Source organism: Lygodium microphyllum, chromosome 14 (genome assembly GCF_053477565.2).
Source record: "Lygodium microphyllum isolate KBCC chromosome 14, Lygodium_microphyllum_v1.1.10, whole genome shotgun sequence".
NCBI classification, from domain to species: Eukaryota; Viridiplantae; Streptophyta; class Polypodiopsida; order Schizaeales; family Lygodiaceae; genus Lygodium; species Lygodium microphyllum.
The window spans coordinates 56,154,720-56,298,898 of NC_141148.1; the positions used below are offsets into that span (position 1 = coordinate 56,154,720).

Consider the following 144,179-nt stretch of genomic DNA (forward strand, 5'->3'; position numbering starts at 1 on the left):
TTTGTGTTCTCCCTTCTCAAAGCTTCAACATCAAGTTGAGCACTTTGCTCCCTCTAACTGGCCACATTTACTAGCCAGGAGACCTGTTGCACCTCATTAGTCTCCACTTCAATAGGATGTTTTTTTATCTTCCGGGTCTTGGACAGAGGCTCTTTTCCTTCATCCCCTAACAATACATTCAGAAAGAAAACAAACCCATGAAAGTACTCAATGACATGGCACTTTTGATTGTGTGTGGAGTGTCTTCACTCCTTCCAAGCTCTTGAGCTCCCTCCACATGCTGCACCTCGATAGCATCCATCTATAAACACAACTATATGAGAAACTCTAATTGGCAAAGGAGGGGATCCAAAGGGTGGACCTACATAATGTGAGAGGGGGGGATGGGACCTGCACAATAGGAGGGGGTGGGGGTGGAAAATCTCGAGACTGCCCCCCTCACATTGTGCAAGTCCCTCATTGAAGGAGGGGGGGGGGGGGGGGAGACCCACACAATGCGAGGAAGGGGGGTCCCTGATTGTTGTTGTGTGGGTCCCTCATGGGAGGGGTGTAAGAATCTTGAGTCCCCTCCTCCCCCTTTTTGTGCTGTGGGTCCCTCATGGGTGGGGGGTGGAGGGAGACCTGTACAATGCAAAGGGGGGGGGGGGGTTTCCTAATGGGAGGGGTGTACGAATCTTGAGTCCCCCCTCCCCCTTGTTGTGCGGGTACCTCATTGGGGGGGGGGGGGGGTGGGAGGGAGACCCACACAATGCAAAGTGGGGGGGGGGGGGGGTTTACTATTGATTATGTTACCCCTCCTCCCCTCTCACACTGTGCGAGTCTCCCCCTCCCCTAGCAAGGGACGCACACAGTGCAAATGGGTTGGGTGCCCAATCTTGAGTCCCCCCTCATGTTGTGGGGATTCCTCATGCGGGGGGAAGGGGGGGGGGGGGGGGAGGGAAATACATGCACAACAAAAGGGTGTGGGGTGCAAAATTTTGAGACTTCCCCCTCACATTGTCCGGGTCCCCCCTTCCTTCCCTCCCCTCCCCCCTTTGCATTGTCTAGGTCCCTCGCAGGGAGAGACAAATAGGCCAAAAGACAAAAAAAAATAAAAGATACCAAAACAATAATAATAGTCTAAAAGAGAATGTACCAAGGGTGATCTTTGATAGCAATAGGAAGAGAAGAGGGCAAATGCACAATAATAGCTACGAGAGAGAGAGAGAGAGAGAGAGAGAGAGAGAGAGAGAGAGAGAGAGAGAGAGAGAGAACAAAAATGGGGGGCTAGATACTCAAGCTTTTATAGCCCTAGGTATTGCACATATGGTGGATACATATGCAATCATTTTCACACCTACGAAGAGGCCACGGTGGTGGACTTATGGCATTGACATATGCTATTAATCTTTGTTGAGAATCAGCAATCACACTCACTAAACAGCCTCTTTGTATGGAGCTTCAGGGCCAAGGACATGCAGGCTAACCTATCCCATATGCACAGTGGTGCCTACTACAGTTTCCTACTTTCCTATAAAGCATTGTACTTGCTTCATTTTCTTAGTGCAATGATTGTACTCTTTCTTTTCAGTGAAGTGTCAATGTCATTGTCCACATACACAAGATTGTGTTTATGAGTCCAAGTCTCAATCTTGGAACCTAATTCACTTGTGTAACAAACAGTGTCTTTGTCTTCTCCATCATGAGTCCACACTTCTCATTCCATCCACCATAACTCACTGCCATGCTCTAGATCCTGTATCTCTCACATGGTATCAGAGCGCAACTGAGCATGTTTCAGGTCCTCTCTCTACTCTCTCAGTCTCTCATAATCTCTATCCAGCTCAACTCAAGTGTTTGACTTCATCTCCAACTCCATTTTCACTCTTTACCCCTTGGCAGCCGTAGCCAACCTGCAACCTACCTCTGTTGGAGGAGCTGGATCTCCACTTACAGGGCATATCTTTACTTGCTTTCTTCTGGAGAAATGATCCTTGACTCAGGGCGTTGCATCCTGTCACTTCAAACACCAACATTGGTGACCTACAGATCCAGCATTGCGTGATTCGTCAATCGCAGTCCAGAAAACAATGCCTTCTGTTCGTACAGCCCGATGTCCATCTGCGCAGCGCGATCCATCCTGGGTCTTTAGGGTTTTTGAAGCCTATCACTTAGGCTATCTTCAACTTGAATCTTGAGGCATATGGTTCAGGCTATGAGCTGGAATCCTCAAAAAACTAGTCGTGCAGAAACCCTAAAAAAGACCACCATAGCTTTTTGAGCTCAAGCTCCTCTCTCACTTCACCTTCTCTCTCCTGCCACTTAAATCCAGGAGGGGAGATCTCACTAAGCTACTAAATTTCTCAACAAGACAGCATCAAATCAAGGAGGGGAGATCTGTGAAGCATTTTTGAAGAACCATTGAAGATTTGAAGACTCAAGGAAGAAGATACAAACATAGTGTCCAGTGATACTCATCTAGTGCTCTTAGCACTTGTGTCTTGTGACACAACCAACTTTGTTGCAAACTGAGAATTTTGGAAACTGATTTGCTGCTGATCTTGCAACCTCAACATGGGAAAAGACTCTCCAAATGCTCGATTCAAAGGAGTCGGGTTCCACACTTGGCAAACCCGCATCAAGCTTATCCTGATGAAGAAGGGTCTTTGGGCCATCACAAATGGCAAAGAGAAGAAACCTCGAGATGCAGACCTTGCAGTTACTTGGCAGAAGAATGATGACAAGGCACAAGCCATCATCAAACTGGAATTGGACCACAGCTACATTCATCATGTGGATGCCTGTGACACGCCCCATGACACTTGGGATAAATTGGATACCTTATTTGGTGCACAGTCAAAGTTGTCTAAGTATGGTCTATTAATTGAATTTTTCCGACTTGATATGAAGCCTCATACATCCCTGGCATCCCATCTGAACTACATGGAAAGCCTGCTGACTCAACTTGCAGGAATAAAGCTAAAAATGGATGAAGATGTTTGTATTGGTGTCTTGTTAAAAAGTTTGCCTCCTGCTTATGATAATGTATCAACCATTCTAACCAATATGCTTGATCCTCAACTTGTTGATATTAAAGCCTCTCTACTAGAGGAAGAAAAGAAACTTAAAAGCAAAGAAGAGCCTAGCACTTCAAAGGATGAACAAATGTTCTATGTAAAAAACATATACAAAGGTAAAAAGGAACCACTCTTCTGTGACTTCTGCAAAAGGACCGGACACACTGAGAAGTTCTGTCATGCTAGAAAGAGGTCCCAAAAGGCCTATCTTGCAGCTGTGAAAGAAGAAGAAGACCATGGACCAAAAGATGAAGATGAAGACCACCAGGATCGGAAGGACAAGACTCATCAGTCCTTCTACTCTCATTACTCTGATAGACTGTTTTAAAAGCCTTGTATTTCCTTGCCCTAATGCTTCTTGCCATAAGCTTTGTAAACTCCTCATGTAACTTGGCATTACAGTCCTTGTACACTTTGTGAGGCCCCTATTACAGCCTCTGGATGTCCATCATGTTTTGGTGCCCACACTTAGCCTTTTCTGCGACAGCCTCTGGTGTCTACCATGTTTGTGGTGTGCCCACACTTTGCAGGTGGTTCTCATTACAGCCTCTACACACTTTGTGCCTTTCTAGTTGTGATTGAGGAGGGGTGTTGAGAATCAGAAATCACACTCACTAAACAGCCTCTTTGTATGGAGCTTCAGGGCTAAGGACATGCAGGCTAACCTATCCCATATGCACAGTGGTGCCTACTACAGTTTCCTACTTTCCTATAAAGCATTGTACTTGCTTCCTTTTCTTAATGCAATGATTGTACTCTTTTCTTTTCAGTGAAGTGTCAATGTCATTGTCCACATACACAAGATTGTGTTTATGAGTCCAAGTCTCAATCTTGGAACCTAATTCACTTGTGTAACAAACAGTGTCTTTGTCTTCTCCATCATGAGTCCACACTTCTCATTCCATCCACCATAACTCACTGCCATGCTCTAGATCCTGTATCTCTCACAATCTTCACATGTGTGGGTGAACATTTCTTGTTGATGTGGCATCAATTGAAGTTAGCATATGAAATCACCTTACATAGCTTGAATTTGAAAGTCAAAATTTCATTTCTCACGTTGCATGCCTCTCGGACCTCTATAGTAGCATCATCCTGGATGTTCTCGATGCTAATCTATGCTGAGTCTCTTCCATTAGTGAAGCCTTGAACAATGCAAGGGGGGCATTTCTACATTTTTGACCTCCCCCCTCACCTTGTTCAGCAGGTCCGAGCGAACCCCCTGAGACCCGGCACAATGTGAGGAAGGAGAGGGGGTCCCAAAATCTTGAGGTCCCCCCTCACGTTGTGCAGTACTAATCCCTTTGATGGAAGCCAAACAATGCGAGGGTAGGGCCTTGAGATTTTGGAATCCCCCTCCTTGCATTGTGTGGTCCCTCCCCCAGCAGGGATTTGCACAATGCAAGGGGGAGGGGATTCATAATTTTGAAACCCCCCTTTCATTGTGTGGCTCCCACCAGGGGAGGGGGAGTGCACAACATGAGGGAGGGGGGTTTCCAAAATTGGGAGCCCCCCCCTCGCATTTTTTGGTGCCCTTCACATCCCGCCAAGTGGAAGCCGTAGAACACGAGGGGGAGGGGGCTTCCTAATTTTGGAAAACCCCCCTCCCCTCAGGCTAGAGCCACAGAATATGAGGGGGGAGCTTCCTAATTCAAGAACAACACTCCTCCCGTACCCCTCCCCCCACCCCGTGAGTTGTGTTGGTTCTAGCCTCTTTTATTCAAATTTCTTAGTTTTTCTCCCTTTCCTCCATTTGGAGTTTTTATATTGTCTTTGTACATTTTCATAGACATGGCTAGAACAAAGCAGACTGCGAGATGTGTATCTTCCAGAGACCTACACATTCCGCAGCAGCACAGATCGACTGTTGGACCGAGTGTGTAGTAAGAACCCAGTACTAGGAAGAGTATGCTTGCATTGCATGCTAGAGCTTGATGAAAGAAATACCAATAGAGCACGTCTCCATCCTTAAGGAGCTGAGGATTACGAGCTTGCCATTGGCAATATTTCTTTCGGGTTGTAAAACATATATAAAAAAGGAGCAATCTAGACTTCCATTGGCATTCCTTGACATTGGATTGCCTGCATGAAGACGCTGAAGAATTTTTGATCAAATTCTTCTAGGATGCATACATTTTGGCAGCTCATGTGCACATAGTGTTATAGTTATGCTAAGGAACTTCACATCCCTTAGGCTCTTGAGGTTCAAATATGATAAATTGTTGAGCCCAGATGGCATTAATGATAGAAAAATGACAGAAATTTTGGAGATCCCTCCCTTGAAAAAGAGTAGAAAGGTGAAGGTGACTAATATCATAGGGCCCTCACATCCCCATGACATAAGGCTAAATGCTTAAAGTTGTGGGGCAGAAGCCAGAGAGGCACAAGTGGGGGAGATAGAGGTCTGAGAGAGAGAGAGGCCCGGGAGAGAGATTAGAGAAAGGCACGTTAGCATGCATGAGGAGAACCATGAGGCCCTAGAGATGCTTGGCCCATGCTTCAATGTTTGCTACCTCTTGGAAGGCCACACTAGTAGGAGGAGCTCAATGCCTTTCACTTTAGTGAGGAGGATACTCTTGTCCTTGCAAACCTTTAGAATGAGGTCAATGATCCTATGATGCACGATATCTTAGGGTATATTGTGAAATAATAAAATTTGAAAATTTTACACTCTTTTCTTATAAGCAAATGAGCTTGAGACTTACTATTTATTTGCTTTTTCAGCTGAATTCTTGTAAACATTCCTTTTCATGCACAAGATAAGTTTTTCATCATAGATTCTCTCTTGTCTGTGGTGTTGATCCAAGAGAGAACATTGCTTGTGAATGTGTGCTTGTGGTATAGAGATTGTAATTTGAATCTCGTGTAGTATCTTGTGATGGCATACAATGAGAGGTAAGGAATTGTTTGGTATATTTTTTCTAGGTTGTATCAAATCTTTTTTTTTTCATAAAATTTTTCTCCTCCTTGCCTTGTAGATCTCACTGGAGCCTGAGAGTGTATGACATTCAGATAAGGAGATGTTTTCTTGCCTATTCAACAAAGGAGTACCATGATAACATGAAGACGTAAGTTCCCTAAGCCCATGAGAGGGAGAGGGAGAGGGAGATGGGGAGAAAGGGAGGCACTAACCTTGTTTTCCTTTACCAAAATAGATATGCTAAGAAACTTATTAGGGGCTTTGAGACTATGGTTCAAGAACACGAGAATAGATCTACTGAGAAACTTAACAAGGGCTTTGAAGCTATGGTTCAAGACCAAAAAATGATGGAGAATAAAAGAATAATCAATTATAGAGTGCCAGAGTAGCAGGGTAACAACTAACTATGGGTGGAGAGTTTGCTACAATGCCAAACTACTCCTACTGCAACATCTACTCGGGATATAAACAAGCAACATAATTTTAGTTTTTCTCAATTTAATGGCACATAGCGTTTGTGAATTTATGCTTAGATGTATTTTGTATGCTTTTATGTAGGGTGATCATTTAGCAAATTACATAGATAATGATCTTCTTCTGTTTAGAGTAGAGACAATTGAGAATCTGATTAATTGCATATCACATCAAGATGCTTCCATAGCACCTGCATATGTGCCTCACCCACCATGCCAAATATCTAGAGAAGTTAGAAGGCCATAATCCCAACATAATACGATAGACTTAGATGATTTGGACTTGACTAATGTTTATAGAGGAGGCTTCAGATGCACCAAGTTTGGATATAGAGGCAATGCAAAGATTGTAAGTATGCCAAAATTTTGTATTGAAAGCAAAATTACCATCTTGTATATACAGCATAGCTTTGCAATCAAATTTCCATAATTGGAAATGGAATTCAAATTATTTTTGTAATACTTTTCATCTTATTTACAACTTATGCATTTGTATTTCTATTGGATAAGTTGTGGCAAGAGAAAAACTTGTTTAGTGGGATGTCCCTACATAAAGTATTTCTATATTTTCTTTGGGACACTTGCACATAAGGTTCACCATGATTGATGTTTTTAGAAAATTAAAAAAATGTATCTTAGACAATGTACCACAATTTTGGATTACATATTCTATTTACCTTGTAACCATTGCACTTGAGAAAGTAAGTAGTAGGGATATTTAGGTCCTCATTTGCTAGGTCCATTCGTACTTGACATAAAGCGATGTTTGCCCCCTTACATTGACCATTGTTAAGAGCTTATCCTCTAGGAAAACCTCTAACATTGTCATAGGATTATCAGTGTCATACTATAAGGCTTGATCAATCGCTACAATCTTTCTATCCACATAATGCCATTTCATGTATAGAAAGTTAAAATAAAATTTTGTGATGCAATCATATATTTACAAACAATGGATTTTCAGTCCACTTTGGATGTAATCCCACAAACTTATTTTGTATCCCAGCTTTGACCTCGAGGTAGCCCATGCATTTCTTTGATCTCCATATAAACATTGAAGATATTTTTTGAACTTCCTCATCATAAAAGAAGTCCATAAAAACATGTAATGGTATAAAGATTGTGATATTCACTTGTTGACTTGCTAGATTAGATCGTAGATATCTTTGAATATCTACATAAATCTTTAATCTAAAAGATTCACATGTTTCTTATTCTAGAATTAACCACTCTGCACTATCCAGAGCTGGGAGTGGAAGATGCATGAGAGATCCAAATATTGTCATGCTTGATGGTGCATTGTAAAACTTTCCATTAAAGAAAATCCCTTCCTCAAGCAATGAATTGTTTGAGGTCATTTTTGTACAATTGCTTGCTAGAGCCATGAAATGCATTAAAGATTCCAACTATGCTTTCGATAGGTTGCTAATCTTCGAGGTGGTTTGATGGATATATATCTACAAATATAAACAAACTTCAGAAAATCCCTAAAACATAAAACCAAGTTTAAAGAATATTAATTGTTTTTGAACTTACAATTTAGTCTATAGTGTGGCATGTCAATGGGACAGTTCTGCAATTGTAGTTTTGAGTGGATATATGTATGTTGTATAAGCACCTCCTTGATTTTTTTCATTGATCCTTTGAGCTTGAAATCCTTGACTTGCCCCTTCTAAGTGTCAATGAATTCATTTCCACATATTCTCCTATTCTTTGTTTACAACATAACCCAATTACTAAGATAGAGATGGTAGTAGGAATCCACCTATTGTTGTCAAGATCAAAATTTTTATATATTGTGATTTCTCTGATAGAAGATGAAGGACATTGAGGATGTGAAACTTCCATTGCTCTGATGGAAAAGAAAGGAAACTGAGGACGTGAATTCCATTGACATACAAGATGAAGCAGAGGAATAAGTTGAGTGAAAAGAAAGAATAGCAAATCATGTGAAAAAATGGAGGAAGAATATGCACTTTGTTAAACTATTTGAGTTTTTTGTGAAAAAGAGCAAGATATTACAATGGAGGGAAAATATTTAAGTGTATTATTCAGGAATTCAAGAAAATGATTGGGAGACTATGGAACTAACAAGATATATCTCCATCTAGTGTCTTTAATTGTACCAATACCTATTATTTCTTGTGCCTTCACAAAATTGTTCTCCAAAAATACATAAAAATGTTTTTTGTCAAAAATCTATAAAAAGGAGATTAAAAACTTCAAAATTGAAAAACCCTATTTTATTGTACGGTAGCTCTTCCCCTGCTGGTTGAGAGGTTTTCTCTCTCTAAAACTAAAAGGCTCAAACTTGAGTCCAAATCTCCCCTAATGTAAATGCCTTGCAATATAGCTTAGATAAATAAATACTTACAACTTTATCATCGGATGCTACTCAATTGATCAGTGCTTTGTCTTCTTACTCTCAGTTTTGGTTTCTTAATTTAGGACTTCATTTCATGTTATCCCACATTGCCATTGGTTTTATACCTATTGTACTGTTACATATTTGACTAGACTGGAAGATGGCACTGCATTGGATATTATTGGCATAGGTGATGTGAGATTGCACTTTGGTACTAGTGCTCCATTTATGCTTCATGATGTATGTTATGTCCCATCTTTGACTAAAGCCTTATCTTTGCTAGACAGTTTGGGTGATGATAGGTGTACCATGTCTCTTTTAGTGATTTTGCATAGAAGATTACTTGTGGTAGTTTTGTTTTTGTTAAAGTTTCCAAGGTTGGCAGCTTGCATTCTTTTCTTATATCTGAATCTGTTGATCATGTTTTGTCCATGACCGACAAATCTTTCTCATGTATCTCTTTGGCATCACTGTCCTTGGACATATGTCTCTTAAAGAAATGAAAGTACTCGCTAGTTTGCAGTATTTTCTACCTCTTAACTATACTTATATTTTGACTCTTGTGGTCATTGTTTATATGGTAAACAAACTCATAGTTCACATAAAAAGTCTAGTTCTATATGTGTGGGTGAGTTGTTGGATCTTTGCATTTAGATGTTTGCGGCCCCATGCCTTGTTAGTCATTAGGTGTTTTTGTCATATTTATTTATAATTATTCATATAAGGTTTGGGTCTATCCTATCAAGTAGTAGTCACATTTCAACACTTTCTTGCTATGGTTGAGAACTAGTCTAGGTATAGGATGAAATGCTTCTGATTTAACAATAGGGGTGAATATGTCTCTAAAGAATTTGAGCAATTTTGTGATGAGAGAGGTATTAAGTGTCAATTTACTTCACCATATATCCCACCCTAGAATGGTGTCATAGAGCTCATGAATAGGACCATTCAGGAAAGAGTTTGCAACATGCTTAGTGAAGCAAACTTACCATAATGTTTTTGAACAGAGGCAATTATTAATATCACCCATTTGATTAATAGATCCCCACACATTACTCTTGGTGGTAGAGTTGCAAAGGAGCTATGGTTTGGTAAACCTGCCTTATATGCACACTTGTGCATCTTTGGATGTGGCTTTGGGTCATATTCCCAAAGACAAATGTAATAAGCTAGATCAAAAGTTTGTTAAATGTATATTTTTTGGATATGGTGTTATAGGTGAGATGGGCTATCGCCTTAGGTTCCATAGTCATGGAAGGTTATCCACAACCACATGGTATCGTATTCCATGAGCTAAAGATGCATATGAGATCAAAGCAAGTAGTTGATATATATAGGCCGATCTTTCTCAAGAGGAGCATTGTGTTACAATATAGCCAATTCCAATTAGATAGGCTACTGTAGCTACTGTGCTGATGATGTAGTGGCCTAAGATTCACATGTTGTGCAAGATCATGATGTTGGATAGAGAGGATAGGCCATACAAAGTCCACAATGAATCTCAAAATAATCCAATGAAGTCTCATATATTTCTAATTGTTTTGAACCCTCCATGTATTATGCCATGGTGATAGATATTGATGAATCCCTTACTTATGAGAAGGTTATGCATAGGGGTGATAGTCACTCTTTGGAGAGAGCCATGCAGTTTATGATTCGCTACAAAAATACTATATATGAGCATTGGTTCCTTTGTCCAATGGAAAAAATGCATTTTCATCCAAGTGGGTGTATAAGTTGAAGAGTATCCTTGGTCTCCCTAAGCCAGCATATAAGGCCAAATTGGTTGTTGAGGGTTCTAAGCAAGAAAAGGAAGTTGATTTTGATGAGATATTCTCTTTTGTAGTCAAGATGACTACCCTATGACTTTCCTTCATTGAGACTTGCATGAGGACATTTATATGCAGCAACCTAAGGGCTTTGAGAAAAATGTTGGGGGTAAAGGTGCTTATGCCTAACCTCCCATGTATTCATTACACTGACAATACCCACACACATGTATACTATAGGTGGCACATGTCCATCACTCCATTCTTTATTCTTTGAGTGATATTTGAATAAGGGAAGACCAATCACACATTGTGACTACTGGAGTTTCCACATATTGTCTCTCTCTCTCTTGCTCTCTTGCTCCATCTGTCATAGCTCTTGCTTTGCTCTACCTTTCAACTAGTATCAGAGCCAACCATTTGAGGAGCTTCTTCATCCTTTGCTTCAGCTTAGGCTCTACCTTTCAAATGGTATTATAGCGAGCTTCTTCATCCTTTGCTTCAACTAAAGGTTTTATGGTAGTCATCATTTTTTTCTCTCAAGGTATGCATTGAGTCTTTCCTTTTTTCGGCTTAGTCCAACTTGCTTTGCGCTTGTTGATGAGCTTCCCAATGTTTGGATGAGTCTTATAGAGTGCTTATTGAGCTAAGTTAGCCCTTTTATCCATTTTGAGTGGATATAGAGCATATTGTAGAAGTCATGGACAACTATGGCAGCTTGACAACACTGTTGTATTTTGACCATAACTTTTATTGCATACGGTATCAAATTTAGGCATCCTATAGCTAGAAACAAAGAGCGTGATGAGAGCTATAGATCTAGGCACTCAAAGAGTTGACTTTGTGCAGTTTCTTATTCTTTGTTTCACACAAAACAAAATAGTTCTAGTTTGGATAGCAAATAGTAAATTCCATAATGCATGTTTGATGCTTTGGGGATGCTATTTTGGTGCTGCCCAAATGGTATGATTATGATTTTGGTGAGAATTTGAGCTTGAAATAGCTTGTATTTCACTATAATTTTAGTGATATAATAATAGAGAAGCAAGTATTTATTAGTGAAAAGCTTATTCCTAATGCTCATTGATGCTTTACGAGATACTTAATCGATGTAGTGCTACTTTGGTTGTTATGTGTACTTCCTAATATGCGATGGCATGCTTTCGAGCTAAGATTTAGGATTCGTTACATTGATCTTGGATGTGGTTACATGCCTTAGTTACTTTAGTGGCTTATGCAGTTATGAGCTTGAAGAATCTATTGGATTTTATGCTCTCAGCTTATGCTTCATATATCTTGGATACTCGGATGTCATGTACTTGAGATTTTGAGCTTACATTGCCCATTTTACATTCGATTTTACTCCACTTGGAGTTATCTTCACTACTTTGGATGCTACAGAGAGCTTTGGATTTATGTAGTTGAGCTTGAGCTTACTTTCCTTGAGATTGTGGGATACTTCATGTACATGCTTTCTTGATACATATTAGATGTAGCTATCCTACAATGGGATGATCCGATCACTTACTTTGGACCTAGCACTTATGTTTATCAGTGTGTTGTTAGTGATATTTATATGCTTCTAGGTTATGTATTGAGCTTTGCTTAATGACTAACACATTGTAGTTGTGACATCCTTCAATGCTGGTTGTTCTTGGTCTTTCTTTCTTGGTTGCTCATAGTTGGTTGTTGGCATATTGATGTAGTTTATTACAACAACATGTCATTTGAGTTTTATGTATTCTATCTAAGGGCATCACTTGGATTTGATAGTTACTTGATTAGAGTTATCCTTTTAGCAGTTTCTCTTGCTTAGCCCTTGATTTGGTTAGTGGATCAAATGACAATGCCGCATTATTTCCTAAGTCCTGGGACACATTCCATACTGCAATGTGTGCAAATATACCTATTAATGGGCTGAAATCGCAAGGTGTAGAGGGTTGCACTCTTGAACAAAGAGGTTAATAAAAAGAATATCGATGCTTCCCACACCTCTCATACTTTGATAGTCAAAGGTGGTAATGGTAGAAGTAGTAATGATAGTTGTGGGAGAGACTCTCAGAAGTCTCATTCTCAGTCACATGGATAGTCTCATAGTAAGCCCCATGGCCATAAGTCCGCATTGACTTGTCAGTATTGTGGAAAGCAGGGTCATATTTGGCCATAGTGTTATAAAATGAGTGATTACAAGCACAAGAAAAAGAAAAATGATAAAGTGTAAGAAAAAAATGGTGATTGTAGCATTGTCCCTAGCAAGTCTAGCGTCGAGATTGAAGAGATTAATGTCGTGCAAACTGATTCCAATAATGACTATATAATTATAGCTTCTTCAGTTAATGTTTTATAGTTGATTGATATCTCCTCTATCTATGCTTCATGTTGGCTACTTGATTTACAGGCTTCATTTCATATCATCCCTCATCGAGAGTGGTTCCACTCCTATTACAATATGACATGATTTGTCAAATTGGATAATGACTTGGCATTCAATATTTTTGGTATTGGAGCTATCCATATATAGTTTCCTTCTAGCAGTATGTTTACTTTGCATGATGTATGCCATGTTCTTGCTTTGACTAAAAGCCTTGGATAGTTAGATGATATAGGTTATGCTGTCTCTTTTGGTGATTCCTTATAGAAGCTTACCTATGGAAATCTTGTACGGGCACGAGATACCAAGTTTGGCACTCTTCACCCCTTACTTGTATATGAGTCTATCGACTATGTTTGAGAAGTGGGGATATAGTACCACATGTATTGTTATGGCATCGTCATCTGGGGTACTTGTCCTTGAAGGAAATGAAAATGCTTACCCATTTGTAGCATTTTCCTCCCCTTGACTATAAGTGTTTTGATTCTTGTGATCATTATCAGCTAGGTAGACTCGTAGTTTGCATAAGAAATCTAGCATTTTGCGTATGGGTGAGCCTCTGACTCTTGTTCATTATGATGCTTGTGGTATGCCCTGTAAGCCTTTAGATAGCGCAAGTTATTTTGTTACTTTAATTGATGATTACTCACATAAGGTTCAAGCATACCCCATGAAGTAGAAATCAAAAGTCTTGGCTACATTTTGTTGAGAAGTAAGCATGTGAACTCTCCTTATACTGGAGGGGATAAGGGTAGCTAGGTGTAAATCAATTGGAGGACAAGGGAGCAAGAGGAAATCCTAACCCTAACTTCTCTAGAGGCTATATGAACTGCCTAAAAGTCACTCTCAATGTAGAGGAAAGTGTACCAGTTGTACCTTTGAACAACTTACTAAGCAATATCTTCTTCTTGTACTTGAGCTCTCTCTCCTCCTCTTGTGCACACTCTCATGCTTCCAAATTTGATTTTCCACATGGTATTAGAGTTGACTCTGATCCAATAAGCTTCCTTCAACAATATCCTAACCTGAGTGCACAAGAAGTTCTTTTGCCTTCTCAGTTACCTTTTTTTCCACCATAGCCGGAGGAGCTAGTGTGTGCAAAGGAGGCAGTATTAGCTCCTGATTTCTTCTAGAGACTTCATTCTCAGCTCAGGGTGCTCAAGCATGGTGCATCTCTCACTGATATTGGGCGATGTGGAGGGTAGCATTGTAGCAGATATAGAAATCGGCATAGATATGCAAGCGACATGTCCCAGAGCTCGACGTGACTTGTAGATAATGCAATCATCCCAACTACCATGGGGCTTGGTTAGCCCCCCTAGTGAGCCATCTCCACCTAAGAGGGCTTGCACTAATTCCTCCTCTGCTGGTTGCTATGAGTAAAAACCTAATTGTAAGTTTCTGGTAGCCATAGCCAAGAAGCTTCAAGCTTCCTATTTTCCATTTTTTTCTCAATCTAGAATCATTAACAATGATTCTAATCAGTGAAGCATATGCTTTGAAGTGTGTTTTTGATCTGTGAGTAGCTCCAACACTCGGGGGACATCATAAGTTCATTGAGAAGTGTGCTCTAAACACTGGTAATGAGTCAAGTGTTTCACACCAAGCTTGACAGGGTAAATACCTAAACATCTCAATCTTGACATGAGTGCTTCTAAGCCACTGAAAAGGCTTTTAGTGACATTAGTGCTACTACCTTATGTGGAAACATGAATATTGATGTGATTGAAATCTCCTCGGACTCTTCACCAAGTGTCGAAGTCATTAATCGAACTTGCTCAACCAAATGTTTGTACACTAAACCACAAGGTGGGGAGGAGCCAGAAGTCCAGTCAAAGTTCACCTCATTGAAACCTAAGAAAACAATGAAACTTAAATCAAGGGTTGTTTGAAGGACATGACCATCAAAATCTTACCTTGAGATATTACATATGCATGATTTCCAACCTTTTTCATCCTTATAGCTTTAAAGTTGGTTATCATTTGTAGGGCTATCAATTCTGTTATTTGGCTTGTAATTGGCCACCTGTAAAGGACACTGCCATTGCCTAAGGCAATAGGTAATACCTTCCTATAATGGCCATGGCCTATGCAAATGTAAGGCCTCAAATCCGCATGTTTAATGGAAAAGATTTCCATCCCTGGCAAGTCCTGGTAAAATATAAAATGATGGAACGAGGCTACTGGCCCTTAATAAAAGGGACCAAAGTTATTGATCCATCAAATCTCCTTGATGTAGAAAATGATGAAAGAGCTTAGGCCATCATCATGCTTCATTTGGATGAATCTTTAATTCATCATATCGACCAACTCTCCACTACCAAGGAGAAGTGGGATGAGCTTGAAAGGCTCTATGGCGCTACATGAAAAAACTCCAAGATTTTTCTAAAGATTGAGTTTTTTAGCTTGGAGTATAAATAGAGAGAAGATCTAAGTAAGTTTCTTTCACATATGAAGGGGCTCATGGCGCAACTGGCCTCCGTTCGAGCACCAATTCATGATAAAGATGCCATTGCCATCCTTCTGAAGTTTGTAAAGAAGGTCTTTTCAACCCTTGTTACTACCCTTACTAATATCCCGAATCCAACTTTGGCAAGTATCATCTAGTCATGCCTGGATGAAGAGAAGAGGAACCATAATGAAGGAATTTTAGTATCTACTTCTTGTGAGCAAGTATTAGTCCATACAACTTCTACAAAGTGCTCCTTCTGTCATAAAAAAGGGCATATTGTAAGTAATTGCTGAAAGAAGTACCTCAAAAAAGTGAAGTGCAATAAATGCAAAAGATTGGGTATATCACCAGTAAGTGTCCCAGTGTTCCAGAAGTACCTAAGGAATTGGAGGCCAATTTTGCCTCCCAATCCACAGATGATCGACTCTTTTGAGTTTTGTAAACTCTCTACCTATAGCCATATTTTGTAGCATGATTTATAAAGGCATCTCATTGTAGATTAAGGGGGGGCATCCTATCATGCTTTATCCAATGCCACCCGGCATTGAGGGGGGGTGTTGAGAAGTAAGCATGTGAACTCTCCTTATATTGGAGGGAATAAGAGTAGCTAGGTGCAAATGAATTGGAGGACAGGGGAGCAAGGGGAAACCCTAACCCTAACTCCTCCAAAGGCTATATAAACTGCCTAAAGGTCACTCTCACTGTAGAGGAGAGTGTACCAGTTGAACCTTTGAACAACTTACTAAGCAAGATCTTCTGTCTGGAGCTCTCTCTCTCCCTCTTGTGCACACTCTCATGCTTCCAACTCTGATTTTCCACACATTTCAGCATTGACTTGCTTTTGTTGAAAACCAGTCTGGGTATAGGCTGAAATACCTACGATTTGATAATGGGGGAGAGTATGTATCTAAATCCTTTGAATAGTTTTGTGATGAGAGGGGTATTAAGTGTCAATTGATTGCCCCGTGCACCCAATCCCAGAATGGTAGACCTAAGCACATGAATATGATGATTCAAAAGCGAGTCTGTAGTATGCTGAGTGTGGTAGAGTTATCACATCACTTTTGGGCAAAGGCAATTACCATTGCTATGCATTTGATTAATCGATCCCCTTGTATTACTCTTCACTATTAAGTTGTAGAGTAGATATGGTTTGGAAAACCTCCATCATATTCTCATTTGCATGTCTTTGGTTGTGAGGCTTTCTACCATGTTTCCAAGGACAAATGCAATAAATTGGATCCTAAGTCCATGAAATGTAGGTGAGATGGGTTATTGCCTATGGGATACATAGGCTTGGAAGGTCATTCGCAGCCATGATATTTTTTTCCATGAAGAGAAAATGCATAAATAGTTTGATTAGGTCATTGAGATATATAAAGTGATATTTTAGGAGGAGCCTTCTGTTACTATATAGCCCGCTAGATAGCCCATAGGAGTAGCCAATGCTCCAGTGGCCCAAGACCATGATGTTAGACAGGAGGTACATGCTCCATAACCTACTTTGTGGCAAGCTACTAGATCCTAATCGGTTTGTGCTATCTATGGATTATGTTATGGTAATAGATGCTAGCGAGCCTCTTACTTATGATGAGGCCATGTGCAAAGGAGGTGATACTCACTCTTGGGAGAGGGCCGCGCAGCTAGAGTATGACTCGCTATTAAAAAATCATATGTGGGATTTGGTTCCTTTGCCCAATGGAGAACATGCTTTACCATGTAGTCTTCCATACAAAGACAAAGTACTATATTTGTTAAGATCTCCATTGACAATAATCCTATAGGTCTACTCACTAAAAGTCTCTCAATAGACTGTCTTGCCTTAGGAAGATGATGGGCGTAGGATGAGATGCCATCTATTTCTCATCTTGTTACACTTTGTCACTTTTTTTTTTTGTTCTCTCATCACTAGGGGCACATTCACTTTTAAATGGGAGGTTGTTGGGGGTAAAGGCACATGTGCCTAACCACCAGTGTATTCATTACAATGATAGTACTTGCACACTTATATACTATAGGTGGTGTGGTCGCCCATCAATGTCACTTCATTCTTTATTCTGTTAGTGACAAGTGAATAGGGGAAGGCTAGCCACACATTGTGACTATTGGAGTTCCCACATATAGTGTCTCTCTCTCTTGCTCTCTTGCTTCATCCACCATAACTCTTGCTTCCACTTGTGTGCTTCCACTTGGGCTCTACCTTTTAGAAAATTATAGAGAATACCTAGCGTGCAAGTTCAAAAGAGTCTTTATGGACTTAGCGTGCACCTAGGGAATTGTGGCATAATTTTGATGCCTTAATGTATTCATAGAAGTATTCCCATAATGATTTGGATCCATGTTTTTACAAGAAGAAGGCCCATAATAGTAGCCTTATCATTTTGGTGCTATATATTGATGATATACTGATTGTTGGAAGTGTTCATAATGAGCTTGATGCTTTGAAGACATAGCTCAAGAAGAGTTTTGAGGTAAAGGACATGGGGCATTCCTCTCACATACTTGGTATGCATATCATGTGTAATTGCTCCAAAGGGCTCCTCTACTTGTCATAAAAGGAGTACATTCATAAGGTCATTGAGCAATTCCATATGAAGTGTGGTAAGCTTATCAACTCCCATTACACTCTCATGTAAATGTTAGTCAAGCAGATTGTCCCCAATTAGATGATGAGAAGGCCGACATGACCAAGATCCTGTATGCATGCATGATTTGTGGCGAACACTTGCATAGCATTGCTATATGGCATAGCATTTGTAGTGGGAGTTGTGGCTTGTTATATGGCAAACCCTTGCAAAAGGCATTGGGACATTATGAAGGGTATGATGAGATAGATTAAGGGCATTGTAGATATGTGTATTTGTTATGGTGGCTAGGATACTAGAGTTGTGGCTATACATGCTCTGATTATGCAAGACATGAAGATAGTAGGAAGTCCACATTTGGCTATAACTTTATACTAAGGATTGCAAGGAGGCCCTATGATTAAGCCATCTAGTGTGGTAGATCTTGGTTTGACTATGTCTCCTACATTACATTATGACTCTATGAGTGACATTTAGTTTTCATGTGAAGACTAGCACATTGATATATGCTATTATCACTTCATCAAAGAGATGGTTGAGGACAAGCAGATAAAGTTTGTGAAGGTATTGACTGATGAGAATCCTATAGATTTACTCACTAAAAGTCTCCTAGTAGAATGTTATGCCTTAGGAAGATGATGAGTGTAGGATGAGATGATGTCTATTCCTTATCCTATTATACTTATATGTGTACATTATACTTTATCACTTTTCCTTATTTTCTCCGCACTTAGGCGTATTCTCCTTTAAGTGGGAGATTGTTGGGGGTTTAAAGGCCACATGTGCCTAGTCAACTACATTTACTTGTACTTACTACATATACACCTATACATTATAGGTGGTGGCAATCCATCACTGTCACTTTATTTTTTAAATGACAATAGAATAAGGGAAGGTAGATCACAAATTGTGATTGTTAGAGTTTCCACACATTGTCTTACTCTCTCTTGCTTGAACCTCCATAGTTCTTTCTTCTCTCTTGTTTCTGCTTGTGCTTCCAATTTACAACATTACGAGTACACTATGACAGTTTACTCAGAAAGTACTTTGAAAAGGTAAATTTTATATGGGTTGAAGGGAAGGGAAACCAAGAGTGAATGTTGATCTCTCTGCAACACAATTTTGTTTATTACTTCTTACTACTAGGTGGGTTTGTTCGGATAGCAAATACTAGTTCGCTCCTCTACCCATATTATGGCATAATCATTTGGAATGGTGTTCCTTATATTTTGTTGAAAAATATTTTTAAATTTAAAAATTTTACAAAATTTGCAAATTTTGAGCATAATATTTTCTTTATAATTATTGTTGTAAGAACCTTAGGTTAATAAAAGTATTAATGGAATGTGTACTTGACGATATGTGAAAAAACTATATTGTCTTATGTTGAATATACGTACTAAGCTTCATATTCACATTATCTTAATACGTTCTGGAAAACACACACACCCTAATGCAAAGAAATAGGTGTGCCATGGGTAAACAAGCACATTTTTTTGAGAAAAAAACTTATAGGTTCATTTATAAGCTTATAAATAGGCCAAAAGACTCGGATATATAATCATGTTAAATGTGTAGATATTAAATGCAAATATAGTCACACAAATTTTTTGCAATCTTAAAAAACCCAAGGAGATGATTGTTGCAAAATTGTAGCTCCATTTGGAGCCACTCTCAAAAATTAATTCATAATATTATCTAATAAATAAATATGGAGCCCAAACATTGCTCTTAAACCTTATATTCATAAAACTTTATTCCATAACTAGAGATGTACATGGATTAATGCATCATGCACTTACACAAAAAGAGAGGGGGATTTGGGATGACAAAAAAGAGAAACAATAAACCTTTTTACAACTATGTTAGTGCATCATGCACTTATTTAGTACCTAATCTATGATATGTATAAGTGGAGGTACTAAAGGGAGAAGCATGACCATGAATGCACATGTGGTTCATTCTTTGGCGATGAGCACATGGATCTCCTCGTGGCAAGGTATGCATTGTAAGTCGAACTTGTTCCACTATTAGTGTTGCTTCCTCATGTGCTATTCTCCATCAATGCATATAAGCATACACAATTTTTAGCGCAAATAAGGATTACACCTACTACAATGTAGACCATATGTTGCTCCATCAGTATGTAAGATCAAACATAAGTAGTGAAAATAAAAAATTAAAAACTAGATATAAACTAGGCCCTAAGAAGTAGCCTTATTTATAAAGTAACCTTTAAATAATCCTAGAATTACATTAATATTCTATAATTATGTACATTGTAGTGGAGAAATAGAGTTTAATAACATGTCTAAGAGCACATTTAAAAGAGAAATTTACATTTTGTTTAATAATGCATTGATTTTGTAGACTTTGCTTAAATATTGATAGTAAGAACAACTATTGGAGAATGCATTTTTCTTGAGGTTGGTTGCCCTTTTCTTTATTTTGAATGATGCTTTCTCTCTTGAATGGGTGTGCCCTTGAGGAGATATACACAACAAATATATTAGGCTTTTGTGTTCCTCACAAGAGAATAACAAAAAAAAAAAAGATAAGACCTTTGTGTTCTTGACAAGAAGAAGAAGAAATTATACCTTGTTATCAGGAAGAAGAAATTGCAAACAATGTTTCCTGCCTTGAGAATAAGAATAAAATGTATGCTTCTCCATGATAGCTCTCTAATATGATAGCTCTTATATGTGTGCTCTCATGTCTCATCTGTCACTTGGCTCTTCTATTCAGCTTTTCTTCTACTTTCTCTCTCTCTTGACAAGCAATTGAAATATAGAATGAAGTGATTGGTAGTTTTGAATATCTAATCCTTATTTAAATTATATATATATATATATATGTGTGTGTGTGTGTGTGTGTGTGTGTGTGTGTGTGTGTGTGTGTGTGTGTGTGTGTGTGTGTGTGTGTGTGTGTGTGTGTGTGTGTGTGTGTGTGTGTGTGTGTGTGTGTGTGTGTGTGTGTGTGTGTGTGTGTGTGTGTGTGTGTGTGTGTGTGTGTGTGTGTGTGTGTGTGTGTGTGTGTGTGTGTGTGTGTGTGTGTGTGTGTGTGTGTGTGTGTGTGTGTGTGTGTGTGTGTGTGTGTGTGTGTGCATTGAGCACATTAAAAATGCAAAATCAGACGACATGTACATGCATGTCTATAAATATGATTGTAGTTGGAAGTACCCTTACACCCAAATACACAAAAGATGTGAAGGCTTTATATAGAGATCATGCTTATGTAGAGGATGAAGATGGACATCAACAAGATTGACAAAAAAAATTAATGTTTCTCTACAATTTAGTATTGCATAAGTGGTGTTTAATGCAAAAATACAATTCTAAATGCGACATAGAACCATTATTGATGTTATTGGTAACCATGTTTTTGTTAGTAGGAAGTTTGAGTCTTTGATATGTAAGCTAGGCTTCATGACTCACAAGACATGCATTTCCCTTGATTTTGGCATGATGCATAGGGTGAGATTTCCACACTATTTGACATGATCATAAAGAGGTTTATATAATAAGCCAAGTTGAACATTTCTTGTGAATCAAGGTTTTGGTTATATGCACATCTTTGCAAATAAAACAAGGACCTTCTATGGTTATAGACCTATGGTACGGGGTATTAACTTCCATATGTAAAGCCAAATTGGCCTTTCTTATGATAATCAAAGACTTAAGTATATGCACATCAACAAACACGGACCCTCTATGGTTATAGATCTATGGATTTAAGTATTAATTTCTATACATTGCACTAGTTAGTCATGTTAGTTGGTCCATGGGTTTTATTTGGTCTTTAGTGGGTGTAACACATATCATAACTAGGCTCCAACATTGACATCTAAAAGATGCCTTAATATGGATGGTTCTAGTAGCTATGTGCTGTTGTATGGATGTAGGTAATAGCTAGGCCACTTCACTTAATGACACTTAACAAAGCTTCTTCCCAAAAGTCCACCCATTAAAAAAAAAAAACCTTTCAATATGGCATGATATTTTACCTATAATCAACGATGACTACTTTTCTTTATACCAAAAATTTCTAATAAATATTAATTTAAATTTTACTTATATGCATTTATTTTGAACGATCAACTTTATTATTTCTTAATTATCTTATGTGGTTTAAGATTTTGTAGGGACATGAGACTTAAACACACACATATTCCACTAGATAAGGCACTATATTACATAGTAAGGAGATAGGGGTTACCAAATAATATTGATTAAGCTTTGTATAATATCATTGAGGTTAAATTTAAGGAGGATGTTTTGGTGGATCCTAGTCCAATAGCAATTGATACATCTAGCATAGAGTTAGGTATGTCTTGGCATAATTTTCTTCAAATCTAAAAGGGTTTACCTTTTTTGTTTCTTCACTTAGATGGTTTTCATCTAAGTCATAAGTTTTGTTGGTAAATGTTACACAATAGACACCCCCAATGGAAACGGAAAGGAGAAAACTTCTTTAGAGAGCAAAGAAGAGTGGAAGTGCTAATGCAAGTAGTGATGCCAAATTTATTGTAAAGAAGATGACTCAACAAGTGAGAAGGACCAATACTATCAAATACTTTCATATCATCAACAAAAATATCGTTAATGCCGTGGAGTACAAGTAGTAACAACAATTTCAAGAGCAAATGATACAAGAGTTGGTTGTTGTGCAAGAGAGGCAAACACGAACAATTTCATAACATGCACTAGGTGTGCAGATGACATGGTTCCTTTAATAGTATATTGCTGAGTAGCTATGACTAAACGAAGTAGAAAGGATTCAAGACTTAAGGTTTTATATTGACATATGTTCTATTTATTTACTTTTCTCACACTTTGTCTTGGGGTACTACACATACATCTTATGTTGTGGTCTCTTATAGTTTAGCCACATTCTTAATGCCCTTTTTGAATAGAGGATAGCATTTTGTTTGGCTACTTATTATCAATCCATCCCATAACTTATCATGACTTGGTAGTACTATTGATGAGGCAACATGAGTAGCTCCAGGGGGGGCTCCTACAACTTATAGGTAAGGTAATTGTTTTTTCACACGTGGGGTCACCATGGCTTGTTGTTCATATCATGGGAGGCCACCCCCAATGGTGTTACAACTCCCTTCCTCAATTCTCACTCTCATCCCTCTTAGGCCGACCTTATGGTGTTGAACATTTTATTGATATAACTCTTTAGCTATAACTACAATGTTGAGTCCGTATACTCCTTGGTTTAAGTAGATTCCTCACTCATCTTTTTGATCAAAAACATACTCAAGTACAACATTGGCTCATTTGAACAACACACCCATGGGATTGACTTGAATAGATTTAGAAAAAGCTTTGTGTAAATTTTGATCATGTTTATAGTAATACTTGAATGCCAAAATTGAACACTTTTAGAAAAAGCTTCACATTAATGGCATCACTTGTAGTGCCATGTAGGTCAAACTATTTGTGTTTGATGGAATACAAAAAACGTTTACTTCAATCACAAACTATGCAGGAAATCTTGGCAACTTTTGAAACTTCCAACTATTTTTCAAATTCACTCCTTGAGAAGACAAAGAATATGTATTAGAAATATACAACCATACATAAAAGTTGATAAATACAAAGTCAAATAAGAAATAAAGATTTTGCATATGTATGCTATCTCCTTCCCAACAGAATACAATATTTCAATAAAGGCATTTGTAAAAAGCAAAACTCTTCCTCATGAGGAACAATTTGTCAGCTAGCACTACCATCAAGACTAGGCTTTAAAAAGATCACTAAATGAGTGCACAAGTAAAGAAAACTTTGTATCAACAAATACTTAAATGAAATATGCACATAAAAGGCTTCAAACCATCTTAATGCTCCCATCATGTTGTGCTATGCAAACAAAATTAGTGTACCAAATATAACTGTCATGAGGGAAGGAGTCAAATACACTTTCAACAAAGACTACATCCCTACTAATAATTACTTTCTTTATCACATGATTATAAAATGTATATTCTTTAACTTTGTTATTGCATTGCACATATAGCATACTTCAAGGCCTTTTCACCCAATTTGTGTGTTCCCACTAAGTGTAAAAGCATTAATCATTGTTTTGCAAAGTCTTAATTGGCTCCACTTCAATATCTAGCTAATATCGTTTGACCAAAGACTATAAAGAAAACCCTTTGCTCCATAAGAGTCTTATTTGTTCTCATTTTTGTAGACTATAAGGCACTATATCTTGATTCTTGATGCCTTTTTAAGCTTAATGCATGAAAATATATAAACATTTGCTAGTCCTTATGGTTTGTTTGTAATGTACCAAGAATACACTTTGCCTCATTCTCCACTACAAATAAAACCCACTTAAATACAAACATTTCTAGCTTCAACTTCAAATTGTAAACCCATGTAAATCTATTGTAGTCATCAATGAATATTATAGAGTACAAATATCGATCAATCGAAGGTGTCCACATACGGCCATGAACATCACCATGGATAAGTTATAAAATCTTGGTTTCTCTAATTTAACTATGCATAAGAAAACTTATTATGCTTTACAAAGAGTAGAACCATTGCATGTGCATCTATCTTTTTCTAATGCTTGTAGACATGGCAAGATAAACACCATGTCTTGCCAAAATAAGACATAACAGTAGCCATAATTCAAGTGTTCAAATTATGTAGACTGCAACTAAGAATCCTTTGTTGTCTTATAACACAACAAATCCCCACATAGGAATTCTTGCTATAAAGTCTATGATATTAGGTCCTTTTGATGTGATAATTATGTCACGATCCATGTGGTCATGAATCATGCATCTATCATCCTAAATAAAACTTTCTTTTGTATTTTTAATAGTTGACATTGTGTTTTCATATGCCCAATACATGAGGGATTAACTATATTACCATTTTTGACTATAGACTCTACTTTATTGATATCTTGAGCATGATATGTTGTTGTTGGCACACTAAATAGAATAGCTATTTAAAGGCACTTGCAAAGAGCAAAACACTTACTCATGATAATGTACTTGCTAGCACTATTATCAAAATACCAAACAATGGTATTCAAAACTATAATATAACAGTCATGCATAGAAGAGTCCTCGCTTTGTTGTACATAAATTTTCTAAATAAAAGTGCAAAATCCTTCTTCTTAGAACCAAAATTTAATACTGACATTTAATAAATCCTTCTCTTTCTTCTCCTTGGCCTGCTACTTTTGGAAATATTTGGTAATTCAACCTTCATGTTTGCAATGGTGATTTAAAAAAACTTATTTCTCTCATCACCTTGGTCACTACCTTATTGTAAGTTAGACTTAGGCTTTGAGCCACCAACATAAGCGATTTTTCCCTTGCCATTTCCATGATCTACAACAAATTTCTAATAAACTCTATGCATGACAGAACAATTATGTTTGGACTCTTAAGGAGAGAGACCAATCCTTCTTAGCTTTGTTCAAACATTACTACCATAGTATACGCTACAAGATCTTTACACTAGAACCAAAGCATCCAATTTTGGAAAATATGAGGAATCCTATCCACAATGAATTGCCTTCGTCTATGTACTAATATGTATATATATGTGGAAGCTTACTAATCTTCATACTTGCCTTTAAGGTTAATGTCACAAAAGACCTTTGTTGCCTTCAAATCTCTACAAAATGTACACATCGCATCCAACGTAAGCTCAAGAATAAAGTACCGAAACATTCTCTACTTTTCCCAATCTAATAGGGTTTTCAATTACATATTTTAGTCCCCTTGAAAGCTCTCTCATGTTGTTATTTCGCACTTTGAACAAAAGTCCACAATGTCTATTACATATAGACTTTCTCCTCCAATGAGTAGCAGCCTTTCGATAATATTTACTAGAGGCATAAGGTACATTAAGGCAAAAAGGTTATTTAGGATCATCTACAAAACAAGGCTCTACCTTGACAAACATCTCCCCTCTACCTGAACAAGAGCCATCATTCTAACTTTAGATACTTAAGTACTCTAAAGACCTTATCATTGGATCTACAAATGTGCATCATCACTTAGTGTTGTATTTCCAAAGAAAGAAAATAAGAACTAGGGAGTCAAATTTAGAAGCAACCACATTGATGAAATGGTGGGCTTCCAAGGGTTCTTTGTAAGGAAAGATTGTTGGGTGACTATCATCATGCACAATTTGTGACAAGAGAAGATGAATTATAGTTAGAAAGTGTTGCATTTCCAAAGAAGGAAAATAAGAACTAGGGAGTCAAATTTAAAAGCAACCACACGGATGAAATGGTGGGATTCCGAGAGTTCTTTGTAAGGAAAGATTGTTGGGTGACTATCATCATGCACAATTAGTGACAAGAGAAGATGAATTATAGTTGTACATTGAAAGACGAGCATTAAATCCTCTCTCATTTATTTGGCGGTTTGATTTTTGTAATATAAAGATGACAAGGATGCCTACAATCATGTCATGTATTGTAAGAGTTTTCAACTAATGGTTTTGACAAATTGCCCCTTTGCAACATAACAAGTGCAACGCCAAAAACAAGGGACACCTTAAGTATGGTTGATTAGAGATACTCAAATATGACTAGATAATCTCCTATGAAGCTTAGCAATGTTTTCCCTACGAGCTCTGTGTTGACTAAATAACATATTGTAAATTAAAATACCCCATTTCAATACACCCAATTTGCTTATGGATAGAGTTTTAAATAGTGAATTATAAGTTAACTTTGAAGCTATTATAGCCAATGACAAAATATAACTACAAATTTCATGGTCCGATATTGCTTACGGTAGTTAGAAAGTTTCAACCTCTTCTATCATTGGTTGTGGCAAAGGGGTTGATTCCTACAAAATGAAAGCCTTGAAATTATCAACTTTAAGCATCCTCCTTACCAAATGGGGCATCAACAATATATATATTAGCATGCTTGGTTGTGGTTTAAATTATACATATTATATTGACTACCAAGGTTGAATTATTCATGAACAAGATTTGCAAGAGCTACAAAGTGGGCCCACGCTACAATGCCTTTTAAAATCTAATCGTCACACATCTAAGTTTTAGACAATATCCCAATCTTTGTCTAAAGCACAAAGCCATTGTATGACAAGGACTCAAAATACCATCACTGATAGAGATTGCAAAATCAGATGATGGAAGAGTAACATTGAGTAAAAGAACAAGTGAACGCTCCAAATTCCGTAATAGCACACAACTCTTTAAGAAGATTAGGCTGGGCCCCTTCCCCCTAGGCACTATCTGAGATAACAAGCATTAGTCATGGGCATAGCTTTTATACAACTGAGGTAATAAACATTAGTCATGGGCATAGCTTTCATACAACTCTGATGAAGCGAATTTGCATTTGTTGGAGGCATGCGCTGTGCTCACAAGGGACGGCATCAAATCTTTGCAGTTTGCCAGGCTATTACTCAACAATCTTTCGAGATTCAACAATTGCATGGCTGACTGAGCCATAAATGACTCCTTGGGCACAAGTGATGCGCTACTAACATAGTAATGAAGACGATGGGAGTCTGTGATAAAAGCAGATTCCTGGGCAAAAAGCGATGTTAAGCTGCAAGGGCTGAAGCCTGAAAGAGGTGCCAGCGTTAACTAACTCTTAGCATCTATCATTCGGTCTCAGGTGGTTTGCATCAGGCCAACCACAGCCTCACTTTCTGCTCATACAAAACCCATTACGGACGAGAAAAACCAGGACATCATGAACATAAAACCGTGAAATTTCATTTATCCTGAAATATGTCGAAGTAGAAAATCCCTTCTAGACGAGGCATGATGCATACACCCATACAAAGTCAGGCCAACGAATCTGTACCCTGAAGATTTACAGGGAATGCAAGCTGATGAAGAAGCAATGGTGCTCAGCATACTGTGCTGTTGACTGCAGATATTGTCTTTCATAGGTGCCTGCTTGTATTGCGTTTATACATTTACAGTCCCCTGGTGTTCTCGTAAGAGAATAGACATGCTTTTGACACGTCTCAATGTTTTAACAAATACGCTTTGTGGGGGAGGCAGTGTTGTCCTGAGTTTATATCTTCTAGCCCTGATTGCTGCATCAGCCAGCCTGCAATAGGACAACCCATAATTGCCATCTTTGTTTCCTTCCCTTTGGCAGATTGGGTTGCATTCTCAACACATTGCAACTTGCAGATGCAAACAAATTGTCACACATCGATAAAGAGACTTGTCCAGAATTCGAGATGCCTGAGTTGCCGATTGTCATCAATGGTGATGTTGCATGTGAAGTGTCAAACAGCTTCATGTAAACAAGCCCTATATTTGCACTTACTCTGATTTTCTTTTGTTATGAACCTCTAAAAGCAGTGTCAACAGAGACTCACACATTTGTGAAGAGTTGGGCTCGTTGCTTTCTTTGCGAGCAGGAGAATATACCATCCAGCCATGATCAAGCTTACGATCAGGCTTCACTACTATAGACCCAGGAACCTCTGCATCCTCTCGAACCACTAGCCCATCACTTTTGTGACCGTACCTGAGCTCAATGTGTTTTGCACAAAAAGCCATTAAAGCTGGAAGAGGTACAACTACAGGTAGCTTAGTAGGCGGAGTTGGATTGGATGTTCCAGGACTGGAGACAAGCCATGGGAGTTCAGCATGTGCAATATGTGACATGGTTGCAAATACATTGGGAGCCATGCTCACTTCAGTATGAAAAGAGACAATGGGGAAATCACATGGTAAACGGTGTTTGGAGAGAAATTCCTTCCTCCTTGTGTATGTTAAATCTTCCAAAGCTCGGACATCCCCCTGTCATAACAGCATAAGAAGGAATAAACCATTATATACAACAGAATGAATGATAGAGAGAATCCAACCAATCAGAAGGATATAATAATTATTGGCGTAAACCTCAGAATGAATGATAGAGTGAATCCAACCCAAACATATCAGCACGAATGATCGTGGAATCTGGAAAACAAACTATTACTCTATGCAGATGTATAATTGGTGCTCTGCAGTTGGTCATACCCAGGCAAAAACAAGAAGACGTGTGCAAGGGTCCACTATGCACTGAGTCTTTCTCATGTGCTCTGGGTTTGTCATTATTCTCCTGTTTATTTGGTTGAATTACTTGGCCACTTGCAAGCTCATTTTCCATGAATCCTTGTTTTCAACAAGAGCTCCAGCAATGGCGCTCCATACCTCTAATCGGTCAATAAAGGCTAACATCTCAATTATGTATAGGCCAAATAGTGTGAATGAGAGGGGGACACTGTATATCTGGTAGCCATATCATTAGGAGATATCACAACATCCATTCGCCTACATTTATTTTTCTAATTAGTTGCTTGTTCTGAAATTTGTCCAATATGTTGTAATTGCTGGAGGTGGGTTCAAGAAAATTTTTGATATCCATAGTAGATCCCATGTCATGCCCTGCCCTCCTTGATTATGGAAGCTGGAGTGAAGGTTGAAGGTGTGATCCAATGAACAGTGGTTCCTCCTGAATCCAGCTTGGGCAATTGCCCTGTGTCCAAAGCTCCAACTGACCAACTCTGAGGCTGAGAGAAACAGTTTGGCTAACATGTGGCCAGTCAGAAGGGTCCCTAGCTGTTTGGATCCGTGTGATTTTCTGCTCTGGCTTGGTATGGTGGTATTTGTGAACCAAGGTGGTGGAATGGCTTAGCAAGTAGCTAGTAAAAGATGTAAGCTATAAGTGATCCAAGTGTCTCACAGACATGAGATGTGTTAGGCAATTGCTTACATAAAGAGGTGGCAGGGCTTGGGTGGGCATCGCTCTTTGATTCATTTCAATGTGCCTTTGCAGTCAGGCCATTGAAAGAGCCGATATAATTGAACCTCTCACCAAGATCAGAACTGCTGCTTACAGCGGGCGAGTTGTTGGAAGATCAGCTGTGCACGGTGCTATGTGGTTTGTCAATGCTCACTATCCTGTCTACTACACGTGACAACTAGATTTAAGTAAGATTGTTCCCAAAACAAGTTTTCTTCCCTAATGCAAGTCCTCCCCAGTCTGCGAACTTGACAAGCAAAGGCCTAGCATTCATCTGACAGCTCCTTCCTGCTTTCCATCTGGCATTGAATGTGCTGGTAGCCACAATTTACTGGCATAAGACTTGCATGTCACCAAATAACCCTAACATGGAGAGATTGGATTTTCATCTTAAAGAGTGGGGATCATGGTGGCAGCCTTTGAAGGCATCTCTCAAGTTTTCTAAACTTACTACCTAACCAATTTCTCACATACTTTTGTTCAATTTTCTATCTCAGCCCATTTTAAGGTGATCTCTTCTACTGCCTTTCCGATGGTTTGGTTCCCTGGTTCTATAGCTTTTTTTGCCTCATCAAGATACTGCAGTAGTTTCATTTTTGTTACCTTCAGTTGGATTATTTCGCATATTAGACCCTCCTGAATTAGTAGGCCAAAAGTTTGGCTTGGAGTTCAGAGATGTGCCCGTTTCTAGATAATCCACAGAATAAACTTTGCGACTAGATTCCAAATTGAGACAAGACAGGCTCACACAGCTTACTGCTCATATCATAAACATGTTGATTCATCTTGGTTCATAGAACCTGCTAAAAAGACATAGAAATTGAGCAAGAAAAATAGGTGGCAAAACAAGCACTGAAGAGAATTCAGGTGTTGAAACTCTCCCTTGAATGGCAGACAAGCTGTAAATTCTGGTAAACTCTTTTTTCCTTGTCTGGACCAGGTGGATGATTTAAACCACTTGAAATTAAAAGTGTTTTCTATACTCTGGATAACTATGTTTCCAGTTTATAGAATTGTAATGGTGGTCTCTCCTGTTGAGAGCTTCCACCTGTGCAGACAGTCACTATTTTACAGCTAAGCCATTATAACATGCGTTGTGAAAGATTGCACATGCAAAGGGATACCTTGATCATTTTATGCATCAGCATTTCAACAAGATGACGTGTTTGAACATCTGCTACTTGTCCTTCTCGAAGTATATCAGAAGCAATAGGACTTCCTGCATATGGACTCTGCACCAGTACAAGACCAGCAACCTTCCCTTTCAAAGTTGGCCAGTTCATAGCAACAGCTGCTGCTGCATCAACTCCTCCCTTGCTGTGTCCAAGGACAGCCACCTGCTTGCCTGAACCCCAATAAAGCTCTTCAATGTAGTCTTTCAGTACATTTGCATTTGTTTCCACGGCAGCCTGATTCGGCAAGATGATTCCATTCAAAAGAACACCAGCATGAAAGTTGCAGTTACAACAGAAGCATTTGCACTGAAATAAAGCTGATTTGGTGATGTACAGTACAACAAAATGATTACCTCACTGTGAATTTTCGCAATGTGGCAAGTAAGACCCAATTTTGAGAAATAGTCTTTTGTGTCCACAAAGTAAAGCGGTCCATAGTTGCTGAACAAGCCTGTACAACAGACATGTTTGGAATGCAAATACTGCCTGGATCAATTGTGGCTTCACAAAAGAAATCTTGCGAGTCAGTGCATACCTGGAACAAGAAGATATACCATGTTGTCGGGCAGGCTGTGCACCCCATTGCTGAAAGTGAAAATGATTGCCCTTAGTTATCTTAAATTTTCCAGCCAAACCATTATTGTATTAAGCATGCAAATTTTCAAAATGGAATACCACACAGATCCTAGAATCTGCCCAAATCTATGGGTCTGATCTTCTACGGGTGCCACTCCAGGTAAGCGTTTAAGCCATCCAATGTCTTCTGCAGAGCCTCGCCAAGTGGTATGTACACGATCCATAAACCTATATATTATAAAGTCAACCTCAACATAAACAAATGATTCACACAATGATTCAACCTCAACAAAAACAAATGATTCACACAATGCTGATAAAAGAAGAAAAGTATGATCATATCTAAATCAATAAGAGGGCCATTCTCTTCAGCATAGTTCCAGTGAAGTCTAGCCTCTTCAAAGGTATTGCATGGCAGTGAGGTTGTGTAAGCTGCGTATGAGACATGCAACACACATACATGCTGCAATCGTTGCCATGGTCCACGAATGCATGTCTTGTGATGGAGGCACTTAATATTTTTCTCTTCTCACTGTTAGGAGTCTCCAATAACTCCTCCTTTGTTCCTTGGTTATCCTCTTGCCTTGGCCTCTCTGGCTTTTGTTCTGCACCTAGAAGAATGTTTCAAAACTTCTTGTACAAAATACAAGATTTCATCCACCATTTCAATGCTCCAAAACCCTAAAATTCCCTAGAACCTGCTAGCTGTAACGTCGTTTAGGGCTAGAGGGGGATTGTCTAACATCAAGAGCCTAAGATGAGGCTATGTTATATCTAGCCCAAAATGCAAAACATTACCTTATGATGCTGCATCCAAAGGCAGTGTGAAAGCCACCCAAACCTCAATCTGATCTCATCGTTGAAGGGATTCTTGCACATCAAGACCCTTAGATGAAGCTACATTGAATCTAGTCCAAAATGCAAAATCATTACCTTATGATGATGCATTCCAAAAGCCAAGTGTTGAAAGCCACTAAAATTCAAACCTCATTCCAATCTCTTCCTTAAATGATAAACGGATCTAGATATATTAAGAGTAATGGGCAAACTCATTGAGAAGATAAAGAGAAAAGAGAGTCTATGTTGTACAAATGTCATGCCTTACATATCGTAGTAGAAACACAATCCAAGTAAGCTTCTTACTTCACAAGCTTCCTTGGGAGTTGGCTGCTCTATAGTAGCCTTCTAGTCTATAGAAATCATCTAAACGGCAGTGAATATTATCTAACTTGCATAGATGAAATTGATCGCAAATAAATAAAAGACTACTCGACAAGAGATCTAGAATGCTCTTTCCTACAGTATGATAAGCCCCAAAGGTTGGCATCCATTATGATTTTTCTTTATCATTATTCTTATATGAATCACAAGTGTCATGTTGTCACAAAACAACACTCCATTGGTGCAAGTGATTCCCATGTGCCTTGCTCTTGAATCGGCCTAGATATGTCTTTGCTGTGGCAGTGTTCTTAGTTGCCCGCATCAACCTTGAAAAAATGCCTGACAACTCTATCCATTCACAATCTAAAAAGTATAATGCATATGAATACATGCTCTCCTCAGTCCAATCGACTTGGCAAAATGCATGGAGTGCTTGGTTTGTTCTTGACTACACTTTACATCATGTGATGACTTATGAAGGCTCAAACTACTCCATCTTGGGATCCTCTAATGTTCTCTCAAGTCATTCCTTCAATGGAGGCTCTATTGAGGCATTATGGTCTTGATTTGGGAGATATCACTTCATCATCTTCATTACTAATCTTGAACATTTACCAAAGCCCTTGTCTCATGCTCTTTCACAAGGTGCTTCTCAATTGGGGCACTCTGTTGACGAGACTAATCACCTCTCAATAGAGAAAAGACTATCCACTTGGGACAACCAAAACTTTTAAGTTTTTCACAATCAAGCCCATTGATAGGTTTGTGCAATCCATTTTTGTGTGATCCTCATTATGTCTATACTGTTTCTTCAATTATGCAAAGACTAACTAAGAGTCATTGTGGAGACCTAGATCGATACCAATATGAATTAGAACACTATGATCAGAGATGTTCCACAAAGTATACCTTTATTTTTTGTTTCATTGAGTACGAGTTTGGTGCTTCATATTCACCCTCACATTTCCTGCCCTTCCCTCCCACTACCTTTTTTCATTTAGTTTCATCCACATTACATCTAGAACCCTACTGTAGACCTACCATAGGTTATTCTATCTTAGCACACATGGTCTTCGATGCACATTTAGGATTTAGGCCATCATTAGACACTCAAAGGTGTACTAGTCCGGAACCTAGTGCTTTATTGCCAAGAATGCCACCTATGCACTATGCATCTCCCCCATATCTGCAAGTGTCTTCTTTTGTCCTCTAGTTTGGTTGTATGGGAAATTCCCCTCTAGCACACTAACCACCTCTCCGCCCCCCTGATTGCTCAAAAGCATGAAATTGCTTTTTGTACTGATGAGTCCCCTTCTTTCAAGAAAACAAGAACCAGGTAGGAATCACCCAAACACTTAGACCCAGCCCCCTCCCCGTAGGTTGATCCTAAACATGGGTCATGATCCAATGTTGATGATTGATCTCCCTCATTGAAGGAAAAAAAGGGTGTTGTAAAGTCCAAACATCACAAAGACCTTCTCGCACTAGTCTAATAAGATAGGCTTCGTATGTTTTCCCAAAAACAAGGCCAAGTAGATGATAATTGTTGCTCAAAGACCCATGGTATTAGAATATTCACACCATCCATAGCTATGGGTATTTTACTTACACCAAGCTGAATCCAATCCAAATTCCCACACCAACCTCAGCCCCTTCTGCCCATCACCTGTTCCAGCCTGTTGCTACCTGTCGCACTTTTGCCATACAATGCTGACCTATACACACACCAATCCCATCACCTGATTCACTACGTCATCTTGGTCAGCTGTCACTTAACAGCTCGAAATAAAATCATTGTTAATTCAACATTAATCATCCTTACTTCAACCTCCACAAGCCCCTTTTCACATGCAGGCTTCATGCAAGCAAAAATTTTGGGATTGTTTGCAGTAGACATCAATTTCCACTCAATTTCATCAAAAAAATTGGGGCTTTTGTCCAAATCCTCTAAACTTCACCAAATTTTTGGGGATTTTGTGTCTCGTGCAAAATATAGCCCAATTTCACATAAAAATTTTGGGCCTTTTCACATTCAAGCTGAAATTTCACCAAATTTCATTAGAGGCCTTTGTGAAATTTGTTCAAATCCATCGACATTGAGGTCAATTTCATCAACTACACTGACATTTGGGAACACTCGAGCCTTGCTAAACATGTTTGGGGATTCATATAAATTGGATGACACAAATTACCCAACGTGGGCATACATGATAAGGCATGTTTTGGTTGCAAAGCAGCTTTGGGCTTATGTATTTGGTTCTGAAGTTCTGGCTACAGGCCCTAATGCACAGAAAGTTGCAGGCTTGTCTAGCTCATCCACTATGACAAGGGGATCCTCTGCTCTAGATCGTGTTGGACCTCCCACCACTTGATTAGTTGAGGTGGGATGGGAGAGACACTCAACACATACATTGATTACACTTTCATGCAAAAGCTAAGTTATTCCACATATTCAATCGTGCACAATGACTAAACAAGCACAGGATGTACTTGCCTCTTTGTATGCAGTGCATAGTGAGGCTCATGTTGCCTATTTGCGCAAGGAATTGGAGATAGAGCACATGATAGAAGGTGCTTTAGTGGATGCATACATTACATGTGTTAAGGATCTGAAGGAGTAGCTTGCTAACATTTATGAGATTATATCAGATGCATTTCTTGTTTCTATTGTCTTGGCTGGTCTACCATAGTCATATTGAAGTTGTCACTATATTCAACTTGCTTGCCAAAGAATATGCCAATGCATACACATTTGATGAGTTGGTTTCATTGTTATTGCAAAAGAAATAGTCACAAGTAAAAGGCTCCAATATGACTATGGATAATTAAGCATTTGCAGCCAGCCATAGGAACAAAGGATAATCATGGTAGCCGACAAACTCAAAGGGCAAAGACAAATCAACCTCTTCTTTGCACACTCAAAGCACCAAGGATGAGGGTACCAGAAAGAAGAGATGCAACTATTGTAGAAAGAACTTAGAAAGGGCATGTAATTGAAGAACGTAAAAAAAAAACTGCTAGTGAAAAGAAGCAGCAAATGGGTATGATGATTGCTGAAAATTCAGCAAATGTGAAGGATGCAGAAGTAGATTGGGATAGTTGGAACATTAAATAATTTTTGCCATTGTTGTGCATTGTTCTTACAATCCTTCATCATATGCTCACTATTTGTGAGTGGCTAAAAATAAAATTACATGGCATTTTGAAAACGGTACTTTCAAGTACATTACTTCCTTTTTTGACTTATTTATATTATAGGCAAATGTACAAAAGGAGGGATTTGTAATATGTGCCAACAATGCTTTGTATGCAATCAAAGGTATTGAGAAAATTTGCATTGTTGCAATAAATGGGGGCATTATCATGCTCCAAAAAATCTTATATATGCTAGGCATAAAGAAAAATTTGCTTTCAATTTCAGCCATTGTATATGCTAGTTTTATGGTTAAGTTCCATATGAATTGATACTGTGTCTATGACTATAGTGATGGGGGTGCCCTTGTTGTCATCGGCACATTGTACAATGGACTATATTGACTTGATTCGTATGAGAGGAGAGCATCAAAGAATGCATTACAAGTTGATGCCACCATTATGGATGACATTGAGCTATGGAATGCTTGATTTGGTCATCTCAATTATGACAATTTGCTTCACTTGAGAAGCAAAAATGTGGTGCTTGATCTCTCTCTCTATTGGAAGCACCTACTCATAATGTATGTGAGAGTTGTATACTTAGCAAAATGCATTGTGCTTCACAGTGATTATTGTGGACACATGCATATCAAATCCTCAAAGAATCCTTGTATTTTGTGACCTTCATCAATGACGTAACCCATCATTCTTGGGCATATGCATTGAGGCACAAATGAGAGGTATTTGCATGCTTTAAAACCTTCTTAGCCTTGGCTAATGGCAAGGGATGCAAGCTAATTACTCTCCACATTGATCAAGGAGAGGAATATATGTCATGCGAGTTTAACTCTCTTTTGGCTGAAAGGGGTATTAAACATCAACATACTACACCTTACACACCTCGACAAAACGGTGTGGCTAAAAGAAAGAATCAAACTCTTATGGAGATGGCATGTTGTGTGCTTTCACACCATGAGTTGTCTCCAACATTTGGCTTGATACTATCATGTGTGTTGAATCAAAGCCCCACTAAAGCATTGGCTGAATGTATGCCTTATGAGATTAGAAATGGTTAGAAGCCACACATTTGTATTTTTGGCTATTTGGCATATGCTTTGGTGCAACAATCACGAAGACATGAATTGCAAGACAAGACTATCAAATGCATTTTCATTGGTTACAGTGCAAAATGTAAAGGATATTGCTTGTACCAACCCTTTACGAACAAGATTTTCGTTAGTAGAGATGCGATATTTGCTGGACAAGCTGGTCAACCCTTCATGGACTGCAAAATTCAGGCCAATCTGGGTCCCAAGGATTTGTAGCTATTGTTTTTTCACTATCTGAAAGGCACTTAGTCGTTGGGCCTCTTCTACCCTAAAAACAACTCTCTTTGCTTGCATGCATTCGTGGATTGGGTTGGTTGTTTTGACATACAAGTATCCACTAGTAGTAATTGTTTCATGTTTGGTGATTGATACATCTCTTCGCTGAGCAAGTAGTCTACAACAACCACATCTAGCTACTAGAAGCTGAATACAAGGGAACATTCATAACTACATTGGAATGTGTATGGCTCATATACCTTTTGGTCGATTTTAGTGAAGGATAACAATCACCCACTCCTATCTACACAAACAATAAAAAATCCACGAGTACTTTTTACCTTCTAACTAGAGAAGGTCAAAAGTACTTTTACCTTCTATGCTTATTATATTTCTCGGGTGTGCTAGTATGAATGCTCTCTTATCTACATATACTTTTTACCTTCTAGTTGGTGAATACTCATATTGAATGTGGTACTATAGCGCCTTAGGTATTGTACTTCCATTCTATCATTCGCAGACTAGTGGATGTTCGCAGACTAGTGGATGTGACAACATTCCAACACTCTTCTCTCTTGATGTTCATTGTCCACTGTGTGTGTGTGTGTGAGAGAGAGAGAGAGAAAGAGAGAGTTTGCATGTATCTGTGTGCATGCATGCGTGCATGTGTAGTTGAGTATTAACCTAGCAATCGGGTCTAGGGTATCTCTTCTCTTATCTTGGCACCCATCTTCCTTTCCTTTCAACGGAGGTGTTTTTATAATTTAGCAACGCTTACTACACTACTACCTTGTTTCTTTTTCATGTTAGGTGGACCACTACCTTGGTGGTTGTGCCTTCACATTCTTGATTGGCAGGACCCATCTCCTGAAGTCAAGTTTTAGGCATGCCTATAACACTTGGTTAGCATAGGAGCCCTCTCTAGAGATCGAGTACAAGCATGTTCTGTATATAAGATGGTTGATACTCCTTTGACTCTTCCAACTGAGAGGTGTCAGGTCTACCTTCATGTAAACGCCCCGAACAACGTAGTATGCTTAACAATTATGATATTCGCTTGTTTTCGAGATTTAATATAAAAGAGAATGAATACTTACAAAGCTGAAAATAAAAATTACTCACAAAATTACAGCCATGAAAATGTAAAAGTAATGGAGACAAGATTGAGGGTTGAAGATGGGCAACCCCCCCCCCCGAAGGAATGTATTTCTGCTCAACCCAAGTCCCTTAGGGAAGAGCTCAATTACAATCAACCTGAGAGTGAGGAGAAGTAATTCTCACTCTCACAAGATCATGCAAAGATGTACAAACACACATGCATTATCTATTATGCAATGATAAAAACTGATTTCTTTACAGTATGAGAGAAGAAAGAGGGAAAATCAGCCTTTCTCCATCGTTGATCAGCAGTACATGGATAGGGCTTGCTTCTTGTTGCTAAAATGGAAGAAAGAGCTCGAGAAGGAGGTGCTGTAATGAATTTACAGGCTTGCTGTCCTGTAAAATAGCAGTGATAGAAGAGGGAATATGGAGGAATTTGATAATGGAGAAGTGGGGGATGATGATGGGGATGGATGGGGCCAGTTTCTGGCTATCTGTGGGTGCTGTACATGAGTTTACAGCAAACAAAAATGATGCTGAATGAAGAAAAACGAGCTCTTATTTATAGGAGAGGGAAGAGCTAGTACAAAAGGGGAAAGTGGAGTAGCACAAGACAAGTGTCCAGCCACATGTCATGAGATGTGACAAGTGGTGGGACACTTGGAAACTTATGTGACAAGTGTCTTGACACTTGTCTCTTCTCTATGGCCTTCCTTTTTGGGCTGAATACTGTCAAGAATAGAAACAACCAAATTTAGTAAGCACAGTCAGAGTACAGAACTTACTATTTTTATAATGACATCCCTATTTTTTAGGACTAGCATTTTTAAGCTAATTCGAGGCTCCTAAAATTTAGGGACCTCCCCAATATGGGTGTCATATGAAAGCTTTTTCCGTGTACATCGCAAAAACGGTATCAGAATCTTCATGTGACTTTCCTATGCAAAGAAATGTGCATTTCAAGCTTTCAGTCCACACATGCACATTATACAAGCATTTCATGATCATGCCATCTTGTTAATTGTAATTGTCTGTTCTGGTGGATCTAGCCCACACTTCAAGGCATCAATCCATTCTGTGTGCGAGTCTAACCCTGATATGTATGAGTTCTGGTCACAAGCGCCCAATCAGGCCATATAGGTGAAAGTGTGAACTATCTTTTCTCTAACCCACCGCGTGGGTCCACCATAACCTGTGACTACTCATCAGTGGCCAGCTCCAATGCACTTTTCTTTATATCTAATTAGTGCAAAGGAAATAAATTTAATAAATCACTATATAGACAAATTAATGAAAAAGGATACAAATTCTGTTACTATAGAGTTGTGACAACCCTCTGGCTTTTATTCAGCTGTCCTCAGCTGAAAAGCTTCTTGATATGGTTGAAGAATGTTTGGGTAATCCTTCATGAATTTTTCATCTACCCACTGTGCATCTGTTGTGGGTAGATTCTTGAATTTTAGTAAGAATTTTCGTGTCACAAGGCCACTTCTCGTGGTTCGATCCTTGTGAAACAAAATCTGTTCATGTTCCAAGAGTTGCTCTGTTTCTTCAACTTCTGGGGGATCTTCAGTAATGGGTTCCTTTGGTTCTGGTCCTATGTAAGGTTTTAGCAAACTTATATGAAAAGCATTGTGTATTTTTCAATGAGCAGGAAGCTCAAGTCAATAAGGAACTTCATTTATTTTCTCAATCACTTCGAAGGGTCCAAAGTATCTACTGGAGAGCTTTGGAAAAGATGAATTTTGACCGGAACCTTGTTTGAGCCTGCTTTTATCAAACTTTAGCAAGACACATTGACCTTTTTCAAAAGCCAAAGGTCTTCTTCGTTTATCTGCTTGCTTCTTTTATCGTTCTTGGGCAACTTTGATAGTGGCTCGAACTTGATCCATTGCTGTTTTTAAATCTGAAGCAAACTCATCAGCAGCAAAAATCTTATCTTTAGTGCGAATAATTGGAGGAGGAATCACTTTACCCTGTACTATTTCATTTGGAGCTTTCCCTGTGGATGAGTGCACTGTATTGTTGTAAGCAAACTCCAATAATGGAATATATTTCTCCCATTGTGACTTATGTTCACTAACATAAGCTTTCAACATATCCAAAAGAGTGAGATTCATCACCTCTGTTTGGCCGTCAGTTTGAGAATGAAAAGCTGAGGAGAACTTTAAAGTGGTTCCCAAATTCTCAAATAAAGCACGCCAAAAGTTACTTGTGAATTTGAAGTCTCTATCTAAAATGATCTCAGAAGGCATACCATGTAATCTGAAGATATATTGAATGAAAAGTCTTGCAACTTGTGCGGATTTCAATGTTTTATGACATGGAATAAAATGTGATTGTTTGCTGAATCTATCAATTATGACCCAAATCATATCATGACCTTGAGGTGTTCTTGGAATACCTGAGATGAAATCCATTGTGATAGATTCCCATGGATCTTTGGGCACTGGAAGAGATTGCAACAATCCTGGAATCTTCTGCCTATCATACTTGGATTTTTGGCATACCAGACAAGCCTCAATGAAGTTATGTGTATCTCTTCGTAATGTTGGCCAATAAAAGTAGCGCTCAATTGCACTTAGAGTGGCTGCCCTCCCTCTATGCCCTGCATAAGGGGGTTCATGACTTTCTTTAAGCACCTTTTGTCGAACAGGAAGAGTGACACAAAGGCGATTATTCATGAGAAGGTAACCGTCTTTGATGGAATAATCTGGATGAGAACCTCCTTGCTGTAAATTTGACCAAATTGCTTTTCTCCACATCACTTAGACGGCGGCTTTCAAAGGCTACGGCATGGCCTTCTTGATTTAGCACTGCACCAATACAATCACCGCAAATATCTGCTTCCACCACAAATGGTTTTACCAGATTTGGAATGATAAGAACAAGTCCAGAAGTAAGAGTTGTTTTCAGCCTTGTGAAGGCTGTCTTCTCTTTTTTCTTCCATTGAAAAGAGATCTTCTTCTTTGTAAGGTCATGAAGTGGAGAAGCCATATGTGCAAAATGCTTGATGAAGCGGCGGTAATAAGAGCATAAGCCAAGAAACGATCGCACCTCATGTACATCATGAAGATGAGGCCATTCTTGGATTATCCTGATCTTTTCAGGATCCATCTGAATCCCTTCAGAAGAGATGACATGGGCAAGGTAATTTATTTTATGCATGAAAAATTCACTCTTTTACCATTTACCAAGAGTTGATTTTGTTGTAGTAATTGTAGAACAATTTCCAAGTGTTGATGATGCTCCTCTTCATTCTTGCTAAAGACAAGAATATCATCAAAGAATACCGACATATTGTCGATGCTCTCTAAAGATGTGCTCCATCATTCGATTAAAGGTGGCTGGTGCATTGGTTAATCCAAAAGGGACCACCAAGAATTCATAAAGACCGTATGAAGTGCGGAAAGCAGTTTTGTGTACATCTTGTGGTATTACCCTAATTTGATGATAATCACTCTTTAGATCAATGCGGCTGAAAACCTTTGAGCCTCCTAGACGATCCAAAATGTCATCAATTCTGGGAATAGAAAACCGATTCTTCACAATGATTTTGTCGAGGGCTCGATAATCAATGCACATCCTGAATGTGCCATCTTTCTTTTGAACAAGAAGAACCGGTGAACAAAATGGCGAGCTACTTGGCCTAATTAGCCCACGGTTGAGTAGGTCTTCGACTTGCTTTCTGATTTCTTCTTGTTGAGGACGGCTCACACGGTATGGTGCTATATTAGGAGGAGAACTGCCCGGAATAATATCAATATGATGGTCTTCTAGCCTTTCTGGGGGAAGCTAATAAGGAAGATCTTCCAAAAAACAATCTTTATACTTTTCCAAGAGCTGAAGTCGCTCTTGGTTTTCAGCATTCATATTATCTTTTACATCAGTGACATAAAGCAAACAACATTGAACACAATCCTTAATTGCTCTAGAGACTTGCATATGGCTTACCATAGGTATGGTGTCTCCAGAAACTCCAGCTTGGATCTCGTACTTCTTGCCTTTGTTGGTGAGTTCTACCTTCTTTTTCTGAGAGAAGATGGTTGAATCTACTCTATGATTCCAGGGCATGCCAAGAATCACATCGCAACCATCAAGGTCTCCGATACAGAAGGTATCTTCGTCACTGTAGCCTTGAATTTGAAACTTGAGCTTGCCAATGTAGGGTGTCACAGTCTTCACTGTGTCACCTTCATCGGCATTTAAAGCTTGGCGAACTTCTGCCGGAGTGTCCATCTCTTCATTCTTTAATCCAAGCTCTTTAGCTAATTGCAAAGAAATGACATTTTCATTCGCCCCAAGATCTATCAAGAATAGTGCTTGCTCACCTTGCAATTGCCCCCAAGCTTTTAATAATTTGCGCATCTCTGGAGTGTGAGTTGTGTTTGCAACTACATCACTGATAGCATTGATTTTCACTGGTGACTTAGGCTTGTTGTCAGAAACCTTGCTTTGTCCTTTGTTTGGACATTGCTTCGCTATGTGGCATGTTTTTCCACATTTAAAGCACTTCCCTTCTTTCATGAAGCGCTGCTTTTCTTCTTTGGAAAGTTGCTTTGCTTGTGGGTATAGATTGGAGCGAAATTGAGGAGCATTAGGAGGTGCATAGGGCTTCATCTTCTTTTGATTTGATGGCTGCTTTTGCCGCTGTTTTTGTCCTTCATTTGGGGCTGAATACTCCTCATCGTCAGCTACTCTCTTGTTATCATTCTTTTGGAATGATTTGTTGCCATTGTGATCCATTTCCCATATCTCAACATGGTCAATGAGCTCCCTGAAACTAAAACAATGATAATGATTAAGAGCAGTACGAAGTTTAAAATGCAAACCTCCTTGAAACTTCCTAAGCTTTTCCGAACTGCTGATCTTCTTGAAATGTTGGACCTTCAAAAGTAGCTCCCAAAATCTCTTGGTATAGTCACCAAGTGACTCATTTTTCCTTTGCCAAAACCGACCCCATTCCATTTTTACATCTCTTTTGAAATGAACAGGAAGAAATTGGCTTTGTATCATGCGAACAAAGGACCAACATGATTTTGGGGCAGCATGATCATATTTCAACCCCGTCCACCAAGTATGGGCTAAGTCGGTCAAATGTAAAGCTGCAAACTTAATCTTTTCATTTTCTTTATACTTGTCACGACCATACAAAATTTGAAATTGACGAATAAACTTCAGAAGAAGATCAGGATTTCGGGAACCATCATACATACTGAACTTGATCTTCTTTTCAAGTTGAGATAGTGACTTAGTCTTCTTCTTCTTCTTATGCCTTCGTCCATGCTGGGATCTTGAGGTTGAAGATGATGAAGTGCTTGATGGGGATGAAGATGGAGATGAGGGTGAAGAATGTCGACGCCTTTGACGATGATGAGGTCTTCCACGAGAAGGGTGTGACTATTCGTCACTAGAAGAGGGTCCATCAGAGTAGGCGCCAGATGACTTTGAAGAAGAGGATGAGCTTCGACGCGATCTCTTTCTTTGTCTTGAAGTAGAATGGGACTGCCTCTTAGACGTAGTTGGACTTCTTGATCGGCTCCTTTCATTGGTATGGCTTTGTCTTCTTGAAGTAGATGGGCTTCTTTCCTTGAATTCTTTGGGATTCTCAACTTTTTCTAGTTTGAGAAGTTGCTCACGAATTTGCTGATTCTCCTCTCTAAGACTTTGAATGGCTTGAAGGATAGCACTCAATTGATCCATTGAGACTCTAAGAAAAATATGCTCAAGCACTCAATGCAAGGGCTGAAAATAAACAAACTTATAATTGTAAGCACTACCAGTGTTGGGGTGAGGACCGAGCCAAAGCTCTGATACCACTGTAAACGCCCCGAACAACGTAGTATGCTTAACAATTATGATATTCGCTTGTTTTCGAGATTTAATATAAAAGAGAATGAACACTTACAAAGCTGAAAATAAAAATTACTCGCAAAATTACAGCCATGAAAATGTGAAAGTAATGGAGACAAGATTGAGGGTTGAAGATGGGCAACCCCCCCCCCCGAAGGAATGTATTTCTGCTCAACCCAAGTCCCTTAGGGAAGAGCTCAGTTACAATCAACCTGAGAGTGAGGAGAAGTAATTTTCACTCTCACAAGATCATGCAAAGATGTACAAACACACATGCATTATCTATTATGCAATGATAAAAACTGATTTCTTTACAGTATGAGAGAAGAAAGAGGGAAAATCAGCCTTTCTCCATCGTTGATTAGCAGTACATGGATAGGGCTTGCTTCTTGTTGCTAAAATGGAAGAAAGAGCTCGAGAAGGAGGTGCTGTAATGAATTTACAGGCTTGCTGTCCTGTAAAATAGCAGTGATAGAAGAGGGAATATGGAGGAATTTGATAATGGAGAAGTGGGGGATGATGATGGGGATGGATGGGGCCAGTTTCTGGCTATCTGTGGGTGCTGTACATGAGTTTACAGCAAACAAAAATGATGCTGAATGAAGAGAAACGAGCTCTTATTTATAGGAGAGGGAAGAGCTAGTACAAAAGGGGAAAGTGGAGTAGCACAAGACAAGTGTCCAGCCACATGTCATGAGATGTGACAAGTGGTGGGACACTTGGAAACTTATGTGACAAGTGTCTTGACACTTGTCTCTTCTCTATGGCCTTCCTTTTTGGGCTGAATACTGTCAAGAATAGAAACAACCAAATTTAGTAAGCACAGTCAGAGTACAGAATTTACTATTTTTATAATGACATCCCTATTTTTTAGGACTAGCATTTTTAGGCTAATTCAAGGCTCCTAAAATTTAGGGACCTCCTAAAATTTAGGGACCCCCCCAATTGGGTGTCATATGAAAGCTTTTTCTGTGTACATCGCAAAAACGGTATCAGAATCTTCATGTGACTTTCCTATGCAAAGAAATGTGCATTTCAAGATTTCAGCCCACACACGCACATTATACAAGCATCTCATGATCATGCCATCTTGTTAATTGTAATTGTCTGTTCTGGTGGATCTAGCCCACACTTCAAGGCATCAATCCTTTCTGTGTGCGAGTCTAACCTTGATATGTATGAGTTCTGGTCACAGGCGCCCAATCGGGCCATATAGGTGGAAGTGTGAACTATCTTTTCTCTAACCCACCGCGTGGGTCCACCATAACCTGTGACTACTCATCAGTGGCCAGCTCCAATGCACTTTTCTTTATATCTAATTAGTGCAAAGGAAATAAATTTAATAAATCATTATATAGACAAATTAATGAAAAAGGATACAAATTCTGTTACTATAGAGTTGTGACACTTCATCATCAAATTACATCATTTCATCTTGGTTATTGGCACCACACGAAGTCCAACATCTGATTCTCCTCTTACCTTCAGTGTTGACATTCATCCATGGTTAAGAGGTAGTTTCTACCCTTCATTTGGTAACTTCAGATTTTGGTATTATCTTTTCGTCTTCTACATCACCAACCATTCCCTCTTGCATCACTTTATGCATTTCATTGTGCAATGCACACATGAGAACCTTACTCCCATTGGATCCTGAGCAATTTAAATCTATAGCTTTGTCACCACTATACCTCCATTTCCTTTTTCATTGACACCCTTACAAGTGACTTTATCCATGCTCTTTATTTTGTGATTTATGAGCCAATCATCCCTCTTTTTCCCCACGGGCAGTATTCCTTCACCAAAACAACAAACAAACAATAATACCACCAAAGTTCACAGTGATTCAACATTATAGGTCCTGGTAGGCTACCAGGCAGCTGACAAGCATCCTTTACTTGATGCCTTGGCCTCTTTGTGGTGGCCCTTTGTACTTCCAAGGTGAGATAACCATTGCCTAGGTAGTCTTGGTAGGTCCTTGGGCAATGGACATGCACCCACTAACCAATGCCCTAGCTGCTTTGGGGTGGGATGTCTCAAGGTATCCATAGGGTGGTTGTAGTCCTTTCTAGTTCTAATTTTGGGCTTGAGAGGGGGTGTTTTTTTAAAAAACGTGTGTTAACACATTAAACAATCAGTGGCTCATCATACAACCCCAAAACTCAAACATAATTAAGCATGTTTTAGTGTCCCATAAGCAAACTCCCCATTTTTTGGTTGGTTCCTCATCTATAGATATAGTAGGTCACTTGCATCATGGTCAATCGGAGTCTACCCCAGTTCATCCCCTATCTACATGAACTCCACTTCTCCATCTATTGTTCCATTGTTCCTCAGTTGGTGCTCTCCGTCCATCAAATACCTACAGCCTACATTTCACTCTAGCTTGTTGTTTCCATCATCTCTAGCTATTTGTTGCCTACATCGAGAAGGCTGCATTTTCCCAAATTGCTGCCATCTTCTCCAATCTATTATCATGGTCATCTCCAGTTGCCGTAATTCAGCTTGGTGGCTCCTTCAAGATGCATTTTGATCCAAGCTTGTTGGCATCATCATCGACCTCAATTTGCCTCTGTGTTTTTGCTATTCAATTGACGCATGGCTACTGGTCATCATTAGCAGCAAGTTGTTTTTACATTTTTAGCACTTTTCTTCATCATCCTCTACTTTGACCAGTGGCTACTGCACTTGGGATCCATGTTTGGTGGACAACACACATTGACACCATCCTTAGCCTGCTCCAACTAGAGCCACTAGCTATTGGACAACTCTCCCCTTAAACATTCTATACATTTTCATTCATTTATTCATTCATTATTTAATTATTTTCATTCTATATTTTTGTGTTTTGGCATTAGTGTTTGAGTTCATTGTGTTTTAGTCATGGCCATATACTCTGTGTTTCCTTTTGCAAACCCTAGCATATCTGCACAAACCAATCAGCTCCTGCAAGAGAATCAAGATATTATACAAGAAATACTTCTAATTGTCCTATGGTAGAGCCAATAGATGGATCATGCTTGAAGAAATAGGCACAATCTCTCATAGAGAACTAAAAGTTTCACTATCTCACTGCCACTATCTCAACCTCTAAGATTAACAAGCTCCATCATGAGTGAACTTCAAAAGGCACAACACTCAAATCTCTCATAAGAATCTAGAAGCCTCTAGGAACTCGTAACATGGCATCAAAATGCAATGGACCATCCCGAAACCATGCACTACATATTCACAGTTGCTACAAAACGCATTTCCTACAAGCTGGAAACATTAGAAATGTCCAAGTGTTTTTGAAACATAGGAAACGACTGAATTGAAATTTTGGCCTGTCAAGATTACAATTAGGCCAATTTCGCACATGGGATCAAATTGTCCTTTTTAACCTAGTCAAAGCTCATCTATAGAGAGATGGATTCAAAGTTTGAGTATGTTTAGTAGCAACTTCTATCATTCATGTGATATGTCACATGGTCCACAGAAGTCCTATACAAACATGGGTGGTTATTGATTGATTGCAAATTGTATCTTTAAGCAGTTTTTAACTTGTAGCATCATGCTTCTTTTATAGTCGATCTACTGCTTGTTCACTTAGATTTTGTATAATGTTGAATCATGTGCAATATGTGTTTTGTTGCAGCCCATGGGACTTAAAAGTATATTTATATGTATAAAAAGTTTACACGATTTTCACCTTGAATGAAACCCATTTCTTACATTCTAGGAAACTTGTATGAAACATTGGAAACCTGTTTCATACCTCTAGTTTCTGAAACCCCAATGAAAAATTGAAGAGAACATGTATCCTCATGGACCTTCCGCAAATGATACAATACCCAAATAAGATGAAGAAACCCCCTTTAAACAAACGCGTCAGTTTGAGAATACCTTGCCTCCAACTGATGATGAAGGCTCTAGCACATGTACTAGTAAATATTGTTGATGAAGAGGTAAAGGGAAACAAAAAGGGTAAGGATAGACAAAGATGGACTGCATGGCTAGAAGTGGGACTGCAACTAAATAACCTCAATGGATATTGGAGCCTAGATTGCAGTATGGTTGTCATAGAAGGCATCCCAATTGACCACCTCCTCACACCTTACGAAGACAAAGAGGCAATAGCCACCAATCTCTAGAAAGTAATCGTTGACACTGTGTCTTTAAGACAAAGAATCAAATCCTCCACGCTAGACCTCTAATGTGCCCAAGGAAGGTGAAGGTCTCCTACAAGGGATAGCCTTGTATACTGTCACTCCCTGAATGGGTTATGAAAGTGAACTGGGTAAACTTCACTACTGTCCCAAAGGAAAAAACCTCTGGGCTCATCACATATCATCCACCCCAATTCCATAGTAGTGCAATTCTTCTGCTCAACTAAACCACTCTAAGAGTGCAAGCTCCTGAAGAATGCCATAAAAGCACGATGACAGGTAAAACATGTAGCAACTAGACTCACCACCACAGTCAACTGAAAACAAACCAAGGATACCACAGAGCATGGCACAGGTAGATCAAGATTATAAAGCTGTGTCATTCAAATGAAGAGTTAAATTGTTGCTTGAACAACCCAAGCATCTAAGAAGACATATTTAAGCATCTAAGAAGACATATTTAAGTAACCATAACCATGATCACTTTTAAGTGATTTTGGAAGATAGCACTTACCCTTGAAACACTGTTGGAGCAGTCAGAAAACCTTGTTTAAGTTCTGCAAGTGTTAATGCTGCTCTCTCCATTGAAATATTTGTCATTGAAGACAAATCAAAACTGGTGATGGTAGAAGATGTAGCATCTCTTGACGAGCTTGAAGATACCACAGAACTGCTGCTGCTCAGTGATGTTGATCCTCCAGAGTTTGCATCCACATTTACGGTGTCCTCTGAAAGATATACAGGTAGCAGCTTAATTCCTTGAAAGATGTGACTGTTAATCCAAGTGGCAATATCTCTCAACTTAAGGCTTGGATTCCCTCTCAGAAATAATTAACATAAAATTTGCCTCTGATATTGGGGAAGAGGTTCATTATTGCATACAACAATGTCAACCTGGCCTTCAGGTAAACAGGCCTTCTGCTTCATGCTCTTAGAGCCTGTAGAATGCTATAGAAGGATGTCTAGACTAGCAAATAAAAACAGGGGATTAAGTCTCACAAAAACACATAAACACTTATTGTTAAAATTTCATTAGGCAGAACAACCAGGCATTAGGCAATGCACCATACTCACTTGGACATTCTAAGCATGCAGTTAGGGGTCACCAGTGGCAAGTTCCCATCCTCATTAATGTGATTCATTTTTCTGTTGGTGTGCCTAGGTTGCACATATTTACAAACATTCTCACTTACAGATGTAAAAGCTTCTCACTATTATAAACTCTGTACAGAGTTATGCTGATCTTGCAGGTCAATCCAAACTCTCCTTCACCTCATCCGACACTTTCCTAGACACATTTCACAGTGTTTACTCAGTACAGTTTGTAAGGTATTGGGAGAAGTCAGGATCAGACTTTGTTTAGACATGCATGCATTCACATGAAAGAGTACTAAAAAATGAGCAATTCATTAGCATGCTGAACACCAAAATAGGCGTGGTATTAGGTGGAGGCTGATCATCCATGACGAGAGAAATCGGCATATGCCTTGTATGCCAACTTCCAAGGAAGCATGCTGAGTTCTTCAAGATTTTAGTAACAAGAATCATTCCACTTCTAAGGGCACTCTTACCAACAGCAGTAAGAAGGAAATATTTGCCATGCTTCAACAACACATGAGACCCATCCTTAGATGGCATACAGCTCACTACTTGAGCAAGTTTCTTCCATGAACATTGTTTACCCCTGGCACCAATGTACTCACTCATGAGATATGTTAAGTGCGGGGAAGAATGTGACAATGACAGTGTTTTAAACTTAACCAACTCGATCAATTATCACCATGAAAATTAGATGAGAGAGAGAGAGAGAAAGTCAACACCACATTGAGAGGGAAACTGGCCCCTTCTCCTTTACAAGAATTTATATAAACAAAACCACGTGTTGCAAGTGCCTAAACCATATACAAAAGGCTGATTTGCTACAATTCTAAAAATTAGGGTTTTGAAACCCTAATTTCTACAAACTTGGGCAACAAGATGATTTTCGTCTTTAGTGCTTGAATTAAATCAAACTAAGTAGAAAGTGCTTCTTGGATGAGAGATAGATAGGAAAATACAAAGCATGTAGCTGAAATTTCAGCATGAGAGCTTATTCCAAATAAAGAGACAGATCTCTAATATATAGGTGAAGGGCTTGGCTGCTCAAAAGTGGAAAGTAGAGGCTACAAATGACAAGTGTTTGCTGAAAAGGACAAGTGTAAAGACACTTGTCTCTTCAAAATAGCACGTCCTCTTCTAGATGTCACATGTCACTTTTCTAGAAAAAGAAGCTTCCAAACCTCCTACTCTAAAAATCTCTCAAATGGTTAAGAATTTGAGATGGTTGTTGAAGACAAAATTGTTCCTTGCAAAATTCCGAAGCCCTTGATGTGAACAAAATTTCCATTTGAGCATCTTTCACAATAATAACCTCCTAAATTTTAGGAGTCGCCAAATTTAGCTTCCGAAGAGCTTCATTATATAGGTTCACTAGTTCATGGTTTGTTTCTTTGATCATGAGCATCTGGTTTCACTTTTTGAAACCGCTCGTTATATGGGCTTCTAGTCAACATAACTGTGAAAAAAGGCTCTAAACATAAAAAACACAATACCAATTGTATAACAAAGCAAAAACTGATAACATAGAACACAATTAGGGTTAGGGTTAGGTTAACTCACAGACAATGAACACACAGAATAATGAAATGGATGATTGCTGAATATACAATGTTCACGCAACAAACACACTATGCAGAAAGTAAATATTGTACCACAAACTCTTGTATTTCGAGGTAGGGCAAGGGTAATGAACTAGGGAGGGTATCGTACTCTTAACGGATCTCGAAACACAGTAAGGCAGCCTCCGAATATCCAACACCAGCAAACGTAGCAACAGGTGTGCTGGATTTAATGCAGACGCCAGTGTGTTGCAGCAAACGCAAGCTGAGAAGAGAGAAAATCTGCAAGTGCAAAGTGAGGAGAAAGAAAAAAACAAAACATAGCCTAGGCAGGCTGGGTGATAGCTAGTTGAGATAAGAGATTGCCAAACACAACAAGGCGACAGCTAGAGGAGAGAGAACCATCTGTACAGCAGCAAAACAATAGTCGCCAGCAAGGATGATGATATGGCAAGCTAACATTAGCAACGATAGCACTTTGCAATAGTTGCGTGGCTGTAATCAGTTCCAATCAGCATGGAAAAGGTGGAAAACAGAGGCCTGACTGATGTAGATAGCAATGGCCAGCTTAGATGCAATGTCCTTCGCGTCTGAGATGTGGGCAACAAGCTGAAAGACCTAAAATTGCAAAAACGAAATGGGGGGAGTAGAGGATAGGTTGTCTATTTATATAAAGTTTGAAAGCCTCCACTTAACTCTCTTGACCTGCACCCCATTTCAGGGTTTTAACAAGAATAAGCCTAAAATAGGTATGAAATAAGCTGTTTTGGGGCTGTTTAAGTGGTTAAGTACATTTCTTAGTGCAACACCCCCTCTCAGGTCCAAAACTGAGCAAGAAAAGTGGGGCAGCCAAAAGTTTTTATTTACCCCAAGGCGTCCCACCCCAAAGCAACCAAGGCATCGAACATGTCAGAGATCATAGCCTGTTTTCAGGCAGCAGCACAGCTGGTCCAGCAGTCGGACCAGCTGCACAGTCGGACTGTGCAGTCGTACTGCCACGTGGCAGTCCGACTGCCTGCAGCCGATTTTTATCAGGCTGCGCCCTATTTTGGCGCCCTATTTCAGGCAGTTTTTCGCCTATTTATTGCTGACGTTTTCAGCAGTCTGGCGATCATTCTCTGTCGCAGATTACAGACCGGTGCCGTGCAGATCTCTGTCTCTGTTCGCAGATTTCAGACAACAGACAGTGCAGACTGCAGCAGACTTCGAGGTGGACAGCAGGTCGCATCGTCGAGGTGGAGACACGCAGTCCAGCGCACTGCGCCCGTGTATATCTTTGTATTCAGCATTCTTTATACAGCAGATCTTCAGTGTACACTGTCTCTTTCTCTCCCTTCTCTCTCTGCGTTCTCTCTCTCTCAGTCCTACGCTTCCGCACCGCTGCACTCTGACATGGTATCAGAGCAGTGTTTGAGGGCTGACTGAGCGCAGAATCAACCTGAAGAGGAGTTTCCATAGCGACACAAATTTGCGTTTTTTGCGTTTAAGGGCAGACAGGAGGGCTGCGCCTTGGAACAAGGCTGAAACGAGTGTGGGCGCACAGGAAAGGAGTACAGGTGGTGGATTTGCTGCTGTTTACTGCTGTTTGACGCGGAGAAAGTTTGAGTTTTCAACCTAAAAGTGCAGGTTTTGCTTTTTCATCGCCTCCGGCGGGTGAAGAAGCTTCGGGACGCAGAAGAGCCTTAGCAGGCTGAGTTTACCCAGTCAGAGGGGGCTGCTTTTGCGTTTGAGAAGGCATTGCAGGTGAAGATGTCTACAGAGATGGACCTGGAGTTCCAGGCGATTATGGACCGGAAGGTGCCTGTCCTACCGGCTCTTCCTACAGATCAGAAGCACAACTACCGCATTTGGCGCGTTATGATGTTGGCCATTCTGGAGTCCTATGATTTGGCGGAGTTGGTACAGGAAGATATTGACCGGCCTTCGGTAAGAGATGAGTCCAAACTCTCTTCCGAAGCTCGTGCGGAGTTGGCCAGGGCCCAATCTCATTGGGACAAACTGAATGCCAGGATTCGATCCTTTCTCTTTCTATCATGCACTACAGCCGTGATCGCTCACATCGAGCACTTGACGGTGGCTTGTGAGATATGGCTGGAGCTTGATCAAATGTACAATCGGATGACCCTAATGAAGAGGGTTTCTTTGGAGGTTCAGATGCGGACCTTGTCCGTCAATAAGTCTTCTTCGCTAAGGGAACACATTAACAAGCTAAGGCAGCTACAGATGCAGGTTCAGAATGCGGGGAAGCCGATCTCCTCCGAAGACATGGCGATTACACTCTTGTCCCAGTTGCCGCCACGATTCGGTACATTTTACTCTGCCCTTATTGCTTCGGGGCGAGAGTCTACTCTTCGGTGGGAGGAGTTGGTTCCTATGGTCTTGGACCAAGAGGAACAGTTAAAGGGACAGAATGCTTCCAAGACGGAGGCGTTGACAGGTCAAGCCTCTCAGAAGAAGGGGAAGGACCAAAAGAAGAAGAAGGGGGATAACAAGTCCAAGAAGGACAAGGACAAAGACTCCACATGCCATATTTGTGGAAAGACTGGCCATTGGAAGAAGGATTGCCCTGACAAAGACTCGAAGGACACCAAGAAGAAGGAAACCAAGGATTCTGGAGCGATGGCTGCACCCTCATCAGCTGCATTTCTACACTTAGTTGTCATTGAGGACGCTTCACCGAATGCTTCTGATGCTGCGATGGCGGCTTCCCAATCTCGAGAGTGGATTATTGATAGTGGTGCCTCACGGCACATGACTCCTTCATCAGATGGTGTTGCCCAGCTGCGACCTTCGCGTGGGCAGGTTCTCATTGGAGACAGCTCTTCAGTTTCTATTGCAGGTCGGGGTAAGATGCAGCTTATTCCGGATGGACGAGGTGGCACCCATACTTCAGAGGTTTTGCATGTACCAGGATTGGGGTACCATCTCCTTTCAGTCCATAAGATTTGCTCTCTTGGTCTTCTGGTGGAGTTTGACAGTTCTACAGTGCGAGTCCTTGATCGTGAATCGAGGAAGGTTCTATCATCTGGATATGAGGAGAACGGCATTTACAAACTGAAGTCTTCCACTGCCCTCTCTACTCTTCTTCTTACCTCACAGTCACAGTCTGAATTATGGCATGCTAGGTTTGGTCACCTGAACTATGACTATCTTCGGAAGGCGTCACGGGGACAGCTTGTTCGAGGGTTGCCGGATATAGTGGTGAGCCAGCAGCCATGTGTCTCCTGCATAAGGGGGAAGCAGAATAGGGATGTCATTCCCCACACTGCTTCGCGGCGGTCTACTTCACCGATGGAGTTAGTATCTACGGATCTATGTGGCCCTATGAGGAATGAGTCCCTGCGTGGGAGCTCGTACTTCATGCTGATCGTGGATGACTATAGCAGGATGACATGGGCCTACTTTTTGGCACTAAAATCAGAAGCTTTCTCGCACTTCAAGGATTGGCTTCTCTTTGAGGAGAACCGATCAGGCCGGAAGTTGAAGACCTTGCGATCCGACAAGGGAGGTGAATTTGTCTCTAATGAATTTGCTCGGTTTTGTGCAGATAGAGGAATTCACCAGGAGTTTGCCAATACGAATACTCCACAAGAAAATGGTATTCTCGAACGGAAGAACCGCAGTGTGATCGAGATGGCGCGCACCATGATGGAGCACCGACAGACCCCCCAGGTTCTGTGGGCCGAGGCTGTGGCTACTGCAGTCCACATTCTTAATCGATCTCCTACTTCGGCCGTGGAAGGGATGACTCCATTTGAGGCGTATTTTGGGTCGAAGCCAGATGTTTCTTACTTTCGGGTCTTTGGGTGTGATGCCTATGTTCACATTCCCAAAGCTCACCGTGACAAATTCGAAGCGGCTTCCCGCAAACAGGTATTTGTTGGCTACAGCTCCCAGTCCCAAGGCTACCGACTCTATGATCCCGTCAAGCGGGATGTATATACTAGCCGTGATGTGCGATTTGTGGACGTTCCGGCTTCTTCAACGGGTGAGGAGCATCCCGTTCTTGGAGATCCAGGGGAGAGTTTGGCTCCTTCTACAGTTCCGCTGGAGCCTGTGCCGTTTGATTATGATTCTGTTTCTGACACAGAGTCTACTGTTCCACCGGCTCCTTCTGAGGAGTTACCACCGGTGGACATTCCAGAGTCTTCTACTGATGGAGAACGACGAGGGGAGGTTCGTCCTCCTCCTCGCTGGGCCCGTGACACACTCCGTGATTCAGGGATCGAGGGGGTTCCTGAGGAGTGGGGACCGCAGGATGTCCGCGGCGGTCACGGAGGCACCAGGCGCATTCTTCGGAGCTTGTGTGCTCCAATTATTGTTTGATGTCCCGAGTTATGCAGGATCGAGAGCCCACCTCCGTGAAGGAGGCTTTACAGTCCGCCCCATGGAAGAAAGCTATGGAAGCTGAGTTGGAGGCTATTGAGAGGAATGGCACTTGGTCACTTGTGCCACGCCCCCCGAAGAAGAAGGTGATTGGAGTCAAGTGGGTCTTCAAGACCAAATATCTCAGTGATGGTACTTTGGATAAGCACAAGGCTCGCCTTGTTGCTAAGGGTTTTGCCCAGCGCCCAGGGATTGACTGTCATGACACCTTTGCCCCTACAGCTCGTATGGCAACCATTAGAGCTGTTCTTGCTTTGGCTGGCCATAGGAGATGGCCTGTTTATCAGCTAGATGTGAAGTCGGCCTTCCTGAATGGTGATTTGAAGGAGGAGATCTACGTTGAGCAGCCTCCTGGCTTTGGTTCTTCGGACGGGAAAGTCTACAGGTTGAAGAAGGCCCTGTATGGTCTCAAGCAGGCCCCGCGAGCGTGGAACGAGAAGATTGATTCGTTCCTCCAATCTCAGTTGGAATATCGGCGGTCCAAGGCCGATCCGCAGCTGTATGTTCACACTTCCGAGGATGGTTGTGTGCTGTTTGTATTATATGTTGATGATTTGATTGTCACAGGTGATGATGCACAGCAGGTCCAGGAGACAAAGTCAGCTTTACATCGAACGTTCGAGATGACGGATTTTGGGCTACTCCATTTCTTTTTAGGACAAGAGATTTTTCAGTCTCAGAGGGGGATCTTTCTCTCCCAACAGAGATATGTACAGGAGCTCTTGGTGTCTTTTGAGATGGAAGATTGTCGGGCCCTCTCTACTCCTATGGATCCGAACTGGAAGGCCACTTCCCACTCAGCTTCTCCTTTGGCGGATGCTTTCCGCTATCGACAGTTGATAGGGTCTTTGATTTGGCTTCTCAACACCAGGGTTGATCTATGTTTTGCTGTTGGGCTCTTGGCAGGGTTCATGAGTGAACCTAAGACGGTGCATTGGCAGGCTGCTCAGAGGATCCTTCGGTATCTGAGGGGGACGTCTGATTTGGGGATTCATTACCCCGCAGGGACAGATAGGTCAGATCTTGTACTTGCAGGTTGGAGCGACTCGGATTGGGCCGGTGACGTGGACCACAGGCGGTCTACAACAGGTTACTGTTTTACTTTGGGTGCAGGTGTTATTTCTTGGAGTAGCAAGAAGCAGCCCACGGTAGCCCTTTCGTCTACTGAGGCGGAGTATCGGGCCGCGTCTTCCACCACATGCGAGGTTGTGTGGCTTCGCAGACTGTTGGAGGAGCTTGGGTGCCCCCAGACTCGTCCTACATTGCTGCGATGTGACAATGAGAGTTGCATTGACTTGGCGAGAACCCTGTTTTTCATGCCCGGACGAAGCACATTGAGATCCAGTACCACTTCATCCGAGAAAAGCTTTTGGATGAGACCATCACTGTGGAGTATTACAAGACGGAGGATAATCTTGCGGATTTGTTTACGAAGGCGCTTCCTCAGGCTCTACTTCGGCAACATTCCAGATCCCTCAGGCTTCTGCCCTGTCCAGGCTCTGAGAGGGGGTGTCAGAGATCATAGCCTGTTTTCAGGCAGCAGCACAGCTGGTCCAGCAGTCGGACCAGCTGCACAGTCCAGCTGCACAGTCGGACTGTGCAGTCGGACTGCCACGTGGCAGTCCGACTGCCTGCAGCCGATTTTTATCAGGCTGCGCCCTATTTTGGCGCCCTATTCCAGGCAGTTTTTCGCCTATTTATTGCTGACGTTTTCAGCAGTCTGGCGATCATTCTCTGTCGCAGATTACAGACCGGTGCCGTGCAGATCTCTGTCTCTGTTCGCAGATTTCAGACAGCAGACAGTGCAGACTGCAGCAGACTTCGAGGTGGACAGCAGGTCGCATCGTCGAGGTGGAGACACGCAGTCCAGCGCACTGCGCCCGTGTATATCTTTGTATTCAGCATTCTTTATACAGCAGATCTTCAGTGTACACTGTCTCTTTCTCTCACTTCTCTCTCTGCGTTCTCTCTCTCTCAGTCCTACGCTTCCGCACCGCTGCACTCTGACAGAACAAAGGGTGCATAGTGGCTGCCCAATGGCCTACTAAGTCTAAAGAGGCGATGATTATCTTACCAAGGTAGCCCAAGTGATTACCCTAGAGAGGCCATGGCATTGAATCAATGGTGCTCATCGGCTGACCAAGGGCCTACAATGGATTTTTTTAAATAATGAGAATACATAAGTAATGAAGGGGCAATGGCCAATTAAGTATCAAAGAGGAAATAAACCCAAGTCCTTCATAAAACAAGCAAACCTATCCCCTACACAACTAGGATAAGTACCTAAGGATAATGGAAGTGTATGTGTGTGTGTGTGTGCCAATCATATGGAGAATATATGGAGAGGCAAAAAAGATGATAGTGAGCTTAGCAAGGTAAGTAAAGTAAGAAAGCAAGCATAGGGAAACTGCCTTGGAGAACTGCTATGTGCAATGCCACGAATAAGGTGGATTCAAAGTCGACCACTCATGAAAGACCGAAAAGAAATAAGTGCGCAAAGATGCATGTTTATATGAACAGAATGCCAATACATGGGGTAATGCAAAGGGGTATGCAAGATATCATGCGCATGTAGAATGCAATGCAATGGTGCCACTCGACAATGCTCTCGCAGGAAAATTGTTCACTTGTCCCGATGTCCTTTTCCAATCATATCATCCTGATAGCGCGGATGAAGTTACAAATGTCGCATGTTTACATGAACAGAATGCCAATGCATAGGGTAATGCAAAGGGGTATGTAAGATATCATGCGCATGTAGAATGCAATGCGATGGTACCACTTGACAATTTCCTCGCAAGGGAATTATTCACTTATCCCAGTGTCCTTTTACAATCATATCATCCTGATAGTATGGATGAAGTTATAAATGTCCTTAAGTAAAATTACAAAGAATAATAAATGTCCAAAATGTCGAAAGCTGAATTATAAACATCATCACTATCACTAATCAAGAGAAGATACCACCCCCTCTCAAACTGGAGGGAGAAGCAAGAGGGAAGCACCTTCTCTCCATCAATTTGAAGAAGTACAGGAAGGTGCACCCAAGCCAATCCGAGGTAGGATGTATAGTACGATTGGCCGGTTGACTAGAAAGGTGCACCCAAGCCAATCCGAGGTAGGATGTATAGTAGCATTGACCGGTTGACCACTTTGGTCAAAATGTTTACTGCAAAATTGGCACTTGAAGGCATAAACTATAGGCGAATATTACCTAGCTCAACCTGCTCTTTAATGAAGTGGAAGGGGACTCTCACAAGCCGCGTACAAGGTGTGATAATTAAGTTACTCGCAAGGGCAATGGCACCCTAGTTGTCACAATAGATAATTGTAGGAGAATTACAAGTAAACTGAAGTGCAACTAGCAAGCTCCTTAGATAGATGGCCTTAGTAGTACCATCAAAGAGAGCCCTATACTCAACCTCGGCCGTGAAAGCTGCTACCACCTCTTGCTTACAGCTTGACCAAAAAATGGAAGCCATGCCCAAGGAAAAGAGGTAACTGCCATGGGAACGCCAAGTGTCAAGATCTCTTGCCCAGTCAGAATTGATATAACCCTACAAGCATAAACCATATCCATAAGTCAAGCCATAGTTAAAGGTACACTGCAAATATCTCAACTCATGAAGACAAGTAATCCAATGTGACATCCTTGGTACTGAAAAATACTAAGTATACTAACAAAGGATGCTATATCACGTCTAGTATGAATCAACCAAAGAAGCTTCCTTACAACAGATTGATAGGTATATGCATCGAAGGGCTGACCTAGGATATCCTTTGACAAATGAACAATGGGATCAAGAGGGGTGGCCAGATGCCATGTCTAATCCATACAATAGTACTCCATCAGCACAACTGAAGGGCATACTTCTATTGTAAGATAAAAATACTCCCCCCAAATCGAACAACCTCCATCCCCAAGAAATAAGACAACAGATCGAGGTCAATCATCTCAAAGGTAGTACAAAGCTTGGCCTTATTTTCCACTATGGCAACAAAATCTAAGCCAGTGATAAATAAGTCATCGACGTACAGTAGGCTATAGTTGAGCCCCACGGGTGTTGTGCGCACATAGAGATTTGGATCATAGGGTATAGAATAGTATCCATGAGTCTGTAAAAACTTATCCATCCGCTAAAACCAAGACCTCAAAGCTTGCTTCAAACTGTAAAGAGCTTTCCGCAAATGAAACACCTTATTCTGACGGTTTGCAAAAGGAAAACTTGGTGGTTACTCTACGTAGACTTGCTCCTCCAAATAACCATTTAGAAAGACACTCTTGACATCCATTAGATATAGTGGCCAACTATGGTAAGCGGAGAGTGCAACTAGGAAAAGGAAAGATGTCATTTGAGCAATAGGTGAGGTCTCCTCATAGTCAATACCTTGCACTACAAGGCCAGCCTTGTACTTGTCTAGAGTCCCATCAGCCTTTAGCTTGGTCCTAAAAATCCACTTCATCCTGATGACCTTCTTGTGACTAGGACGATCCACCAAGGTCCAAGTCTCATTCCAGTCACTACTATCCAATTCCTTTTCCATTGCCTCATGCCATACAGAGTCCTAGAGAGCCTCTTGCCAACTATCCGGCTCGAAATGTGCAATGTAATCAAATGTAAAGACTGAAGCATATGACACTTAAGGGGCAAGCCGAGCAAGACTTCTAGGGCCCTCCGAAGTGCAATCTGATGGAAGGATCCCTAAATCCCATATGGTCTACTAGTACCAACAAGGTAGCGGGTCTCACAGAGAGGGCCTAGAAGCTGAAGCATCTGCAAGAAGGTCAAGAGCAAGCAGTAGACCCGACTCAAAAGGCACAATGTTGGATGATATGGGCTGGGGTAAGGACTTAGAGTCCGGTGCATAAGACTACACGATGTCCTCTCATCAAAGACAATATCCATCCTAATGATCACCTTGTTTGTCTAAGGATCAAACAAATGATAAACTTTTGCTTTGGAAGAATAACACACAAAGAACAACAGATTAGCTCAGGGAATAAGCTTTTCTATCTTGTCCTCAGGGATGTACGTGTATGCACAACTCCCGAAGACCTCAAAGTGGAAAATAATAGGCTTCTCACCAAAGAATGCCTCATAGGGAGTCTGTTGAGGAACTACCGCAGTTAGCCAGGCACTGATTGAGGGTGTTCACTGCAGTACTAACAACCTCAACCCATAGACGATCAAGAAGCTCCGTTGCAAACAACATAAAGTGTGCCATGTTCAAAAATGTCTAGTTCCTACGCTCTACAATTCCATTTTGGGAAGGAGAGTTGGTAGAGGTGAGCTTTTGAGAGATGCCATGCTCTTGTAGAAACTCAAAAAACTCGTGGGAGATAAACTTGCCACCGCTATCACTCCTCATGGTACCTACACGACATCCAGCCTAGTTATAAACCAATAACACCCAAGCACTAAAATAGGTGAAAGCATTAGACTTGTGCTTGAGAAAGTACACCCATGTATATCTAGAGAAATCATCCACTATCAAAAAGAAGTAAAGCATGCCATTCAAGGCAGCAGTGGGCATCAGACCACAAAGATCAACGTGAATCAATCTCAATGGAGCCTCAACTCGATGAGTGGACTACTGTGGAAATGGGGTACGATGTTGCTTACCAAGCTAACATGCTTTATAGACCTCTTGAGATAGCTTCAGGCAAGGAATGCTGTTAACCATCCGGCGATGCAACAACTCATAAAGAAAGTCGTATCCAAGATGTCCTAAGCAGTAATGCCGAAAACGCTTAGTGCTCCAATGCTCCCATGTAGTGGCTAAAGCCTGGAAGCAATGAAACTCCGAGTTCTCAACTGTTGGCATGGTAAGAAAGTGTGTCATGTGATAGAGGCCACTAGGTTGTGCCTTGCCACAAGCAAACCAATCTTGTCATCAATGACTTCGAGTGCACTTGATATAAAGAAGACTACTCGCCCCTAGAAATAGACATCTACTGCTTCAGAGCCTAAGAAATAGTGTGGCTTGGTGCTTAGGAACATTCATCACCGAGCTAGGTAAAGTTGCCCGAGCTATGTGCTTAGGGTGATGGCCACAAAACACTCTCCTCTTGTTGTTCACACCAAAAACCACCAAGCATGCATCTCCTCCTATTGTTCCAACTCTCAAACCATACCATAGTGGAAGAGAACAAACCCAACATGGTAGATACACTTGCATGCAACTCAGTACTGACCTAGACTTGACACTTGGTAAGCTTCTATTTTCACTAGGGCCTCCACATGCAAATTTGACATAAATAGCAACATGTAAAATGTCTAAACCTTTTGAAACATTAAATGCTTCAATGTGCATTTAAAAGGCTTACATTTCACATTTGCATAATTTTAAGGAAAATAACCATTTCCATGGCTTGTTTGTTAGCTTGGCCTTTACCTAACTACCCATGGATGGTTTCACATGCCCTGCATTCACATGCTACTAAGATACCCCCCTCTTAAGACCTAGCAATTGACCTTGATTGCATGCGTGCATAAACCAACGGTATATTGAAACAAGCACACTGAAGTGCAACAACAAAAATGATCCAAGCAACAAGTGCACCTCTTACTGCCATATATTTGTCCACAAGTGTAATCCAAATCACAATTGCCCAAAAAAGATTTTGTGGTAGATCTAATTAGTTGACAGCTTCAAAAAATCTTGGGGTTTCACAAAGGCCCAATCAAACCATGGCGAAGAGTTGAGAAGCAGGCAAGGGAGAGTGCTTCAGAAGCCGGTCCTCCAAGTCGACCGTATCAACCTATAACCTCTTGGTATTTAGAAGTACTGGCGAATGTGGCGGAAAGAATAAACCCTAGCCTGACCCGGAATAACAACATCCCGAATAGTCTTCAAGCCTAATCTCACCAGTCTATTAAATCTAACCTTTTGAAATTGCTTATCAAGACAGTCAACCAGCCTAGATGTAGCCAAAACCTCCGCTTGCTAAGAATTTGCCTTGTTTTTGGAATCTAGAGGGCGTCACACAATAAGGCAAAGAGACTCTTGCCATGATGCAATCAAGTGGGTAAGAAGAAAAGACTTTGAAGTTTTAAATGGTTGAGTGGAATTCAAAGTATTCCACCACAAGGTCTAGAAAGTGGTGAGCCCAAGGGAAATGCCAATAAACCTAGCAATATCAGTCAAGGATGATGTTGAACACAGCCTATAAAAGGGCAAACTGCAAAGCCATCATGTGGGCTTTAATATCTAACAAGGTAGCACCACCCAATCATTTTGGGGTAGTAACATGTTGCCAGGATACCCACACTTGGCCCAATTGATTCCCTTGCTTTTTCTAGAGCATAAAGCCAATAGGCTACACCAACTCTTGCAAAGACTTTTGCTTCCATGGAAGCAATGGTAAAAAATAAGAAACCATATTGATCATGATTGTTTGGGCCACTTTTAGTCACACATGCAGAGGTCAACCTTGGGGCTTCCAATATATAAACTTATCATGAATATATAAAGATATCTAGTCGAGCAAAGCACAAGGATCCACATCCACCCCTATAGGATAATCCAAGTGTTGAGTTATCTCACCTCGAAGAACCATGGAAATCTCATTAGTCACTCCCCCATTATGCACAATGTGCACCATTGTATCAACACTGATAGTATTAATAAGAGATGTCATTTGAAGACCAAAACCCATGTCAAACATTAAATGCTGAAGAAAGGATCAATTGACATGATCAAGAGCCTTTTCAATATCGAATTGAATCGTAACAATTGCTGGCCAGAGACTTTTTCATAATCTATCTCCAATTGAATCATAACAATTGCTGGTCAGAGAGAGAGAGAGAGAATGTGTGAATGAGTGAGAATGTGTGTGTGAATGAGAGAGAGAGAGAGAGAGAGAGAGAGAGAGAGGGAGTGTGTGTGTGGACCTTGATGCTTGAAAAAAAGGGGGTTGCGGAGGTGTGCAAAAAATGCCCTATTTTTTTGTACAAAATCCTACTAATACGTACCATACAGATCAGTCCATACTATGTACAGAGACAACCCTGCTTCCAACCCCTTGAATAGAGCTTGTCTACCAAATGAAGTTATCAAGTGTAGAACCTATATGCCAAATGAAGCTATCAATTATAGCATGTATCCTACTAATACGTACCATACAGATCAGTCCATACTATGTACAGAGACAACCCTGCTTCCAACCCCTTGAATAGAGCTTGTCTGCCAAACGAAGTTATCAAGTGTAGAACCTATATGCCAAATGAAGCTATCAATTATAGCATGTATCCTAAGAACTAATTATACAATAGGAAGGACTAATTGAATCTCCAGGTTAGACATCCGAGTTGGGCCTTGAAGGCATCCACCGGGTGATGAATCATTTTCAAGATCAAATGATAATGGTCTAAGAGGACATGTTGTCTCTCCACACACATATTAAGCACTACTAGGAGGAAAGCATTGCCCTAGCGAGCATACATCTTGTCCAATCTAGCCTAGGTTCTAGCATATTGAAGGGAATGAAAGGTAAAACCTAGCTCTGAAGGATGGAGCTAGGAACACATATCTTATTTCAATGATGCGGCTATGTTAGGCATTATGGACCATCCTGTCAGAGTGCAGCGGTGCGGAAGCGTAGGACTGAGAGAGAGAGAACGCAGAGAGAAAAAGGGAGAGAAAGAGACAGTGTACAATGAAGATCTGCTGTATAAAGAATGCTGAATACAAAGATATACACGGGCGCAGTGCGCTGGACTGCGTGTCTCCACCTCGACGATGCGACCTGCTGTCCACCTCGAAGTCTGCTGCAGTCTGCACTGTCTGCTGTCTGAAATCTGTGAACAGAGACAGAAATCTGCACGGCACCGGTCTGTAATCTGCGACAGAGAAGAATGGGTAGACTGCTGAAGTCGTCGACAATAAATAGGCGAAAAACCACCTAGAACGGGGCGCCAGAAATAGGGCGCAGCCTGGTAAAAACGGCTGCAGGCAGTCGGACTGCCACGTGGCAGTCCGACTGCACAGTCCAACTGCAGCTGCTGGTCCGACTGCTGCTGCTGACTGTGCAGCTGCCTAAACAGGCTATGATCTCTAACACCCCCTCTCAGAGCCTGGACAGGGCAGAAGCCTGAGGGATCGGGAATGTTGCCGTAGTAGAGCCTGAGGAAGCGCCTTCGTAAACAAATCCGCAAGATTATCCTCCGTCTTGCAATACTCCACAGTGATGGTCTCATCCAGAAGCTTTTCTCGGATGAAGTGGTACTGGATCTCAATGTGCTTCGTCCGGGCATGAAAAACAGGATTCCTTGCCAAGGCAATGCAACTCTCATTGTCACATCGCAGCAATGTAGGACGAGTCTGGGGGCACCCAAGCTCCTCCAACAATCTCCGAAGCCACACAACCTCGCATGTGGTGGAAGATGCGGCCCGATACTCCGCCTCAGTAGACGAAAGGGCTACCGTGGGCTGCTTCTTGCTACTCCATGAAATAACACCTGCACCCAAAGTAAAGCAGTAACCTGTTGTAGACCGTCTGTGGTCCACGTCACCAGCCCAATCCGAGTCGCTCCAACCTGCAAGTACAAGATCTGACCCATCTGTCCCTGCGGGGTAATGAATCCCCAAATCAGACGTCCCCCTTAGATACCGAAGTATCCTCTGAGCAGCCTGCCAATGCACCATCTGAGGTTCACTCATGAACCCTGCCAAGAGCCCAACAGCAAAACATAGATCAACCCTCGTGTTGAGAAGCCAAATCAAAGACCCTATCAACTATCGATAGCGGGAAGCATCCGCCAAAGGAGAAGCTGAATGGGAAGTGAGCTGAATGGGAAGTGGCCTTCCAGTTCGGATCCATAGGAGGAGAGAGGGCCCGACAATCTTCCATCTCAAAAGTCACCAAGAGCTCCTGTACATATCTCTGTTGGGAGAGAAAGATCCCCCTCTGAGACTGATAAATCTCATGGCCTAAAAAGAAATGGAGTAGCCCCAAATCCGTCATCTCGAACGTCCGATGTAAAGCTGACTTTGTCTCCTTGACCTGCTGTGCATCATCACCTGTGACAATCAAATCATCAACATATAATACAAACAGCACACAACCATCCTCGGAAGTGTGAACATACAGCTGCGGATCGGCCTTGGACCGCCGATATCCCAACTGAGTCTGGAGGAACGAATCAATCTTCTCGTTCCAAGCTCGCGGGGCCTGCTTGAGACCATACAGGGCCTTCTTCAACCTGTAGACTTTCCCATCTGAAGAACCAAAGCTAGGAGGCTGCTCAACGTAGATCTCCTCCTTCAAATCACCATTCAAGAAGGCCGACTTCACATCCAGCTGATAAACAGGCCATCTCCTATGGCCAGCCAAAGCAAGAACAGCTCTAATGGTTGCCATACGAGCTGTAGGGGCAAAGGTGTCATGACAGTCAATCCCTGGGCGCTGGGCAAAACCCTTAGCAACAAGGCGAGCCTTGTGCTTATTCAAAGTACCATCACTGAGATATTTGGTCTTGAAGACCCACTTGACTCCAATCACCTTCTTCTTCGGGGGGCGTGGCACAAGTGACCAAGTGCCATTCCTCTCAATAGCCTCCAACTCAGCTTCCATAGCTTTCTTCCATGGGGCGGACTGTAAAGCCTCCTTCACGGAGGTGGGCTCTCGATCCTGCATAACTCGGGACATCAAACAATAATTGGAGCAAACAAGCTCCGAAGAATGCGCCTGGTGCCTCCGTGACTGCCGCAGACCATCCTGCGGTCCCCACTCCTCAGGAACCCCCTCGATCCCTGAATCACGGAGTGTGTCACGGGCCCAGCGAGGAGGAGGCCGAACCTCCCCTCGTCGTTCTCCATCAGTAGAAGACTCTGGAATGTCCACCGGTGGTAACTCCTCAGAAGGATCCGGTGGAACAGTAGACTCTGTGTCAGAAACAGAATCATAATCAAACGGCACAGGCTCCAATGGAACTGTAGAAGGAGCCAAACTCTCCCCTGGATCTCCAAGAACGGGATACTCCTCACCCGTTGAAGAAGCCGGAACCTCCACAAACCGCACATCACGGCTAGTATATACATCCCGCTTGACGGGATCATACAGTCGGTAGCCTTGGGACTGAGAGCTATATCCAACAAATACCTGTTTTCGGGAAGCCGCTTCAAATTTGTCACGGTGAGCCTTGGGAATGTGAACATAGGCATCACACCCAAAGACCCGAAAGTAAGAAACATCTGGCTTCGTCCCAAAATAAGCCTCAAATGGAGTCATCCCTTCCACGGCCGAAGTAGGGGATCGATTAAGGATGTGGACTGCAGTAGCCACAGCCTCGGCCCACAGAATCTGAGGGGTCTGTCGGTGCTCCATCATGGTGCGCGCCATTTTGATCACACTGCGGTTCTTCCGTTCTAGAATACCATTTTCTTGAGGAGTATTGGTATTGGCAAACTCCTGGTGAATTCCTCTATCTGCACAAAACCGAGCAAATTCATTAGACACAAATTCACCTCCCTTGTCGGATCGCAAGGTCTTCAACTTCCGGCCTGATCGGTTCTCCTCAAAGAGAAGCCAATCCTTGAAGTGCGAGAAAGCTTCTGATTTTAGTGTCAAAAAATAGGCCCATGTCATCCTGCTATAGTCATCCACAATCAGCATGAAGTACGAGCTCCCACGCAGGGACTCATTCCTCATAGGGCCACATAGATCCGTAGATACTAGCTCCATCAGTGAAGTAGACCGCCGCAAAGCTGTGTGGGGAATGGCATCCCGATGCTGCTTCCCCCGTATGCAGGAGACACATGGATGCTGGCTCACCACTATATCCGGCAACCCTCGAACAAGCTGTCCACGTAACGCCTTCCGAAGATAGTCATAGTTCAGGTGACCAAACCGAGCATGCCATAATTCAGACTGTGACTGTGAGGTAAGAAGAAGAGAAGAGAGGGCAGTGGAAGACTTCAGTTTGTAAATGCCGTTCTCCTCATATCCAGATGATAGAACCTTCCTCGATTCACGATCAAGGACTCGCACAGTAGAACTGTCAAATTCCACCAAAAGACCAAGGGAGCAAATCTTATGAACTGAAAGGAGATGGTACCCTAATCCTGGTACATGCAAAACCTCTGAGGTATGGGTGCCACCTCGTCCATCCGGAATAAGCTGCATCTTACCCCGACCTGCAATAGAAACTGAAGAGCTGTCTCCAATGAGAACCTGCCCACGCGAAGGTCGCAGCTGGGCAACACCATCTGATGAAGGAGTCATGTGCCGTGAGGCACCACTATCAATAATCCACTCTCGAGATTGGGGAGCCACCATCGCAGCATCAGAAGCATTCGGTGAAGCGTCCTCAATGACAACTAAATGTAGAAATGCAGCTGATGAGGGTGCAGCCACCACTCCAGAATCCTTGGTTTCCTTCTTCTTGGTGTCCTTCGAGTCTTTGTCAGGGCAATCCTTCTTCCAATGGCCAGTCTTTCCACAAATATGGCATGTGGAGTCTTTGTCCTTGTCCTTCTCCTTGTCCTTCTTGGACTTGTTATCCCCCTTCTTCTTCTTTTGGTCCTTCCCCTTCTTCTGAGAGGCTTGACCTGTCAACACCTCCGTCTTGGAAGCATTCTGTCCCTTTAACTGTTCCTCTTGGTCCAAGACCATAGGAACCAACTCTTCCCACCGAAGAGTAGACTCTCGCCCCAAAGCAATAAGGGCAGAGTGAAATGTACCGAATCGTGGCGGCAACTGGAACAAGAGTGTGATCGCCATGTCTTCGGAGGAAATTGGCTTCCCCGCATTCTGAACCTGCATCTGTAGCTGCCTTAGCTTGTTAATGTGTTCCCTTAGCGAAGAAGACTTATTGACGGACAAGGTCCGCATCTGTACCTCCAAAGAAACCCTCTTCATCAGGGTCATCCGATTGTACATTTGATCAAGCTCCAGCCATATCTCACGAGCCACCGTCAAGTGCTCGATGTGAGCGATCACGGCTGTAGTGCATGACAGAAAGAGAAAGGATCGAATCCTGGCATTCAGTTTGTCCCAATGAGACTGGGCCCTGGCCAACTCCGCACGAGCATCGGAAGAGAGTTTGGACTCATCTCTTACCGAAGGCCGGTCAATATCTTCCTGTACCAACTCCGCCAAATCATAGGACTCCAGAATGGCCAACATCATAACGCGCCAAATGCGGTAGTTGTCGCCGTCGAGCTTCTGATCTGTAGGAAGAGCCGGTAAGACAGGCACCTTCTGGTCCATAATCGCCTGGAACTCCAAGTCCATCTCTGTAGACATCTTCACCTGCAATGCCTTCTCAAACGCAAAAGCAGCCCCCTCTGACTGAGTAAACTCAGCCTGCTAAGGCTCTTCCGCATCCCGAAGCTTCTTCACCCGCCGGAGGCGATGAAAAAGCAAAACCTGCACTTTTAGGTTGAAAACTCAAACTTCCTCCGCGTCAAACAGCAGTAAACAGCAGCAAATCCACCACCTGTACTCCTTTCCTGTGCGCCCACACTCGTTTCAGCCTTGTTCCAAGGCGCAGCCCTCCTGTCTGCCCTTAAATGCAAAAAACGCAAATTTGTGTCGCGATGGAAACTCCTTTTCAGGTTGATTCTGCGCTCAGTCAGCCCTCAAACACTGCTCTGATACCATGTCAGAGTGCAGCGGTGCGGAAGAGTAGGACTGAGAGAGAGAGAACGCAGAGAGAAAAAGGGAGAGAAAGAGACAGTGTACAATGAAGATCTGCTGTATAAAGAATGCTGAATACAAAGATATATACGGGCGCAGTGCGCTGGACTGCGTGTCTCCACCTCGACGATGCGACCTGCTGTCCACCTCGAAGTCTGCTGCAGTCTGCACTGTCTGCTGTCTGGAATCTGTGAACAGAGACAGAAATCTGCACGGCACCGGTCTGTAATCTGCGACAGAGAAGAATGGGTAGACTGCTGAAGTCGTCGACAATAAATAGGCGAAAAACCACCTAGAACGGGGCGCCAGAAATAGGGCGCAGCCTGGTAAAAACGGCTGCAGGCAGTCGGACTGCCACGTGGCAGTCCGACTGCTGCTGCTGACTGTGCAGCTGCCTAAACAGGCTATGATCTCTAACACATCCATCACAAAACGAGGCGAAGTTGACTACTCTGCATACTCATACATTTTAAAATCACCTAGTGCAAACCCTTGGCGAGCCAAAAAGAGACACTACAAACCCACCCAAAGCTGCCAACGATCTGACGTTGTATCGGGAGCATACACCCCCACTAGCCAAAGAGCCTCCCCCTCATACATATCTCCACAATCATAACCTACATCAAGCGTCCTACTGAATCAAAGAAGACTGTAGGGAAGAGCAAACAGCAAGCATTACCCCAGATCTACCTTGTGCTGAAGCACTAAAAAACACCATAAAATCTTCATATGCATAAGTAGAGCCAGCCATTGCATATTGCTTGTATTCCACTACGCAGAAAATATCCCAGTTTCCAGCAATAATAGTTCTCCACAGTCTATACATTTTGCTATCAAGTGAGACGCCTTTTAAATTCCATAAGGCTATCCTCATGATAGAATAGGGAAGAGAAATCTATTACTGCATTTCTTTCCCTTTGGCATCTACAAGTTTACCCTCTAAAATCTCTCCAATTCACCATGAATGATATCTATGAGGTCAGCTCTTTGCAAACCAACAATTGACGCTAGGGAAGGAAAGTGTTGTTGCTAAGTACAAAGAGCTTCCCTCAATGGAATCAAACTGCAAGGCAAAATCCGAAGAACTTTTTCCTCCCACATCTAGTGCAGGTGAGTAAAATGATTGGGGCCTAGAATAAAATCCCTTTCCCCTTCTCTGAAATGTTTGAGTAACATTCTATTGGAGGGGGGGTTATGCATAGGAGCCAAAGAAGAGTCCCGACAAGTATAACACTTTACCACTATCACCAAAGGAGCTTCCTTAGAAGCTTAATCTGGATAGAAGGGTCAAGGTTGATCCACAATAGTTGAGGAAAACTTTGGAATGGGAACAGGAATGAGAATTTCCAAAGGTGGCAAATCAGGAACGGGAACACCACATCATCAAGGGGAGACGAGGGTTACAAGATACCCTAGTTTTAATGAGGTTCAAAGACTTACTTTGAAAACTTTAATTTATCATATGCAAGAACTCACAATTATAAGTTGGAAGATGTTAATGGAGTTTTAAGACAGAAGAAGTTATAAGTTAGACGCCCCAGAGAGAGAGAGAGAGAGAGTCTGATTCTCTATTGGTCATAATTGATTATCATAAAAGTTGGTCTTGATTGACAGACTATAGTTGGAACCAAATCATGGCCAAGATCCTTATTTTAGTTGTTCGTTTTTAATGTGCACATATAAAAGAATTATAATTTTACTTTTATGAGAGGTCACAAGTGAAAGGGTAGATTCCCTTTTGCTTGTAAAAGGTTGTAATTCAAACCACTAATCCAATTTCACTTTATCAACACTCAAAATGATACATTTGTGGCCTAAAATAGATTACATTTTCTTAAAAGGGCACAAACTTTCAATTTTTAACCATAAAAATTGCATGCTATACCATACACACTTATTATGTACCAAAACGTTTTTGAAATGTTTCAGGTTTGGCCTGAAACACCATGCCGTGCCGTTTTGGGATTACAAAACGTTTTGGTCCAAGAAATGTGTTTCAAGATATGTTGACCCTGTTTCAGCATTTTGTCCCTTCCTAAGTGCCATTTCAGGCCATTTCACGTAATTATGTCACCCACAGGTCCATCATCACACAAATCCTTAAGTCTTGATTACCCAATAGGCAGAAGATCAAATACATGTTGCCCCTAAGATACAGGTTGAGGCTCTTGTATTTGCATATGCATCTCCTCTTCTGAATCCTTAATACGATGTTGTGATCCCTCAAGATCTCGATTACATTCAGATATAAAGTGTCCAAATCTAAGCAATGGCCTGCAAATGTCCCCATCTCAACTCATAAAACAAGGGCTGCAACCCAAGAGCTTGAAAATATATTTTATTCAGGCAAACTTTACTGATATCCCAAAGCAAATAGGCACGATTTCTGTTCTGCAAAGCCAAGCGAGTTCCACCAATACCTACCCAAGAGAGCGCAAGACCAACGGAAGAAGCCATTGGGTATTACTACGCCATGCCATCTTGATGTTTGCAAGTTCAATTCCCTAGAGCTGATAATAGACGATTTTGAGGCATTAACATGGAGGCCAATGTTAGCAATCATGTTTGTCATGCCTTGTCATCCCCTACCTGTGAGCCGCAATTTGAGTTAGCCCAAGACTTCAACAGCTTTGACCTATCTATCACTTGTTTTGACGGAGGAGATAGCTCATTCTAGAGCACTTAGTTTATTGCATTTCAGTGCATTTTCTCCTCCTGTCGGAATTTTATGTGCATTTCCCATGCAGTTTTTGCATTCTTCAGCATGCCTCACCTGCTGAACGTTGTCTACCCTTTCTGGGATTTTTCTGAGCATTTCTAGCATTTTTACCAGCATTAAATGCTGGTCGGCCATATTTTTGGCCCCAGATTTCAGGTCAAACAATTTTTGGGATATTTGGCTATTTATAGCCATTTTCCACTTGGCAGATAGATATATCGTCATCTTCCCTCCTTCCTTGGCAGGTGCATACTCCAACTCCGTCATCTTCCTCTCTCTCAGGTGTTACCGTCATCATCATCCTGATCTGGTGCCCTTATTGGCGTTGTGGACTGCGTGCAGGGACTGATCAGTCCTCCTGTATTCAGCATTTGTTCTTTGTTCAGTGCAAGTTTCTGTTCTATTTCTCTTGCAGATTGTCTCTCTCTCTTCCTCTATGTTGGAGTTCCTTCTTCCGTTGCGCATTCTCACAGCCAAAAGCATGCCCAAAAAGGTTCCAAACATCTAATGCCTTGTGGAGACTATCCCTTTCCACTTTCAAGATCGTGAAAGTATCATCAGCCAATGAGTGGCCAACAGTGCTAGCCAAAAGGAAGGTATAAGCCAGCCAACTGTCTAGTATTTACCAAATGGGATAACATGGTGAGGATTGGATGGGTCGCCAGAGGGAAAAAATAGAGGACTCAAAGGATAGCTCTATCTAATTGAGTGCACAAGTGTGAAGGGCGAAGTGACACGACCATTCAACATATCTCTCAGAAAAGCATCAGTAACAACAATGTATATCACATGAGACATACATGGTCCAAAGCCCATGGTGTGTATAAGTTTTGCACGAAAAGACTGGTCCAAATGTCAAAAGCTTTTTCCAAATCTACCTAGACCAAGACCACCTCTTGAGTAGAATGTTTTGCATAGTCAATGCCTATCTACACATTCCATACATTATGCACAATATATTGCCCTTGATGAAGCCATACTAATGGGAATGCACAATGCAAGGAGATGCTTATGGAGATGATTAGCCATTACCATTGAAAAACTTTGATACATGGACCCCATTAAAGAGATTGGTTTCCAGTGCTTCAACATTGACCAAAAAGAGACTTTCGAAAACCAAATTGATAAAACCTTCCTTCCAAGAAGTAGGCATGATCCCCATCTCCCAAACTTGATAACACATGGCTATGAGGGGTTTCACCAAGGGAGTAGCACAAGCCTCAAAGAACTTATTAGTAAGGCCATCCCAACCAAGACTTCTATCCATGGGCAACTATAGCAAGATATCCATAACCTTACCCTCACTTAATACTACCCTCTAAGGCCACTTGCATGTCAAGTGAAACTTGATTCATAACCAAGGCATAAAAAACTGAACACGCATGAGAAATCTCCTCCGAAAGCTTCTACACATGCAAAATGATCTATGGATCTATAACCATTCGACCTACTTGCTGAAGTCTAACCATGTTTTCTGGGATGAATGTAAGCCTCGAAAGGATTTATGAGACTAACAAGAACTATCCTGCAAGTTCTTGGTCAAGTTTTGCAATTTAACCTACTAATAAGATCTCAATGGAACTGCTTAATAAGATCAACCAACCTCACTACCAATGAAAGCAGAAAAGTATCATCTAGAGAAACAACTAGCAAGAAACAAACCAAAGCCAATAATTCCTCCCTAGCCTACCAACGCTACCTGCAAAGCAAAGGATAATGAATGTCATACTGTTCGGGCAAGCTTCTTCACATTATAAACCAATTGCTCAAAAGAGTGACTACCCTCAGATGGGAAGTCAAGCAAGAATCTGTCGAGCAAATGCCCCATGTAACCATTAAAAACCTTATGTTTCAGGTAAAACAAATTGGAGCGTAACAGTAATCTCCCTAGAGTTTGCACAAAAGAAGCAATGGATTTTGTAAGCACCTCAAATTGCACGGGAAAGTGATTTGACAAGGCATATTGTTGCAGCACTCTCATCTCTAGGATCTCTGGTAAAAAACCATCATCATGTATAATGTATATATGATCCAATCAAGATCATGTGGCCATATGTTGCGCCAATTGAAAAGTAAATCCTAAAGCTGATGGACAAAGCTAGGCCAAGGTCTTGCTTAAGAACTGCTGAAGCAAAAATCGTTCCATGCCCCAACTCTCATGAGCATCCATCACCAGGTGCTCAAAAATAGACTGCAACGAGGCAACACACATACCGAAATCCCCCATTAGCAAGCCTAGCTTTCCAAGCAACAAGCATGCTTTTAGTCTATGATCATTCAATGCATAGATCCCAATCAGACATAAAACCTCCCCTTCAAATGAAATTTTCAATTGAAGGCAGTACAAGGCAGTATCTATTATTCTTGGGTAGATTCTCCCATCCAGATTTAAGAGTAGATTGAGCGGTTCCCTGGGATTCACTAGCCTTGTTTTGGTTTTGATTTTGATTTGAGTTTTGTTTGCCCTTGCCCTGTTGCCCCCTCTGAGAAGATGCAACTAGAGCCCCCTCTATCAAGGACATGTTATGAAATTGATCGAACCACTGTGCGTAACACAACAGCTAACACTCAAACTCATAAAATGTGGGCATCTGAGACTATGAAATCACCTGTTGCACAAAATGGAAATATTTTATTGGCAACTTGTTAAGGAACAGGATAACCTAATCGTCAGAGGACAAGCCCCAATGGTTGAGAACTCAATGAGGAGACGTTGATACTCAGTCAGCTTGACTTTCAAGTCATCCTTGTTTGTGATTTTAAAGATTCGGAGCCCATGGTCCAAATTAATGCAACGAGTCCTATCCCGAGCCGCATAGCGGTCAGTCAAGTGTGCCCAATGCTCGAATGCTAAGTTGAAATGTGAAAGCTAAGAGTCAAACTCATGCAATAAGCCTTGCATAAGCTCGACCATAGCAAAGGTGTCACGAGCCTTCCATGAGCAAACGACCTTGTATGGAACAAGTATGGAATCAAGTTGTGGTTCTAACCCCTACATTAAATCCTGTAGGTTCTGAGAGTCTAAGACATGCCTCATCAAATTTGACTAAGTGGTGTAGTTTAACCCATTAAAATGAGTCTTGTCATTAAATGCATGCTTGGCGGATGAGAAGCTTGAACCATGAGGTGACTGTGAAGATAGATAGATGGGGTAAGATAGAGGATAAGTTGGTGAAAGTGATGATAGATAAGGAGGAGGAGGAAATAAAGGTGAATAGGCAAAAATAGGCAACTGATATCCAATGAGTGCCGATTGCTATCGAGGTACCGAAACGGACATAGGTCCATATGATACCGTAGATAGAGGTGGAAACACTGGGACACAATAGCCCTGTCCAAATGTTGATTCAGGCACAACAACATGACCGGTTTATCTAGTACATGTGAGGAGAGAGAGAAAGACTAAAAACGCAGGAAAAACCAACAACAACAATCAATATGCTGAAATCAGCTCCGAACAGTGTGATAGGCCAAAAATAGGCAGCAAATTGTTGTAGATAGCAATGGAGCTTGGATCGCGATGTCCTTCACGTCGAGGGTGTGGGCAACAAGCTGAAATACCTAAAATCTGCAAAAATGAGATTGTTTTCTGAATTGAGAGTGATCAGCAAGGGACAGTTGAGACTGTGATGTCCTTCGTGAAAGGGGTATGGACAACAAGCTGAAAACACCTGAAACCTGCAAAAACAAGATTTTGATGCAGCGGAAAAAGAAGAGAAGCAAATCCCAAACCCGCCACCGGTCTTTGCCGTCACTGGATTGGAGGATCTTTGCCGCTATTTGAGTAGATCCAGCTTTGATACCATATCAAAAGATGACGTACCAACGAGACAATAAGATTTGCAAGGAGGAACACGGAGTGAACTCGGCAAATATGGAGAAGAGAAGGGAAGAGAGACGAAACTCTGATGAATGTAATGATGAAGATCTGAATCATGGAGTGAATATGATACAAGGAAACAAGGATGTCGTAGCACAAGGAAGATGATGAAGACAACCACGAACCACAATGTCCTCCTAAAGAGGTGTGAGGATAGTGGAAAAGCTAGAGAGAAGAGGTGACGAATTGAATGAATCAGCCGTAAGAAATGAATGAGAGAGTGGCCTATAAATAGGCACAATCAGTCTAGGATGGCGGCCCTTTTTGGGGCTGCAAACCCTAAATGCAAAACGCAAAACGCAAAAACGCAAACTGCAGGTAAAGGGTAAAGGGTTCTCAACACTTCCATAGGGATAACTCAAAAGTGTATGTGTGGGAGGTTGAGTCTTCGTCACAAATACACCACCTGAAAACGGGTATATAAAGGTCCTAAAGAAGACTATGCCTAAATGTATAGAACTCCCCGATATAGTGTGTGGTGGATAATGGGGTACACTTAATCGATATTGTTGTGGGAAACATGGTTGGTTCATTTTGTCCATTAAATGCATTAGATGAAGATGCACCTACTCCAAATTGACCATGAGAAATAAAAATGTTTAAAGAAAAAGGAATAAACGGAATACTTGCAAGTTTTTTTTAGCTTCTTACCTAGTTTTAAGTTCATAAAGAATATATGTCTTCCTCATTACTCACAAACCAAAGGTCAACAGAAAATACAAATCAGTTGGCATAGAATCTGAAATAATAGGATGTGTACCTAACATTGGAGAAAAGATATACTGTGCAAGTGATGTGTAATTCGAGCCAGGTTCCACTTGTTGCAGATGGCCAATCCATAGTGGAGATTCCAAAGGTCCTATAAGATCATTAGTTCTATGGACCGAATCTAAAGGAGAAAACTCAAGCTTACCTTCAATCTCCTACTAAGTCTTATTTATAAGGATGAGATCATACTCAACGGTGGCAGAAATCTAATATGGTCTGTGGACTCCATGGTAGTCCGATAGTTCTCCGCCGACAGTAGCAAGCTGAGAAGTCCACTTTTGATCGTTTCTGTCCATGTTTAGCTATGGAGACTAGAGCAGTGTTGTGAATGTGTTTGAAGTCATCTGACCCTTCTGTTGTTCCTACTTTTGCAAATGAGTTTTCCGATCAAAGGCTAAGGTTTCTCAGAGAGAGAGTACCCAGCTCTGATACCATGTGCAGAAATGCTCTAAATGCAAAAAACACAAAATCAATCATACAACAAAGCACAGACTGATAAGCACAAAACATAGTTAGGGTTAGGATAACTCAAAGACAATGAACACAATGAATAATGAAGGGAATGAATATTGAATATACAATGCTTATGCAACAAACACACTATGCAGAGAATATTAAACCTCCAACTCTCGTATCTTTAGGATTAAGTCAAAGGTTAGGAGCTCAAGAGTGTATCATACTCCCGAACGGATCCCGAATCATAGCAAGGCAGTCTCTGTGTCAAACACCAACAAACGCAACTAGGAAAGGATGAATCTGATGCAAACAATAGTGCTAGAGAATGACTAGAAACGCAGGTACTTAAGAAGAGAGAAAACTGGCGACAGCTGGAGATGCCAAATGCAAACAGTCTGGAGATGGGCGATGGTATAGATAACCCTATGGAGGAGAGAGAAGATCAAACACAGGCAGTCAATGCAAGGCGACAGCACTTGGATGATGGCGATAGCTTTAGAGATCCCTGAAGACTGTAAACACAGCCTCAATGATGACATCAGCAATTGGGGATGGACATTTGGCAGCAAATGCAAGTTTGGTAAAAATGGAGCAGCAGGCGACAGCTAAATGTGGGTGATGGAGGCTGGAATTAGGTACCAAACGGAAGCAAACAGCAATAGAAGACTCTGATAGCAATGTCTTTTGCAAAAGGGTGTGGATAGAAGAGATACATCTCCTAAAACCTACAAAAACAAGATTGAGGGAGAGTGGTAGGTTACATGCCTATTTATAGAAAGTTTGGGACACCCAAATTAGGCTTTTGCTTGTGGGACACGTCACACAATAACTCTCTAGGATTATGTTTATTTTTAAAATAAGATGATTTCTTCATTAATTAAGCGTGTTTTGGGGCTGTTTAAGTCAGGCTAATGCATTTTTAGCTCAACATGTGTAACATAGGAAAGGACATGCAAACTCATAAAAGATTGGCAAGTTGGGCAAAGAGATGATTTGTTGTGTAAATTCACGACTCCTGCTACTGTCTTCACAACAAAGTATATTGCTCACAGTAAGCCTACTGCATACCAGGAGGCTCTGAAAGAGTCTCAAGTGCTGTACAAAATGGTGCTTGGAACCTCATAGCTTATCCATGTAGGCCATCTCTCTCAGGATCCTGCTTGGGACTCGGGGGGTTATTAAGCCATTATTTTGATCAATTGTTTGATTAAGTACGAGACCAGAGACAAGTCAAGGTGAAATGGCTCTACAAAGGGGTCAGCATGTTAACATCCATTCTACCCCTAACCCTAACTTATTCAACAAAAGGCACTGCTCACTTTCAGTTGCTAGATTGTGCTAGTCCTTACACCCTCCCTGCTAGTCACTCAACACCTATTGCTGCTGGTCTCCCCACCTTCCTGCTGCTGGTGCAACATCAGTGACTGTTGTTACTGCTCTTTACCATCTACAGCAGCCTGTCCTCTCCCATGGCTGCCTAGCACCACCATATCCAGCCTATCGCCATCATTTGCAGCAGGTCGTCACCTTCAGACTACTGTTACAGCAGTGCTCCTGCTGCCCCTGCATGCTCAGGCACCTATTCTACACTGCCATTGCGATCATTCACAGCCTTTCAACTGCCAATTCTTGCTTGGCATTTCCTTTGCAGCAGACTGACACTGTTCAGCTGCCGTCATGACAGTCATACAGCTGTGTATTAGCAGTACAGCAGTCGCCTTGCACAGTGTGCCCTCTCCACCCTCTGACATCTTCATTTGGTAGTCCAGTCTCTCCTGTTTGTGGGTTGCTTTGCTGCACCTGCCGTTTCAAACCTATCTTCTCTGAAGGACTGCTGCATTTGCAGTCATTGCTGCACTTCCTCACACTTGGTACTTCGTCCTTTATCCCTGGCATCAAAGGACAGTGTCTGCTGCATTTAGGACCCATTAGGAGGACAACGCTCCTCAGCATCCCTCAGCCTGCTCCTAGAGACAGTGGCAGTTGGACAGCCTTCTCCATTTCAGCACTATCTTCCCCTATTCTATTCCAAACAAATGGAGTACTGCATACATTGTACACATCCTACACACAAGAATGAGGCCAATTAAAGACTTATGCTAAATGAGAATGAAGTTAACTACAACTAGTTGATCTTATCAAATCTTCTTGCCCTTTCCTAGTATTTTGACAATGTAAATCATCTGGACAACAAAATCCCAATAGACAAAAGAGTGCACAATATTTCAGACTATGTTTACACATTTTTAAAAAACATACCAAGTAAGCTCGACAATCCACGTCGAACTGAAGATGCAGTTTGAGAAAAATTGACAGCTGGAAGTCTACTGATAACTTGAAGCATGTCCCATGGTCTCCCTACAGACATGCTTTGCAATTCGGAAGTTGCCTGCCAAATAGGATAGAATACCACTAGTTGTCAACCATTTCCTGACAAAACTTTCATAAATGACTATCCTACAACATTCACACAATTTGAAAGAAAAATATGTCAAAAAATGCAATTGCACTAGCTAGTAACCCAATTATCAGTCCACAAATGCCACATATTGGTATACACTACCATTTCACTAGAGAAACGGTTGAGCTAGACACCATCTACCCAGAGTTTGTGCCTACATCAGATAATTTTGTAGATATATTGACGAAAGCAATCAATCGTCCTCTTCCTCTGTACTTGCTACCCAAGATCGTTGTGGGTGCAACCCTCCCCTACTTCAATTTGACAAGGAGAAGAAGATTCCCTCTGGCTTTCCCTTCCGCATTCAGAGGGGGAGGCCTTCTTCTCTTGAGCATGATAGGATTTTGGTTCATTTTTACTTATAGACATTTATTATTTGTACAATGTATCATTATGTGCATCCTTTAGATGACTATGATTGTAAAAGGGTGCTTGGGCAAGTGGGCACTGTCCAAGTGGCATTGTCGTATCACATAGCATGATGATCTACATTACCTCTTGCATAAACCCATCCAATGACCTTCTATTGTTGTAAATATGTACTTGTGTGCATTAATCGCTTTTCAATCAAAGAGTGGTTGACATCCACCATATTCACGGCATATGGCAATCTCCTAGGGTAGCCTCCCTTTGCTACCACCTCTCTTTTTTTGCTTCCCTGCATACCCTCCATAGATTTCTTCATCACCAAACACCTAGTTGTGGTTGGGATAGCTTGTTTGTTTTGTGACTGGCCATCCCTTTATTCTCCCCTAGGGGCACAGATTACTTAGTAGGACAAAAACTAATTGAAAACCCACACTTAATACTAAATCAAAACAAAGATTACAAAGCCCTTCTAGAATTTGCCAATTCTAGGCATGCCTAATGCAATTTGTGTGGTGTGGACACTTATTCAAGTATCAAAGTATAGTGTGTCTAGGACTTTAGAAGTAGTAGTTGGAGTGAAACGAACAATATCCAGCCGAGGAGTAGCAATGTCAAGAAGAACCAGATCAGCTGAGACCATAGAGGAGATCTGCCATAATACTAAACCACGAACACGGGCCACATGACCATTGATACCCAATACTGAATCAAAAATGAAGGCATTCCGAGTATGCCAAATATGCCACAAGGCTGTCTATCTAAGAAAATAGAAAAGGAAGCAATAATTTGAATGCAAAGAAGATGAGGAAATCATATTTCCCACAATTCACAAACGAACTAATATCCGGTGCTGAGTTGCCGCGAACCACACACGGGAAACAAAACTCCAAAATTGTCTAGCAACAGGGCAATAGACAAAAAGATGGAAGCACTGTTTCATCGCATATAGTACAGAACACACAACAACCAGCAGGGATCTTGTGGGCTCGCAGCACATCATCGGTTGGAAGACCCCCAATTAGTAGCCTCCACATGAACACCTTACCTGATACGAAACCTTAGACTTCCAAAGCTGGATGAATCTTTCCTGCCACTTCTTTTTGCTATCCTGAGTATGCCATACTTTATTAGCCTTTTCCGTGACCCATCTCTTGGCCTCCATCATTTGATGATAAATCTAGTTAGCTGACCTTTTCTCAAAATCATCAGGAATCACAAACTTCCAATCGCGCCATGGAGAGGACTGTTGTAATACTAGCAAAGGGGAGAACCTCAAAAGCCTGTCCTGTATAGACAACCAAATGTCATGATAACCATGAGATATGCGGAAGTACTAACGGATACGCCAAAAGAATAAAGACGAGCCTATTCAGGAATGACACCATCAAGGACTGTTTGCAACCCCAAACGAGCCATCTGATTAAACTTATCTCTGTGCAAATTTTTATGAGGCCAATCCAACCACCTAGAAGTAGCCAACACTTCTTGCAACGAATTCTCCTCCTTACAAGAATCAAGAGGGCGCCAAACTGCAAAACGTAACATTGCCTACCAAGAGACAATCAAATGAGAAAGGAGAAAAGACTGAGAGACCTTTACAAGTCTTGTGGAATTAAGCACATGCCACCAAGAAGCATGAATAACCGTGCTATCAAGAGAGATTCCAGTCTTTTCTATGAAAAATTTTGCAATTCTGACCAAGGATGACTCTCTACATATAATGCCTGCAAAAGTGCTAGTCTCAAGGCTACCATATGCAAGTTAGCATCCAACAAAGCTGCTTCCCCCATCCTTTTAGGAGTAGTGATATGCTTCCACGAAATCCATACCTGGCCCAAGCGATTCCCTTTCTTTTCCACAACATGAATCGGATAGGTTGAACCAATTCCAAAAGAGACTTCTTGGTCCAAGGAAGAAGAGGCAGGAAATACGAGATCATGCTGATCATGATGCATTGAGCGAACTTAAGTTGCACATGAAGAGGCCAACCTTGAGACTTCCAATACATGAACCGATCATGAATACGAGATGACATCCAATCTAGCAATGTACGGGGAGCTACATCCACACCAATAGGATAGCCCAAATGTCTGGTTATGTTTCCCCTAGAAATCGCAATTCCATGCCATCCCAAGGCTTGCAAACAATTCTTCGTGCAAGAAAGCTGTGTAGATTTTTGAGTGCTAATATGAAGTCTTGATGCGATAGCAGAAATATTCCATGCAATCATTGCTCAATTGACATTCAAGCAATCAGCGTTAAGAAACATAAAGGAATCATCCGCCAAAGATCACCCCAAAAGTTAGGCCCCATGAAACCGGTCTATGACTCGCATAAAGCGGTAATTCCTTCAATTAACACCTGGTCTTTACACACACACACATAAGCAGAGACCTCACTCGCTTACTCAACACTAGATTGGCCCCGAAGACCGGTGCCCCTCTCGGTATTTCTTTATCAATTAAAAGATGAAAATTTACAAAAATGATAATGTTCCAAAATACATAACCTATGAACAGTTGGTTTTTATCTCTTCTAAGTAAATCCCAACTGCATAAGAATAGTACAGCATGTCCAGATCAACATCCCTTTTAGGAAAGCATTTTTTGTGACCAAGACTCAATGAATCCTGTGCAGAATTGCAATCTGCGGATCTCCGAATTCACTCTTCTTACTGTCCAACACAATGTTCTTACTGTCCAGCATGTGCAGAATTCACTGTTCTTACTATTCAGCATGTGACCAAAACTCAATGATTCGTGTGTAGAATTACAGTCTACAGATCCCTGAATTCACTGTTCTTACTATCAAGCATGTGCAGAATTCACTATTCTTACTATTCAGCATGTGACCAAAACTCAATGATTCGAGTGCAGAATTACAGTCTGCAAATCTCTGAATTCACTGTTCTTACTGTCCAGCATGTCCTGCATTTTCTGTGACCAATACTCAATGCAATGATTCATGTGCAGAATTTCAGAGAAAACATATAATTGTACATTCGATGGAATCAGTCCATCATGCGGAGCATTTCCTCCGAGAATAGAGAGAGAGTTTATCAAAGGGAGCAAGCTTTACTTCCGTACTTGAGTCAGAGACGTAGAAGTACTCTCCATGGCTGATTTTCTTGCAGCAATCTACCCTCAGCTCCTCAAAACTTCATTCTCACATCTGCCCCTTATGCCTATTACGTTTTTTTTAATGCTCTCTCTTTTGGGAATTTGTGCCACATGGCATACATGTAACAATTTTTCCGTTTAAACCTTCTAGTCTAAAATTCTCCATGATCGATGCAAAATTTGACCTCCGCACGACTAGAGAATTAATCCTCGTGCAAAAACGAAGATAATGACGCAAATAGATTCTAGGGTCCAAAAATAGTAACTCCCTAAATTTTAGGGATGGTGATCCCAGCATTCCTCAAGTTGTTCTAAGCAACTTTCATATATAAATATTTTATTTTTATTTTCTTTTGTTGCTGTTGCTTTTTACCCCTAGAGTTCTTTTGGAATAAGCTGGGATCTTTGCATGGCCAGAAGAGGCAGCCATTGGGACAAATTGGACTAATGGTTTGTCTGAGCCTTAGGACCAATTCCATATTGAATGGGCAGTGAAGAATAGAATGCCAATGGTTTGGGACTGTGTGCTTAGCCACTGGAGATGGTGCAGGACAATGAGCCTGGCCAAGACAAAAGATGCACACGTAAGAATGCTCATGGAATAAAAGTCACCGTAACTGAGCCACATCACACTTTTTAGTTAACCATGAGGCTGCAAACAACTATTTAAAATGGACCCAAGTGGCACGTGCATATCCTTGCATCAACAATATGTTCCACCACTGCAAAGCATTACCTTTCAAAAAAGTTGCAGCCTTCCGTACCTTAGAAGTCTCAGTAAAATTCCCCCCTATGTAAGCCACCCAGCACTCCCATGGAATGCTCCAGGGTTTGTCACCTAGGGTTTCCCGAGTTCACCTCGCAACGGAACGTTCATTGGCCGAACCCACTAGGATCGACTTGAAATCTGGGTTCCTGGTTATCAAGGTCTCCTGATAGCATTCTAGAGTTGGGTTTTGGACATCCTACTTTACGTAGAGATACCCAATGCGAAGCATACCCATGTCGCACTTGGTTCAAGGAGAATGGGAAATGAGAGAGATGCATTGCTCAACCTCTCTGCCCATAGGACATAGTCCCATTCCGACCCCCTAAAACGGCATGAATAGCATTCATTTCACCTGTCTTAGCTGCCATATGTCCACTAGGCTGAAAAAAACCAGTGGCTGCGTTTTGTACTCCAGGCATCAAATAAGGACTCTGCAGAGTCTGATAATCGAGCTATAGACCAATATTAGCATAAAGTGGGTTCACTGCCTCAATAGGCATCATTCCTGGTGGCCCTCTAGGCAAGTATCCTTGATAACCCATGGGTAATCCAGCCATTGCTTGAAAAACTGACCCACCACCAAAGTAACCAGGATAGGTAGCAAACTAAGGAGGAATAGTCTGTTGTGCCACTTGTACATTACTGCCTTGACCATTCACTCCCTGGTCCTGTGCTCATGCTTCTTGTTGAACTAAACCTATCTCCATGTTTGGTGTCTTTTCCACATGCTCACGCACATTAGAAGTTTGCATTTTTTAGCGCTCCATGGTATGATGTGATGACTCAGCTTGAGAATCCTCATTATGTGACTTCAAAAATTTCTTTATCAATTAAAAGATGGAAAATTACAAAAATGATAATGTTCCAAAATATATAACCTGTGAACTGTTGATTTTCATCTCTTCTGAGTAAATCCCAGCTGCATAAGAACAGTACAGCATGTCCAGATCAACATCCCTTATAGGAAAGCATTTTCTGTGACCAAAATTTAATTATTCCTGTGCAGAATTGCAGTCTACAGATCTCTAAATTTACTAGCACGCTGTTCTTACTGTCATCCAACATGTGCAAAATTCACTGTTCTTACTGTTCAGTATGTGACCAAAACTCAATGATTCGTGTGCAGAATTACAGTCTGCAGATCTCTGAATTCATTGTTCTTACTGTCCAGCATGTGCAGAATTCACTGTTCTTACTGTTTAGCATGTGACCAAAACTCAATGATTCGTGTGCAGAATTACAATTTGCAGATCTCTGAATTCACTGTTCTTACTGTCCAGCATGTCCTACATTTTCTGTGACCAATACTCAATGATTCATGCGCAGAATTTCAAAGAAAACACAGAATTGTACCTTTGATGGAATCATCCCATCATGTGAAGCATTTCCTCTGAGAAACCACTGGCATTTTATTCTTCAATGCCCATCCAATATGGAAGCGGTCCTAAGGCTCAAACAAACCATTAGTCCAATTTGTCCCAATGGCTGTCTCTCCTGGCCATGCAATGATCTCGGTTTATTCCAAGAGAACTCTGGGGGTAAGAAGCAACAACAACAAAAGAAAAGAAAAATAAAATATTTATATAAACAAATAAATAAAGTAACTGTAAAAAGTATCACCACATGGTGACACCCCACTAGGAAGAGTCAAACCAACTATCTCCCCTTGATCAACCAGCTTGTACAACAATGAAAGCATCGGGTGAGTGACTAAAGCGAGCAGCAAAGGGCTGAGGGCAGCCTTATCGAAGAGAATGGGACAAGGCAATTTCATCTGTGATCCCTCCATTAAGTGCAATGCATGTAGCAGCAACCTGACTAATAGTATCCACAAGAGAGATCATATGAGGCCCAAATCCCATGGTGGTCATTAGCTGTCACAAAAAAGACCAGCTAACACGATCAAATGCCTTTTCAATATCAAGCTAAAGCATAACCACCTGTTGAGCTGAAGCTTTAGCATAGTCGATTCCCAGTTGAACATTCAAAATATTATGCATTATATACCGGCCCTTAATGAAACCGTATTGACGTGGATAAATCAACTGCGAAAATACTTTCTCCAACCTGTTGGCAATGACTTTAGAAAAGATTTTATACAAAGAACCCATAACAGAGATGGATCTCCATTGTTTCAAGGAGGGTGGAGAGGGAACCTTGGGCAATAACCAAATGACAGCAATCTTCCAGTCTGAAGGCATCTCACTAGAATTCCACACTTGTTGACACAAACGTGATAATGGGTCCTTAAGTTGCTCCACGTGGGCCGAAAACAGTTCATTAGGAAGCCCACCCCAGCCAGGGCTTTTTGTTCAAGGCAAATGAGACAGCACCTCTTTCACTTCTTCCTCCGAAATATCAGCCTCCATCAAATCAACCCATTCTGGCTTAACCTGGTTAACAGCCAAATTGCAAATATATCTACGAGCATAAAGAATCACATCTGAAAGAGTCTCTTGTGGGCCCAACAACAATTTATAAAAGTCAACGCACATCTAAATGATGGAAGTACGTTCAGTCACCATAACACCTTGCCCATCCATCAACCGCACAATATTTTCACAAGCATATTTCTGATGCAATAGAGCAAAAAAATTATGGGATTGGCAGTTATTGTCATGTAAAGCTTCTACTCTAGCCAGCAATTTGTATTTAGCATATTCCACTTCTTGTAAAGATTGAACTCTGCCTTTCAACCATTCAATGCATGTAAGTAAGTCATCATTGGAGTCCCCCAACTAACAAAAAGACAACGAGTGGGTCAACAATGCTTGCGCATGTTGCAATCCAGCGCATAAAGAGGAAGCATTCTGAACACCATATTGTCAGGATAATGATCGAGCATTATCCCTAAATACAGCCCAAGCTTGCATCCCCTCAGTGAGGACCTTGGAGCTAAAAGGAGTAATCAATTGCTGAATATATTCTAAAAACTGATTTTGCAGCAAAAATGGCTGATTGAAACGAAGAGGCAAGTGGGCAAGGAGGGCCTTAAAGGCATGGACAGGTGTGTGATTCAGCTCCAAGACCAAAGGATAGTGATCTGACAAAACATGTTGTCTCTCCACCCACATATCAATAACTTCAGGAAGAAAAGTATCACTCTAGCAAATATAGATCTAATCCAATCGGACCCAAGTATTTGGATGTTGAAGAGAGTGATAAGTATACCCGGCCTGAGAAGGATGCAACCAAGACCACATGTCCTGTTTCAAGGATATAGTTGCCAGAGCATCCCATGCCTGTCGTTCAGGACCATCCACGATGGAGTGCTCTGAAGTTGCCTGATCCATAGATACACATGCATTGAAGTCACCCATAACAAAGCCTAGACGAGCCATGTCCAAGCAGTGCAAATCATCCTAGACAAGCCATGTCCATGTCCAGGCAGTCCAATCACGTTCTCGAGCAATAGAAGGAGCATACACCCTCACTAGCAACAAAACCTCTCCCTCATATACGATTTCCAGAATCATAAATCTACCACAAGGGTCCTTAGAAACCAAAGATGGTTGCAAGGATGATTTGACGACCAAAATAACTCCAGATTTAAGTGGAACACGTCCACTAAAAAAGACTGAATAATCCTTGTATACATAGGTAGATCCTGCCAAAGCATGTTGTTTATGTTCCACATCAAAAAAAACATCCCAATTTCCAATTAACACTGTTTTCCACAACCAATGTTGCTTACTGCCCGAAGAAACACCTTTCACATTCCATAGAGCAATTTTCAGGATAACACAAAGAAAGAAAACTAACCACCTCTTTCCCTTTACCTTTCACAATAACAGCTTTAGCTGCTTTAAATTTTTCCATTTCACTTCGGATCACATCTACCAGATCTTCTCTCTGCAAACTAGCAATTGAATCACGGGAAGGAAACTGCTATTGTTGAGAACCGTAAATATCACAAGGAGGCACAAGCCTCCTCGCGGATCAAAGCGCAAATCAGAATCAAAAGCCCTTTTATCCTCCACAACGAAAGCGGAAGAACGCAAGGGTTGAGGTTTCGTGTAGAAATTCCTACCTCTACGTTGAAAAGTTTGAGTGATAGGCAATGAAGGTGGGTGAGCGGGAGACAAACGAGGCTACTATCTGGCATTGTGTCTAACCAGAATGACCCAAGAATTATCCTACAAAGGCAAATTCCGACCAACCGAAAGTGATGCATGCTCTATACCAGTTTGAGATGCATTCTTCTTTCCATCATCATGTCCATGTTGGACAAGCGGCTCATGATCAGCTTCTGGCTGCTGTACCACTTGTTGGGGATGATGCTCATGCATATCTATGTCAAGAACCATTGAACTTTGCAAAACATTTGGGCTTCTATCGCATTCAGAAATGAAATGGCCCAATTGGCCACATCTAAAACAATGACCAGCAAATGTTCCCCATTTCAGCTCGTAAACCAACATTTGCAATCCTGGAACCTCGAACCAGACTTGCGAGGTTTCCCTGTATCCCAAAGCATGCACGCCCTATTCCTGTTGCGGGAGGCCAACCGAGGCTCCACCAATACTTCACCAAGTGTTCTCATCACCAAAGGTAGAAGTTTCCAAAGATGTGCAGGAAAATCAACCACCTCAACCCAAATAGGACATGCCTGCCTAAGTACTTCCTTAAATTCTGCCATAGGTCTCCAAGGGACCATATGTACTAATTGGCCATCCATAAACAAAGGGATATGTGGCATAATAAAAGCACGAACTTTAGGGGAGTGAAAAAGGACTTTGAAGAACCCCTTCGGCCCATCATAAATCTCTTCAACAAGCGGGCCCTGCACTTGAGCTAAAGGATCATCTTGACCCATCTCAGCACTGACAAGCATAGACTGCAACCACACACGAATTCTAGTGATCAAAGGAGTCCTTCCCGTGCAGTAGAAGATAGCTGCCCTCTCATGGAAAGCAGCAATCTGCTGTAAAACCAGATCTGTGCCCATGAAAACTACCACATGTTCCCCTGCCAGTAAAGAACTCGCTTTACCCTCATTGGCTTGAGTGTAATGCGACATTAGATTATTAGCAGTAGCCACCATAAGCTGTAAAGGCCCCTCAGACTAAGAGCATGAAACATAAACATTTGGCTGAGGCAAATCCTGAACACACAAGTCCTGTTCATCAACCGACATTTCACGACGCTTACCCGTCTCATCCCCATCCATCAACTGTCTAGAGTCTTCTGCTGACGAGTCACCATCAGATTCGACTGAATCATTATCATCCCCATTCCCGATATGTTGGTCAAGAAAAGCCATATCAATACCATTTGACTCCTGCAATTTCTCCATAACCAGGCCTCTATAGGGCTGCTCAGGTCTCTCTCTCTCTCTCTCTCTCTCTCTCTCTCTCTCTCTCTCTCTCTCTCTCTCTCTCTCTCTCTCTCTCTCTCTCTCATGACGGCTCTCTCTCTCTCTCTCCATCAGCTGGACACGTGCGACAAGATAGGCCGTTTTCGTCCGACAGCTCCACGTCAGGTCGCGATCCCGTTCTGCAGACAGCGCCTGCTAGCCAGCTCCTACCTGTCGGCCCTGCCGTCACATCCCTCGCCATCCCGCAACCCCTTGTCACCTGCGCCACCTAACGCCAGCCTCTCCCGCCATCCATCAGCTCCCCACCCACCACCTCTGCAGCCCCCAGCTCCCTGCTGCCATCTCCTAGTCCCACAATCCCGCAGACAATAAACCTATTATGAAATGGTTGTTCCTCACATACACTGAAATGGTTATCCTCTATTCTGAACTCTAAATCGAGCTCCCCCACAGGCCCAACACAACAAGACGGAGTTCGCCCCCAGAATGGAGAAGGTCCAAATAGAGCAAATGATTACCAATGCCACCAACAAAGTCAAGGAATATGACAACAGACTGAGCATAGTGAACAGGCAGCTGAACGATAAGATTAAAAAGCTGGAATTGAAGATAGAAGACCAAGATGAGGAGATCCAATCACTTAGGCAGCTAGTGACTGACATTCAGCTCAACCCCAAGCTAGAGGAAGGAGAAATTCAACCTAGCATGACCGAGGAGCTCACCCGTATCAAAGAGAAAGTATAGCAACTCCAAAAAAAGGAGGAGGAGACGACGAAGGAGGAGGAGACGACGAAGGAGGCTGTTTCTTGGGCAAAGATACTCAAGAAAACCCAACATCAAGTAGAGGAGGTGGAGCAATGGATTCAAATTGCAAAGAAGGGGAAACACCTAGCACACGCACCTACAACAACCATAATCAATGACACATTGGAGAAGGAACAAAAAAGTTAAATGAGAGCACTCCATGTTCGGGTGACAAGGCTGAAGATACATGAAAAAGTGGATGAGGACACCAAGGTGCTATATACATTAATGAATATTAAGAAAGATACACATGTCTCCGCTTGGAGAGTGGGCAAGAAAAGCATGGAAGGGGAGAGCTCCAAAGAGCGTGCACTCATTCTCCGCTTCCCCACCATGGAGGCTAGGAGAGACTTCCTAGCTCAACGTCGTACATTGAAGGGGGCCGGTGTGTTTCTGGGTGATGATCTTACACCAACCCAACTAGCCCACATGAGGGAGGGCATACCAAAAATTAAGGTAGCCAGGGAGGAGGGCAAACTCACCTTCTACAAAGGAGGGAGAGTGGTAGTCATGGAGAGGCGCCACAAATGACGGTGTGAGACCTATGGAGCCAACCTTGCAGTGGCAGTTTGGAACTATAATGGAGCCCTCCAATTGGATGTGGGAGCTTTTGAGGAGACATTCGGAGGGAGAGATATAGTGTTCTACTCAGAGACACATCAAAGACCACATACTACACTTCCACGAGTAACACGCTATAGGTGGGAATCAGCTTGCAGGAAGAAGATACACACAGACCACAGTAATCGCGGGTCGGGAGAAGTGGCAGTGTTATTCAGGGAGGAGCTACAGCAGATGATCCAGGTAGTTCACAGAGATGAGCAGGCTAGATACATGTGGGTGAGAATGCGTGGTGAGGAACGCACTTTGTATGTTGCCGTATGCTATTTCCCCCCTATGACGTCCCGATACGCCCCACCCAAGGGGCAATCACCATATGTGGCTTTAGATGAGGATATTTGGGAGTTCTCAAAGGAGGGAGAGGTTATCCTACTAGGAGACTTTAATGCCAGGACAGCCTCCCATCAGGTGTCTTTCTTTGATGCATCTGAGGAGATGCTACATGAGCAAGATGTATCAGAGCTACAGCTGGACAGGACATCTCAAGATATGGGGAAAGTCACGGAATATGGGAGATACCTTGTGGAGATGGGCACAGCACACAGGTTGGCCATTCTCAATGGCCTGGCTAGATACCCCCTGTCTGGCGCCTTCACAAGTTATCCTCACCGACACGGTGCCAACACAGTAGACTATGTTCTTTCCCCATCAATGCTGATATCTCACATCCAAGACCTCTTAGTATCCCCACGCCTTCTCGGAGTTGCAATGGATCATGCCTTCCTATCATTCACCATCGACCTCCAATTCACTGACATGCAAACCCATCAAGCAGTTCCCCGACACCTGAGATACCTCTTTTTTAGAGAGACAGAGGATATCTATGAGGCGACATTCCATTACAGGAGCTAACTCGGCAGTTCAGTGAAGCCCTACACATCGCTACAGGTGTAGCCTTCCCACACTCACAACCCATGCAGAGAACCTCCACCAAGGTGACACCTCGGAACAGCTAGTATGATGATAAGTGCCGTGAGACCAGAGCACAGCTACAGAGAGAGATAGCACTTGGGTCCACTACCCACAAACAGGCACAGATACTCTTTAGACGCCTCACACGATGGAAGAAGAGAACATTCTTGGCCCAGCTGGAGCGAGATCTATATCAGTTATTCTTGAGCCAGGACTCTAAAGAGGCTTGGAGGCTTTTCAGAGAGCATTGCCCAACCACACCTATTACGTCCACCGCTGCATGGAAGGAGTATGCAACTAGTCTTTATACTGTGGAGGGTCAGCCACCTCTTCCTAACCCACTTGAGCCTTGTCCAGAGACCACTTTCTTTACAGAAAATAGGGCTCGAGAGGCCATTGACAGACTTAGCAAAGGAAAGGCACAAGATCATAATGGATTAGTAGCCGAGCACTTGATCCATGCTAAAGATTTGGTGGCAGGTTTCCTAGCTTACATGTTTAACAAAGTCATATGTGAAAGCCTACCAAAAAGCTGAAGCACGAATACTATTGTGCCTATCCTCAAGTCAGGGGACCCTACTCTACCCAGTAACTATCGGACTATCATGGTTGGGCATACATTGGCTAAGTTATATGCTTCCATCCTTGAGCATGAGTTAAGCAGGTGGGCAGAGAGGTGGGGTCTTAGAGCACAGGGACAGGCTGGCTTTAGGAGAGGCTTCTCCACATTGGATCACATCCTCACACTTGGAGCGATCATTGAGAAGGGAAGGGCCCATGGCCGATGGACCTACTGCTGATGTATGGACTTCTGCAAAGCCTTTGACACAGTACCGAGAGACAGGCTGATACATAGATTGCATGCCATGGGAGTACCCAAAGAGCTCAGTTGGGGTATTTTGGCACTGTACGAGAGAGTTGTGGGCAGAGTCCGGACACATGAGGGCCTTTCGGCACCTATTTACTCCACCATTGGGGTGAAGCAAGGATGTTCCCTCTCTCCGACATTATTTGGCCTGTACATTGATGGGATTGCTGATTATATTTCACAGGAAGGAGATAGAGGAGCTCCACTAGTTGGCACTTGAATACCTCTCCTATTGTATGCAGATGACATTGTATTGATAGCTGACTCTCCAGAGGGTCTACAAAGACAATTGGATGCATTACACTCCAATACTTTGGACAGTGAGCTTTCAGTGAACCTTGGTAAAACCAAGGTGATGGTATTTAATACTACACCACAATGGGTTAGGAGATCAGCACCTAAATTCACATATGGATCTGAGGAGCTGGAGTATGTGGATTCTTACACATACCTGGGAGTCTTATTCACAGAGCCCACCTTTTCTATGCGAGAGGTAGCAAACACTAGACTAACTCGCAGATACACAACAGTAGGTGGTTTGGAGAGGATGTGCTCACATGTGCAATTCCAAGAACTCCACACCAAGCTATGGCTCTTCAATACACTGGTCACATCCACACTACTTTATGGAGTACCGATATGGAGGCCCAATCTTGACCACCGTAGCAGATCAGGGCGCACTTATGACAGATGGAGGTCGATGGAGAAACCCCTAATGTCCATGATATCCAGGATGATCAAATGTAAGGCCTCAGTGCCACATGAGATCATCAAAGCCGAGCTTGCAACTACACCGATTGTGATAGAGGCCCTCACCCGATCGGTCGCATATATACATAGCCTATGGAACTTACCCAGACACAAATATGCACAATTGGCCCTTGAGTCCTCCAGGCAGCTTCCAAAGAAGGTGATACTTCATGTTGGTATGCATAGATATCGGCCTCGTTTGAGTTGCATGGCTTTAGGATGGACAAGTTACCCCCCTTCCAGTACTCCCTTGATGCACTGTCTCTTGATTTGAGAAAGTTAGAGATTCGCAAGATCATCAGGATGGATCTGACCCACTTGGATATCAAGCGGACATGGTTGATGCCAGGGCAGGAGCTAAGGACAAAGATGGCTTTCTATCGCGAGCATTTTCTTCATACTATAGATGATGGATTTATTGTTCGCCCGAGATACATGGACAGCCACCTTTCCCATGGGATCAAATGTACTATTGGCCAGTTGCGCACCTCCTCACATCAACTAGAGATTGGCAGATATAGATCCACCCCACTAGAGGAGCGCATATGCTAGATATGCCAATTAGAGCCAGAGACAGAGGAGCATTATATCTGTTGCCCAGCGTATTATGAGGTTTGTGGTCGTTTCCACTGTCTCTCTAGAGACGGATTTGGACCACTATCCAGAGTCGTGGATTTTACCGATCAGCGATGCCTTGGCCTCTTTCTTCTTGAGATACGACGGCTTCAATATAGTTACAGCCACAATCCACATGAGAGCCTCTCTCACCGCCACAGTCCACACACAGGCAAGGAATACTAATTGATCGAACCGTTCAGCTTAGCCGATCCAGACGTCCTAGGCCTCAACACAGACACCGACACCATAGGCAGATACAAGGGATTATTGCTCGGGCTAGAGCTAGGCCCTCCATACCCACATGAGATTGTACCATTTGGAGCTCTATGTTTTACACATAGCCATAGTTAGTTTCCGTTTTTATTTTGCTTTGTGCTACATATTTTGCCCAAACAGTTTGTACCATCATACATATGATTGTAACTCATGGTCTCATAGGTCATGGAACACATGTTGATCAGATTTCAGCATTCAAACAAAATTTGCAGCAAACTTTTGGCATGTCTGACTTGGGAGTTTTGCATTACTACTTGGGCATCCAGTTCATACATAATGCTCGAGGTATTGGGTTATCACAGTCAAGGTACATTGGATAGCTTCTTGAGAAATTTGGCTTACAGGATTACAAGCCAGTTAGTACTCCCATGGAACCTGGACTGAAACTGTCATTACATGATGACAGTGATTTGTTTGATATACATACATATGCTCCTGCAGTTGAATGTCTTATCTATCTATGCAATACTAGGCCAGACATACAGTTTGCAGTTTCAGCTTTGAGCAGGTATATGCATCAGCCACGTATGTCACATTGGCAAGCTGTCAAGCGTGTTTTTCACTACTTGCAGGGTGCTCGTTCTCTTGGGTTGCTTTATGCCAAGGGGGGACCACTGCATTTACATGCTTACAGTGATTCTGATTGGGCTGATGATTATGATACACGTCACTCTACTAGTGGCAATTGTTTCTTTCTTGGCACTTCTTGCATTTCTTGGCTTAGCAAGAAACAATCCACTGTTGCCACATCGTCATGTGAAGCTGAATACAAGGCAGCTTTCACTACCACAGTTGAATGCGTATGGCTTAGACGCTTGCTAGCTGATTTGGATGTATCTGTTACTGAGCCTACTCCATTGTTCACTGACAGTGAGAGTGCCATTGCAGTGGCACGGAACCCAGTGTTTCATGCTCGCACGAAACACATTGAGATTCACTATCACTTTGTCAGAGAGAGGCTACATGCAGGTGATATCAGCCTTGTCTATTATCCTACCACTAGTAATGTGGCAGACATCTTCACCAAAGCTCTTCCTCGTGACAAATTTGAAGCATTTCGAGATGCTTTAAATTTTATATCCTTTGGTGGTGGATGATCCTTGTACTCTTGATCACTCTTCACTCCAGGGGGGTTTGTTGGGTATTTGACTCATGCCTTACTTACGCCTACGCTCATATGGGAGTGTCGGTGATCAGTAGGACACTGGGGCACTTTTTACTCTCGGTAGGAGAGGTTTTTTCCCCCAGACTTATGGTCTTATTGTCGTATGTACTTATTTGCTTATGTTACACACATTTGGGCACTTAGTGTGTGTCGGGTGTGAACACCCCCCTACAACCCTAAAGTTTAAGGGTTGTACTTTATACTTTCAGATTACACTCATTCAGTCTATTCTCTTGGGTGTCATGCTTCAACTCTGTCTCTCACTCTCACACTGTCTACTGAATCTCTGCTGTACCTTGATCCTCTGTTCTCACAATATCGGCTACTGTTTTGTCTTTACCTGCTATATGCCTAAACTTAGGATTCATGGATTTTATGTATCCAATCCACCTAAGCATGGCAATATCTAGAGTAGATCAACTCATGATCATACCTAGAAGAGGCAAGCAATCAGTCTCAACCACCACAGCAGCACCAATGAAGTACTCTTTATCGTTCTTGAGAGTCGTGACAACTCCCAAGAGCTCCCTCTTAATCTGTGGATACTTGCGCTGCCGCTTGTTTAGGACTTTCACCCCAAACCAAATGACATACCTATTCCCATCTACATCATCCTGGCCAACAGCCCATCCATTGCCAATAGGACTAGTATCAATAGTGAGTACAATAGGTCTCCCACACTCATAATCTGCTTTTCGAAGAGTCGGAGCAACTCTCAACAATCTCTTCAGCTTCTACATAGCTCTAGAGTGTCTCGTGTCCCAAGAAAAACATTGCCCTTTCCTCAAGAGCTGGTAGAGATCATCTGCAATATGAGCAAAATGAGGAATCCAAAAAAGATAAAATACACAAGCTCTAAGAAACCTACGAACTTCTGAAGTAGAAGAGCAAGTCTCCGTAATCTTTCTATGGCATCAACCTTCGCAAGGGAAGGCCTCCAACCATAATAACCACACATATGTCCAACAATCAAAACCTCTCTGGCACCAAAAATAGACTTCAGCCCCAACAAGGTCAAATTCACTTCCTCTAGCCTGCAAAGAATCCTCTCAACATCTCTGATATGCACGGCCACAAAGTACCTGCATCCATGATCATCTAAAGTCTCATCCTTCTATTTCTCCAAACAACACTTGATAGGCAGATCATTAATGAAAGGCACGGTAAGCTCTAGAATAAAATCTCGTAAAACCTTGTTTATCCCATTCATCATATGGGCAACCGAATTAGTAGCTCCCTATGGAAGCATACACATCCTGACAAGGCCTAAAGGTATCTTCATCGTAGTCAAATCTCTACTCTCAAGGGCAAGCTGAAATTGGTCATAGCCGGAACGAAGATCGCGAAGTGAATAGATAGCACGTCCAGCAAAAGCCTCTGTGAACTCATCCACAATAGCTCCTACACCAACATTCCATATAATGGCCCTATTCACCAGCTATAAGTCCTGTATGAATCTGAGTATCCCATTCTTCTTGGAAACTATAAACCGTCTATTAGAATAAGGAGCTGAAGATGGTTCTAGAATCCCCATCACAATCCACTCATTCAAAAGCTCCACCAATTTGGACAAGTGAGCCCTAGGCACAGGAATAGGCCATAGATTCCAAGGGACATGCGGAATGGTAAAAATAACCATGGACGTCACAACCCTAGGATCAACGCAACCTATCTCATGCGGAAAAAAAGAAGGCTCTCCCATGTCTACTCAACATCTCCTCAAAACATTTCACCTCTGCTAGAAGTAAAAAATCTTTAGTCCCAATCTCCCATCTCTTTCAGTGTCTCGGCTAAAAACCTATGTTATGTATAAACAGTACCCAACTCTTTTGACTGACAAAAATCATCCATTGCAACAGCCCAACACTGAGACTCACAGCTTACTTCAACTGTAAATCCTGTTTGTTGCTGTAAATCAGCACCTTGTAAATCTTTTTGCTGAAATATTTCAGCAAAGAACACTTTTTGCTGAGATTTCTCAACACCCAAATTTTCTTGCAGCATGAAATCAACAATTTTGCAATACATTGCCAGAGAATGGACCTGTAAGATATATGACAGCTTTTGATTTTCAGTTTTCAGCAATGCTGAAAGATCCTCCATAGTATCTGACCATGACAGCCCGTCATAGAGACCATCTACCATGTCTTCATCCTGTAAAAGACCTGCAAGCTTCAATTCTTTTTCTTTTCTCTTCAAGTACTGCCTGGCAGCTCTAGACATGTCCATAATATGTTGAAAACACAAAGTACTTTCAGCCATAGCAGCTAAGAAACACGTTTCTTTGAAATTGAAACTTACGAAACGTTTCTTAAAGTATGAAACGTTTTTGAGAATAAAAAACGTGGGCGTTTTCAACTTTTTTTATTTTTTTAGTGAGTTGGAACCCAAAACATGGTTTTTTTTGCAAAAACTATTGGGCAATGTTAAACATGATGATGATAATGTGTAATGACTCATGAGGGCTCAAGATTTTGGATGACAGACGTTTTTTGTGATTTTGTTTAGTTATTGGACTTTGTCAATCTAGTATCTATTCTTGTCTTGAGATATGAATATTATACGACTTTAGTCTCATTTATGAGTTATCTATGATATATTACGATTCATTCTTGATTTTGACATTTTGTCAATTTGTTTTGAAATGAGAATGATGATGTTACAACTTGACTCTGTCCATTTTATAGATAGGCTATTTACATGTTAATTTCAATTTTCTTTGTATGATATGTATGAATCATAATGTTTAAGTTTTAAACCATAGTATAGCTTGTCCAAAGACTAACTTTGACATAAGTGACAAGTCAATAATGGATCATGGATATGTAACATATAATATATTATTTTCAATCGACTCTATTATCACTCAAGCTCAATTAGCCATTCTTTGTTTAAGAGAGAGTTCCATAGAGGTTTAAAACCTCTTTCCTCAATCAAAACTATCAAAAATCCCTATATAAAAAAACCCACGTTTCTTATTTTACCCCCTCTTAAAAGAAACTTACGAAACACGTTTCTGACGTTTCGTTTCTAAATATTTCTAGCCTTTCTTGCTGCTATGCTTTCAGCAGATACACCATAAACTCCTAAGAAAAAACTGCCGCTGCTAGGAGGTGAGAGCTTTCCCTGTCTTGTACCACTGTCGTCTCGCAAGACAATGGTACCTAACAAAAATCCCGCTCTCATGCTCGAAGAGGGGAATCCCTCAAAGAATCCTTATTCTGCTGATGGTTGACACAAACTGTCATGAACTGGACAGCCTTTCTTTCCATCCTTGCTTCAGATCCACACATAGGCAAACCCATCGTCCAAAACCTTAGTCTCCATCCGAGACTCAGCAATTAATGGCTGCTCCAAAATAATAAGATAGGAACAAGAGTTCTGCACAAAGAAATAATAAGTCTTATCCACATCTCCAATAGAAAGCTTCAAGTTCGGACAAGCCACATACAAATCTCTTGCAGTGTTGTTGGCTGCACGCATGTGCCAACTATGATCCACATCAACTGGCCATCTACCGATATAATACAATCCACGCACTATGACATTAATCTCGGAGCCATGATCCAAAATAGCAACACAAGGGATCTTCGCCTCACCAAGCTTGACTACCATCTCTATACTCGCACAAGCCCAATGACTGCGAGAAAAATGGCTACGAGGCACCAATCTAGGCGCATCATCACTCTCCGCATATTGTACAAGATCAACTCGATCATTCTATCCAATCCTTTTCCTGATTTCATCACCTATGGCTGAAAGTTTGGATGTTGAAGCTTTCCCCTTTTTCTCTACATGTAGTGCATAGAACCATAAAGGAGATTTGTCCTTCGGCAATTGCTCTAACTGAAGGCCATAGGCAGCAGCTTCTCTTGCCACCTCTCGCATCACATAAGAAGAGCATAAAAGAGACTCCTCTAACAATTTCTTCATACCACCCTTACCGAAATTTGGTTTAATCGGTTGCTCTGTATCTCCAAAACATATCTTCTTATCTTTCCAGACTACCAACTTTAGCCTTCTCGCCTCTTCAAAATCTTGACAATCTTTCCGCTCATGATCTGGACTATCACACCACATGCAAAGACGCACACAATTACTCCTGGAAGAATTTACAAGAGTAGAAGAAGTTGGGGCTAAAACCGGAACTGGACTAAGAGGCTGTTGCTCCATTATAGTCATCTTGATTTATAGGTCTTTTAAGTTCTTTGATATCTCCTCCACCATATCTTTGACAATCGGTTTTGCAGTTGGTCTGACAATTGCAATGGAAATAGACATAGGGATAGATACAGGTGTTGAGAAACCCTTCACTCTTTTTACGTTTCTACGTTTTGCATTTAGGGTTTGCAGCCCAAAAAGGGGCGCCATCCTAGACTGACTTTGCCTATTTATAGGCCACTCTTTCATTCATTCCTCACGGCTGATTCATTCAGTCCGTCACCTCTTCTCCCCAACCTCTCCACTACCCTCACACCCCTTCAGGAGGACATTGCGGTTCGTGGTTCGTGGCTGTCTTCATCATCTTCCTTGTGCTACGGCACCCTTGTTCCCTTGTATCACATTCACTCCATGATTCAAATCTTCATCATTCCATTCATCAGATTTTCTTCTCTCTTCTTTTCTCTTCTTCATGTTTGCTGAGTTCACTCCGTGTTCCTCCCCGCCAATCTACTGTCTCACTGGTACGTCGTCTTTTGACATGGTATCAGAGCTAAATCTGCTCAAACAGCGGCAAAGATCCTCCACTCCAGTGAAGGCAAAGACCGGTAGCGGGTTCGGCATCCACTTCTCTTCTTCTTCCATTGCATCAAAATCTCGTTTTTGCAGATTTCAAGTGTTTCAGCTTGCTGCCCACACCCCGTTTGCGATAGGATATCTCAGTCAAAGCTGTCCATTGCTGTCTCCATCAGTTGGCGCCTGATTTCCAGCCTCTTCATGCAGTTTGGAGCTGATTTCAATCAAGCGACTGCTGTTCCTATGCAGACCTGCTGCCGTACAACTTGCCACGTCATCACAGTCATGCTGCCGACATTTTCAGTCTGTCTTGCCTGCATTTTTAGTCTTTCTCTCTCCTGCAGACTGTCCTACCTGCGTTTTTAGTCTCTCTGACCTGCTGCCTGCGTTTTAAGTCTTTCTCTCTCCTCACCTGCATTTTTCTACTGGTTGCAACCTCTTACTACTGGTCGCATCCTCCTCCCACTGGCAGCTCACTTCTAGCCCTTCCACTATCCTCTCACCCCTTGAGGGGACATTGCGGTTCGTGCTTCACACTACTCTCACACCCCTTGAGGCGGACATTGCAGTTCGTGGTTCATGGTGGCTGACCTCTTCCTTCTTCAGCAAGGCACACTAGTATCCATGGCTTCTTTACCAACAGATGTCCAAACTATTGGGTACTCCTACTGTGGCATCACCAGACACACTACCAATGCTTGCCGACTTCGACCTTTGCTCCCCACCCCCCGGAGTATATGCATCTTCCACCAAGCACTCCTTGTGCCACCTCTCCTTTCTGGGCCACAGAGAACGTTCTACATCGGCTATCAAAGTACTATGCTCAAGGCAATAAGACGCATCCGATACGCACTAAGTCCTTTCGAGCACATGGAGGATCAATTGACACTATGACCTCCTGGAGATCGTCGCAATGGTAACGGCAGTCTTCTCCCACCTATTATGGGTACAATGGCTACCACGGCGCGCGGTTCTGCAATCCACTCCATCGAGAGACAGTGATTGTTTGATATTGTCTCCTCGTTAGTCTGCTCTCCTTCGAGAGACACTGGCTACTCGACTCCTTCCTCTTCTTCAGCTACCCAGTCTACTCCACTAAGAGATAGCGACTGTTGCCCACCTCTTGCTCATTCTGAGCCCCACCCTTCCCCACCCTCAACTACTCAGGTTCAAGAGGCTATCTCTGGGAGCTCTTCGGCACCCCAGATACCTTCTTCAGCACGATCGGCAGCACTTTCTTCGTCATCAAACATTTTGGAGCCCGTGATCCATGAGTTTTTGGATTCCCTATCTACTTCAGAGGAAGCTTCAGAGGGGAATGTTATTTCTTTGCCCTCAGAGGGGGCATCTACTTCTTTGACTTCAGCGGGGGCCCCTCTACCTCCCACCTCAGAGGGGAAACCTACTCCACATAAAGTTCTTCACCCATCCTCTACTTTCTTGGGATGGCTGTCTTTGACCACTCTTCTCTTCTACTGATACCCAAGATCTTCAGGTACCACCTAGATCAGGACCTCGGAGGTTCAGCCGCGACTTGGTGACGAGGCCTTCGTATTCCTTCCAGCATGGATGCACGGAGCTAGTGGCTTCTCTCCCGAGGTTGAGTTTTGAATTCTCCAATTCACTTTGTCTAATGTTCTTTACTACAAGTTCCCTTTCTAGTGGAAATCTTGGATCTTAGAGATCCTCTACATCTTCTTCCTCCTCTTCTCTTCTTGCCTTGGTCACTTGGTTAGCATGGAGCCACCTCTCGAGATCGAGTACGGGCATATCCTTATGGTTCTTGGCACCACACAAAGTCCGACATTCCTCCTATTCATTGCATGTTTTCATCATCTTTGTACTAGGGCACTTGGGCAAGTGAACAATTTTCCCAGGAGGGACACTGTCCAAGTGGCACCTGCTACATAAGCATTGCATCTCCACCTCACTCTTCTCTTGTTCCCCTTTTTGGGCCTGAGAGGGGGTATTGAGAAACCCTTCACCTGCAGTTCGCGTTTTTTGCGTTTCTACGTTTTGCATTTAGGGTTTGCAGCCCCAAAAAGGGACGCCATCCTAGACTGACTGTGCCTATTTATAGGCCACTCTTTCATTCATTCCTCACGGATGATTCATTCAGTCCGTCACCTCTTCTCCCCAGCCTCTCCACTACCCTCACACCCCTTCAGGAGAACATTGCGGTTCATGGTTCGTGGCTGTCTTCATCATCTTCCTTGTGCTATGGCACCCTTGTTCCCTTGTATCACATTCACTCCATGATTCAAATCTTCATCATTCCATTCATCAGAGTTTCTTCTCTCTTCTCTTCTCTTCTCCATGTTTGCTAAGTTCACTCCGTGTTCCTCCCTACCAACCCTATTGTCTCATTGGTACGTCATCTTTTGACAACAGGTTGAGAAATAGTAGTGGATGGTGCAACAGGAGTAGGAGAAGACATCGTTGGTGGTGACTGCATCCTGTTCTGCAAGCGAGCCTTCCATCTCTGCCTCTTTGTCAGTGTAGAAACCGCGTCAACAGCATCCTGCCAATCCGTCTTCAATCCCATAGGCTGCATACGGTCCTCTAGCAGCTCTCCCAACTCATCTTGAAGTGTAGAATCAGCCGCTCAATTCAGAGGCAACAAGTCCTTTGTTGGGCTGATAAACCCACTCTCTGAATATCTTTCACATAGCAATACCGTAATCCTCCATAAAATATTCATCTTTGAGCACTTTCTTGAAAACATTCCAGTTAGAGTCCTGTACAAACAAATCCGTCACTCTAACCCACAAAGAAAGCGTCACAAGCCATAAGAAATAGTTACTCCAGTTGGTCGGAACTCCAAAGAAGCGTATATGGCTTTCAAAGGCCTTAATATAGACTGAAACATTCTGGCCATCAAATAATTTTCGCTCACTAATCACAGCCTCGGTCGCCTTAGTCGCACCAAGCATATGCTTCTATTCTTGATGCAACAGTCATTGTTGATCCCACTGGGCAATCAGCTTTGCTAAGCTTTGTATATGGTGGTAAAGGTACACCAAGAGACTTAGCATCAGCCATATTAAATCCGTCAAGTACTTTATTGATGTACTTGTCTTGTGAGAGAAACAATAAGTGTTGTCCTCTCTCTCTTTTAATGCGCATGCCCAAAATGTGTTCAGCTAATCCCAAATCTTTCATTGAGAAGGCTAAACTCAGCTGCCTTTTAAGTGTATGTAAAGTACTCTTATGCTTTCCAGCAATCAGCATGTCATCCATATATAAAACCAGCACAACAAAGCTTCCATCATCAGCCTTTTTAGTGTATAAGTAGTGATCTGCATGACTGCATTTGAATCCATACATAAAGGTATCAAATTTTTTATACCACTGTCTAGGAGCCTATTGCAACCCATATAAGCTGCGTTTCAACTTACAGACTAAACGCTCTTTCCTTGGAATAACAAAACCTTTGAGCTATTTCATGTACACCTCTTCATCCAGGTCACCATGAAGAAAAGCAGTCTTCACATCCATCTGATCCAACTCTAAATCCAAGGATGCAGTGAGAGCAAACAAAACACGGAGCGTAGTCATCTTCACCATCGGTGAGAAAACCTCTTGGAAGTCTATGCCTTCCTTCTGTGTATAGCCCTTAGCAACCAGACATGCCTTGTATTTGGGCTTCCCATCAATACATTTCACCTTATAAACCCATTTGTTAGGAATAGCCTTCCTATCCTTGGGCAAAGGTACAAGCTCCCATGTGTTGTTCGCATATAGAGATTTCATCTCTTCTTGCATAGCAAGCTCCCAATTTTTCTTGTTTTCACATGATTGTGCCTCTTTAAATGTCAAAGGCTCACCTTCATCAGTCAATAAAATGCAATCCAAGGATGGCTGAAACCTCTGTGGCTGCCTTTTGACCCATGTAAACCTTCTTACACAATGATCCGTGTTGATAGACAATGGGCCTACATCCTCAGGTATGTGCACACCATCAACCGGTGGCTGATTTTTAGCATATTGTTACTGCTGTAACCTGTTTTCAGTATGTTCTTCTTGTTGTCCTCTTCCATCATGTGCATCAATTTGCTGTCCATTGTCTTCTGGCTATAGCACAATAGGTTGCTGCTCATTTTCAGCATCAAAAGGGACAATATCTTCAGCTAATGGTTGTTGAATGGCTAGCTGTTCATGCAAAAACTTGACCTTCTTTTTGTTAAGGTCACCATCTGTAGTATTTTTCAACAACTTTGCCTCATTGAATTCTACATCTCGGCTGCGTACTATCTTCCAATCCTGAGGAAGCCAAACTCTATATCCCATCTCTCCCTCATCTCCATATCCATGAAGATGCCCTTGATGGATTTCATGTCTAGTTTAGTCCTCTAATTTACAAGAATATGTACAAAAGCATCACAACCAAAGACACGCAAATGGTCATATGAACCAGGTTTGCCAGACCAAACCTCTTTAGGAATGCCATTTTTCAATGCACGATTGGGAGAGTGATTGCACACATGAACTACAGTTTTAAGAGCCTCTTCCCAAAACTGTTGTGGGAGATTAGCTGTGGACAACATGCATCTGACTCTCTCACAAAGTGTGTGATTATATCTTTCAGCCACGCCATTTGATGCAGGGTTGTAAGGGGCTGTCAACTCCCTCTTAATGCCATGCATCTCACAAAATCTTTTAAACTCATTAGAGATAAACTCCCCCCCATTATCCGTTCTTATAGCTTTTGACTTAAGTCCTTTCTGTGTGGTAACAAAGGCATGAAACCTTTTAAAAGCATCAAACACTTCCTTTTTGCTCTTTAGTACATACACCCATGACTTTCTACTAAAATCATCAATAAAAGTGACAAAGTATCATGCACCCCCATGTGAATTAACAGGCAAAGTGCACACATCTGAATGTACTAAGTCAAGAGCATTGGACTTCTTAATAACACCAAAGTAATAAGGAGACTTCACATGTTTTCCATATATGCAATCATTACAAAAGTCAAGTCCAAAGCCTTTTACATCAAATCTCCCTGAAGAGGAGAGAACTTGAAGGCCTTTCTTGCTCATATGACTAAGTCTTTTTTGCCAAAGTTCCATCTGTGAATGAACTTCAGCCACAGCCAAAAACTTGTGAGGTAATGCTTTACAATGCAAATAGTACAAATTCCCTTTTTGTTGCCTTTAACAATCAGCTTAGAGCCCTTGTGGACCTTCCAAGATCCCCCACCAAAGGTAGTAAAATACCCTCTTGCATCAAGCTGTCCAACTGATAATAGACTTTTCTTTATGCCAGGTACATATCTGACATCATGCAAAATTAGCTCTTGACCATTTTCAAGGGCCAAGTGAATGGTACCTACACCCTCTATTTCACGTGCATAATTGTTGCCCAAGTAAACCTTGCCTAGACAACCTAAAGTGTATTCAGAAAAAGACTCCAAAGAGGAAGTGACATGAAAAGAGGCACCACTATCCACTATCCATGACTGAGACAGCCCATCATGGGCTAAAAGTAAGGCATCAATCACCTCCTTTTTAGTGATGTGCATATCACCTGCTGCTGCCATAATATCTGCATCATTACATGAGGCTGCAACAAGTATCTCTCCAGTGTTAGAGAGTTCTTCAATAACCACAATAGATGCAACATTTGCTTTTGCAACTTCTTTTGAGGGAGAGCTGTCATCATCCTTCTTGTCATCCTTCTTTTTCTTTCCTTGTTGTTTCTTTCTTTCTTCCTCTTTCTTGTAGTAGCAACAATCGGGCTTTTTATGCCCTTTACGTTCACATTGATAGCAAGTGACATCTGGTTATTTGCCCTTGCTTTTACTCGTGCTTTTGCCTTTAATTCTCGCATTACCTCTCTTTTCTGACCTGCCTCTCAGATGATAAGCTGAACCACTGCTTTCTCCACTGGACTTTCTTCTAATCTCCTCATTGAAAATAGAGCCCCTAACACCATCAAAGGTTAAAGTAGGATTGTTGCTCAATAAAACAACCAAAGACTCCCAGCTATCAAGCAAAGTCTTCAACAAGAAAATGACCTTCAATTTATCATTGAAGGGCTGCAAACCAGAGTCTTGTAACTGGCTCAAAATCCCTGTGAAAGCACTCAGATGCTCCGATGTGGGCTTAGACTCATCCAACTCTATATTTACACGCTTGCGCATAAGGTGAACTTAATTTACTAGAGTTGTATTTTCATAAGTGTCCATCAACTTTTTCCATATGGCATAAGCTGTATCAAGACACTTAATGTCTGTAAGTACATCATCAGATACAGCCATTTTAATGTATGCAATGGCCTTCTTGTTAAGTCTAGCCCAATCCTCATCTGTCATAACTGCAGGCTTGACTTCCAAAAGAGCATCATCACAATCTTTTAGAAACAAAATGCCTTGCATTCTGTCCTTCCACAAGTCAAAACCAGTGCCATCAAATCTCTTGATTTCAAGAAGGGATTTAGTGTCACCGCTGCTTGAAGCATTTGCACCCATTTTTCAGCAATATACCCAAGAGAAATACTGCAATTTATAACAGCAAACAATGAGCTGAATGTTTGGTCAATATCAGCCCAAATTTTCAGATAATGAGTGCAAGGTTTAGTCCAAGTACATGTACAGCAATGGGACTGATGATATTCAGCAGTATAACTGAAATTTTAGCATATACTCAAAGCATACATGACTGCCAGGCGACTCCCACTTCAGCAGTATCACCAAAAGTACATTTGCAATAATCTCAGATCTGCAAATGATCACTAAGACCGTTGCAAAATGATTGTTCAGCAATACATCAACTCAATGGAAGCTGCCCAACATATGTACTGCTGCGTGTGTGACCAAGTACTTCTGATACACAAAAGAAGCCAAGATTCTCTGCAATTTGCTCTACAATTTCTTCAATGTTTCATAAGTGGGAATGAATCTCATTGCTTACAAAACCAAGATTGCATCAACAGTGTTTCCAATGTACATTTCAGACATCATTTTTGCCAAAATTCTAAAATTTCAGCAAAACCCCCAAAATTTTACTGACAAATCTGAACCGATTGCATCAGTACATCATCTCGAGCATCAAGTGCGGGCAAATGTTGCAGAAATTTCACGAATTCTGCAAAAGCCCCAAATTTCGGGGTCCAGGAGTGCACAAATTTCCAAGAAATTGGCTCAGTCAAGCAAAAATTTCAATTGCATCTGAAAATTCCCAAATTTTCTGAGACCCGTGCACTCAATGTTGGAAATTTCTGGATCAAGAATTACTGAAACTTGTGTTCAGCACCAAATCTAGGAAAAGCCCCAAATTTTAAGGAGCAAATGTGCACAGATTCGTATTCTATGCTTGCTCCCGCAAACATCCGGAAGAGGGGAAATAAAATGACCTGAAATTTCTGATTTTTAAAGAAAATAGGGGCCATTGACCTGCCTGTCTGCTGATGGACGTCAGTCCTTGCAGCCCCGCAACATGTGACCTAAAACGGTCACCCACTGGTCCCGCTAGACCCCGTCGACTGCCTGCCTCACGTCACAAGCAATCCCCACCACGCGCAGCCTCAATCTCCTGTCGCCGCCTATCTACTTGCCTACTTCTCGCCTATTTGCTCGCCTCCTTCTCGCCTGTGGCCTGGTCACGCTCCTGCGTGTTGACTGCAGGAGTCACCTTAGTCTCCTCTATTTGCGTGTCACCTGGGTCTGACAACTGCCGCTATCCCATTGAGCTTGCAACTAGCAACTAGCAACTAGCAACTATTGCATGTGGCCTGCGTGACCCATTCAGCTCTGATACCAATTTGTTGCAATTGAGTGCTGACCAGAATGCAAGCTCGGAGTGAGCAGAGATAGAGCAGAGAGCTTAGAGAATCGTGTTAGAGTATACCAATGTGTTGCTCGGTATACAAAGAATAAAAATGTATTTATATGTTAGGGTACAAGTAAAGGGTGTGTTCACACCCGTAAGTTTATACATGTAGGAGCTTACACCCGAAGGGGCTTTACACCCAACATAAGTTGCCTGAAAAATACTTCAATTTCATTTAGCACATCATCTCACAACCTCGATTGCCAACCTTCTATGAGTTTTGAGTGCCAATTCTTGCATTACGTGAGGCTGCATAATCAAGTCCACAAGAAATCCTCACCACAGAATTATTCAGAGTAGAGGGGGTTGGTTGCCTCTTCTTTGGGAGGGAAAACCAATAGTGGCAAGAACTCGTAAGATGTGAAGGCAAGCCAATCAAAGGGTGACTCCTCTTCCTCAAATGGAACCAAAGAATTATTCAAAGCAGAGGGGGTTGGTTGTCTCTTCTTCAGGAGGGAAAACCAACAATGGCAAGAACTCGCAAGATGTGAAGACAAGCCAATCAAAGGGTGACTCCTCTTCCTCAAATGGAACCAAAGAATCTAGACCTATCTGGCAGTAACTCCCTAAGAAAAACCGGTTTTGCACACACTACCAGAGAGTAGGCCATGTGGACGAGGAGTGTCGCTCCAAGGCTCAAGATCTTCCACCTAAAAAGCCTTAACAGACTGCTGCACCTGCACAGTCCAGTGGGGCTACGTCTTCCGCTCTTGCTTCATCTGCTCCTTCAACACCTCTTGTTGCTGCTCAACATATGGCTTGAGCACAGCCTCAACAAACAGTGTCTTCCACTACCCCTAAGGGATTGGTTGATCAGTCTGCAAGTCCCGATCCCGTTGCATTTCATACATCCATCTCACGTTCCTCTCCATCTCGTAAAGTATTCCCTTGGCAAAGCCCTGCTACTGGACGTATGCGATGGTGGACACCTTCTTAGACTAGCATGTCTCTAGGTCCTTTAAGATACCCTAGGTCAATCTAGCATCCATTTTTCGCACTCTTAGAGTAGGGCCCATAGCATTCATTGTCCTTAGCTTTTCCATTCTTAAGTCTTTCGTTGCATTTACTCACACACATGCACATTCATTGCATTGTCTTTTGAGTTAGATCTTCTCTCTATTATGTTTTGCTTTGGAGCATCTTACCATTGACCTTTGTATTTGCAAATTCTCATCTCTTTTGCAAGGTTTTATCTTTCAGTGTAGGGCAGCCGACGTGTACCCTTTGTCCGATGCCTTGGTTGCTTTGGGGTGGAACGCCTTGGGGTAAGTAAAAATCCAAGTGACTGGCCTACCCTTTCAGCTCCGTTTTGGGCCTGAAAGGAGATGTTGAGCTAAAACACGCTCTTCAGCTTATTAGCATTCTTAAAACAGCCCCAAAACACACTTAATTAATGAAAAACCCTAAAAAGAGGAGCGATTTGAGTGAGTTTCAATGGTCCCCTAAAAACCCTAATTCTTTGGGGTACCCTTCAACATCTGTAAATAGACAAGCTATCCCCATTCAGCCTTATTCCTATCTATGCACGTTTCACACCCTCGAGTGCAAATTTCAGCCATCAAGCTACTTCTATATGGTTGTCCCAGCCTTCGAGACTGCTGCCACCTCTCCATCAGCCCTTGCAGTGCCCTGACGCCTTCCTCCAAGCTGCGTTTGGCATCTTCCAGCCATCGCTAGAATCTTCCTACACACTCCAGTTGCTTGCATTTGGTGCCTCTTCCTCTAGGCGACAGGTGTTGGTGCTCCTCATCATCCAGGGGTGACATCCACAATTTGCATTTATACTCATTTGGGGGCCGCTTTCCATCTCCACGGCTTCTCTTACTTGCATTTGGTGCTCCACGCCCTTCTCGCATCATCGTTTTGCAAATTCTTCACAGTTCAACTAGTGGTCACTGACTTGGGATCTGTCTCCGGTGGACGTCACTCTTCGACACACTGCTCTGTCCTTGAGTATCTGTACACTCTTACATTCATTTGCAGTATTCATTCACTTTAGAGTTGTGTTTTTCTCTGCCTTCTCCTGTTTGTGTTTGAGTTTCTGTATTTGAGTTATGAGTTTTCAATTTTGCATTTAGGATTTGAGTTTTGCTTTCTGTGTTTGTGTCTATCTCTTTGTGTTTCTGCCGCGGTCGTACACTCTGTTTCTGTGCCTCGGTGCAAACCCTAGCAATTTTCTTCACGCATCCTAGGAATCAAAATATGCTTCGAGAGTCTCCTTTGCCTCCAAATGCAAGGGAATTCAAAGAACCAGATTTTTACTAAGCACTGTTGTAATGCAAGGCTACATTAGTGCTGTTTGGAGAATGTACTCGCCTCTTGATGGAATGAAGCATGTATTTACTGCTAGTTATTCTTAGTTTACAGCAAACAATTCATGTTGGTTTGAGCCTATGGAAGCTATGTGCAAGACTGAACGCATATCTATGAAACGGGCTGCTAAGGAACTGAGAGCATTGGGATTGTTAGCTGATAATGAAGGCATTTCAGGACTTTTTTATGGGCTGAATATTATTGACACTATGACTAAAATTTCAATAACCATACATGCAAAAAATGAGACTAAAAACGAAAACTTGATTTCCAACATTCTTGGGATTCATTTGAATCTCCTGCCTGTTTTTTTGCTTCTTCTCTTCTATCTCCTATTCTCTACTTCCTTCTCTCTCCGATCCCCAATGGATACGACCTTCCTTTCAATTAAAACCCCTCCGACAACGTAAAGAATGTTAGGCATGGCAAGGTATAGTAACTGAAAAGTCAACAGTTCACTTCTTGCTTCTTTTAGGGCGTCTATCCACCCAACCTTGATCCAGATGATCCAAAGACTGCATTGGCTTTTTTCTTGTCTGCATTGATGACGGCAAGGGCCTCATCGTCTAGAAGACTAACAACCATAAGATCCTCATTAATAGTCATGGCACTCCTAGCCTCTGAAGCTACATGTTTTTCTAGGCATTCAGCCATAAAATGCCCCAACTTGTTAGCAGATATTAGTCAGCTCATGGTGTGAATCTGTGTTAGAGGCTGGGCATTTTATGCAGTATTTTATGGCACATTTTAGTGGCCATTTATGATGTATTATTTAGCATTTGTTGCTGGCCGACCAGCATTAAATGCTGGCCGACTGCATTTTATGCTCCCCACTTTTTGTGGCTATTTATAGGGCTCCTCCTCCACAGTCTTTTGTACTTCAGCCATCAGTGGAGATCCTTCTGGGAGAGAGGAGCCGGTGCTGAGGAGCCCACGCAGCCAGTGACTCATCGTTGTATGCTGCTGTCTCGTGTTCGATATGGATTCCATTTCCCGAGCATACATCTGAGTTCTCATCTGTCTATTGTGTTCATTCTTTCTTCTGTCTTGTGTTTCAGCATTTATTTCAGCATATTCTTCACGCTTCCATTGCTGCACCACTTCTGACATGGTATCAGATTTCAGGCTGCAACCTATTTGTGCTGTGTTTTCTTGCTGATTTCAGGATTTATACCCTTCTTGCTGATCAGGCAGCTGTCCTTCCTACTGGCGACTGCTGATTTGCTGCTGGCGACAGTGTTTCAGCATTTGCGTTTTGCGTTTTTCTGGACAGATTTGCGTTTACTGCTGTTCCACTCTTTGCTGCCCGTGTTTCCTTCATCAACCTGCTGGCAACAGTCTTTAGACCCTGTTTCTTCAGTTTGCAGCCTGTGTTTTGCTGTTTACAGCATTATTTTTGTCTGTTTTTCTGATTATTCAGGCCGTTTTTGCTGTTTTTGGCAGTTTTTGACTGATTTTTTGACTTTGTGCAGCAGCTTTTGGCTTATTTTGGTCAGCCTTTGGGTTATATTGCATGTGAACTCACTATTTTTGGTGTTTTTGGTTGCGTTTTGGCTGTGCTCACTCTCCCAACGACCTTCTTTTCTTCTACTTCTCTTCTTATCCTCTCCATATGGCTCCTCCGTGCACTTCCTACAAGCTCCCCCCGGAGTTTGATGGAGTGGCCAATGCTTTGCGGGCGCAGACATCCTCGTCTCCTGTCAGTTTTACACATATGACCTCGATGCTTCTTGAGCATGAGGCATCCTTGAGATTACAGGGGCGGCTTCCGGCACATTATGGCGGTGAGGCTTATGTAGCTTCAGAGAGGGGTGACAGGAAGAAGAAGTCGAAGGCCCAATGTTACCACTGTGGCAAGAAGGGACATTTGCGGAAGGACTGCAAGAAGTTAGCGGCTTCCAGGAAGAAGGAGCAGAAGACGAAGTGGGATGGTGACTCTACCGATGAGTCCTCTCCTTCATCAGCCTCCGACTCCGATCCTCCGACCAAGGAGAAGTCCAAGGCGCGGAAGGGATCCTCTTCTTCGGATCGCGGGAAGGGCTTGGTGGCCCCTTCCACAGCTGCTTTCTAATGATGGCATGATGTCATCCCTCACGACTCCTCGGTGCCAGAGAGGGAGTGTGAGCGGGTGTTGGTGGGGCTGCAGTGCCTCATCTATATTTTGATACAGGTGCACAGGTTCCAGAGAGGGACATCCCTGACGCATCGACGGTATCTGGCAGTGAAATCCTAGAGACTGGTGTTGATTTCCGGGTTCATGATGAGCTGTTCTTCTTGACAGAGAGCGAGAGGCTTTCGTCTGGAGCTCACATGAGGGGACACTTTGGTGGTTTGGCCAAAGGCGGGAACTCCATGGTCACATGTTCAAAGACATGTTTGGCAGATTGGCTTTGTATGTCCTGAGTGACATAGGTGACATTACACAGAGAGCTGCTATGATTCTTCTCTATTTTCAGGTGTTGTTGGTACGATCGACATCGACATCAGATACTCTCCGAGGCTTCTTGGTGGTGGGCTGGCCACTCACCGCTTGGACATCCATGGTCCTTCTGGTGTTACTTTGTTGTGTAGTTTATGATTCTCCATCATTGTACTATTTCATTGTATCCGATCACACATGATCTGAGAGAGGGTGTTAGCAGATATTAGTCAGCTCATGGTGTGAGTCTGTGTTAGAGGCTGGGCATTTTATGCAGTATTTTATGGCACATTTTAGTGGCCATTTACGATGTATTATTTAGCATTTGTTGCTGGCCGACCAGCATTAAATGCTGGCCGACTGCATTTTATGCTCCCCACTTTTTGTGGCTATTTATAGGGCTCCTCCTCCACAGTCTTTTGTACTTCAGCCATCAGTGGAGATCCTTCTGGGAGAGAGGAGCCGGTGCTGAGGAGCCCACGCAGCCAGTGACTCACCGTTGTATGCTGCTGTCTCGTGTTCGATATGGATTCCATTTCCCGAGCATACATCTGAGTTCTCATCTGTCTATTGTGTTCATTCTTTCTTCTGTCTTGTGTTTCAGCATTTATTTCAGCATATTCTTTACGCTTCCATTGCTGCACCACTTCTGACACAACTGCCCACAACAAAAACAATGGCCAGCAAAATTGCCCCATTTGATACGAAAATGCAATGATGGCATGCCAAAGCAATTTAGCCGCAGCCAATCAAGCCTCTTGTGAAAGGTATCCCATAGCATACACATGCAATTACGATTTGTGACCCTTAACTAGGAGGTGTTGAGCTAGCATAAGCATTGCATACTGAATTAGTCACTTAAACAGCCCCAAAATGCTTAATTAATGAAAACCCTAAATTGGTGCACGATTCAAGAGGCTTTTAAAACAATGTACGATTCAAGAGGCTTTTAAAACAATGCACGATTCAAGAGACATGTTGCCCTCCATTCAGTCCACCAATCTTGTTTTTGCAAGTTTCACACCCTCTAGCTTTACTGCCCACACCCTATTCGCAGTGGATATCTCATCTAAAGCTTCCCATTACTGTCTACATCAGTCTAGCGCCTATTTCCAGCCTCCATCGTGTTGTTCTCTCACCTTCCAACCATCGCCTTGCTGATCCAGCCACACAGTTGCTGCGTTTGCTGCCCGATGACCCCTCTCCACAGTTGGCAACTACTTGTGGACCACTTCTTGCTGCAAGCGACCATCCAAACACTGTCACCCTGCAGTTTTTGTTGTCACTTGACTAGGAGGACCACATCAACATTTGCGTTTTCAGTTTTCTGCTGTCGCCTGGTGTTTCTCTCTCCTCAAGTACCTGCGTTTTTAGTATTTCTCTCTCCTCACTACTTGTCTGCATCATCAAATCCAGCTCCCACAACTACATTTGCTAGTGTTCAACCATCGAAGGCTGCCTTGTTGCATTTCAAGATCCATTCCAAGTACAACACTCTCTAGGTCATTACCTCTACCTTGGTCCTTGAGACGCACAAGTTCGAAGCTCAATATTCATTCACTACATAGTGTGTTTGTTGCATGAGCATGTATTTTCAGTAGACATTCACTTCAGTAATCTAAGGAACAAATCAGCACATTATCTTGACTCTAAAGCCAATGATCTATCTTGTCCAAGAGTCAAAATCTTTGCTTTGAAATAGGGTGTTATTACAAGGGGAAGCTGTTTTACTGATCCACATGCATCAAAGTGTGACTAAGAAAGACAATTTTTGAAACTGCCATGAGCTAAGAAATTCATACAGCAGTTGTCGATGGAGATGGTCCAGAGGAACCTCCCTCATGTGAGCCAGGCATGTCTGGGAGTCGAATATCACAGGTAATTCGATTTGTTATGCCTGCACAGTTGCAAGAACACACGCCATTACTTCGTGAGACTCTAGGTTCTAAGATGTGCCGATTGCATCAATTCACGATACATTCACATAATCGACCAGAAGCATAGACATGCCAGTAGGGCCAGACGAATCATGCCATTCAGTGAGAGCTTCTTGTCTATTTCTTCGTATTAGAACCACTGTTTTTGTCTTACTTCAATGTAAGACCACTGACTCTGTAACTTTGATGTAAAATCAATGTTTCAATATAAAACGAGCCATAGAACACTCATTGAATGCTACCACAGCTGATAAAGCCATGCGATTTCGGAAGGTGTCATTCTAACCTGAAGGATCGGTGTCATCTTTGTCCATGAAGAAGACCGAGTGTCTGAACGGCCACTGTGATGGTGCGTGACGACCAAGCCGTCAGAGAGTGTTCGATCTGATGGTTCAGTGATCGGAGCCATGCAAGAAACCATTAGGCATACATCACCGCTGCACCAATGACAATGAGAGTCACCATTACCATCAACATCACCCATGACCATCATCTATCACCACCTTGCTGACCCAGTGACCACTTTTACCTCCCACGTGGCTCCCTGCCTTTGGCCTGCCCACAAAGACCTTAGAGCCCTGCCACGCGAGATAAAGCCCACACCTGTGTGCACTGCGCACACCCTCTCACCCTCGGCACATGAGGAATTCTATATCGTCAAGTTGTCTACCGGACTTTATGAGCATATCTATGCCAAACTTATGTAAGAGGTTGTCAAAGTTAGGGGCACACACCCATCCACAATCTAACAAGCTAAGTGAGAGAGATGGTAGAGTACATGGAAGATTGTGATTTATTTTCCAAGTTTGCTAGATCTTATGTATCGAGCTCTTTCAAAATGGTACATCAGATAGCATAGATTACATTATGTTAGCCAAATGTAGGGTTGGGGGGGCGGGGGGGACCTCCAACTTTTTGATCGAAAGGCTAGATAAGACACCTCATGTGTCCAAGCTCTCTCTCTCTCTCTCTCTCTCTCTCTCTCTCTCTCTCTCTCTCTCTCTCTCGTTTTTAAGTATTCAACTTTATCTATGTAAAGCATTTGAATTTTGAATAGCTTGAGGACTTCTAAATGGCATTGTACTCCAACATTGTGCAAACATGTAATATCACTATGACATGCCCAACTGAGAAACCCTCAATGGCACGATTTTCAATGGCCCATCAAGAGATATTTTTAAGCAATGCCATCCAGGATTCCTTGGAATACCATGGACTTTGTCACCTAGACTCACTTGATTCCATCGCATAGGGGAATCTTTTGGTTGTTTTTATAAGGATCAATCTAAATCCAGTCCCTAAAAGCTCTAAGGTCACCTAACAATCTTGTAGCGTTGATCTTCGAGCATCATGCTTTGCACAAAAACACTCTAACCGAAGTGGACATGTGTTGCACTTGGTTCAAAGAGACTAATAAATTAGGGGGATTGTAGCATGTCAATCCCTTTGCCCATGGTATAGTCTCGTTTTGGTCCCCTAAAACAACACGAAACCAGAATTCTACTTGATTTCCTAATTGGATCAACATGTGATATCCTAAATAACTAACATAACTTTTGAGAAAGCTCTTGGCCAAGTGAGACCACCTAACCCATCAAGGGTTTTGTCCTCTTGCTTTCCTTTTGAGACATGCATTCTTTAGTTTTCTAATTACCTATCGCATTTATGTGAACATATAAAAGCAACTTCCTTGATTAATCTTTAAATACTAGATTCGTTCATGTAAATTAAATCACAACACTCAAACAAGTAAAGCAATCCTTGTCAAATAGTCATTTATTCATCTCAATGATTTATCTTATTATAATATCTTTTCTTGTCCATAAGGATGAATCCAAAGGTACAGTCCACTAAGTTCATACTCTCGTAACTAGCGACAAGGTCTTCTAGGAAGACCATTCTAGCTCATAGGGGTTAGGCAAGTCCTAGGTGCATAAGGAATTACAATGAGTCCCCCCTAGTACCCTTATTGCATCCTAACCTAATGTTTTCTCTGTACAGAGAGATCTTGCAAACGGGACCGGTCTGATGCAGCTAAACAAACCCCCTCGGTGTAAGGTTTCCGCTAATGGCCCTAGGGGAGGTCTAGTATAATCCATGTCAACTTGTTATTGTTAAGATTCAATCAAATACCTAAATCTTACAAACACAAACATTTCATTTCATGCTACATCAATAAATCTTTAAATACACGATTTAAAATGGAATTTACCCAAGTAGGCAATCCATACAATGATCCTTGGGTTCACTGTCCCCCTTTGAATTTTTCTTAGGGTTTCCAAGTCTTGAAATTCCAACCCTCTTGGAGAACTAAGGTTCTCTCTTATGTTCATCTTGTTATCCCTTAGAAGGTCATTTGTTGCTTTTACCAAATAGTTAGGGTTTTTCTTGCAACAATCTTAGCTTAGATCGACTTGATTAAAAAGTAATCAACCAACTTATCATAGGGTTTTTTATGTCAACCCATAAGAACAAAACTCAAATCGATCAAGTGCATCAGTAAGCTCTCAACTTACCAAGATAGAGGATATCTTACTTGCTAATCTATCTTTTAGCAGAGATATTTGAGAATGAGTGAAGAACTTTAGAGACCTTCTCACCAAAATTCACTTATTGTAGGTTTTTGGCCAAGATCTTTTTTGAAGAATCCTCTCTAGGTCTTAGTGTTTTTGAAAGAATATCTAATAGGTCTTTTCCATCAATCCTTTAGCACTGGTCTTGTGATCATACTGTCCCTAATTCCTAATCTATCTCAATTTGATTATTCACCAATGGTCCTTATGCTAAGTAAAACATTACATCTAAGCATCTAGATCCCTTTTGTGAAGAAATCTAATAGGCTAGGTATTTTCAAAACCTATGTGTTATAGAAGAGTAAGAATATTTTCTATAAGATGTTTGAATTATATCCTATCTTTTCGTTCTAACAAACCTAGTATTAAAACAAACTAACATTAAAAGAACCTAAGTTTTCCTTTTTCCAAACCCTTCTATATTCATGTAATAAGCATATTTTCCAACATAGAAAACCTAACTAAATTTTCCTATTATCGACTTAGCCTAAAAAGAAGGAACCTAGGATTGACTTTGTGGAGTCAAGAAGCATTGTCGACACTTGCCACTCCACTCCTAGCTCTAGCACTTTTTGCAGTTCCTAACTTTCATTTCTTTGAGGCCATTGCAAAGTGATATATGCTTCATATGATACTCCTTGTCTTTGGCAATCTTAAGTTGTCACTTGGACAAGGTGGGAATGCTATAGTAACTCACAAGATGGTGGAGCTTTATGGATAGGATAGGTCCTTGAGTAAATGGAAAGAGATCCTCTTGAGGGATAGAGCTTGTGACGAACATGAAGAGCCCCTTGAATTGAAGAGCTCCTTCTTTACCTTCACTTCTCTGCACCTTTAGTCTCACCTCTCCTTCTTCCTCTATCTCTCTATATATTTATATATTCTATACCTCTCTCTCTCTCTCTCTCTCTCTCTCTCTCTCTCTCTCTCTCTCTCTCTCTCTCTCTCTCTCTCTCTCTCTCTCTCTCTCTCTCTCTCTCTCTCTCTATGACTACAACATTTCTACCCCCCAAAAATCAATGCCAGTGCCTTATAGCACTAAGCCTTTATATAGCCTTAGAGAGAGGGAGGTCACCCCCCTCTCTTCCTATCTCTCATTCATATTAAAGTCGCTCGTGTGTCAATTGCATGGTAAGAGGGTAGATCTGCAGTGAGTTGGGAAGTGAGGTGTGTGTGGTGAGGAGGTGAATTGCATAGCAGTGGAATGAAGGGTGAATGGTAGTGAGATGGTGAGATGATACAATGATAAGTAAGTTTTAAAAGATAAGCTTTTAAAGTTAATTTCTTTCTTTTTATTAATCTTCCCTAAGCCCCATTTTATCTGTAGTGGGGGGAGGAGAATTCCCAATATATTCCATCCTTGTCCCCTTAGTGGAATCAATATGTGCTTTCTTATCAACCCAAGTGGCATCTTCTTTAGGTTAATCTTTCCACTAGATGAGGTGCTCTCTAAGGGTCCTACTTCTCAAAGTTCTCTTTTTTACATCAAGTATTTTATCATGTTGAAACTAAAGGAATCCTTGGCTTGACATTACAACTTTTTGATCATTAAGAACATGCTCATGATTGGTTAGATAACCTTTCAATGGGCTAACATGAAACACATTATGAACTTTCAAGAATTCAAGGATTTATGACTTATATGCATTGGATCCAAGACATCTCATAACCTTATATGACCCACAGTACCTTGGAATCAATTTTTTGAATTGCCCCAAGGACAAGGAACTCTTCTTAGGCTAGATATAGATAAAACCCATATCTCCTTCCTTGAATATCCATTATTGCATTATTAGATTAGCATATGCTTTTTCCAATCCTTGGTAGTTTGGGTATCTTGTTTGATGGCCTTAACTTGCTCATCCATTTCTTCTAACACCCTTTTAGAAGCTTCCACCTTTATATGGTAGGATCAAAAAATTTGAGCAGTGTAAGATAAGCTTGCCTATACAATGCTTGAAATGGATTTATTTGAATGCTCGAATGACATGACACATTATAAGAAAATTCAACCAAGGACAAACATTGTATTCATTGCTTGGGTTCTTTACAACAATATGTTGTAGGTATATCTTCAATTATGTGATTAGCCTGCTCTATTTGGTCATCAATTTGGGAATGGTAAGTTGTACTAAAATAAATATGTGTTCAATGGCCTCAAACAAGCTCTTCTAGAAATAAGAAGTGAACAGAGAATCATGGCCGCACCTAACAATCCTTTTTGGCAATCCATGAAGTCTAAATATCTCCTTAATGAAGAGCCTTGCAATATTTAAAGCCTTATAATTGGTATTGACTAGAATCCTTTATCAAAATACCTAGAATGACTAAGATTGAGTTGTATCCTCCTTGAACTGAGGGTAACCCAACTACAAAAGCCATACTAATGAATTCCCATTTCATTTGAGGGATATCAAGTGGCCAAAGCTTGCTTGGCAACCCTTGAGTTTCTCCCAATGATAGCTTCTTGATGGCATTGAGAGTTTTGGCATAGCTAAGGTGTCTTGAGGATGGGGAGTTGTGAGCTTTCCAATGTATCTTCTTCTTGAATTCTTGACTCAATGGAATGCACAACCTTGTCTTGAAGTAGATAAGTACCTTCATCAATAGAGAAGTTTTGATACTTGAATTTAAGCTTAAGGTTTTATTATTTAGCATGGACCTCCCTTAACATCTCTTGATATCTTGGGTCTTTAATGGCTTCTTCTCTAGCCATTTCTAAGATAGAATTGTTGGGCATTAACACCATGGCAGCTAGAGATTCTGCTTTAGAGGGTTCCTCTAAGATGAGAGCATTGAGAAATACTTTGTAGCTTACTGCATTTGCTACTGCATTCTCTTTGCCGCCTGGCATGTACATGATTTCAAAATCATATTCTTGCAAAACTTTTATCCACTGATGCTATCTCATGTTTAGATCTAGTTGAGTGGAGATCCATTTGAGGCTTTTGAGTTTAGTGATGACTAGATCACAATGCCCTCCTCGAATACTATGAATCCAAGATACTTAATCTAAGAATATACATTTCTTCCTCTTGGCATAGAGTTTATGTGTCCTCATTGTTTTAAGGACGATGAGGAGTTGCAATTCATGGTCGTCGTTCTTCATGGAGTATGCTAAGATATCGTCAAAGATGACAAGGACAAAATAATCAAGAGATGATCGAAAAAAAACTTATATTAATCTATGAAAGTTGCAAGGGCATTAGTGAATCCAAAAAGACATCACAATAAACTTGTAGAGCCCATAACTTGTGTTGAAAATAGTTTCAAGAATGTCTTCCTCCTGGATCCTTATTTGGTAGTAACCTAATCATATATCGATCTTGGAGAAGACTTTTACTCCCTGAAGATGATCAAGAAGCTCACCAATCCTTGGAATTGGGTACTTGTTCTTGATTGTCACTTGGTTCTACCCACAATAGTCATGAAAGGTGAGAAGGATCGAAGCTTGCACGCGAGCTATGGCGGGAGAGCAAGAGCAAGAAAGAGAGAGACAAGAAATGGGAACTCCAACAGTCACAATGTGTGACCGGGCCTTCCTTTATTCAAACTGTCACTAAAAGAATAAAGAATAAAGTGACGTGACGGGCGCCCGCCACCTGCAGTGTGCAGTGGCGGGTACTGTCAGTGTAGTAATACACGGGGCGGCACGGCGGAGGCGCCTTTACCCCCAACAAGTCAATGCAGAGGGAGAAGGTCCCATCTGTCTTCTTCTGAAATAAGACTAGGACTCCCCAATGTAAATTACTTGGTCTGATGTACCCTTGATCCAAAAGTTACTTGAGTTACTCCTTCAACTTGATAGCTTCCGAATGGACATTTGGTGTGGTCTCTTAGCTATTGAAGCAACTCCTAGTGCTCACTTAATCTCATGGTCAACATCCCTTTGGGGTGGGGGTTATTTTAACTCCTTTGGAAATACATCTATATATTCCTTTAGCCAAGATGGTTCTTCTTTCGCTTCATTAATCTACCCAGTTGTATTAAGCCTAAGGCCTTTTCTTAATCCTTTAACAATGTGGGAAGCTTTTTCCAATTGTATCCTAGGCTTTCCAACCTCACCTTGGGTAGTCACTTGCTCCCTTTTAGGTTTTGGAATGTAATTTGACCCTTACCATAATGAATGTGGGCATAATTAGGGATTAGCCAATCCATTCCTAACAAGTACTCATATGCTGAGAAGTTCATGCCTTGAAGCTCATATTGGAAGGATTTCCTTCTTGATTAAATTCCACCTCACTAAATTGTTGTGCAAAAATAACTCCTTTTTCCTCAACTAATTCCACCAAAGGCTTGGGTGCATGTGCAATGTATATTCTTAACTTTCTTGCATACTCTAGTGAAATGAATGAATGAGTGCTTCCTTAGTTAATTAGAATTTTGAAAGTTTTACTTTGGTAATTTATGGGTCTTTGAATCATCGAGAATTGGTGATTTTCCCCCTTTTGTTGAGGGCAGCATGGACAATTGCTCTTTTCATCTATGCCTCCATTGTAGTGTCTTCATCTTTCTCCATCTTCTTATGTGTCACAGTGGCAAGTTTCCCTTTGCCTCTTGCCATGTTGGATTGGTTTTTGCCATGAAACTATTCTCAATAAATGTCTAGTTAAGCTTTGGGTAGTGTCTCTTGAAGTGGTTGGGCTCATTACAATGGTAGCATCTTTGCATGTCACTACTGCCACATGTTGGCACAAAATTCCCAACTACATTCATCTTGGCCTTTTTCCTTTGGCTACTTTGGTATTGGCCTTGGGCTCTTTTGACAAAGTTGCATGGCCCTCTATTTGGGGAACCATGTCTCCAAAATCTTCAATTTCTAGGCATTGATTGAAGTTCTTGGATAATTGGCCTTGTTGGAATTAATGCGGCTTGAAGGTCAGACAAATGCATTACCTCAAGGCATGTATGCAATGGAGAGCTCATTCCATGGCAAAATTTCTTGGATAATTAGCCTTGTTGGAATTAATGTGACTTGAAGGACATATGCATTACCTCAAGGCATGTATACAATGGAGAGTTCAATCCATGGCAAAAATTTGACACTTGTTGGGAGATGTCCATGGATGATGCATACTTTAGAAGTGACACAAGCTTTGAGTAATAAACTTCTAATCTTAGGCTCAAATAGCACAAGATGAATGATTTATTCATTTTCATGGTCTAATAAGCTGGTGGAAGGTATCTCCTACATACAACTTCCTTCAACTTATCCTAGGTGATGGCTGACTCAGAAGCTCCTTGGACTGTGCACTCCTACTTTCACCATAAGTGAGCTTCTCCTACTAACTTTAATTTGGCAATTATAGCCTAACTAGAAGGGATAGTTCATACGACAATGAAGCAGCCTTCCCTTAACTCAATCCATATTTTTGCCTTGATTCTAAATCCTTTCCTTTACCATCAAACTCGGATGGTTTGATTTGCTTGAGAAGGAACTTCTTCTCTTGTGCTTTGATAAGGCCAAGAGTAGGCATGGTACAATGGGATTGACAAAATTTTACATGATTAAATTTACTTATAAAATTGCAACTCTCACTTACCATTCACAGTACAAGATTCCGAGAAATTTGTGCCTAAGAGCATAAACTTAGTGCAATAACTATACAATTTTGAAAGGATAATTTATTGGTGGCCATGATAATGCTAAGTGCATTTATTACATCAAGTAGGGGAAATCTTTTCTGTATGGCTTATAGAGAAGTAGACTCTTTCTATGTTTAGGGTTCCATGCCTAAGGTGTTATGTTTCTCTTAAAGGATTTAGGGATGTTAATCAAATATATCGATATTATAATAGGATGGTGGTTTGCCATGGACATCTATGAGTCTATACTGTAAGGAAGGATTAGGGAGACCTTCCACAAATAGTTGTAATGACCAGAGCGGCCTTGCACAATCACTCTATAAGCTAGGGTAACCTCATTACTTTGTTGTAAATGTAGTAGTCCAAACGAATTTGCCAATCGCTTGTGAATAAGATGGGATTTCTTCTAGACTTGTAGAATATAAAAGCCTTCACAACCTTCAAGTTTTCCATCCCTTGTATACTCTTTAAGTTGGTGCAAATGTAGAGAAGGCCTAGGCATCAATATAGTAGAATTTCCTATCCCAAACCCATTTTCTCTCTCGATACAGTGGTGAAGGATTATATAGCCAATCCAAGATGCACATAACTTCTCTCCTCCAATCAAAGTTGGAAGAATACATGGCCAACATATACATAATTTGGAATACTAAAAAGCATTCACAAGCTTGATCATTCTATCAAAGGTTCATTCCACATTAGTGGTGAGAAAGACATCAAAAGTCTAGTCTAGATTATCAATTCTTGTTGATATATTTTTCAAACATGCCTACTTTTCTTTATGCTCTAATACCTCATGTGACATGCCCAATTAACAAATCCTTAGTGGCATGATTTTTTATGGTCCATCAAGAGAGATTTCTAAGTGATGCCATCCAAGATTCTTTGGAATACCATGGACTTTGTCACGCTTAGACTCACTTGAGTCCACCTCACAGGGCAAGGTTCTGGTTGTTCCCACAAGGAACATCCTGAATTCGGTTTCTAAAAGCACTTAGGTAACCTCAAAGTCTTCTGGCATTGGTCTTCAAGCATTATGATTTGTATGAAAATACTCAAATTGAAATATATCCATGTCACATTTGGTTTATAGAGAGTAAGAAATGAGGGGGAGTGTAACACGTCAATCCCTCTCCTCGTGAGGCATAGTCTCACTTTGGTCCCATAGAATGATACAAGGCTAGAATTCTACTCAATTTCGTGATTGGGTCAACATATGATTTTCTAACTAACGTAACTTTAGAGAAAGCTCTTAACCGAGACCACTAGTCTTAGGGCAAACCTATTAGGGGTTCAATCCTCCCACTTTCCTTTTGAGATGAACATTCTTTAGTTTTCTAATTACCTACCACATTTATGTGAACACATAAAAGCAGCTTCCTTGATTAACCTTAAGCACTTGATTTATTTACATAAAGTAAATCATAACACTCAAATAAGCAAATAAATCCTTTTTAAATCACATTATGTGAACACATAAAAATAGCTTCCTTGATTAATATTTAAACACTTGATTTATTTACATAAATTAAATCACAACACTCAAATAAGTAAATAAATAATTATTAAATAGTCCATTGTTCATCTTAAGGGTTTGTCTTATTACAATACCTTTTCACGTCCATAAAGATGAATCCAAAGGTACAATCCACTAAGTTCCAACCCCTAACTAGTAATAGGGCCTTACAGAAAGACCATCTTGGTCTCATAAAGGTTAGGCAAGTCCTAGGTGCATAAGGAATTTATGGTGAGAGCCCCTTGGCACCCTTACTACCTCTTAACCTAATGTCCTCCCTATAAAGAGAGCTCTTGCAAAGGTGGTTAGTTCTAGCTCCTGATGTACTTAAAAAAACCCCCTTGGTGTAGGATTTTTGCTACTAGCCTTGGGGGAGGTCTAATGCAATCCTTATCAACCTATTATTATTAAGATTTAATCACAATACTAAATCTTACAAACACAAACATTTCATTTCATGTTGCATCAATCAATCCTTAAATGCATAATTTAAAATAGAATTTACCCTAGTAAGCAATCCTTATCACGATCCTTGGGTTCACTCTTTCCTTTGGGATTTTTCTTAGGGTTTCCAAGTCTTGAATTTCCCAACCTTCTTGGAGAACTAACGTTCTCATCTTGTTATCCCTTAAAATGTCGTTAATTGCTTTTACCAATTAGTTAGGGTTTTTCTTACAACAACCTTAGCATACATTGACTTGATTGAAAAGTCATCAACCAACTTATCATAGGGTTTCTTGTGTCAACCCATGAGAACAAAACTCGGTTCGATCAAGTGCATCAATAAGCTCTCAACTTATTGAGATAGATGATATCCCACTTGGTAATATATCTTTGAGAATGAGTGAAGGACTTTATAGACATTCTTGACAGATTTTACTTTATCCAGGGTTTTGCCCAAGATCCTTTTTAAAGAATCCTCTGTAGGCCTTAATGTTTCTGAAGGAAGATCATCAATCCTTTAGGATTAATCATATGATCATTTCATCCCTAATTCTTAAACTACCTTGATTAGATTGTTTATCAATGGTCTTTATGCTAAGTAAAACATCACACTAAGCATCTATATTCCTTTCACAAATTTATCTAATTGGCTAGGTTTATTTATCATTTTCAAAATGCATTATAGAAGAGTAATAATATTTCTTAATAGATGTTTAAAATATATCCTATATTTTCTTTCTTATCAACCTAGCACCAAAACAACCTAATATTAAAAGAACCTAAGTTTTCCTTTTTTTGAACCCTTCTATCTTTATCAAATAAGAATATTTTCCAACATAGAAAACTAATAAAAATTTTCTATTATCAACTCAACCTAAAAAGAAAGAACCTAGGATTGAATTTGTGGAGTTGAAGCATTGTCAATACTTGCCGCTCCATTCCCAACTATAGCACTTGTGATTCCTAAACTTTGTTTCCCAATGGGAGCTATATATTACTTGGATATTTGCAAAGATAATGTGACTCATTGAGACATGTACATGCTCTCTTGATGCTTATTGGATACAGTCACTCTTCAATGGGCTGATTTACAATCATTTATAGTAGCATGTCTTCTTGTACTGTGCCTTCATTTGTTGGCATGATGGCTGGTGGATCAAACGTCAATGCTATCTTTAACATTGACAATTTGAATAGCACTAATTATAGGTACTAAAAGGCATAGATATTGCAAGTTTTGGTGTAGAAATTGCATATTAAGCCATTGAGACATGATGTGTAAAGCTTGAACACTTTGATACAAAGGATTGGGCTAAATTGGATGACTTATGTAAGTCTACAATCATTTTATCACTCTCTAAGTAGATATTCTACAATGTTGCATCTGAAGGGCATACTACATGGTAGTTATGGGAGAAGATTTGTGATGTCTATGATAAGCGGAGTCCTATCTCTTAGATGTATTGGCTAAAGCTTTGTATGAAGGAGGCGACTTCCATGTCTGCATACTTAGATGAGTTTCATTCTATTTTTAGCCACTTGTCTTCACAATAGATTGACTTTATGGAGAATCTTCCACCATTGTTCTTGTTGGTTACAATGCTTAAATCATGGGAGACATTTCATATTGCTATATATGCAAATATGCTTGTTGATGGGCTGAAATTGCAAGATATAAAGGGTGAGCTATTGAATGAAGAAGTTAACATAATGAATATTGATGCTTCACGTAGCTCTCATGCTTTGATAGTCATGTTTTGATAGTCAGAGGCAGTAATGCTAAGAGCGGTAATTTGACTACCATGGGAGAGACACTAAATTAATGAAACGCCCGAAAAGGATAGGTGTCCCCATCAACTTCTCGCACAAAGAATCCACTTTGTGTATGAGCCCCGGTGTCGTGCTGCTGCGCATCCGAGTCGTATACATCTCCATTTCTTTTGTTGTGCATTTGTGTTATTTTCTGCGTGTGATTCATTGTTTGTGTGATGCATTTCGATAATCCGCATCCAATGTATATATTCCCTTAGTGCATGTGTATGATTTTGTTTGGATGCATGATGTGTGTGTTTTAGAAAAATATGAAAAACTGATGCCAAAGGTCATTGTCAAAGCTGTATTTTAATGGGGCAATTGATGATTCCAAAGATACCCTAAAAGAAAGGCTCAAAGGTGAATGGTGCTGTGAAAAAAGTAGTAAAAGGGGTCTTGAAGGTTAGCCTACAAAAAGAAATGAAAGAGATCGTAAAGAAAAGTGGCAATGCAACAGCAAGAAGTTGTTGAGGCATGAAACTGGTGCTGGATCTTCAGATCTAAAACCATGCACTGATTCCCATTTGGATTTCTCAACGAGCAAACTGGCAGAATGGAAGATTATCGCCAAAGCTAAAGGTATAAGAGGTTATCCAAGGATGAAGAGGGGAAACCTATTTTTGGTTTTTTAAACCGATTTTGGAGGAAAAAAAAGCAGGCTGTTTTGGAGAGGAAGAATGGATTTTGATTCGAGGGGAGGCCCTATTTTCTCCTCGGATATTTTTGGCACGGTGGCACGGAGTTAACAGGAAAGGAAAACCAGAAAACAGGAGGAAGAAAGCAATCGACAACAATTACAGAATCACATGAATCATGGGTGGGTTTCGGACTTTAATTATGTTGTAGTCTTGACAAAGGGGAAACGACACTGTCGGGAAGATGTTTGCGAGCAGGAATTCCAGGACTTGATTATTTGTGAAGCCCAGCATGAGGTCGATGCTATCCTGGACAGAGGATGATAAATGGTCTGATTGTCAAAACAATGTTTCGATGTCATCATTCATCTCTCCTTCCTCGGCATTTAGCAGCATGACGTAGTTCTCATCCTCTCCCCAATTTCCATCCATTTCCTTGTCGTCTTCTTCACCATCATCGCCCTCGGCGTCATCACCACCATCGTTAACCCCATCAAAAAGCGGATCCTCGACTTGAAGGCCAAAGCATATTGCGAAGCGTTCCCAACTAAGATATTTTGACATTGCAGCTCCAGCTTTTCCAGACCTTGGATGTCTATTCTCGGTGGAAGCTCAGAAAATACTTTGATTTTCCATACGTCGAAGGATGAGCTTTGCCTAACGGTTGCGCAAAATACCATTTCATTCTGAGTTGAATAATTTCATCTGTGTATATGAACTCTGGAGCTGTACCAAATCTTTTCTCATCCCTTTGTCGAGGAAAAACAGAGCCAGTTATGGAGTGTATTTTCAAAACGTAAAACAAGGAATCCTGAGTGTCTGGGACAAAACCTGGAGGCGGAGTCAGTGAAGATTTGGTAGAGGAGTATGATAATGCTGCCTTGGATTCTATGGTGACAGAACTCCAATGAATAGGGGAGTTCAATCACAGGCACGATTTACAGTTGACGTTGCTGCTTCCATCTCTTCTATTGCTGTAAATACGATGTCTGTCGACATAATCCTCATCATATTCGAATTCATAATTAACTTCATCAAAGTTATCTCGGATATGAGCACCATATCTGTTGGTTCTGATTAGACTATGTTTGAATGCCTGGAGTAGTCACTATCCACATCTGAATCAACGGAATTACCCCCAAATCCAGGATTCATCACTGAGAAAGAAAGAATCAGCAAAAGAGGTGGAGGAGAAAAAAAAAAACGAGTAAGACAAAGGAGGCATAGCACCTCTGTCCTTGGAACATTGTGATCTCAGCTACTCAGAGGTCCAGACAGGCTTTCATTTTTTAATGGAGTGAATGGTCTAATGGATCTATCGACTGGCACCCTTTGGGCAGAATGCAGTAAAACTGAACAAAGAACAGAGACATAAAAGCTCTGTTTCACATGTTAAGCTTCTATTAGAGGTTGTGAAGCAAGCTCTAAGGAGTGCACTCCATGGTCTACAAGACAGGAATGATGCAGTTGATAATGTATGGCAAGTCTTCCTTGCTCAGTATGGAATTTTGTTGATACCTTAAAGAATCGAGTGGATTTGGAATGTGTCAGACGTTTCTGGATAGCGAATACCATACAAACAAGGAAAATGGATACAAGTTTTGATGCAATGGATTCAAGAGTGTGCCCTATAAGCCATTATAGACTGCATCTTTCTCTGCAATAGGTTTCAGCTGCTGCTGACCTGAGCTGTATATATGTTTGGAGCCAATGCATGCACTTATCAGAAGATTTATCTGCTGGTCCTGGAGTTTAAACAAGCTGTTTATGACTAAATCCTGAATCTGATTGAATTATTTAGTGCCCTGAAAACCAAGCTCATATGCTTATTGTAAAGCTGAGGACAGATTGTCATGCTTTGTCGTTTATTTTGACTCTTCTTTTGTAATGTACTTGACATGCAATATAATGATCTTGGCATTGAGATCTTCTTGTTAGCCTCTTTCCTTGCTGTACCTTGAACCCCGTGTTCTGCAGCTCTTGCACAATCTCTACGATATTTCTGGTGAACCCGACGTGAAAGTGCTGCGTCACTTTTCAGCAAGATGGGAGACTCGCAAGAAGAGATGACAGATGATAATGTCATGAAGAACCTGTTTCAGTCATTTACCATGTATATGCAGCAGCAAGCTCACGCAAAATGTGACAGTGATGCTATGGATGCCTTGAAAGCTGTCCAACAGGAGATGAAGCAGTTTAATGGCCAGCAAGTGTCAACTTACCTGCATTTGTATGAATAAAAGATGAAGTTTTTTGGGGTTTCTCAAGATGTTTGGAGCCGCTACTTCTTGCGGATCGTGGTGTGCGCTCTTGAAGGTCGAATTGCAGAAATTCAAGAAGCACATGCAGGTTGGGTTGAATTTAAAAAGGCATTAAAAGATGAATATTTCCTGGAGGATACAGGTCTTATGAGTCGCAGGAATTTTTTAGCATGGGTTTCTATGCCTAATAAGGGACTTTCTGTTACCGCTCTTCTGCGAGAGTTTGAAAGCCGTTATGATCAGTTGGATGGGACTGAACAGCAAGCTTTGGAGATGCAGAAAGTGGAGTTATTTTTACAAGCTGCAGATGCTGATTTATAGGAAAAGTTGCATGATCTTTTGGAAGATCAAGCTACTGATTCAGGTTTAAAGACTGAGTGGAGACATGTCATTGATGCTGTGAATGCTCTTGTTAAGAAGCAGCGCAGGAGAGTAAGATTGCATCGTAATACAGGATCAGTTCCTGAAAAATCCTTGGAGACTTCTTCTTCTACCCCTGCTGCAACTTCTTTGCCTAAGCCTACTCCTCCTGTTGTGAATCCACCAGTTCCTGTTGCTCCAGTGCCCTTATCTGTAGATGATGTTATTAAAGGCTTGGCGGATTTGACGATTGAAGCAGTCAAAGCTAAAGTTGGTAAGTTAAAGGAGCAACTTATGTCAGTACCTGCTGTAGCACCTGCTCCAGCGACTGCTTTTCCAGCTGGTCAAAGAAAAGGGAGACGATGTATTTGGTGCGATAGTACAGAGCACCAACACTGCAGAGATTGTGATGCTTTTTAGGAAGCATGTAAGAAGAATGTAGTGTTCTGGGGACAAGATGGGAAGATATGGCTAACAGAGACTGGCCCTCCTCTCGACACAAACTTCGGTAAGGAAGGCGTGAAAAAGCTTGTTGATGATATGGCTGCGCAATCAGCTTATGTGAGTGTTAGAGGAGATGCTTCAGCTTTTGGAGTCCAGCTTGAGCAGAAATTTGATGGAGACTCTGCTTTATGGTCCTCTGCCTTGGAGATAGCGAGAAGAGGGAAAGTTCAGGCATCTACTATGACTTGTGTGGGCTCCAGCATCCGAGGAGAAACATGATGGGATTCTCCTGTTGACAGGTATTATATTTTTGCTTATATGGCTAAAACACAGGGTTTAGATGCCATGGTTGAGGAAAAGAGAAGAAGAGATGAGGAGGGTCCCAGCACCTCCAAAAAGACTAGAGGGGGTGACTTTGTTTCACCACCTGTTACAACTCCACCTATGTCAAGTTCTCCAGCTCAAACAGGTTCTGATCAACCAATGGGAGACAAGCAGAAAGAAAAGAGACAACCAAGAAAAGAGCCAGGATTCAAGCTCTTGTCAGACCTTGATATGCAAACGGATATGAGTAAGATTTTTCATGAAAGAATTTTGAATAGTGAAGTCACTTTTACTGTTGGAGAGGCTCTTGGGATTGCTAGAAGAGAAATACAGGATCAGATGCAGGATCTTTTGCGGAGGAAACGACATGCGATGGAAGGACCTGCTTTACAGGGATTGTGGCATGGAGCTCTTGGGGAAGAGCATGATGATGCAGTGATGGTTGAGAATGCTTCTGTTAATCCGCAATTGGAGAAAATAGTTCAGCCTATGCAGTATGAAGATGATGATACCCCTATTCTCATTCCTCGCAGCCTTTCACGAAGTCATTGGGCTAGAGCAACCACTGAGACAGTGGTAAGGATTGGTGAAAAACAAATTCCATTGGTTGCTTTAGTCGACCATGGTTCTGAGATTAATCTTATTGCTCGAGGCGTTTATGAGAGTGGCAAGTGGCCTATGGATGCAGAGCATGGCTGGCGCATGAGAGCCGCCAATAATACTTCTGGTGATATGTATGCTGCTTTTCCGAATATCAAAATTTCTATTGGTAATGTTGAAGAGGATTATCATTGCTTTGTTCAGGATTCATGCTCTTATCCGATTATTCTTGGACAGCCTTTCATTACAGAAGCAAGAATGGAAACGAAAGTGATGGATGACGGGTCAGCTTATGCGCGGATACGCAGTAAAGATGGTATGTGAGCTGTTCAGTTTATGATTGTTGGGGTAAATCATCTGAGAAACAGGGACTCCTTGCGTGAGGCACCACTACCTGCGAAGGAGTTGGATTTTCATTAGGTACCACTGTCTTGCGAGACGCCAGTGGTACGGAGCGGAGAAAAGAGGAGATCTCGCCTCTTGGCAGCCAGTCTTTCTCCAATAATTTTGTTGGTTTTTCTTCAGATAGTTCAATGAGTTATCAGAAAATTTCAGATTTGCCTAGAGCTGCCAGGCAGTACATTGGTTGTAAGGAGAAAGAGTTGAAGAATGTAGGTATTTTGCAAGCAGAAGAGCATGTAGATGGATTGTATGAAGGGATGTCTTATGCATACACATTGTTTGAGATGGGAGCAATGCTGAAAACTGATGTATGTAAGGGTTCAAAGATCATACCTGTGCAAACCTTGGATATGTTTCAGGAAATTTCTGGTTTTATGCTGCAAACAGAGTTAGAGGCTGAGAAAACTCAGCAAACTGAATTTATGGCTGATCTTGATCAGCTAACAGAGCTGCAGAGGGCTGAATTCATTCAGCCAACAGAGTTGAATGCAGAAAAATTTCTGCATACAGAGTTTCAGGCTGCACCCATGTAGTCCATAGAGCGAAAGGCTGAAATTTTTCAGCCAACAGAGTTGAAAGTTGCTGAAAATTTGCAGAAATTGTAGCAAAGAAAAGAGTGCTTGAATGATGTCAAGGTTGACACAAAATATAAAACAGTTGATAAGAAGGTTAAGCCGGTTGCAGGCCCGCTTCCTTCTGATAGTGATGAACAGATTGAAAAAGCTATGAAGCAGCCTATGTTGAGAGACCCTGCAAATATTGGACATAAGTTTACAGCTGAAACTCTTACAGAATTGAAGATTGGAAATGATGATTTTTTGCTTCCAGTGGAAAAAGAATGTTTTAGAGAGATGCTTGGACGTCATGGTAAGGCATTTGCTTTCTTTCCACATGAAATTGGCTGCATTAGTCTCGAATTGGTTGCACCCATGGTCATCTTCACTGTTCCTCATGTACCATGGAATATACGTCCTATACCTGTGCCTAAAGCACACTTGCCAAAGCTGATAGAGTTGCTGAATGAGAAGATTAAAATGGGGATTTTGGAACACTCTTCTGCACCCTATTCTAACAGGTGGTTTACTGTACCAAAGAAGAATGGTACTTTGAGATTTATTCAGGATATGCAGCCCGTGAACAAAGTGACAATCAGGAATGTGGGAACATGTCTAATTGTGGATGAATTTGCTGAGGCTTTTGCAGGACGAGCCATCTATTCTCTAGGTGACTTGTATTCAGGTTATGATCAGTTTCAGCTTGCCTTGGAAAGCAGGGATATTACTACTATGCGGACACCTATTGGTCTTGTGAGGATGTGTACCTTGCCTCAAGGTGCCACAAACTCAGTTGCTCATATGATGAATGCTATGCATAGAGTTCTACGAGACTATATTCCGCAGTATACCATGCCTTTTCTAGATGATGTGCCTATTAAGGGTTGTGAAGAAGAAGAAAAGAATGAAAGTCTTGATTTGCGTGGATGTAGACAGTTTGTGGCTGACCACTTGATTGCTTGTGAGCAAATATTGACGCAATTAGAGGAGGTAAATTTGACACTTTCAGGGCTGAAATCTGTCTTTGGTGTTAATGAAGTTATCATAGTTGGGCATATGGTTGGATATTATGGCAGGAAGCCTTCTCCTGCAAAGGTGGATGCCATAAACAGGATTGCAGAGTATTGCTCGACTACTTCAGAGGTGCGGAGATTTGTGGGAGCTTGTGTATTTTACATGATTTGGATTCCTCATTTTGCTCATATAGCAGATGTTCTCTATCAGCTGCTTCGAAAGGGGCAGAAATTTCATTGGGATGAGAAGCATTCAAAAGCCATGCATAAGCTCAAGAAGCTGTTGCAATCAGCTCCTACTCTACGCAAGGCGGATTATCAGTGTGGATGGCCGATCATGTTGACAGTTGATACTAGCCCTATTGGCATAGGTTGGGCTGTGGGACAGGATGATGCTGATGGAAATAGGTATGCTATTCGCTTTGGAGCTAAAGTTCTTAATGAGTGACAGAGGAGATATCCGCAGATCAAAAGAGAGTTGTGGGGAGTAGTCACTGCACTGAAGTGTGACAAAGGGTATTTTATTGGAGCTTCAGTTATTGTGGAAACAGATTGTTTGCCTTTGCTTGGCATGATTACTATTTGCTCGACTCCAGATATAGCGATGCTTCGGTGGATTGCCTATATCAAATCATTGAATCCAGAATTTCGACACATAGTAGGGAAAGATAATCCAGTTGTTGACATGCTATCTAGAGCGAGATATGAGGATGAGGAGTCAATGCTTGTAGAAGATGATGAGACAGAGTTTGCTGCTTCTGTCCTTGTTCATGATTGTCATGTATCTACTGTTGAAGCCTTTATTGAAGAACTTTATGTTGACGAGTGGCTGCAAATTGGAGAGTATCTAAGTTCATTGACTCGAAGAGCTGATTGGACAGATGATGAATTCAAGAAAATCAGAAGGAAGGCTTATGGGTATTTCTTGAAAGATGGTTTTCTTTGGAAGCATCCAAAGAAGAGAGGAGGCTTGCCCTTGAGAGTAGTTTGTGATGTAGCGATGCAGATACAGATTATGTGAGAGTTTCATGAGAGCTCATGGGCTGGACATAGAGGTGTGTGGGCTACCTATGAGAAAATCAAAGAAAGATACTGGTGGAAAGGGATGTATAAAGATGTTTCTCATTTTGTGGAGACTTGCAGGGACTGCCAACTTTACTCTTTAGTGCGACATCGTGATGAGTTGCATCCGACTTACTTATCCACTATGTATGCATTATAAGTGGGTGGTAGATTTGGTTACTTTGCCAGTGGGACTTTGGCAGATGAGATATCTTGTCTTGGCTAGGGAGGATCTTACAAACTATGTTGAAGGCAGATCTTTGCGGATGAAGACCACCACTATAGTATGTAAATTCTTGTTGGAAGAAATATTTTGTAGGTATGGATGTATAGGCAAGATTACAGCTGATCATGGAGAGCTAGATGCAGATGAAGCTAGAGAATTTTTCTCACGGCTTGGGATTAAATTGGCTCTTACTACTGCCTATAATCTAGAGGGAAATGGCAAGAGTGAAAGAGGACATCCGCCGATAGTTTAAGCATTGGCAAAAGCTTGTAGAGGTCGGATTGGAGATTGGCCGAGATTACTACCTTTTGCGTTGTGGGCTGATCGCTCTACACAGTGTGACTACTGGATACATGCCTGCAGAGTTGATGTATGGGCAAAAACTTGTCATGCCTACAGAAATTTGTGCTCTCACTTGGAGTGTTCTTCCGTGGCATGAGAATTTATCAAGAGAAGAGCTTCTAGCTCTTCGGATTCGTCAACTAGAGAGAAGGACAGAAGATGTGCAGCTAGCAGTTGATCGTTTGAAGGCAGCCCAACTCAGAAACAAGGACAGATTTGATTTAAGGCATCGCTTGAGGCCTAGAGCCATAAAAGAAGGAGATTGGGTTCTAGTCTACGACAGTAGTCTAGAAAATCAGCATAGTAGCATGAGAAAAATGGTTCAAAGATGGTTTGGACCGTATGAAGTGAAGCAGGTTTTTGACAATGGTACCTATGAGCTGGCTGAATTAGATGGAACAGTATTGAGGGTGCCCATTGCTGGAAAACGAGTCAAGATTTTCAAGAGAAGAGAAGATGAAGAATATGCACTTGAAGTGTTGTGACAGAAGAAGAGCAGGTAGAAGAAAGACAAGCAGAAAGAGCAAAGAACATAGATGATGAAGCTGATGGAGAAACAGGTCTACTAGAAACAGAAGATGGACTCAACCTGTTTGTGGATTTGAATGATCCTGGATAGTTGGCACATCCGGAGGATGCGCAAGTTTAGAGGGGGTGGATATCGTGCTGCTGCGCATCCGAGTCGTATACACCTCCATTTCTTTTGTTGTGCATTTGTGTTATTTTTTGCGTGTGATTCATTGTTTGTGTGATGCATTTCGATAATCCGCATCCAATGTATATATTCCCTTAGTGCATGTGTATGATTTTGTTTGGATGCATGATGTGTGTGTTTTAGAAAAATATGAAAAACTGATGCCAAAGGTCATTATCAAAGCTGTATTTTAATGGGGCAATTGATGATTCCAAAGATACCCTAAAAGAAAGGCTCAAAGGTGGATGGTGCTGTGAAAAAAGTAGTAAAAGGGGTCTTGAAGGTTAGCCTACAAAAAGAAATGAAAGAGATCGTAAAGAAAAGTGGCAATGCAACAGCAAGAAGTTGTTGAGTCATGAAACTGGTGCTGGATCTTCAGATCTAAAACCATGCACTGATTCCCATTTGGATTTCTCAACGAGCAAACTGGCAGAATGGAAGATTATCGCCAAAGCTAAAGGTATAAGAGGTTATCCAAGGATGAAGAGGGGAAACCTATTTTTGGTTTTTTAAACCGATTTTGGAGGAAAAAAAAGCAGGCTGTTTTGGAGAGGAAGAATGGATTTTGATTCGAGGGGAGGCCCTATTTTCTCCTTGGATATTTTTGGCACGGTGGCACAGAGTTAACAGGAAAGGAAAACCAGAAAACAGGAGGAAGAAAGCAATCGACAACAATTACAGAATCACATGAATCATGGGTGGGTTTCGGACTTTAATTATGTTGTAGTCTTGACAAAGGGGAAACGACACTGTCGGGAAGATGTTTGCGAGCAGGAATTCCAGGACTTGATTATTTGTGAAGCCCAGCATGAGGTCGATGCTATCCTGGACAGAGGATGATAAATGGTCTGATTGTCAAAACAATGTTTCGATGTCATCATTCATCTCTCCTTTCTCGGCATTTAGCAGCATGACGTAGTTCTCATCCTCTCCCCAAATTCCATCCATTTCCTTGTCGTCTTCTTCACCATCATCGCCCTCGACGCCATCACCACCATCGTTAACCCCATCAAAAAGCGGATCCTCGACTTGAAGGCCAAAGCATATTGCGAAGCGTTCCCAACTAAGATATTTTGACATTGCAGCTCCAGCTTTTCCAGACCTTGGATGTCTATTCTCGGTGGAAGCTCAGAAAATACTTTGATTTTCCATACGTCGAAGGATGAGCTTTGCCTAACGGTTGTGCAAAATACCATTTCATTCTGAGTTGAATAATTTCATCTGTGTATATGAACTCTGGAGCTGTACCAAATCTTTTCTCATCCCTTTGTCGAGGAAAAACAGAGCCAGTTATGGAGTGTATTTTCAAAACGGAAAACAAGGAATCCTGAGTGTCTGGGACAAAACCTGGAGGCGGAGTCAGTGAAGATTCGGCAGAGGAGTATGATAATGCTGCCTTGGATTCTATGGTGACAGAACTCCAATGAATAGGGGAGTTCAATCACAGGCATGATTTACAGTTGACGTTGCTGCTTCCATCTCTTCTATTGCTGTAAATACGATGTCTGTCGACATAATCCTCATCATATTCGAATTCATAATTAACTTCATCAAAGTTATCTCGGATATGAGCACCATATCTGTTGGTTCTGATTAGACTATGTTTGAATGCCTGGAGTAGTCACTATCCACATCTGAATCAACGGAATTACCCCCAAATCCAGGATTCATCACTGAGAAAGAAAGAATCAGCAAAAGAGGTGGAGGAGAAAAAAAAAACGAGTAAGACAAAGGAGGCATAGCACCTCTGTCCTTGGAACATTGTGATCTCAGCTACTCAGAGGTCCAGACAGGCTTTCATTTTTTAATGGAGTGAATGGTCTAATGGATCTATCGACTGGCACCCTTTGGGCAGAATGCAGTAAAACTGAACAAAGAACAGAGACATAAAAGCTCTGTTTCACATGTTAAGCTTCTATTAGAGGTTGTGAAGCAAGCTCTAAGGAGTGCACTCCATGGTCTACAAGACAGGAACGATGCAATTGATAATGTATGGCAAGTCTTCCTTGCTCAGTATGGAATTTTGTTGATACCTTAAAGAATCGAGTGGAATTGGAATGTGTCAGACGTTTCTGGATAGGAATACCATAGAAACAAGGAAAATGGATACAAGTTTTGATGCAGTGGATTCAAGAGTGTGCCCTATAAGCCATTATAGACTGCATCTTTCTCTGCAATAGGTTTCAGCTGCTGCTGACCTGAGCTGTATATATGTTTGGAGCCAATGCATGCACTTATCAGAAGATTTATCTGTTGGTCCTGGAGTTTAAACAAGCTGTTTATGACTAAATCTTGAATCTGATTGAATTATTTAGTGCCCTGAAAACCAAGCTCATATGCTTATTGTAAAGCTGAGGACAGATTGTCATGCTTTGTCATTTATTTTGACTCTTCTTTTGTAATGTACTTGACATGCAATATAATGATCTTGGCATTGAGATCTTCTTGTTAGCCTCTTTCCTTGTTGTACCTTGAACCCCGTGTTCTGCAGCTCTTGCACAATCTCTACGATACCGGTCAATAAAGTTTACGGAATCCACTGTAAAACCTCACGAAATCCACCGTGGCACAGAATCCACCGTGAAATATGCCTCCTGGCATCATACCCCCGGGGTGGGATAGCAATTGACCTCAATTGCTATTAGCTCAATGTGAAGCTAACAGAGTGGAGAAAGCATTTAAGTCTCTAGCATGCATCCATTGGGCTTCCTCTACAGGATGGTTTTTAAACTTGACTAAATATCTAGAATATCTTCGGCTAGTTCTAGTGGTCATAAAATCAGTATCTAGGATAGCTTTAGGTTCAAGTATTTCAGTCTCTTCATCTAACAAAGGTGGGTTTTCATAAACAGGGTGTATAGGTAATTGGCCTCTAAAGGGTCGTAATTAACTAATGTGAAATGTGTTGTGAATTTTCCAGTGAGGTGGTAATTCTAACTTGAATGCATTGTCATTGATTTTATGAATGATCTTAAATGGTCCATAGAATCTAGGTGCTAATTTTACAACGGGATGTTTATCTACACTTTGTAATCTACGTTTTTCTATTCTCAACCAAACATAGTCATCAACTTTGAAATTCATTGCTTGTCTTTTCTTATTGGCTTGTTTGGTATATGATTGCTGGGCTTTGGCAATCATGTCTTTAACCTCATAAAAAATAGTAGCGTACATAGTAGCAATATCATCAGCACTCTGAATTCTATTTGATAAAGATGCAACAAATGTAGACAATCTATAACCATAAATCACTTCAAACGGTGCTTTCTTTGTAGATGTGTGTGGTGTATTATTATATGCAAACTGTAGTAAATGCAAATGTGTGTCCCATGTCTGTGGTTTAGAAATAGTGTAAGCACGTAAAAGATCTAAAATAGTAATGTTAGTGGCTTCTGTTTGTCCATTAGTTTCAGGATAAAATGCAGATGAAAAGTCAATCTTTGTTCCTAGGTTAGTAAACAAAGTAATCCAAAAGTTGTTACAAAATCTAGAATCACGATCAGAAATAATAATTTTCTGTAATCCATGATTAGTGAAAACAGTTTTCAAAAACAATTGTGCTACCTAAGATGCTGTTAAAGTTTTCTTACATGGAATGAAATATGCTTGTTTACTAAACCTGTCTACTACAGTCCAAATCATGTCATGGTTAGCTTTAGTATTAGGTAAGCCAGTAATAAAATCCATAGAAATCTGTTCCCATGGTCTTGATGGAATAGATAAAGGCATAAGTAATCCATACTGTTTACCATGATGTCTCTTAACTCTTTGACAAATCAAACATTCAGAAACAAAGTTAGATACATTAGTGTTCATATGTGGCCAAAAAAAATCTTCAGTCAATGTACGCAAAGTAGATATGATACCTCTATGACCTTGATATGGAGGACAATGAATCTCATTCAATACAAAAGATCTAAATGGAACTGTAACATATAATCTTTTTTCATAAAACATGAATCCATCATTATAAGACAGTGAATCAATAGGAATCAAGTTATTTCCAACTAATTTATTCCAATCAGCATGAAAAGTAATGTCCTGATGATAAGTATCTTTCATAGGAGTTAGAGAATCAAATGATATGATAGAGATATTATGAATGGTGGGTCTTCTACTTAATGCATCGGCCACTACATTTTCTTTACCTAGTTGATATTGAATAATGGGATGAAAACTCTGAATAAAAGCTGCCCATTTGATATGTCGGTCAGATATTTGAGGTTGACTAAGTAAATGTCTAATACTTTGTTGGTCATAAACTTAGAACCCATTAAATAATGCTTCCATTGTCTTAAAGCTTGTACCATAGCTAATAATTCTTTATCATATGTGGAATATTTAAGTTCGGAGGGTTTCAATTTACAACTAGAATAGGCTATGGGATGATTATCTTGCATAAGTACGGCTCCTATTCCAGATCTGCTAGCATCAGTAACTACTAAAAAGAATGATCTATTAAAATCATGTAGTTGTAATACAGGAGCATGGGTTAATGCATGTTTCAATAAATCAAAGGATTTCTGTTGATTATCAGACCAATGATAAACAATACCTTTCTTTAAAAGTTTAGTCAAAGGAAAAGCAAGTAATGAAAAATTTCGCACAAATTTCCTATAATAACTAGCAAGACCTAGAAAAGAACGTAACTCATGCACATTTTTAGGTATAGGCTAGTTTAATATTGCTTCTATCTTCTTAGGGTCAATCTTAATACCATCTGATGACAGAATATGACCTAAATATTCAATTTCTGTTTGAAAGAACTCACTCTTTTTCAGATTAGCATACAATTGATTATCTTTCAACAACTTGAAAACCAAGGACAGATGTTCATAATGTTCTTTCTCATTTTTACTAAAGACCAAGATATCATCAAAGAATACAATAACACAATGCTGATATTTAAAAAATATATGATTCATCATTCTATTAAATGTAGGAGGTGCATTAGTCAATCCAAAAGGTATCACTAAAAATTCATAATGACCAAATTGTGTTCTAAGTGCAGTCTTAAATATATCAGATTTATCTAATCTCACCTGATGATAACCAGATTTAAGATCTATTTTACTAAATATGGCAGAACCTTGCAGTTTATCCATAAGATCATCGACTCTAGGAATTGGATATCTATTCTTAACAGTAATCTTATTTAGGGCACGATAATCAATGCACATACAATAAGTATTATTATTCTTCTTTACCAACAAAACAGGTGTACCAAATGGAGAACTACTAGGTCTAATCAATTCTCTATTTATTAATTCTTCAACTTGATTTTGAATTTCTTTTTGCTCTATTTGGTTATGCCTATATGGTGCTTTACAAGGTGGTTGTGTACCAGGAATTAAATCTATTTTGTGGTCTTCACGACGTGAAGGAGGTAAACTAGGTGGTAGATCTTTTGCAAAATAGTCTTTAAATTGTGCAGGGAATTCTTTATGCCTAGGGTGTATATGTTTTTCTTTAGCTTGCAGTTCATTCACCCAAATTAGATAAGATTTACTACTTTTGTGTAATGCACGTTTAGCTTGAGTATGAGAAAGCAATGGAAAAGCATTAGATGCATGCATACCATACAATGTAATATGTTTTCCTTGAAAATGAATATTAATTGAATGTGTGGAATAATCTATATCAGGATTATGCTGATGTCGCCAAGGCATACCTAAAATAATATCATTGGACTGTAATGGTACAACTAGAAAATTCCTTCTTTCAGTGTATTCACCAATTTGAATTTCTAGATCATGCACCTCTTGTGTTCCATTATACCTTGTGCCTAAGAATGCTGCTTTAATGCGATAATGAGTAGGAATAGTTTGTAATTTCAATTCTTTCACTAACTTTGCAGAAATAAAATCATGTGTACTACCATCATCATGCAAAATGATATTTTCTTTTCCATGCACTAAACATTTCATTGTCAACAAAGAATGTGGAGTTGGCATACCTGGTAAAGTATCCGAAGGAGTAGTAATGTCATCTTCATCTTCCGTAAAGTCAGGCATTTCTTCATGTTCTTCATCTTCCATTGCTCCAAGATAGTTGATATGGACAGGTGGCTTCTTCGATTGGCAATTGGCTGCTAGATGTCTAGGTTGATGGCATTTGTAACACACTATAGGTTTGGCTTTAGATACATTGTTTGCAATGGCAGGAAGTCTAGGAATATTAGGATTTGGCTATAAAGTTGGCTTAGGGTTTTGATTGGTATTCGATGGTAAAGCAGGTGGTTTTATCCAAGACTTACGGAAAGATGATGAAGGAAATCAACCTTGATTGAATCTTCTAAAATTTGAATTGAATTGCTTAGATCCATAGTTACCATTTTCTTGAAATTGTTGTGGATGCTTGTCTCTTCCTCAAAGCTTGTCTTTAGTGTCATGAGCTAAAGAAATTGCATCTTCAAGAGTTGCAGGCTTGAACATATTGACTTCAGTGTAGTAATGCCCAAGTAATCCAGACATATACTTGCGCTTGTGAGTCGCTTCAGGTACGTCTTCAAGCATGTGTAACTGGAGTAATGCATTCCAAAAGCGTTCGGTGTACTGAAGAATAGGCTCACGATCTCTTTACTGAAGAAGGTCCCATTGCTTTATGGATTTTTCATGGAATTGTGGAGGAAGGAATTTCTGCATAAACTTCTTCTTGAAACTCTCCCAGGTAGTGGGACAATCTATACTCTTATGAACCACGGTCCACCAAAGAGATGCTCTATCCACTAAATGATTAGTGACACACTTGATTTTATCTTTTTCAGCGTATGTTTCCTCATGAAAGTAATCACCAAACTGACTGATGAATGCAAGAACAGTTTTTCCATCTCGAGTGCCATTGAAAGTACGAAATTTGAAATTTCTTTTACTTATCTTTGTTTCTTTGCGGATGGATTGAGCTTCGAGAGTCGCATCGATGGTACGTTGGATAAGATCTTCAGATTGTGGTTCCTCTTTGTCGGTAGTCGATCTTTGTAAATTGGCCAATTGAACTTGCAATGCTTGCCGGGCTCTTCGTTCTTCGTCCAACTGCATCATAATTAAATCCAACTTTTGCTCCATCGTAGGTTCAGGAAGATCACCTTCATCCATCAAATCATCCATATTTTGTTTTGTCATCCTGCAAAACTTCAAAAGACCTCACACTCTCAAAATCCAATTAGCAGGATGAGCGTAGCTCAAGATCGGATGTACAAGGCTTATATATTTTTGTGTGTGGCTTTCCCAGTCTTCGTCTTTGGCAATTACGGAATTTGAAATCTTTGAAAAATCTGTGTTTTGACCTTCTGCGTGTGCTCAAACTGGTTCAGTAAGTCTGCGTATGCGAACAGTACCTTCCAGGGAACAACTTTGTAGTTCGGTACTTCTGCGCAAGAACAGTCCTTATAGGAGTTTTGAACACAAGTCAGTTTTGACTTCAGGTTACTTGCCATACTTGCAGAGTTGCAGACTTACGAAACTTGATCAACTTGGTAGATTTACGTGACTGGTGACTTACAGAACTTGCAAGATAGGTAAATTTGAACTTGAGGAGTTGGAAAACCTTACTAACCTTAGATTACTAAGAAGCTTTAAGCTTCTTAGCCAGTCGTCGATTTTTAGGACATATTCATGTCCTCGGCGGAATTTTCGCCGCCCAACACGTCCTCTTGCCGTCGATTAACGATTTGATGCTTGAAGCTTTTTAAAGCTTCTAGCTAAGCTTTATAATTTTAAAACTTAAGCTTTGAAGCTTAAGGAAAGATATGGAAGTTACTCTTTTCTCTGTATAAAACGACTTGAAGAGAGGGATGTAGGAGTGGTCCTCCGCCGTTGCAGGTCGGTCCTTCGCGATCAGAGGTTGGAAATAGAGGTTCTTGACCGCCAAGAATCCACCTGTATCAACCATTCGTGATGAGATTGATTATAGAGCTCGATCGTTCCAGGAGCTTCACCTTCGCACAAGATGGGTAGCGATTGAAAGCTCTCGATCTCAGCTTCGCTCTGATACCACTGGTGTGCAGATTGGATGCTGTATGCTCACGTAGTGAAAGCCGGAAGGTCCCTAAGAATAAAAGAACTCTACTTTTTGCACAAAACTCAAGGTAAAAAGCATGCATGACATGAACAAGAGACCATTTGGGTGCAATCTCCCCCCATGCCTTGTGTGAGTGCTCCACAAAGCATGTATTTTATGTGTTAATCATCTTCAAGCTCAAATAATAGCCCAAATTACAAAATAGCACGCTTTTGGCTTTTGAGTTTGCTTTAGCACAAAATAGAAATAAAGCTAATGGACGAGCGCACAAAGAGTCAGGCGTACCCAATACAATGTCCAAATACAAATATCATAATCGTGCGTCCATACGCATACAAAATAATAAATAAATATCCAATGCCTCAATAAATAGGCATGACAAAATATAGGTGCCATGCCTAAGGTATGCGCCCATCAAAATATAAGTGATAATTCGAATACACACTATCCTCCAATGCTTTCCTCCGCCACTGCTGCTATCTCTACACATCAACTGAAGCATTCACAATCGTTAGTAAAATAATACAATTAAACTGACAAAAGTGAATACCTAGCAGTCTTCAGCTACATAAATAAATCAACTGGTTAGAAATCAATCCTAACCTTAATTTATTACGAGTGCCCACTCTAAACTCATAAACGTTTATTAATTTAATATGTATTTTGCGGAATCACCCATGTACACACAAAATTAATGAAACGCTCGAAAAGGATAGGCGTCCCCATCAACTTCTCGCACAAAGAATCCACTTTGTGTATGAGCCCCGGTCAACAAAGTTTACGAAATCCACCGTAAAACCTCATGGAATCCACCGTGAAATATGCCTCCTGGCATCAAGGGATGAGTATGTATCTAAATCCTTTGAGTAGTTTTGTGATGAGAAGGGCATTAAGCATCAAGTGATTGCCCTATACACCCCACCCTAGAATGGTATGGTTGAGTGCATGAACAAGACAATTTATGAGAGAGTCCATAGTATGCTTTAGTCAAGTAGGCTTATCGCAACATTTCTGGGTTGAGCCAATTACTATTGCCATACATTTGATTAATATTAATCCTATGAACTACTATTGACTATTAGATTGTAGAGAAGGTATGGTCTAAAAGTCTCCATCATATGTTCATTTGCATGTCTTTGGTTGTGAGGCTTTTTGCCATGTTCCCAAGGACAATCACAATAAGCTAGATGTTAAATTAGTTAAATGCATATTTCTTGGTTACAGGGATGCATGTGAGATGGGCTATTGCCTATGGGATTCATAGGATTAGAATA

The 144,179-nt window shown here is 41.3% G+C and overlaps 1 protein-coding gene and 1 pseudogene across 1 annotated transcript; one reads left to right on the forward strand and one right to left on the reverse strand.

Moving 5' to 3' along the window:
• Positions 1 to 27,147: 27,147 nt before the first annotated feature.
• LOC148025614 (uncharacterized) lies at positions 27,148 to 114,723 on the reverse strand. The gene is made up of 10 exons (XM_087692825.1): positions 114,568 to 114,723; positions 114,325 to 114,475; positions 113,904 to 113,998; positions 79,011 to 79,140; positions 48,758 to 48,971; positions 31,620 to 31,748; positions 31,480 to 31,529; positions 31,298 to 31,395; positions 30,894 to 31,178; positions 27,148 to 28,781 (listed from the first exon to the last, which is right to left on the reverse strand). The coding sequence occupies exons 2-10, from the start codon at positions 114,350 to 114,352 to the stop codon at positions 28,299 to 28,301; spliced, it is 1,512 nt and encodes a 503-aa protein (XP_087548951.1). The 5' UTR covers positions 114,353 to 114,475; positions 114,568 to 114,723; the 3' UTR covers positions 27,148 to 28,298.
• LOC148025615 (uncharacterized) lies at positions 89,492 to 91,923 on the forward strand (annotated as a pseudogene).
• Positions 114,724 to 144,179: the final 29,456 nt, after the last annotated feature.

Excerpts from the sequence above, each read along its gene's own strand:
- LOC148025614 (XM_087692825.1), bottom strand. The coding sequence starts at position 114,352 with ATGGACAAAGATGACACCGATCCTTCAG. Across the intron at positions 113,999-114,324 it reads AGATGACACCGATCCTTCAG|GCATAACAAATCGAATTACC; the intron begins GTTAGAATGACA and ends GCAACTGTGCAG. Across the intron at positions 31,749-48,757 it reads GCTCCAACAGTGTTTCAAGG|GTTTATGGATCGTGTACATA; the intron begins GTAAGTGCTATC and ends TATAATATATAG.